This window comes from Anser brachyrhynchus (genome assembly GCF_964034855.1).
Source record: "Anser brachyrhynchus genome assembly, chromosome: Z".
NCBI classification, from domain to species: Eukaryota; Metazoa; Chordata; class Aves; order Anseriformes; family Anatidae; genus Anser; species Anser brachyrhynchus.
In genome coordinates this window covers 14,455,412-14,570,469 of record NC_137697.1, presented here as the reverse complement: position 1 = coordinate 14,570,469, position 115,058 = coordinate 14,455,412, and the positions used below count along the sequence as shown (strand labels likewise).

Here is a 115,058-nt window from a genome sequence, read left to right as displayed (position 1 = left end):
ACTGATGAACGCTCAGAGCAACACGCTTCATTCATTATTCAGGTCATCAGCACCATCAGGAACAGCTGAAGTTATGATCCCTTTTAAAGCTAGCGCATGTGTTCCAACTAATGACAGCCATCAGCAACAAAGAACAGAATAAAAGGAAGAAGTATCAGGAGGAATATTGCAATTAAGAGGGATACTGTGAAGTCAGCAAACAGAAATCCAAAGTCCCCAGCAATATGCCTCTTAAGCACCAACAAGACCTTTCTAAGCAGACAATCTCTGAGAACAGATAACGCACTTCAGTGTCTTAATACAGATATCATCCAGGTGTCTTGTCCCTGATCCAGCAAGAAATCCACACTGGTTCAGTGTGTTTATGCTACGCTATCATCACAGGGAAGAATAACCAACAACAAGCTGTAGTAAATGTGAAAAACCTCTGGTAAAACCAGTGAGATTAGAGCTGTCACCCCTAATCAATTATCTCACCACTCACTCAGGCCCATCACCTCTTCCACTGGGGAGATGGGTGCTGGTGGGGAAGGTCGTGCTGCCTCTCTGCTCCACAACTGCCCACTGTTACCAGCCAAGGTCCCCAGGCTCCTCCAGCGTGTCTCCATTGCATCTCTCCCACCTCCAGAATCTGTCTTCACTGACAGTGCTCACCTTCTTTGCATTCCTCAAGCTCTGTTTTTCCCAATCCAATCGCCTACATGCGTACGTGCAAAGTGTGAACAGCCTACTGATCGGCTCATACCTGTTTACTTACGGGAGGATTCAAGAAATGCCCTTTTTGTTTAGTTTGAGTGTTTCGAGAAGACACAACCAGCCCAAACAGCTGTCGTGACTAAGCAGCAGGCCCGTGCTCAAGAGTTCCAAAGAGCAGTTTCAGACATTTACCCTACACATGCACCCACAATTTGCTACCTGACCGCACTCACAATTTGAACTGCTTTCTGCCTACAACTACGCAATCCCACTGCTCCCTGCTGATCCTAGTTTGTAAATGAGCAGGCTGGCTGACAGACCAGAATGCCCCAAGCACAAACCCTACCCCTCAGGCCAAGCTGGCGCTGCGCTTGTACACTTTGCATTTGGAGCCATCAATTCAGACACCCGCTCATTGACTGGTTTCTCCTGCCTGTACTTGTCCAGCTCCTGCCTGCTTGCCTCTTTCCCACAGAGCAGCCCTTTACACCCACCACCTCAGCATCCACTCCAACTTTCAGAGCACTCTTGAGTCCTCATCTCTTTAGCTAACCCCCCTCCCTTCCCCAACTAATTCAGCCAGGTAGCCTGCTGATCCCCTTTTTATTTTTCAAACAATGTTGCAACCTCCCCATGATCTATGCTGTCAGTATAAGGCTGCATTGCACTGATGTTTCTCAATTCTCTCTGCTATTTAGAGGTATTACATTATGTTAGTATGTGTAGCAGTAGTTTGAAAACTTCCATTTATTATTAGATAATTTCCATTTATTTTATTATTAGACAACAAAAAACAGAAATGTGATTAAACAAACGGACCCAAACTGTAAACTAAGCCTTCCTTGATACACTAGACTTTCTTCTTAAACATTGAAGAAATGGTCAGGACTTTGTTGTTGTTGGCAGCTGTATCCTGGACTTGATCTATTGCTACGTGTAACAACAGATTAATACAGTACATTGTTTTAATAAACTTGATGAAAGATGTCTCAAACTTTCAAAGTGATGAAAACTATTTTTGTTAGGTCTGATATAACTTAAGCACTTGCTTAACTTTTTAAAATCTCGAGTCATCCCTCTAACTGCCTCAGGACTAGGTACAAGCTCTAATTAAAGCTCCCATAGTTGTAAATGCTTTGGTGGACTAGGCTTGTTGCACTTAAACCACTCCAGGATGCAGAGGACACTTAAGGAAAGCAGAAATAACTGTTCCACTTACCACCATCTGTAGTGATTAGTAGGAAAGGAAAAACCATCTTACAATAAATGGTTATGTGATTTACCAAAAATGATTTACCATACAAGACTGGAAACCCTTAGGGTGTAATAGAAATCATGCCAAAAATATGTCATCACATCCACACTTATGGGTGCTTATACCCACTTTGCACTAGAATGCTCTAAAAGGACAAAACTTGTACTTTGAGTGGCAAAGAGTGAAGCAGTTCTTGGAACTTCAGGGAAGAAAATACCCTCGAAAGGAAGACTCTTTTCATTGCCGTCTTCTGTACCTATGATCTTGTGGGTGGTGATTCATGGATGGCTGCCTAAGGGACCTGAACGATCTCACATGCTACTCCTTGAAGGAAGGAACTTGTGCTCTCCCTGCGGGTAGGATGAGGCAGGACACCGAAGAACTATTGCTAAAATCTGAGAAGATAATTCTTCTGAGAAGAATTTATCTTCTGTATTATCTATGACCACACGTTATAAAGTTACTAATCACTGCACAATTACAGTGAATCGGTATAAATTAACACTTTGGCAGGGAACAGAGAATTGTGTAATGAAGTGGAAAAACGAGATGCATTTTCACTGGTCAGTCTGTAATTTGACCTTGCAGAATTTAATTGTGCAGTCTTGATGAAAGCAGTTTTGATGAGAAACAGAACTTTGGCAAAGTTGTGTTGTTTTTTTTTTTTTTTTTAACTGTGAAATGGTTGAAGACTCGTTGATATCTTAAGAGAAGTGTGTGAGACAGGGTGACAACTGAAACATAACATTTTCTGAAAATAACCCAAATATACAGGAAACCCTCAAGCATTCAGAAGTCTAATTCTGAGAAGCACTCAACCTACCTCCCACCAAGTTGCATGCACACCTTTGTTTGATCCATCCAGTCGGGATGCAAAACTTGTAAAATCAAAGACACTTTAGTGCTGAGCTGCTTACGAAGAGAACCAAAACATTTCAAAATTTCAGAAAGAACTATATCAATGGGCAGAACAGATAGTAATGACCAGGAAAAGCAGAATGGCCATGGCCATGTTAGCTTCTTCACCAATATCCAGAGAAAAAGCCATTGCTCACTGCTGTTAGCAAGGGAAAAGTCAAAGTGCACATGGCAGCAAAATATTTTGAGAAGACAGCACTAAGTTGCTACTTTGCCTCACAAATCTCTAGCAAAAGCAATCCTAACTCTCCTCTTAACTCTGTCCTTTCCATATACTCCCACTCTGCCCAGTCCTTCCAGCAATACTTTCTTATACTGCTATGAAAGCATCCATAAAATCTAGATGAGCCATTCTCTTGAAAACCACATTTTCCCAACACTTGGGGCAAAGTGTGGGCTAATTCAAATACCAAAGCCATAACTTTATTTCCCTATGAAATTGTAATTATGTAATTATAATTTCATTGCAGAAGGATGCAGAAAAACACATCATCTTTGGTTAATAAAGCGATCTTTGTTTACATTAAGCCAACTTTAATTACAGCATGTTAATAAAACCCACTTAACCAAGACTTGAATTTGTTTTTATAGAAGTAATGCCACATTCTTTGTGGACAGGTTTTGTAGCTGGAAAAAAAAATGAATAAACATAAAAGCAGTCTAACTTTGTATTTTACTGTTTTATTTATTTACTACAGAAGCACAGCTCTTAAGTGCTACCTATCTCATGTTTCTAACTACTGGAAGGACAGCAGTGCACTTATTTGAAAAAAGGCTTTCACAGCAGCAAATAGAATTAATAGCTTGTACTGACACTGAGAAATTCTATCTGCTTTGGAATCTAGAGCTTCATTGTACAGTAATGTTACAATGAATATAATTTCAGATATAGCAGATTAATGTAATAGGAGTCAGGTAGCATGGTTTTAAAGTTACAGTAAAGACTGAGCCACATTTTGAGTACTGGCAAAAAGTGAAGTCAGGACCCTGAACTTCCAAAGAGTGACTCTGAGCTATTAGAAGACCCAGGGGATGAGATCCCCTGGAGCACTGTCCTTAGGGACAAAGGAGCTGGACAGAGCTGACATCTCTTTAAGGACACTTTCCTTAGAGCACAAGAACTCTCCATCCCCCTGGGTAAGAAAGCGGGCAAGGAGGGCAGAAAACCAGGGTGGCTGAGCAAGGACCTGCTGGTCAGACAGAGGCACGAGAAGGAAATGCACAGGCAGTGGAAGCAGGGACACATGGCCTGGGGAGAGCACAGGTATGCTGTCCGGGTGTGCAGGGATGGGACCAGAGAAGTTGAGGCACAGATGGAAATGGGCTTGGCAAGGGATGCAAAGAGCAACAAGAAGGGGTTCTGTGGGTGCATCAGCCAGAAAAGAAAGGCCAAGGAAAGTGTGTTCCCTCTGATAAATGGGAAGGGAGGACAGGTAACAACAGACATGGAGAAGGCTGGGGTACTCAGCAACTTCTTTGCCTCAGCCTTCACTGCCAGTCAGGCTTCCCACATCTCTCGAGTCCCTGAACCTCTGGGCAGGGGCTGGGGGAGCAAAGTGCCTCCCACTGTAAGCAAAGAGCAGGTTTGGGACCACCTGGTGAAACTGAACAGGTACAAGTCTGTGGGGCCGATGCCATGCATCCCAGGGTCCTGAGGGAACTGGCTGATGTAGCTGCCAAGCCTCTCTCCATCATATTTGAAAAAGTCTTGGCAGTCAGGTGAAGTCCCTGGTGACTGGAAAAAGGAAACACCACTCCCTTTTTAAAACAGTAGAAAGGAGGACCTGGGGAACTACAGACCAGTGAGCCCCACCTCTGTGCCTGGAAAGGTCATGGAAAAGATCCTCCTGGAAGCAATGTCAAGGCACATGCAAGACAAGGAGGAGATCTGAGACAGCCATCAATGCTACACCAAGGGCAAATTGAGCCTGACCAATCTGGTGGCCTTCTGTGATGGAGTGACTGCATCAGTTGACAAGGGAAGACCGACAAACATCACATACCTGGATTTCTGCAAGGCCTTTGACATGGTCCCACACAGCATCCTAGTCTCCAAATTGGAATAAGACGAATTTGAAGGGTGGACGATTCAGTGGATAAGGAATTGGCTTGAAGGCCACACTTTGTGGCCTTTAAGTGGTGGTCAATGACTTTATGTCCAGGTAGAGACCAGTGACAAGCGGTGTCCCTCAGCGGCCTGTCCTGGGACTGCTACATTCAGTATCTTCATCAATGATGCAGGCAGTGGGATCAAGTGCACCCTCAGCAAGTTTGCACAGGAAACCAAGCTGAGTGCTGCAGTCAATACAACAGAAGGGAGGGATGCCATCCAGAGGAACCCAGACAAGATGGAGAAGTGGGCCCATGTAAAACTAGTGAAGTTCAACAAGTCCAAGTGCAAGGTGCTGCACGTGGGCTGAGGTAATCCCAGACGTGAGCACAGACTGGGAGAACTCACTGAGAGCAGCCCTGCAGAGAAGGACCTGGGGGTTCTGGTGGACAAAAAGCTCGACACGAGCCAGCAGTGTGTGCCTGCAGCCCAGAAGGCCAACTGCGTCCTGGGCTGCACCAACAGAGGGGTGGGCAGCAGGTGGAGGGAGGGGATGGTGCCCCTCTGCTCTGCCCTTGTGAGGCCCCACCTGCAGTGCTGCGTCCTGGTCTGGGGCCCCCAGCACAAGAAGGATGTGGGGCTGTTAGAGCAGGTCCAGAGGAGGGCCACAGAGATGATCAGAGGGCTGGAGCACCTCTCCTGTGAAGAAAGGCTGAGAGAGCTGGGGATGTTCAGCCTGGAAAAGAGAAGGCTCCGGGGAGACCTTACCACAACTTCTCAGTACTTAAAGAGGGCTTATAAAAAAGATGGAGAGCAACTTTTTTTTCTCATGCAGACAATGACAGGACAAGGGGGAATGGCTTTAAACTAAAAGAGGGGAGATTTAGATTAGAGGTTAGGAGGAAATTCTTCCCTCAGAGGGTGGTGAGGCCCTGGCACAGGCTGCCCAGAGAAGCTGTGGATGCCCCATCCCTGGAGGTGCTCAAGGCCAGGCTGGATGGGGCTTTGGGCAACCTGGTCTGGTGGGAGGTGTCCCTGCCCATGGCAGGGGGGTGGAACTGGGTGGTCTTTAAGGTCCCTTCCAACCCAAACCATTCTGTGATTCTGTGATACTTTACAATGAGATCACCAAATACACATAGATGCATGGCTATATTGTATGATTGAAAGGATCATTTTAAGACTTGTATTCCTGCCAGTAGGAGGATAAAACTTTCTGCTGCATAAAAAGATGTATTACTATTATTTTATAAAAGCTTATACAGCTTATACTATCATTTTATAAAAGCTTATCCACCTCCACAGCAGTGCAAGCCCACAGAAGATGGCACTGTCCCAGTTCCTTCTCTGCCTCACCGACATTCCTGACTTGCCTTTGATGTCAGTACTAGCTCCCGTACAAGCCAACTCTCTCCTAAATGGCGCGTTAGGGCGATTTTTTTCCTTGGCTGATGCCTCATTCCCCTAAATGTAAAGAGGAAGGGTTGGGTACTGACTTTCATTGTTTTACTTGTGTGTGGTTCTGCAGTGGCATAAAAACCATGAATGCCCGTCTATTCCCTGCTGATTTAACTTGTGTGGAGGATGAAAACTCACTGAAAATAGACAGATTTGGTGTATTTAAGTTCATTACAAACTGTTTTTCAGTAAATATTTAATTTGTCATCAGAAATCTACTGTCATCACACAGTACGGATGACAGTTGATTTCTGATGTAAGGCTACATTTAATGAGTGAAAAGTTACCTATGTCCTTCCTGGATTTCATTTTGATTAAGCAACAGTAATGCATACCTGTAACATTTTTATTTGATTTACATTTAGCAGGAGATATATAAGCTGTCCAAACTTAATAGGATGGATGCGAAATGATAATTGCTATGACAGCTATCAACTGCCCATGTTGAACTCATGCTGAAAGACTTTAAAATTCTAGATGAATTTAATTGTTTGCAAATGTTCTTAATCTCTGTTCTAGAGAAGATTCATTCCTCAAGAAAAGAATCAGGTGTTTCCCTAAGAAGGCCACAAAGCCGTTATCCATTTCAGAATAAGGAACTTTGCAATACTTCCTTCCCGTCACATCTTCCTTTACAGTATTGCAACACCATAACATCAGCTGTAATTGCATTCTGTTAAAATGCTGGCAAAGAAGGGACATTTTATTTCCAGAGTCCTGCCTTTGGAGGCTTACTACAGAAATGTTTTAAATGTTTTCATCCTACAGTAATTCAGGTTTCCCAAACCTTTTACTACAAAGGCAGAGAAATATAATTATACCCATTTGTACAAGCAGACTAAGGGAATTACTGAGAATCTCATGGGACTTTAATGGCAGGATTACAAGACTCCATTTCCTCTGATTTTCCCCTAGCGAGACCACAACAAGCACAGATTCCTGAGGACCACAATGAAGAAAAATTACTCCCAAGTAACAGCCACCAGCATTAAAAGCAAGTTTCTCAAAAACACACATTTCAAAGGCCAAAAAATGAAAAAGGTTCATAGCCAAGAACAGCTTGTTATGCAGATATTCCTCTTTCTGCACACCATGCTTGGCTTCAGAAAAGATCTGTATGTTATTTCCAGAGCTAGCATCTTTCAAAGGTGATATGAACTATTGCACTTCACTTTTCCAGATTAAATGGTAGAAAGCACAGTATCACACAGACAAGACAGAAACAATTTCCGAGTGCCAAAATAGATTCTTAAAAGGCAAATTCTGATACTTATCAGATTTCCAAACTCTTGAATCTCTGTGAAGCAAAGCTCTTTGCTCAGCTGGCTCTAAAAGACAGCAGTTTTCTTCCCCTAAAATTATGTGACTCCTGGTTTCACTGTATTCTATTTCAGGCCAGGATGTATTCTGCAACACCAAGATTTTGGTAGTGGGGGGCTGCACGGGCGAGATGACATTAGGGGCACACCACAGGACACAGCTGAGCCCATCAGCCAACCCAGCGGTGGCACCTCTGGGTAAGCAGTTAAGAAAGGACAAAAACATCAGGCAGGCAGGCAGAAGAGGGAACAAAAAGAGTGAGAAGCAGCATAAGAAACATCAGGGCCCAAAGGAGGAACTCCTCTGTGGCAGAGATTTTCCCAGCAGCCCACTGAGAACCCGTACAAGAGCAGGTCTCTACAGCCTGTGGGCAACCTGTGCTGGAGCAGAGGAAAAGTGGGAGACGGAAGGAGTAGGGAAGAGAAAATCCTTTGCTCTGACCTTCGCTGCTGTACGCTGGCACTGTTCCAAAGCGCTTTGTGAAACTCTTCAGAGTGGAAAACATTAAGAAGTAAAGACACTTAAATAATCAATCTCTGATCCTGCAAGTCTGGGGTACATCCTGGTGACCAATGAACAGGAAATGGAAGTACAACTGGTCTTCATAAAAATAAACATCCCTAGCTTAGAGGTGGAATTACAGAAACAAGTATGACCAACCTAAATTGTCTGAGACTGTACAGGCACTCTCTAACATCACATTTCTGGAACAGTCCAGTTTCAGAAGTGTCTGATACAAATGACCTATTTTTATATGTCTGTAGTTCTCGAAGGATTCTTGGAAAAACCTGAGCTCACATCTCCCTGTATGAATACTGATATTCAGAGTCAGGACAAAATCTTTCTGGTGAGACCAGACATTTTTGTTGCCATTCTTCCTCATGGTGGTCTTCATGGTCTGTCAGAGCAGCATTTTAATGAGTTGCAACAAGCTCCTCAAAACCAGCAAGCTCCGTAAAATTATGGTACCATACAGTATCCCTAGTATTATGCAAACCAGTTATTCAGTTTAATGTTATTCCTGTTGAGATGACAGGTAAGACTGTAGCAAATAGGTCTCTCAGATGCTATCCTTACATCTAAAAGAGCAGCAGCAGAAGCATACCTGCAGGTGCAGGAGCACTGGGTACTCTCAGGAAGATGAGCAATTACATGCAGCCTTATCAGTACCAGAACAGGGACTAAATAAAAACCTACCAAAAATACCCAAAATTGTCTCAAATGTTTCATGCTGTGGCTACCTAGCACATCTGTAAGGCTCAGCCTGGATGGGTAATTGTCCAGACTGCAGACAGCTTTCTTTTTGTTTTCTTTCAGAGCTATAATATAGCCCACCTGAAAGGACAGCACCGAACCGTTAAGCGCTGCAGAGAATCTTCACCTTAAGCTTTCAAAAACAAGTACTTGTATCTGCTTGTATACTGCTTTTTGCACTAGATCACACTGATGCTTATTTTGGGTTTTGCTGTCTGCTTTAGCTAACTTTAGGCAGCACTTGTATTCAGAAGCGTTTAATTCTCAGCCTGGAGTTGAACTGATGCACAGCTTACTATTACTGAGAAATCTGTTGTTAAATGCATGTGAAAGTCACGCAAGATAAGGAAGTTTGAAGGAGACTGGAATGCAGTTGCTGAGAAAGCAGTACTTAGTAGCTCAAGGATTACTGACAGAGAATATCATCAGGACAAAAACCTATGAAATGCTAAGAAATGAGAATCAGCAGGAGGTAATTCAGCAAAACAGAACAGCCTGTTCCTAGGAGCAAAGAGACTTCTTCACCTACTCAACAACTGCCTAATTAGCACAGACTGATGTCTCACTAGGGGCATACCAACATTTAGCATTGACTAACATGCTACTTGTTATCTACTGCACACACTTTCCAATAAACGTTTCACGTTCTTAAGTTGTATATATTGTACTTGCAGTCTTTGTATACAGGAAAAATTCCCAAAGAAAAGTGGTTCTGCTAGGATCTATTACATATTCATCAGCCTAGATGACAGTACACGTGAATAAAAAGTATATTTCAGTTCTAGAAGTGATCTCTGAACAGACTATTAAACCAACCACTACAGAAAAAGCTTATAGTACAAGCTCAGAAAACTCCAGTGAAAAGATAACTTAGAACAACTTAGACCTTTTCATGGTCAATGGGACCTTGAAAGGCAAAATTCCTTAAATTAAAACTGTGTCCTTCCTTTAGCATAATTCAGCTTATTATATGACAGGCAGGTTTAGACTGAGAAGCCAAGGAACAGAGCTGCAAGGATAGTATCTGCCTCTATACAGTTTTAGCTTGTATATGGCAACAGCCTTAAGGGACAAAAAATATCATTTTGAACTGGAGGGGACAGCTGTTTGTTTCTGATACTTCTTGTTGCTGAGTTTAAGATTTATCTAGACAAAGAACTATTTGGTAAACCACCTCCCCACCAGCTAGTGGTAAATGAGAACCAAATCGAGGCCAAAATCAAGTTAACTTTTTTAGTTCAAACCTCATTCCTCTTTCCAGAAAAAAAAAAAAAAAAAAAAAACAGTTTAAGTAATCATTCCATCTTCTGTAAATATGTCCATACTTCACTTAGAAGAGTAGAGGAAGATGACAAGCTAGTACTCAAATTGTTTAACTACAGTAGCTGTCTGTTGTTTTGTTAAACATCAGCAGGCAACTGGTCCATTTAGAGCCAAGTTCCAAAGAAACACGAATCTTCATTTTACGTATGGAAATCAAGCTCTGACAGATGATTCAGATTTCTAAAACTACTCAGCTTAAGAGGAAGACAGACATTTTAATTGGTGTCTGGCTCCTAAATGACTTGTCCAGTCAACTGTCTAAACAGAGAACTGAATCCCTTGAAAACAAAGTATTTCCTGTAAATACTACTTCCTCATCGTAACATTTTCACTTCTGCTTAATGAAAAGCCAAACTCACTACATTCAGAGGTGCTAAAGGCTATAGGGTTACTTTGAAGATAAACTGCATAAAAATGGAAAACAATATTTTTATTTCAAGTACTACTGAACTTGCAGTTCCAAAAAGTTAGGGGAGGTTTAGGTTGGAAATAAGGAGAAACTTCTTCTCAGGAAGAGTGATTAGGCATTGGAACCGGTTGCCCAGAGAGGTGGTGGAGTCCTTGTCCCTGGGGGTGTTCAAGGAGAGGCCAGACCTGGTGCTTAGGGACATGGTTTAGTGGGTGATACTGGTCAGATGGTAAGGGGACAGTTGGACCAGATGATCTTGGAGGTCTTTTCCAACCTTGTCGTGAAGACGTCTGTCCTCCTGAACAACTGCCGCATGTACTGAGGCCCTGCTTCCCAAGACATGGCAAAACATCACTCATTGATGGGAGGTAGACAATAATTGTTTTCCCTTTGTTTTTTCACGGTCTAGGTTTTTTACTTTTTCCTTTATTTAAGCTGACCTTATCTCAACTTGTGAGCCCTTTTTTTTCCCACCCCCACTTTATTTTCTCCCCATCCCTTTGAGAAGGGGGAATGAGAGCAGTGTGGTGCAGTTCAGCTGCCCATCAGCACCACACAACTGTTCTCTCTCCATGTGGGACAGGGGAGAACACTGATAATAACAAAGTACAAAAACTTGTGGATTGAGATAAAGACAGTTTAATAAGGAAAAAAAACAAGTCATGCACAATGCAATTGCTCACCAACCACTGTCCAACGCCCAGCAGGTCTCTGCACATCTGCCCCTGGCCAGCTCTCGCTCATATTGCTGATCACAGCACCACACGGTGTGGGACACCCCTCTGGCCATCCTGCAGCAGCTGTCCTGGCTGTGTCCCCTCCCAGCTCCTGGGGCACCCCCAGCCTCCTCGCTGGCAGGGCAGCACGAGGAGATGAAACATCCTGGGCTCTGTAAGGATTTGTAGAGGTTGGTAAGATTCCTTCTTCTCCACGCTAAACAGGCCCAGCTCAGTCTTTCCACGTTAACACAGATACTCCTATCCCTTGATCATCTCCATGGCTCTGTGCTGAACCTCTCTTGAAGTTCTACGCCCCTGTTGTACTGGGGGGCAGTTCTACATCCCTCTTGACAGACTGGAGAGGTGGGCAACCACCAACCACATGAAATTTAGCAAAAGCAAGTGCCGGATTCTGCACCTGGGGATTTTTTCTGAGGGATTTAATCAACAGCAAACTGAACGTAAGCCAGCAGTGTGCCTTGGTGGCCAGGAGGGCCAACTGAGCCCTGGGGTGCATCAGGCTTGGCATGGCTAGCTGGTTGAGGGAAGGGATTGTCTTGCTCTGCACTGGTGCGGCCTCACCTCTAGTACTGTGCACAGTTTTGGGTGCCACAGTAGAAGACAAAGCTGTTGGAGTGTCCAAAGGAGGGCTACAAAGATGGTGAAGGGTCTGGAGAGCAAGATGTCTGAACAGCTACTGAGGTCCCTTGGTTTGCTCAGCCCAGAGCAGAGCAGGCTGAGGGGAGGCCTCATGGCGGCCTGCAGCTCCCTCACGAGGGGAGCGGAGGGGCAGGCGCTGAGCTCTGCTCTCTGGGGACAGCAACAGGACCCGAGGGAACGGCGTGGAGCTGGGACAGGCGAGGGTCAGGCTGGGTGTTAGGGAAAGGTTCTGCACCCAGAGGGTGCTCGGGCACTGGGAGAGGCTCACTAACAGGCATGCTCAGGTTCCTCAGAGGCCTGCTAGACATTCCCCAGAGCTCCTGGACCCCAACCCCAGAAGGTTCTGAAGTGTCCTGACGTTTCCCAACCAGCAGAGCCAAAGGTTGCTGTGCAAAATGCTCCATCTGGGGGCTACAACTTTCAGAGATGGACAGGATGGAGGTCCTGCATGGAAAATCCAGAGTGGGGCTGAACAGGAACATAGTCCAAGCAGGCAGAAGACAGGTTATTAACCTCTGTAGATTCAGAGGCAATGTTCCTCTCATTTTCTTTGCCAAGTTTATTTAGGCTATAGAGCAGGAAAATGTGTTATCTGGGGTCCTCCTCTCTCCATTTATGTTGTAAAGCATGTCAGGACATCCCAGTTCAATGTCTTGCTCAAAGCCATAAGTGCAGAGAGGACCATGTGGCTCAGGGCTCTATCCTGCCTGGTCTCAAAAGCTTCCAAGGATTGTGCTGTACACCAGAAGCTAGTCTGTTACAATCCCAGTAAGAAAGGTGCTCAAACTCTAAGCTAACGTTGGAAACACTGTTTTATTGCAGCTCTGCATTTGGTGAAGCCAAACTGGACAAGTCCCCTTCCTCTAGCCTGCCCAAATCCCCCTGGATAGCAGCCTTGCTCTGGAGTGCATCTGCTGGTCCCCCCCAGGTTGGTGTCACCTACTGATCTGAGGAGCAAGTACTCCCCCACCTCCTCCCGGTCCTGCTGCAACATGGGATACTTCTTTCCTTGCTGCTTAAAATCAGCAGTTGGCAGTCATCCTGTGATCAGCCAGAATTCCCACCACATTCTTTTTTGTTTGGTCGCTTGTTTTCAATCACTGTAAGCCTGAAACTTATGAAAGTGTTTTTCACCTCCCTTGCATTTTTAATCATGAAGAGATCTTTATGCAATTCACTCCTTTGTGTGATTGATTAGCCTTCATCTGTGGTATTCTACCAGTAACTCGTATTCATAAGGACTTCACTGCCTCATAGTATTTTGAGTCATGATGATTAATTCCAAAAACACTGTGCCTGCTACTTTTAAGATACCATTCCTTACCTTAGTTTGTAAATCTGCACCCTGATTACAGAGAACTGGGGTGATGTAGTTTAGTTACAGGGTACTGACAGAACACTCCTAACATGTGGATGGTACTGACTGCAACCACAGCTGTACACCAAATATGTACAGAGGTTCATATTCCAGTGTTTTATCACAGTACAGTCCACATTGTCTCTGAAAAGCAAGACTTTTTATCAGTACAGCACTCAGGCATGTCTAGGGTGGAAGTCCAAGAGATGAACCCCAAAAACATATTTTATCATTGAATGCAGGACTCCTCACCTGTTCCTACTGCAAAGCAGCAGAATGCAGAAGCATGACTATGCTGTGCATGGTCATCTGTTTTGTACTTCTCTTTTTTTTAACCATATCAAATACAGTTGTAAGAATCATTCCAGGCATCCCAGAAAGCAAAAAAAAAAAAAAAAAAAAGCAGGAGCTTGATTAACTGGGTTGTGTTTGGAAAGTCACTTAATGACACCGATCATCAGAGACTGACCAGAAACAAAGAATATCCATACATCATAACCCTTTCTACATTTAAAAGATCAGAGCACACATCTGTGTCCCACCACACTGTCTTCCTATGAGTTCACAGACTGCTTCACAGGATATCCAAGGTCCCCACCCATAGCTGTCTAATAACAGCTAAACAGAAAATGTCTACAGGGACTGTTATATGGAACCAGTACTTGTTCCAGAAAAGGTAAAAAGTGAGTCCTGTTGATCACAGCTAGCACTTGTGCAAAGTTTTCTCTACTGATGCTTCTATTTCATTTTGCAGCTATACAAAGAAACTCTGCCTGTTGATTCCCACTCCTAGAACTGCTGTTCTGACCAGGATCCACAGTCAAAACACATTTCTCACAAGTCACCTCTACAGCCTTTTCTTCATATTCACCCTCATGACTGCAGTCCTCTCTGACTCCAAGAAACTCATCTCACAGAGAAAAAAGTTCAGGCACCGCATTAATAAAGGACGATGTGGTAGAATTAAGAATAAGCAGTATTCAAAATACTGTTGACGAGAAGGTTTGATGGCCCTTTTCAACACTGTCAAAACCCTCCAGCTTAATCTTGAACTACTCTCCAATGCAAGGAGCATTTTTTAATGCAAGTATGGAGCTAATGACAGGGAAAAACCATACAAAGATCTGGGGTTACGGTATCATTGCCAAGAGCAGATGCAACTAAAAGGAATTGCAACTATGTTGTTCTCAGGTTTCAATCAGTTCAGTGAAATATTTAAAGAGCACTCATCCTGACTGCCACCTGGAGGACAACTGGACTCTCCCCTACAAACAAAAGCTTTGACAACTCATGATACATATGCCACTTGCTCTTCCTGCAGGAGCAAAATGATGGAAGAGATAGCTTGTTTGAGAAATAGTAACTTGCAGCTAAGGGGCTGAAAAAACTTGTCTCTTCAAGGTTTGGCATAAGCCAGCCTTCCCCAAATTCTCTATACAGAAGTACATTAAGTCTTTGAAGGCTTACCTATCTTTTCTGAGCTCCTCATAGCAAGCACTCACCCCCCAAAATACCACTTCTCATACAAGAGAAGCAATGTGATCCTTTCATGTAACCCAAGCAGCAGCAAGATCAGTAAACAGGAGTCATGCCTTCAACTTCAGAACCACATAGAATAAACTGACCCTAGATGACAAACACTGTATCAACAATGAACCAAAAAAACTGAACAGAACAATTTTCACATGATGTGGCTGGAAAAAAACACTTTGCAAAACAAAGCATTGTCTTGTGGCAACTTCTGCCACCTTCAAAAAATACTTAAATGAAAGAAACAGCCTTAGAAGAAACATTTCCTTACAAAACAGGCAGTTCTGAACATGCAGAGATTCAAGTTGCAGAAAGTACAGCTAAGAAAAACCGTTTCACAAATAAGAATATGCAAAAAAGTCTGCCTTGCCCACAGTGAGATGGTCTGTGCTGAAGAACAGTATTTAAGCTTATTTACATAGTTATAAAAGTGCATTCTAAACATCTACATGTTTGCAAAAAATTATGTCTTCAAGTGTTCCCAAGAGACTTTACAACTGACTCTTAAATTTATGCACACAGTATTTAATAAACTACGAATTGTTACCGTGGTAGAGTTAGCTCGTTAGTACTTTTTTGCCTTAAATAAATTATTTTGGTTAATATTTTAGATACCCTAAGGCACATCTACATCAAGCAGAAGAAAACGGAATCTTGTAGTTCAATGTATAAACTTTCAAAAACAAAGACACACTACTTCAGGACTGCATGCCAGCAAGTTCAAGCAGTTGTTCTGTGCAACCTTTTTTTTAAACCAGAAACACAAGGAAATTAACCAAGGAAGCTACTGCATGAAAGGACAAGATGCAAAATTATCTACAAAAGGACAGAACTGACACAGTAGATTGTCAAACATTTACATTGCCTTGTAAAGGTAGTGAAAGTGTGCACACATCCTCGTTTTTCAGTTTTTTAACTACATAAAGGTTTATTCAAAAAAAAGACTGATTTTCAATTCCCTCCCGCTCTTTCCACCCATGCTAAATTAAAAAAAAAGGATGAATATTCTTTCTTTAAAAAACTTAAGGAAAGCTCATGAGTTCCAACTGCATACGCTGCATACACCTATTTCTTGTAGGAGTAATTTGAGATGCTGTATTTGATGAATTGTAACGTACTAAAAGCTGTTCTAATAATTACTTCACAAGCTACAAATAAAACGCAAGCCTGAAAAACAGGTCTAGAACTAAGATAAAGTTAGTTCCCTTCATAGGTTTGCTCTAAGATAAATGTGACCCACGACTGTAGTTACTTTGTTTGCTTTTCAGAGAAGTAGAAGACAACTGTACAGTTTCCTCCAGAAATTACTGTTCATATGCATTTCCTACCAACAAATCAAAAGCACCCCCTGATTTCTTACCTGAAATTCAGAATGGATACACAGATCCTCAAGAAGAGTTGTCAGAAAAAGGAGTCGTGCCACCCAGGACATTTTACTCAAGACTTCAAGTTAACGTATACCCACTGCTTATAGTAAGTTAAGTGATGGTGTACCTACAATTAAGACTTACATGTCTGTACAATATGTAGCAGTAAAACCACAGCGCACAAAAAGTATTTTGTAAACAGGTATTTAAGTATTTTTCGAAGAAATACAGAAAGAACAGCAGCATGCTCAACCACAATAACAAATTGCATAGTACTGTCCAAGTCAGTTCCAATACTCACACATTAAACCTTCAGTCCAGTAAGCACAGATTAGAAGTATTATTTCCCTATACTAAGAGGGAAGACCCTACAACAAATAGCACTCGGCATTGTGTGCTGAATACCTGCAAACATGACAAGCTTGTAAGCTTGTTCAGCTGTTCAAGACATTACAAATTACTATTTACCATTTTCCTCTGGGGGCAGTGACATGCATCCTTGTAGCATACTTTGCTGGTAAATAAAAAAAATTCAAAGAAAAAGCAACTTTATGAAAATCTCTTTGTAAAACTCTTTATGTCTGCCTACAGACACTACATAGCTTCTACAACTCTGGGAAACTCTTACAGACAAGCCACCAAGCTTGCTCTAAAGAAAACTTTTCCACAAGAGGTAGCAGAAGAGTACACGTCTGTCAAAGGCAAAAACATACTACACACAACACTGGGCTCCATCCTTCTCAAAAGACTGCTTGGTATTAAAGTGTATTTCAAATAAGTTGTGGATGTAGCCGTTTATCTTTAGTTCCACACTGAGACCACACATTTCATGCACGTTGAAAAATCACCAGCTCACGAAGCTGCAGTTATACATGTTGGTTTTTTGTTTGTGTGTATCATACAAAGACTCCTCAAATTTTTATTAAGTAATTGTTTACAAGGTGTTTAACAGCTCCTTAAGATTGTCACCTCATCATTTGGCACAGATTTCAAAACTAACCTGTTAAAAATGAAGGGACATTAAGTTTTGATGCACCCTTTCATAAAGCTCTCTCCCAAAACAGGTCTTCAGAGAACTATATATTCCCAGGCAAAATTTCAGTAACAAAGAAGTAAGTTCAAGGGATCTCCTAAATTCCACTTGCAAACAAAACAGGAATCACATCCCACCTATTATAGCAACATGCTAGCTACAAAACATCAAACACCTACTGAACCATTTAACACTTAAGAAATACCTTAATTTTTTTTTTCCTGTATGTAGGAAGGCAAGAGCCATTTTAAATTATAATCAGCCCTGGGTTCATCATAACTGATTATGTATGCATTGTTGAAAGCATCGGTGTAAGATACAAGCTAGCTTGTAAACATCAGATGTTCCATAAAGCTTAACAGTAACGAGCATTAAGTAAAATAGCTCACTTAAAACACAACAGAATAAAAACAGTTTGGTACTAAATTGGCTTTAATCCCATGCCTCAAACGAACTTGCGGAACTTGACATCCTCTCTCTTTCTGGGTTCATGCTGCTGCCGCCTTCATAACTCTAGGAAACAGAAGAGGTACTAGTTTAGAATCATTTGCAGATGTTTTAGCACTTCGCATTCATGACTCTCAATGTCATCTGAACATTTTTCTCTACGTTAACGCAGAAGTTTTATCATTAACCTTCCATATGTGTTTTTCTTAGACCCCAGTCTGAAATTAATGCACTTTTATCAACCTCAGTTTAAATCAGGTGTGGGAATAATCTTTCCCCAAGTTTAAATTCCAACTTCTTCCCTTATCTAATACAAATCAATTAACAGAACTTTGGGGAAAAACTTCCTTCTCTTTCTTAAGGCTGACTGCCTCCATCACTTCCCCAGTAAAATCCTTTTCCTTTGGGAAGCTGATTAAGCCTGTCACCTAAAAGATAGTTCCGAAATAGTCAGATAAAAGCCTCCAACAGATTCTAGTTTCAAATTCATCATTTCATCATCAAATGGAATGCATGAAAGGGTAATTTGAAAGAGACAGTGAATACTGCACACAAATTAAGACTGAATCTTCCTTCCCCAGGAGAGAGGTCATCAGCATCCTTATTATGCCCACATTACAGCAGAAGCCTACTGCAGGTGATAGATTTATTAGCACCACTACAGAACATCAGATACAGGTCTCTCATTAATAATAGAGCAGTAGGAAAAAACAGCATTACTAGTTTATTTCAATGAAAAAGAGCTGATTAGGTGTTGTGGTTTTGGCTGGGATAGAGTTAATTTTCTTCCTAGAGGCTCATATAAGGCTGTGTTTCGTATTTTTGATGGAAACTGGTGATAACACACCAATGTTTTATTTGCAAAGCAGTGCATCGGAGATCCAAGGACTTTTCTGCTTATACCACCCTGTCAGTGAGGAGGCTGAGAGCGCACAAGCTGGTAGTAAAGCTGGTCCAGACATACCACAGGGATCAACCTCTACAAATACCTGAGGGGACAATGTAAAGAGGATGGGGCCAAACTCTTCTCAGTGTTGGCCAGTGATAGGACAAGGGGCTACGTGTATAAACTGAATCACAGGAGGTTTCATCACCGCATGAGGAAGAACTTCTTTATGGTTTGGGTGACAGAGTACTGGAACAGGCTGCCCAGAGAGCTTGTGGAGTCTCCTTCTTTGGAGATAACTCAAAATCAGCCTGGATGCTAGATTGTGTAACGAGCACTAGGTGACACTGCTTGAGCAGGGGCATAGGACCAGATGATCTCTGAAGGCCCCTTCCAACCTCAAACATTCTGTGATTCCGTATCATCTGACATCATGTTCAGCAATAAAAGCTGGGGTAAAGAAGGAAGAAAGAGGGAACATTCAGAGTGATGGTGTTTGTCTTCCCAAGAAACCATTACACGTGATGAGCCCTGCTTTCCTAGAAGTGGCTCAACACCTGCCTGCCAATGGGAAGGAGCAAATGAATTCCTTGTTTTGCTTTGCTTGGGCACAGCTTTTGCTTTACCTGGTCAACTGTCTTTATCTCAAGCCATGAGTTCTCATACTTCCACCCTTGTCTTCCCATTCCACCTGAGCAGAGTGAACAAGCAGCTGTGTAGTGATGAGCTGCCTGATGGGCAGAACCAGAACACTAGGAATGTGCAGTCTTCTGGAATCACTGTTTTCAGAAAGACTTGTAAAGAAGGCATTAGAATTTGATGATCTCCAACTCCACAGCTCATGCACTGAGTAAGTATGATTAAGAGGGCAGCATTCCCAAGGCTTAACAAACAGCAATCAGATTTCCTCTGAAACTCATGTGTGTGTGGAACAAAAGTCAGTGTCAGATTTTGTAATTAAAAGGTCACAAAGGACATGAAAGACTGACTCAGTTCTGTAAGTGAAAGATTTCATAGAATCATGAAGTTTGGAAAACACCTCCAAGATCATCTGGTCCAACCCTCCCCCTACCACCAGTATTACCCACTAAGTACCACCAGTATGTCCCTAAGCACCACGTTCAAACTTTTTTTAAACACCCCCAGTGACAGTGACTCCAACTCTCTGGCCAACCCATTCCAATGCTGAATCACTCTTCCTGATAAGCAATTTCTCCTAATTTCCAACTTGAGCCTCCCCTAACTTTCTGGAAGCAAACTAGATTAAAAGACTGATGAGATATGCCTTTGAAAGTGATCTAAACAAATAAAATGTCCTTGAACACAAACTCAGAAGAAAGGTCCATTGAGGCTGCAAGCATGAGAAAGAATCAAAAGTTTAAGTGTGTAACTGAGGTCTCGATGAAGACCCAAAGTAGGAAAAAAAACCAGATCTGACTAGGGAGCTGGACTGGAAGGTAGATACAGGTAAAACCCTTTACTTTCACTAGTTATAGGACACAAAAAGATCACACAAAAGGCAGATCTAAACTTGAATAACTCCTGTTTCATATATTGTGTGAACATAGACTGAGTAATTATTTCTGAGGTCAGACAATATGTCAACAATATTGACATTTGGAATGCAACTGAGATGCAATGCAGTTCTTATGTAAGCAAGAGATCAAGGAAAGGCTTTTGTTGAAGGCATCAAAATTCAAGTACATAATAGCAAGAAATATTAAACACCAATTGAAAAAAACATTCCAAGCAGGAACATGCATAGAACTAAAAAGGGATTTGGGAGCTATGCCACCCAGACTGACTCATTTACTCAAGCTGTATTTTAACACCTGGTAACATCAACCCTAAGAAACCAGAAGATTCTTTATCACAGACATTATGAACAATTATAACACGGATCAGATTAGGACATTTATCTAGCTGTAACTGCTTTAAAGTTTTCAGTCAAATGAGTTACTCGGCTGAGTGATTCGCAATAAGCAGTTACTGTGGAACTAGCAACTCTTTGTTCCAACATACACAGTAGGTAAGTTTTTGAAACTACAGCCTTTGTGCATGTCTGCACAAACCTTTTCTTCTAGAGTCACTTGACAAGGCAGATCAAGACTAATGCAGCTAGCAAGGCTACAGTCTAAACAGTCTCTAAAGTCTAACTCTAAAAAGTTAAACAAGTTATCCAACACGGATTTCAGAAGTACTGAGTATTTTGAAGATGCACAACTAAGATAAGGGACACAATTACAGCCCAAAGTTTCAGCAATATATACTTGGTATATATATATTGCTAACCACACTTTTATATTTACTCAGAATTCCAAAAGCCAAGGCTCCCACTTCACTTTCAGACTTACCTTTTGGGTATTAACAGATGCATTGAGATTTGTTCCTTGAACACTAAAAGCAATTTCTTCCAACCAAACAGGAACTTCCTGCTGAGCCTACATAATTAGAAAAGTGAATTTAGAGACTTCCACTGCTTTGCCAATTCATATTAAGAGTTTTATGATCATAAGCAAAGAAATAATACTTGCTTAGTATGTTAAAATGAGATCTGAAACAAAAAGAAAAGTTGAGCACTAAGATTTGAAACTTACATCTGAAAGCACTTTAACTAGCGACTGTGCAAGATGGCCATCTGAACCATTATCAAAAAATGAAATTGCTTTGCCGGTATTTCCGCAACGACCAGTTCGTCCAATTCGGTGTACATACACTTCAATAGTCGAAGGAAGATCAAAATTAATAACATGCTGAACATTTTCAATATCCAGGCCTCTTGCTGCCACTGAAGTTGCCACCAGAACTGGACATTTGCCAGAGCGAAAATCCTGAAGAGCTACCTCTCTCTCTCTCTGTTCCCTATCTCTGCCAAAAAGAAAAATTGTTAGAATGGGCGCCTCTAAAATCTGCAGTACTATTTAAGATACAAGTTAAAAGGCCATGACTCAAAGACAGAAGTAGTTCTTGAAAAAACAACCCCCATATGCTACCAGTTTAAGATTTCACAGCAGTAAGACACAGCAAATTTATGCCTCCAGAGAAATTACATTTTTTGAGAGTAACATATATTAGAACCATTTCATCAGTGCATCTACAGTCCACTTAAGAGGTAAACAAAATACTCTCAAAGTTGAACATACAAAGTAGAAAAGAAGAGTGTTATGGCAACCTAAATGTTGAAAGAAGGGGAGAAGACAGAAGAACTTCATTCTCAAGCATGCAAGTTAGTCAAGCGTTTTAAGCCACAAGTTCAGAATTCATCTCTACAGAACACTCTGTCACAGAGATGGGCATTTTAATTAGTTATTAGTAATTCATGCAATTACAAAAGAATCATAAATCAAACTCATTGTCTCCCTTAAGATCCACTTGTTCAACTGACTATTTCTTCATGCCGTAGCTAGAAGTGCTTTTCCCACTACTTTGCATTAAGCCAGATTATTAAAGATGGATTCCATGTAGCTTCTTGCACAGGAGCCAGCCAACAGGATAGGCCTTTTTTTTTTTTATCACCAGAAGAAAATTAGATTTGCTCTGGGTTTTGCATTTTGAAAGACTGTTTATAGGTTATCTATAATACCGTAAATCTGAGTTTAACTCATGTCCTTTGTTGTCTAACTGAAAGAACAAATTAGAAAGCTAAAAACCAGTGCTCTGTAGTGTGTGCCATTTCATTAAGCTTGGTAGGACACTATCCCAGAGAAGAGCAACTATCCCAGGGAACAGCAACTATCGTAACACACTTCAACTCAAAGAACTCAAGTGGCTCTGAAGTCAGTAACATTCCTGACAAGTCCGTAGATTCCATGAAACCAGATATTCTATTTGTAAATCTTTAATAAAAAGAAAAAATTCGTATTCTGTAATAAAAAAATTTTTAATTCACTGCACAATAATTCTACAGAAATGCATTAAGAGACTCCTACCACACAAGACAGGTTGCACAAACACAGTTCAGGCCAGCCAAACACAGAAGGCCTGATCTTCTCAAAAAGATCTTTCATGTTTGTGAAAATGACAGTACACAGGATACAGACAAATATTTTTTATCAACTCTATGAAGGTTATTTTAACCTATCTATGGCCTTGGTATTCTGATGTTTGTCAAAACATCATCCAAAACAGAAGATATCCAAGACCCTTCGTCTAAATTACAAAATGAAAAATATCACAATTACTTTGACATTTTGCAGCTCACCATGAATCTTAAGATTCAGTTAGCTAGCCTAGATTTTGACATAAAAATACTGTTTCAGCTCATTATGTGAAAGACGGATTGCCTTAGACCTCAAATTAGTGAGCATCCTACCTTGTTTCTCAGCATTTGTTCAGAAACACAACACTAATGATTAGAATGCAAATACAAGTTAGAAGAATCTTCTCTTTACAACAAACTCTATACAAACAGTGTTACAAGTCCATGAACACATCAAGAAGAAAAACAATAGCATCAGAAGCCTGTATGGGATATGACTGGACTTTAGGAAACCTTTAAGACAGACTGGGAAGATCCACAACTGCCACTTCAGTTCATGAACATCATCTTGCCACTAACATCAAAAGATCTTTTTTGGTCACGCAAATTATGATGGAATCTACATACAAACAACTTTTGATTCTACCCGATTTATTATATCCCAGTTTTATTGTTTAGCGGCAGGTATCAGATTCTTCAGCTCTTATAGAGCACTTGAAGCATGCTCAACCACGAAGATTGATCCCGCACCTACAACATTAGACAGTGATAAGTATTACAGAGCAGCACTGTCAAGTTTTCTTTGCAAAAGTGCTATCAACTACTACAACATTAGGATTTGCATACCTATAAATGCCCACAGTGTGAAGAAGAATGATAATGTAAATGGTATGAGCATTTATTATATTTCCAGCTCTTATAGAGCATTTGAAGTGTGGTAAACCATGAAGATGTATACTCTGCATATGCAGTGAGAACTGGCCTTCAGAAACACTACATTTTCAACAGGGTACAGGTGCTGAGGATTACAAGGCAATCTGAACCAATAAAAGCTAAGTCACAACCATGAAAGTTCAACAAAAACTAAGATCGAGTACTACCAGCTTTCACTGAAAAAATACTTAACCAACTTTCACTTAATACTTACCCATGGATGCTAGTGGCTGGTATGTTTTCTTGACAAAGAAAGGCTGCAATGTAGTCTGCTTTTTTCTTTGTCTCCACAAACACCATGGTTCGTTCACGACCTACGTTGAACAAGAGTTCAGATCTATTGCAGTTCGAAACCTGATGCAGTTTCACTATTCACAGCTACAGTTACTTCTAACAACTGATGTCAGAAATGGCTTTGAATAAAGTCTTTAGCTAATAACTATAATTTCTTGACTGTGTTGAACTAATTCAATCCATCAATTTCCCGATCAACACAAACTCAGATGAAGACTAGTGCATTATGTTTCTCCTAAGTAGAGAGATGAAATACAAATTTTGCTCTGTGGTAAGTCTCAGTGTGAAGTCTCTTTCTATACCATGTAAATTGACACAGCACACAATTCCGAATACTGAACAACACTAAGGTACACCGAAGGGAGCACAAAACTCCCTTCCAGTTTTGATCATTAAAATGTATGATACATTCAGATCATCACTGTAAACATCCCAGCCATTGACAAAGAACAGGCCCAGAGGTTCCCTTTCATTTAGTATGCCCACACTCTGGAGGTAATACCATCAGGTGCTAAAGTAGTTACTAAACGTCCGTGCAAAGAAACTAACCATCTGGGAAGCTTCTCTGCCACTACTCAGAGGTGACACTCTGACAAATACCAGTAACACTAACAAGTCTAAAACCTGTAACTCCCTGAGAAACGATTGAAAAAGCTTCAGTCAATAATCTTGTAAATTAAACCACAACCTGTTTAAAAGCAAAAGCACAAGTTTAGAAGTGACTGTATTCCCTGGAAGACAATTAGTAATAAGGAAAGCTACCTGTCGTATGTAGAATTTCTATCAGCTTTTCCCTCTTGAAATACTGGGGAACCAGAAGAATACTTTGCTGAACATCACTGCAGGCTCCACCCACATGTCCAACAACAACAAATAAATAGTCAGTTTTCAAAAATTCACCAGCCAGCCTTGAAAAGAAAGAAAATTGAGCAATTTGAAGTCTATTATGTAGCTTATTTTTGCCTTAAGATCAAGCGATTTCATGTGTTGTAAGCATCACAACTACTTACACCATTCCTCAGATGGCAGAGACTATAAAACCATATACGCATTTTTTGAAAAAGCTAAAGAAGTCTGTATTGTTTTCTAAACAGCTGTGCAAAAAAAAAAATTCCACATATATACTTGAAGTAAAATGGTTTATTGACACACATGCTCACAGAACCATTCCTGGGACACTATTTCATCACTGTCTGAAGTCCAGAATTTGAAACCAACCTTCGAGAGACAGCACCAACCTTAGTGACTGTTGAACAAAACTAGGAAAACCATGGCTCTCAACTCCTCTACCTAGAAAGAGTCTTAATGACCCGAGTTCAGGAATAAAACCAAAAGGTATGTTAAAACTAAATCTGACTACACTCACTAAAAAGACTGAATGAAAGTGCAGGAGAGTGTGAAATTAACAGGGCCAAAGAGAGCACCATGTCCTACCTACACTGTTCAAAGTTGTTTTGACAGTAGAATAAAGAAAAAAATAGGTTTCCTGACTCCAGAATCAGGAAGGCAGTAATCCATGGAAAAAAATCAATTCCAGAAAAGAAGGAGCTTTTCACTCTCTAAACTGACAAGATCACTTTTAGGCATTCCAATTTCAAAAGGTGAGAGGAATACTATCACATTTCCAAACTGTGATACAAGCACTCAAGTTTCTCAAGTCTTTTACCAGCATTTGCAAATCCCACAAGATTGATAGCAGCAACGTAGTGTTTTGTTTTGTTTTAAACAAGAAAAAGTCAGTGTATGTCTTGCACAGTTAAAGACTTTCTCTTTTCTGAGGTTGTTAATTGCAGTATTCTCAACTCATCCCTCATTATGCAGAAGAAACATGCAGCAAAACCATTAGCCAAAACAAACTTATAAAGATAACCTAGAGATCCAGACACCAAGGATTCCTCCCATGGTTTTCCAGGCTCAGCAACACCATTACCATCTGCTGAAATTTGCTCTCTGCCTGGGAAGTGGAACATTAAGGGTAGTGAATGATAGAGCACACATCTAAAACACATTAGTGAAGTTTCAGAATTACCAAAACCAAAGAGCACTCATGCATTTAAAGAATGGTACGTCAGAAAGGCTGGTGAGTTGAGCAATCATTGAGCTGTTTGTTTAAACTTCACCCTGACAGCAAAAATAGGAGTACCGGTGCTGCTTGTTGAACACAGCAGAATCACTTCTTTTGTGCTTGCACAAAAATATGGAGCAATAAGGGCAGGAAACAAACAGGGGCAGTATGAGGACTGCTGCAGAACCAGAATTCAAGAGCTTTCAGACAAAGTTCACAGCTTCCCTGAGAGTCCCCAGCTAAATCAAGCAATTCATCTATACAAATTAGGAGATCTGTTGTTTAGAAAAAAAGACAAGTCTTCAGCAAAGAATGTTAACAGTATAGCTTTTCAGTACACTTTAACAAGTTTCTAAGTTTTAAAAACAATTAATACACTTAACTCTTCAGACCTTCAGCTCTACAAAAGTACACCTTCAGCTCTATTTCCATTTTCATTTAGCTCACCTCTGAACTTCTTCAGGGAAAGTGGCACTAAACATCAGCGTTTGGCGTTTTTCTTTTGATGGCATGTCTGGGTAAGAAATCAGCTTCTTCATATCTAAGCCAAAACCCATATCAAGCATGCGGTCTGCTTCATCTAGCACCAAGTATTTCAATTCACACAAACCAATCTGTAAATATTTCAGTGAAAGAAAAATTGCATTGTTTCACTGACAGTGCACACTTAAAAGAATGTCTTAACTGCGAAAATACATCTTTTACTTTTTTCTTTCTAGTAGAATTTAATTATTGACAAACACAATCTATCCCTATCATGCGCTTTGTTTTATTTTTATCTCAAACTGAACTCCTAACTTGTTAATCTGCACTAGTTCTAGCCATATGCATACACCAAAATGTTTCAGAAGTTGGTTCAGCAATGTAAATCAAGATGGAGCCTAATGCAGATCAACTAATATTCAGCACATTTATTTTGAAACTGTGTTCAAGTCTTAGGTTCTCTCCCTCACGAACTCCTTGTTCTGTAAAGAGTAAACATCAGAAGACATGTAAACAACATTACAACTTCCCTTTGCTGATGAAGACTCATTGTGACTAAAAGCTTGGCAATCAGAGAAGGCCAATCTCTTTCTACTGTATTACTAAGTTTTTTTTTCCAAATTATTTGTCCAGTGCAACATCACTGAGATACCACTATAAAGCAATTTCAATTTGAATTTATAATGGCTTGAGGAATAAAAATTCAAATACTTTACACCTGAATTTATATTTTTGAACAAAACCAGTATGAGAAAGTTTGAAGAATTAACATTAGCACAGTTCTACCAGCAGATAAAAACTATTATATAGCAAAACAAGCAGGACATGAGAAGAAAATGTGCTACAGAATTTTCCATGAAAACTAAGTCAACACAGTCCATTTATTTTTCTATAAAATGTAGTTGAATACTGCAGCCAATCTGATCTAGACTGCTATTTACCAGCATGCCCTGCAAGAGAGTAAAGAGATCTGGGCTCACAGTACACTTTCAAAATCTTCATGGTATTCAGCTATTCCAAGAAAAGGTCACTTGGATTAAGTGCCTGTACAAAGACAGCATACTGTCTGGTGTTTGTGGCTCTATATTTGCTTCTAGCAAATTTGAATAACGAACACCAATATACACAAGACTAAGAATGCTTAAGGGAATTCAGGCTAAGTTTCACAATCTTACCTTTTCTTTTCCAATAATGTCTAGAAGCCTTCCTGGAGTGGCACATAATATATTACAGCCTTGCATTATCTGACGAATTGAATGGCCTGTTTGTGTGCCTCCATAGATCACAACAGGCCTTATACAAGTTCTATTGTACAGAAAAGAAGTGTGATTAATTTGCCATGTAGATAAATAGTGTTATTACAGAAAAATATATAAAGATAATCAGATTTACCACAAACCAACTTAACCTGACTTGTTTAATTCCTTCACCATACAGCACAGCCTACTACCAAAAGCAGGACCCAAGACCAAAAATTCACTCACTATACGCTCAAGGTTCCCGTTCATACTACCATTTCATAGGATGCACAGGTGGCTTTCTTGGAATGAACGCTACATCTCACCTGCATTCTTCCCTCATCCTTCAACTGAGATAGACCACTGCAGTAAGAACTGAAAAGTGTTAGACATTGTTCCCTTGCATGCTGAAGACTTTGCAGGAAAAGAAGAGGATCAAAAAATATGCCATTAGTGCTTCAGAAGCTTCCTACATCTTGAAAGAACAGTCCAGTACGTATACCAAGGTGTATCTTTGTAAAGCAGCTAGTCACACGGAGAAAGCAGCACAACACTCACGCACACGACTGCAAGCACCTTCCATCACTGGATCATTTAGTACTGTCTCCAGTAAGGTTTTTGGCTAGATCAACAAAGTAAAGCTGTATCAGATTTTCTTCTGTGGAAAGAACACCTCTATAACCACGAACTACCTTATTCAGCCACTTGCTAAGCTTCTACATTCATGCAGTGAGCATTTCCATATTCAAATTCCAGATGTCTGATCTTGAAGATACTATTCAGCTTCATACGTAACAAGGCTGAATCACAACTGGCAGGTTTCTACTATTTATCTGGAACTTTTCAGAAAACTTCGATCATAAATATAAGTAGGCTGGACTGGTAACATTTCAGCATTTATGTTACCAGTTGGTGATATTTTATATTCCTGTTTGTGAGCTAAAGGGAAGAGCTTAAGAAAACCACAAATCTGAACCGAGCAATACGCACACAGTACTGCAGAGGCAACAGGCTCACAACTTGGTATCGTTTAACTGGCTTACATTATATCTTGCTTTTACTGCCAGGCAGCTGCAGCAGCAGCTTTCTGAATTCATAAGGTACTTTACTGTGAAGTAATCTGTACGTAGTTTAAAAGAGCATTAATTAGTAGAACTAGGTACATGAGTAAACCAGTTTTAGGTATTAAGAAGCTACTCTTAGTACTATGCTGAGTGAATAGCTATGTAATACCTCCAAGAGCAAAAAACAGCCACCAAGCCTAAGTTTGCTTGAACAACCAAAGGCAAGTCCTCCAGACTTCGCACTGCAAGTGATGCTCTCCATTCCACCTTCTACGAATAACAAGTCATTAGAGATAATTGATTTATTTCCTCCATTCACTGGTGAACCTATCACTGAACAGCAGAAAGATCACTGGCAATCCAGTATAAACGTAATCTCATCTATCATGCAACATCCAAGGGCACAATGACAAGTTAAAACCTTTTGTTCTGAAGAAGCAGAACTGAAGAAAAGCTTCCCCGAATGGTGAAACACTTCTGTTCAAGATCAGAAACACTGGAAAGTATAGAGGTACTACAAACCATCACTGAAAGTTAACTAAAACCCCTAACATGTAACTCTGCTTGTCAAGATGAAAATAACAGCAAGTAACCAATAAAGCAAGCTAAAATTAAGCTCTTTAAGTAACTTCAATTATCACTAAAGATGATGTGAGTTTTATTACTCCTCTACAAGCTGAAGTAAGCCTCCCTACCGTTGCCAATGTGAAGATGAAAAGTTTAAATTTCTAACCATATGGTAATAAACCTGCTAACCACCTAAGTGCAAGTGTCTGTAATCATTCAATTTGATCGGCACAGAAAAAATTTTTGAAAGCTTGTGAAAGAACAAAGGCTTGCTGATTAAGTAACAAGCAATACTAGGCAGCAGTGCACAAGCTTACCCATAGACAAATTTCCTTGCTTCTAGGAAGATCTGATTTATCAGTTCTCTAGTTGGGGCAACAATAATACATTCTGGTTCTTGCTGCTTTTTAAAGCTACTGGCAGTTATGCCATCTCTCATCATCTGGGCCACAATTGGTAGAAGAAAAGCTGCCTAAAAAAAAAAACGCATTAATATATGTTTAGTCTTAAAGCATTAATCAGTTACACTAAATGCTGTGTATTAATCTTAAAAAGCTGGAGTGCTACAGCACACTATCAACTTCAAGCAAAACAGAATGCAAAAGAATAGACCTGAACACACCACAGAACATCAAAACTTACTTCTCCTCGTTTATGAAGTACAAAAGCTCCTCTGCACCTTCAGAGTCTAATAATGCAGGAACACCATCATGCACTCCCTTACTTCTGAGTTCTTCAGGCAGTTCTACACACCCTCTGATGCACACTGGTAATTGATTACCCTGGCATCAAATGCACTTCTAAAACATGCACTTAGAAGCTTTACATTATCATTAACGGATTTGTAAGGTAACAATGTATCACTAATCTCTAGACTATTACCATAGCACATCAGTTTGTGACATCTGCATCAGTGCTCTTAATTCCCAGTAAGACTAATTATCCCCCAAAACAGAACACTTAACAGTTGTCCCAACAGCATTCAGAGTATTTGTAGCATAAGACTTGGACACTATACCTTCTCCTTTCCATAAAGGGAAGAGGTTCTTCAAAACAGTAACTAATAAGCTACGTAACACAGCTGGAGTTCTACATTATACTGAACTTCAGAAAGCTATGCTTAATAGCCAAATATTCTCATATGGAGCTGTCAATGGTAAGATTTGAGTATATTAGAGTGTTTAAGAAGTTGAGACAACTATCACCTTCTTAACTCTAGTCACTGTTCCATTATTAATATCAAATCACCTAAAACTAAGCATGGTGCCGATCAGACTTGGTAAAACCAAAGACAACACAGCAGGACACACTATTACAATCTGGCATGAGCATAAAAAAAAAAACAAAAGCTTTCAACTACTGCGTTTTTTCTAATAAACATTTTCCATGATGGCCTATATGTCTAATTCTGTATCTGTAGACCTGGAGACTGGCCTGCCATACCTAGTAATTAGTTCACTGATGTATTTAAAAAGATAACAAGCCTGAGAATGTGAATATCCACCCATCCTTTGTGTCTGCAAAGAACAGTACACTTGCCATCTCTGTGCAAAGTAGATTGTTCAACATAAAAAAAATAGATGCTTTCCAAGAAAAGAATGGTTATTGAGAAGACAGGCATTTACCGAAGTCACATTTCCAGTATAAATGAATGTTATACCAAATGCTTACAGTTTTTCCCGATCCTGTTTGGGCACATGCCATTAAATCCCGCCCTGCCAGTATAATAGGAATGCTGTACTTCTGCACTGGTGTAAGTTTAGAATATCCAGCTTTAGCAATGTTCTTGTTTAAAGTCTGACAGAGGCTAGCTTCTTCAAAAGACTGTAGAAGAAAAAGGGGAAAAAAAAGCATTTTACATTATACAACTACGTAAGTTAGAGTTTAAAAGTGAGCTGTTTATAGGATACAGACATCCAAACACTAAAATGCATTAAATTATGAGGGAGGGGTTTCACCAGTCATCTAGATTGTCAAGATTCTCACAAGTGAAAGACACAAGGTTTTCTTCAACCCACTCATGCCCTTCAAAGTAGTGTTATTCGTATGTCAGTGAAGGATTTGGAGAACTGCCCAGAAGCTATATATTACATCTGGATGCAAACACATTTGCACCATGACACGCTGTGAAAATGAACTAGAACTCTGTTTCGTTACATGTAGTGGATATACTCAGTCTCTGTGCTAAAACTGCTAAGGGGAGTTGAATCAACATCACTATCCAGGAGCAAAAAGCATCATACATGGCAACACGATTTTAACTTCAGTGAGAGACCCTTTGTAGGAGTGGGAAGGGGATCAACTCCATATTACTACCATTCCTCCCTCTGCCCTTCTTCCTCATTCTTCTTCTTAAAAACGAGTCTGTCTTCCTTTGTCCTTTTTTTTTTTTCCAAAATAGCCAACTGGCCTTAAGTGGAAGCAACGTTACAGAGAGCTTTTAAAGAATAAACTGCAGATAAGAGAAAACAGGGCTACAAATGTTCAAAACCACCTTTGTCCAAATGAAAAGTATTCCAACAGGTGTTCATTCACAATCTTAAAGATTCCCCAGTAACCAACTTCAACAAGATGACTACCAGCTTTCCTAGAAATTGCTGCCCAAGACCTCTTTCAAGCTGTAAACTGGTGTTTTCTGTAACTTAAGGAATATACGTACTTCCTGTTCATCCAGCGTTACTTATTCTAAGCCATTTCTGTCATTTGTCAATCTCATTTTGAACTCAAATTCTTATCTTCCAGGAAGGTGGCATCACCTTCCACCATAGTATTGTTTCCAATATTCAAAATCTGTATTTTCATTAGGACTGAATACTACATTCAAGATGCGTCCTTGCAGAATCATGTAACACGATCCCCAAGACTAAAAGTTCACTAACCATTAATGGTGCTGGAGGGTCAAGTCCTGACACTTCGACAATGTTTTCATCATACTTGTCAAAATTAATTCCTGTTTGATAACGTGCAAAGATGGTTTGCTCATCATCAGGTGGAGGAGGGGGAATGTAAGTCACCTTTGGACCTTAAGAATACAAGAACAGAAGTTCATGAACAATAATACAAGGAAAATCTAAACTTACAGACTATTTTAAGTATGGAGCTACTGAAAGAAAGTTCAGTGGTACGTCATTTGCTCTTTCCTCCACTTTCTAGGTAAGAAAGAACTTTCATATGCTGATTCTATTAAAATTTACTTTTATACTACTAGACCTAAAACTTACTTGCATATAAAGTCAGACTTTTGTAAAGCATTTTTATAAAGCACTCATCTCATATTTGCTCAAGGATCTTACTTTAAAAGTGACTCACAGAAAATTAGGCTCTACAGTTCTACAACAAAAACTCATTACACTATAAATTGTCCCCAACTGATAACAGTACAATTGTTAATAAGCAAGGATATAATTCATTTGTCATGGCAGTACATTTACACTTCTGTATTCTGGAAGGTACTTCTCAAGCTAATAAACACAGATGTAAAAATGAATTATTTGATATTCACTAACGGTTACCAATACTTTCTTTGCAAAGGAACACTTTTCACAGGAAGCAGGGTCCCTCTAGTCTTGGTCATATTGTTCATTACTCACTTGTAAATACAAACCAGAAGCCCCTTTATTAAGCTCAGAATTAAGAAGAGCCCTTCTACTGTGGGGAACTGCCAACTGGAAACTGGAGCAGATATTCTCCTGAAAAATCTCCATTTATGATTGGTTTTCCTTGCAACTCCCACACCTATGCCTCTAGAGCTGAGGTGTATTTTCTATCCCATTTCCTCACGTCCTCTCCGTGGTCATGCAGGTAACACCACACACAGAGCGGCACGTGGTGAGCATACCCACTACATCCTCTCTCTTGAGCAGATGAATGCCTACTCCTAAGACCTGAGAGTGGTTCATACAAGTGGAGAGAAAGGAATTCCCTTAGGGTTGCTGCACCTACCGAGACAAAGGCCCACAGGGAGGAAGAGAGACTTTCTCCATGTTGCTGGAGTTGCCAGCCAACTCATCACGCATTTGTCCCTCTCTGTCTTTCCAGATCATTACTGTCAATGAGTTGGCATACAATAACGGTGCACTCTGTACAAACTTCTGCCACATGGGTGATGTGCACCTGGCTTTGTCTTGATCTTTGAGTAACTGGTATTTGTTCAGGTCACCATAAACCACCTCCAGCATTGCTAGTTCCCTCAGGTACTGGATAGCTCTCTCCCTGCTGGTCCACTTGCCTGGGTGACATACGACATACATCTTCCTTGAAGGCATATCCTTCCTTCACACCTGACAGGAGGCCCCTCCAGAGGCTGAGGGCTTGTGCCTGTATTGCAGTCACTTGTCAATGCCGCCTTCGTAAAGAAGGATCCCAGCTGCTTGGCTTCCCTGCCCTCTCATTCCATGCCACTGGCCCTGCATCAGAGCAGCCAGGTGACAATATCCTCACCTGGATGACAGCTGAGAACTTTTCACATATCTCACAGCTCACTCAGGTATAGGGATCAGGTGGCTGCTATCACATTTATAAGATCTACTTCTCCCTCCGTTTGTTCTCAGGATGGCTCAGTGCTGACCCCAGCAGGCAGCTCAGCACCACACAACTCCTCACTCTCCCCAGGTGGAATGGAGAGACTATCAGAGAAGTGCAAGAACTCTCATGGCTTGAGACAAAGACAGTCGACTAGGTAAAGGAAAATAAAAACAAGGAATGAAAAGAATTCATCTGCTACTTCCCATTGGCAGGCAGATGTTCAGCCACTTCCAGGGAAACAGGGCTCATCATGTGTAATGGTTTCTTGGGAAGACAAACATCACCATTCCAAATGCCTCCCTCCCTTTGCCCCCCTACCCCCTCTCCTTCTTTCCCCCATATTTTATTGGTGAGCACGATGCCATATGGTGTGGGATACCCCTTTAGTCAGTCTGGGTCAGATGTCCTGGCTCTGTTCCCTCCCAGCTTCTAGCACATCCCCATCCTCCTCACTGGCAAAGAAAAGCAGAAAAGTCTTTAACTCTGTGAAAGCACAATTATGTGACAATTAAAAATACTGCTGTGTTGTCACCACTATTTCCATCCAAATCCAAAACACAGAATCGTATGAGCCTCTAGGAAGAAAATCAACTCTATCCCTGCCAAAACCTTGATAGCCTGCTTTGGAGTCAGTCACCTGCCTTGCCCACTTCTTCCTCCCTCCCCTTCTTAGTAGAAGCTTCTTCCCTTACTCAACAAGCTTTCTCACCCATTGTTTCTTCTTGTATATAAGAGCAACTGATACCAGCACAGGTTGGCTCTGTGGTACAGCTGCAGGGCCTGTTGCAGGAGTTAGAGCAGCACTGAGTGTGGCTCAGTAGGCATAGGCCAGATCACTGCACGTTGCAGTGATCTGTGTCTGTTTGGAAGTGCCATGGTGATGGCATGCCTTTTTCAAACATTTTACCAGTTTTTCAGGATTCTGCGCTTGTTCGGGGATGAAGTTCCAAAATACTGGAGGTGCTCACTGTCCTAGGTGCCTGCCCATATCCTCCCATACTCCCTGCCACTCAACTATCCTGCCTCAGGGTGGACGTCTGGGTGGTGTTCTTAAAGGTTTAGCAACCTGAAACACATTCAGGAGACATGGCAATAGAAACGTGCTCATTTAAACATCCCACGGATATTGATTTCTCAAGAGCTATTGTAACTAGCCTGGAGAAAAACAGGAAAACGAAGGAGAAAGGAAAGGGGAAGAAGCAGGGGAAAATGTCTCCCCTGATTTCCCCCCCAGATTGGCTCGCAGAAGAGAAAAAGTACAGTGTGTAATTAATAGTTTCCAAGAGATGGTTCCCAAAGTACAGGAATGACAGCAATGGTGAGTACAAACACCAGACTAGTCTCACAACCACTAATTCTACCATATCATAAACCAGTGTTACATAGTACAGTGAACTACGATCCTAAGCCAGCTCCTAGAAGTGATAAACAGCACGACAGGGAGCCTACACAGCAAATAAGGTGTTAACATGAGAACTCTGGGAACAAACACAACAACTCGGAGCAAAATGATCAATGTGGTGACCAGCAACAATTAAACTACCAAAATCTTTTTAAAAAGTTTGTTGTAACATGCTTTGGTGTACTGGGTCTGGCTGGGATGGAGTTCCCTTTCCCCACAGCAGCCCATACAGTGCCGTGCTCTGCACCCGTAGCTAGAACAGCCCTGATGTCACACCGGTGCTGTGTTTGTTGCTGAGCCGTGCTGGTACAGTACCAAGACTGCCTCCAAACCCCCCAGCGCCTGCAGGCTGGGGGTGGGCAAGAGGTGGGGAGGGGACATCGCCAGGGCAGCTGACCTGAACTGACCAAGGGATATCCCATAGCGTGAGATGACACACTCAGCAATAAAAGCTGGGGAAGGGGGGGAGGGGGTTTGTCGTGAAGACTTCTGTCCTCCTGAACAACTGCCACGCATATTGAGGCCCTGCTTCCCAGGACATGGCCCAACATCGCTCATTAATGGGAAGGAGAGAATTTTTTTCTTCCCTCTGTGCTTCTGCATGGCCTTTGCGTGTTTTTTGCCCCCTTTCTTTTCCCTTTAATTAAATTACCTTATCTCAACCCGTGAGCCTTTCTTCCAGCACACTTTCTTCTCCCCACTCTCTTCTTCTGAGAAGGGGGAGTGAGAGAGCAGTTGTGGTGAACTGCAGCTGCCCAGAAAGACAAAACCACCACATCTGGTCAGATCTTTCATTACCTCAACGCATGAAGCCCCACCATTGATGCCAAAACGACTGTTGTGGTTTAACCCAGCAGGCAGCTCAGCACAACACAGCTGTTTGCTCACACCCCCTTATCCCAGAGCAATGACAAGAGAGAATTGGAAAAAACAGTGAAACTTGTAGGCTGATAAAGAGAGTTTAACAGGACAGAAAAGCAAAGTAATAATACCAATAAAAGAATATTCAAAACAAGTAATGCACAATGCAATTGCTCACTATCAGCTGACTGATGCCCAGCAGCATCTGAACTGCAGCAGCCTTACCCTGACAGTCAATTACCCCCACCCTATTTTATTGCTAAGCATGACACCGTAAGTTATTGGACACCCCTTTGGCCAGCCTGGGCCAGCTGTCCTGGCTGTGTCCCCTCCCAGCTCCTGGGGCATCCCCAGCCTCCTCACTGGCAGGGCAGCACGAGGAGCTGAAACGTCCTGGGCTCTGTGCAAGCACTGCTCTGCAACAACTAAAACACTGTTGTCCTATAAGCATGATTCTCATCCTAAATCCAAAGCACAGCACCACATCAGCTACTAGGAAGAAAATTAGCTCTAACCCAGCCAAAACGAGGACATTGCTTCAGATCAATCTTGAGCAAAAAAAAAATCTCTAGCAAGAAACTAATGTCAGTTTTTAAAATCTTGCATTGTTACCTCCAAAGCAAGCTTTTTTTTCCCCTAAAATTAAGTAAAGTATCGTGAGTAACAAGAAATTCACACACGCTTATGGTTACAGCACCTTCACTTTAAGAAACTCAACCCCTCCACAAAATCAGATGCATTTTGTGCTACACAGCCGGCTCCTCCACATACGAGAAGTCAAACTTCATGATCATCATGGTAATTTCTCAAGTGTTAAGAAATATTTAAACCAGAAAACACTATCCTGTTATTTCAATAGCCACACATTTTTAACATCCAGTCCATGAAGGTTCTGACCTTGGCATTCACTTATGGCATGCATGTTGTTTTCATGATCACCATCACCTGAAAAGCAAAGACATTTATTCTTAAGAGTGAAGAAATGCAGGTCTTAACAGACAAAAAAAAGTGTATTAATGTTGAGCTATTACAACAGCACACAGGATCCTTTTTCAGTCCTTAACCTTACTATTCACAAAATATAAAAAGCCTCAACCCTAAGTGGCAGCCTCCAGCTACTCTATGCAAGCAGTTGTATTGCTGATTTTAAAGAATGGTAAAAAACCTTTAATACAAGGCCCTTCAACAAAAAAAAAGAGGCTACAATTATAGGTAAGAGATGCATGACTGAGTGAAGAGTAAGGACAACAGCAGAAGGTGTTAATAAGTTCTCCACTCAAGTATTTTTCTCAAACCATTCATAAAAATATTTCAAGACTGAATTTTACAACTGGTACCAGAGAAGTATGGTGATGGTGCAATACCTCCTTTGACTTCATTTAAATTCTTCCTCCCTGCACCACCACAAGCACAGAAGAATAGGATCAGGCCATCTTATTAATCTGATCGCGCATTCTAAACAAGATTGAATTATCAACTCTGGACGTAAATACTAGCTCCAGAGAGGCAGAGAGGTCAGAATTGTTACTTGGACCAGGAATACTCTGTTCCACATCAGGACTTGAGCTATTTATTCTGTGAAATCACAGCTGCATGGAGGTGGTGACAGGGAAGACAAGCAAAGATGCAACATTCAATGCATGTAATCACTTTTTAATAGACTTATTTTTCCATCACAAGATCTTCTTTGCTTACACAGTATCTAATAACAAAATGCACAAAACTATTTAAGGAAAGCCAGCACAGCCCAATCTTCATTACCTCTACAACCTCTGTTATAATGGCCTTACCCCCATTCAGAGGGAGGAAGCACAGCAACCTAGTAGCACTCCCTTCTGCTGTCCAGCCACAGAACACAACTGTTAAAATAGCAAGCTCACCTAACATCAGCAAAGTTCTTTTCATTAGATACAGAAATGTTCCCTTACTATACAATGGACACTTTCCCATGCAACTACCAAACAAATCTTTCCACATGACAAGAAAAACTGCTACCTGCCAATTTCCTTAACAAACACTAAGTACTAACACTTCACACAATAATACTGAAAAAGGAACCAATTACTATCCTGAATTAAGGATGCAGTGCGTCCACCACAGAGACATGTTAATAACCAAACAGTTGAGTTTCTAAATATCATGAACTGAACTAAATTTAATCTGAACAAACCTAATTTGAATTAAGCCACAGAGGCAACTCAACTGCTTTCAGGATATTAACAAACACACCTGAAAACACATACTAATCACTGCATCTTTTCTATGGTGAAAAATTCTACTTTTGCCAGTATCACAGAAAATGTTCTTATATTCAGAGTATCCATCATCCACACTACCCATTACACTAGTTTAACAGTATTTATAGTTTGAATTACAAGACTTTTGTGAGTGATGGACTACTAGGTAGCAAAACACACAGGCTGCAACTGGCATCGGTGGCAAAAGACAGGACCATAAGGGAAAGTGCTTTTGTAGATGGAAAAAAAAAATAAAATAACGTCAGCAGGAAGATGTGGCCTCACAGAGCTACAGAGCTTACACATTCTCAGCCTGGACAAATATAAAACTTGCCCTTGGAGGTGAGAGGGGACAGAAATCTAGAGTGACAATAGCAAAGCTGAAGAAGTTCTTATAGGTTTGCTTTGAATTTTCTGTTTAGCATTTCTGCTTCTTTGTGCATTAACTTACACAGCAGTAAGAGGACCAAAAAAATACAGACAACAACAGCTTTGAAAATCTAATTGCTGAAATTTATCTAAGTTACAAACATGTCTAGATTGGGCATGCAAGCAGGCCATCTAGCATTACAATAGGTTCTTAATTCACACTGGGAGAAAAATTAAGCTAACAGCATTTAGCAAAGCTATGAAAGTACTGCATTGCTAGAAATCAGCAATGAAGAAATCCAAAATGTTCACCATGCTACTAAACAGTCTTTACCTGAATGACCTCCAAGTGCTCCTCTTCCTCTAGGACCAAGAAAACTGCCCTGCGGAGGTTTGTCTCTATGCTCATTTCTAATACCTGTAAGTAATATACAGTATAGTAGATATAGCATCCAACATTAAGTCTTATGAAGTACTATGCTTAAAGCTAGTATTATACAATCACAGAATATCCCAAGTTGGAAGGGACCCACAACGACCACTGAGCCCAAGTCCTGGTTGCACACAAGACCACCCAAAAATCAGACCACATGTCTGACAGCGTTGTCCAAACGCTTCTTAAACTCTCCTACAGGCTCAGTGCCGTGACCCCTGCCCTGGGGAGCCTGTCCCAGTGCCCGAGCACCCTCTGGGTGCAGAACCTTTCCCTAACCCCCAGCCTGACCCTCCCCTGTCCCAGCTCCATGCCGTTCCTTCAGGTCCTGTCACTGTCCCCAGAAAGCAGAGCTCAGCGCCTGCCCCTACGCTTCTGCTGTGAGGATAAACTTCCCAGTAATACTCCTGGATAAACCCTACAGTGTAACAGTTTCAAAAGGTTCTTTATAACTCCCACCTATGCTGTATTATTCCCAGCAACACCATCTTGCAAAGAAGGTATCTATATCCCATAACACAGTTGAGGAGAGGTATTTCACAATTTTCACTTTTATACTTGAGTTCTCAGAGAATCAGAAAGAATGACCAAAGGTACATTTCTACACAAATCAGTCAATATAAAACTTACTCTTGTCTTGCCCGAAGACACCAGGAACTCCTCTAAAACCTCCTTTTTGTGCACCAGGATCTTCTTCAATGTCCCTTTCTTGAAAATCTGCAGTACATCGTAGCACGCAACACTTTTTTTGTTTGTCCAATTTTGCATGTACAAATCAAGTGCCTTTTATTTATCTGTACAGTCTTTGTTTTATGAATTCCATTAAGTACAATAAAACTAAGCCATTTGCCTAAACATGAAAGATTTTTTTTTGCCAAAAAAACATGAAGAGAAGTCTACTGTCCCCCCTGCTTACTGCTAGAATAAAATCCAACATTAAATCTTGAAGTATATGATTTAACACACTTGCAAACTAGGTTTCTGCTAAGCATGTCTTTGGTTTTGATGCAGATCAGCTCACCCCTCTGGTTAAGCCACAGGAAAACTGATACCATTTCTGCATTCTCAGTTTTCATAACCAGTACCATAGTGAGGTAGTATTGTAGTTTCTGCCTACTATGGACTGAGAATTTGAAAACAACATTTGAAATACTTTACATAACTCTATTATATTTCTCACAATCTGTAAGCCTCACATTAACCCAGATATCCCTACTTTGTTGGCAGAATGTTTTTGACTTTTGCAAAGCCATAAGAAGAGAGAAAAACAACTTTACACAGTTCTTGGGAGTTACACAGGACTGTATCATAAAACTCAGTAGTACTGGTATAAGTCAGTAATAAATTTGAGAGACTTTCAAAAGGAAATATAGTAACTCAGTGCAAGTATTTAGATCTCTGGATTCCTTCAAGCATCCTCTGCCTTTCAGGATTGTCAACTTCTGTTTTATTATTACTCGAAATTGCTTATTCAGTTGCTTGGGCAGGCAGCGCCAACTATTTTATATTTTTTCATTTCTTACTCTTTCCTATTCACCCTCCTAATGCAGAAGGAGAGGAAGAAACAGCCACACACAATCAATCTATTTCTCATTTCAGCTGGAACAGTTGTAGGTGTTGCCTAAGTTCCAGGCAGGCTGCATGTACCGCTATTTACTTGTTAATCGCTATTATTCAACTGAAGATTTGTTCTATCTTGTAATAATGAAGACCATCTTCTGCTAGAAGTTCTCCTACCACGGCATCTGTAGCTCATTCACCCATGCTTGGTGCACATGTACATGTATAGCCCATCATTTGTGTTTTTCCAAATGCAAAAAAATTGCAACTTAAAGGCTTCCATGCAAGACACAGGCTAAGTATAAACATTCATGAGTATCACAGACCTTAAATATAGGTTGTGAATTATTCTGCAACAGCTGAAGAAACTACAGTAGAACCGCTAAGCATCATCCCACAACAGTGGCAAAGCGTTGCTTAGTCAAGTCTACCATTCCCCTACCACAACAGGCATCAATCCAACAGATGAATAAATCATGTAGAACTTTCTTAAGGAGTAGATATAACTCAAAGTGTCTGCACAGACTGAAGATGCTGTGCTGCACAGACTGAAGATGCTGTGCTGCACAACTGGTCTGCAGGTGAGCTTCCACCACCCAATGTGCTTCCGACCGTACCCAGTGGGAGCATATGGGGTAGTACTACAAACTGGCAATTACTAATCTCTTCAACGTGCATCACTTACGAGAGCAGCATTCACCATGTAAGCAAGAAGAGAATGGGGATTTAATACTACTTTATGGATACTAGAGAGAGATGACCTTCGGGTCTTGCACAGGAGAGCACTGGTATATTCCCTACACCTGGGGGTATATGTGAATACTAATATTCAGCTGTCTGTTGTACTACACCATGACCCAAAGCAATGATCAGAAAATAACCCCCTCCAGGGAGAACAGAATAACGCAGAGCTGAACAAAACACTTCCTTTAACACAAGGCCCTGCCTTCAGGCAAATACGGTGGGGGTATTTTGTTTTGTGCAGTCAAAGCTAGGGAGTGATGCTGCTGCCCACATCACACAGAAACAGGGGTCAGTATTAGCCTTCAAGACACAAGCACTCATTTTGCTCTGGCACAACAAAATGACAGATGAAGATCAAAAACAACGTATCAAACACAAATGGCCACTAGAATCAGGGACACTCCAGAAAGTTACCTCTGTTCCCAAAACTCCTTCCGCTACCAAATCTAGGCACCAGTTGATCTCTGTTCAGACGCTCACCAGTATCTACAATTAAGAAACAGAATCAACTTAAATTCATAGTTTTGAATGTTAAGGTAGTTCTCCTGTTCTGCACATCAGTGAAGAGCCTGGACGCATATTCCTGGTAATCTCATAGGGAGAGAAAAGCTGCTGCAAAGTCAACCTGAAGCCTTCCTTTCCCCAAGGGAGAGAACAAGAGAAAGTCCTTCAGCTTTGCGGGACAAATGCTCCTGCCCCCTACCCACTCTGCTGGCCCTCTGCTGAACCTGATCCAGGTTCAACATCTTTTTTTTTTAGCACATGATCCAACATCTTTTTTCTCTCTACTGTGTGCCCAAAACTGAACACAGCATTCTAGGCACGATCTGTCAAGTGTTGAGTAGATGTCAACAATCATTTCCCTTGATCAGCTGTACTCTTGTTAATAGATCCAGAATACTGGAAACATTTACTGCTGTACACTGCCCCCTCAACTCATCCCCACCCCAAGCCAGCCAAGCACAATTTACGGAAGTTAAATTCACTCCCAGTCACCTTCACTGTCATGTGCCTGCATTCGCAGACCAGTCTGTGAATTACCAGTAAACTACAGTAGTCTGCTTCACTGTTTAATGGCTACAGTAACGTTAATGGAAAAAAATGAACTAAATTTATTCCAAAGTTCAGATAAATTACAAAATTACTAAATTACACATTAGTATGCAGCTGACAGCCAGACCCAGGTCATCTTACTATATTGGCAAGTGAATACACCAAAATTATTTCAAAGGGAAAAAACAAAAATCCACCACATGATGCAGCAAGATGCCCGTTCATAAGACAAAGAAAAAACAGACAAAGCTTAGGGCACACGTAACTACTGTTTTCCATACAGAATAGCATCACTCAGCAACAGTACTGCTACTAACACAGACTTGAGTTTTTATAATCTACTTGGGTACCACAACAAGGTCCTCCATCTTAAATGTTTTGTCCAAAAGCAAAGTTTAATCATCCCCAAAACTACAAATTTTAACGATGCAATCCTACCTCTGCTCCTAAAATGTCCTCCAACATCATTCTGCATGTGCTGACTTCTGTTGGGTCTTTCACCAGCACCTGGAAAAGGACAGTAAGAAAATATGGCTTTTGACACTGCCTCCTGTAACATTCTCATATATAAAGCAATGAAATACAACCTATACAACTTAACAGTAAAATCATAGGACAGAATGCACACTCAGCAAGTTTACAGACACAAAACTTGGATATAACACAGGGCTGTGCTTCACTGAAGAGGGACCTCAAGCACATTGGAGATGGTGGGAGGCAGGAACCTCTATGTTCAACAAAGAGAAATGCAAAATCCTGCACCTGGGAAGGAATAACCCCAGGCAGCACTACATAATAGGACCGGCCAGCCAGCTGGAAAGCATCTCTGCAGAGAAAAGCCTGGGAAATGTGGTGGATAATAAGCTGAATATAAGCCAACAATGTGCCCTTGCAGTAAAGGAGGTCAACAGCCTTCCAGGCTGCATTAGGAAGAATGCTGCTAGGTAGCGGAGGGAGGTTGCCCTCTAATGAGACCACATCTACAATGCTGCGTGTGGTTCTATGCTACCATTACCAAAGAAACATCAACATACTAATGTCCAGCAAAGGACCACAAAGATGAGGGACTGGAATGTGTCATACAAGGAGACTGAGAGCTGCGACTGGTCTACCTGGAAGCAAAAGTCCCAGGGCCTCTTATGTCTTAACAAGGAGTGAAGACAACAGTGTCAGATTTTTTTCAGCGTTATACACCAAAAGGATAATGGGAAATGGACACAAATTGAAATATAAGAAACTCCATTTAAACATAAGAAAAAAAATGTTGTTCCCACAGTAGTTAAATACTGGGCAAGTCATCCAGACAGCCCGTATAAACTCCGTCCTCAGAGAATTTCAAAACTTCGTTGGACAACGTCCTGAACAGCTTGCTACAGTCTACCCTTCTCCATGCACACATTTGGACTGTCCCACCTTCAGAGGTGCCTTCCAACCCAAATGGTTCTGTAACAGCAAAGTTCCCTATTCCACAGTATCAAACTCAAGATCAGATTACACAGCAACCATTATAAAGATGACACCTGAAATCAAGACAATCAATCTGTAAGCTTTTAGACTAATCCGTGAGTATAATACATACTAAGGAAACACAAATACTCTTTTTCTTCCAAGTTAAGACAGTTTAACATAATCAAAGCTACCACTGAAAAACACTAAGCACTTGTGCTTTCCCCAATACAAACATATTAGTTAATGAAGAGGTCACCGGTATGCAAGAAGAGCTTGTCATAAAGGAAAAAAAGAACAAACACTACGCTTGGTACCTTACCAAGTTACTCTGTTAGGAGACTTCCCTTCTAAAATTCCAAAGTGTTAAACTGCTGCTTTTGTGGCCTGAAGAATGTTCAAAATGGACGTTCACTTGAAGATTTATGTGGGTAGTTCATAGCAATACCAGTATGAACATCAATGTAGCAAGAAACAAAATTCCTAGCCAATCATTAAATCTGTATTCTAGCATTTATCACATGATAAATTGCCTTCCCTTGACCAAGTCAATTTGCCTTGTAGAGATGTGAGGACTCTTCCCTAACTTTTGTTCCTAACCCTTTCTAATATCATCACTCCTCTTCCACTGAGATATCCACACCTTAAATACACACAGTTAATTCAAAATTTTGGAAAGCACATCATGTGCCCAGAGAGGTTGTGGAGTCTCCTTCTCTGGAGACATTCAAAACCCGCCTGGATGCTGTCCTGTGCAATGTGTGCTAGGTGACCCTGCTTGGCAGGGCAATTTGACCAGACGATCTCCAGAGGTCCCCTCCGGTACCAACCATTCTAATATAATATAATAATAAAATACTTAATCAGTAAAACATGTACTTTGTTTTGTACTTTTTGTTCATTCAGCCATTCTGTCCCCCAAAATTTCTGCCTCTTCTTAAGGAAGACGATAGACAAAAACACAGGTTTATACAGCTAAGAAGACAGAACTGATAATCAAGTAACTTGCTTTCATGATATGCTTAGCTCATTCACCAACAGAAGACCACGCTGCACCATTACCTTCCAACCAACCTATTGTGATTAGTTACAAGAAACTACAGCAAGATTTTATTTCTACAATTACCATTTGCCTACTACACTAACTACTGATGTGACTGGTCATATACAGAGTCTGGAAATATCAAAATTTAGTGATTAATTGATCACTATCACTTACCACTCTAAATTTACTAACTTGATTCAATTAATACTTGAAAGACTAAGAGAAAGAACACTGTGCAGTTTAAGTAAAAAAGTATGTAAGCTATATGAAACAGCGTAGAAAAAAGTTTCTTCAGAACTGAAAATTCAGAATAGCCAGCTTGTAAACAAAGGTATAGCTTCTTCATAAACGCAAGAACCAATTCAGTGATTTAAGTCAAAGCAGAACTTTATAAAAACTAAGTTGCAGTTGTGATACTTTTTAAGCTTACACTCATTACAAGAATTTACACAAGTACTACCCCTAGATACTGATTCAGAAAGTCAAAATGGAAGTTTAGCCTGCATATACTAGCTCTACTCGTGCCATTTCAAGTCAAACAAGTGAGCTATATTATTAACAATAATCTATATAAAGCCCAGAAGTGCACTGCAGACAATACAGCAGCCCATGAGCTTTATTTAAGAATCAGCTGGAAGCCTGGAAGAAAAAAAAGGACAGTTTCTTCCATAATGTTGTAGGGGAAGAATAATTAACACCAATGCACGCTTTTAAACAAGCTTGAGAATAGATGCATGATCTTATCAACTAAGTGTCTCACCTCCGGACTTCCTGAACGGTTTCAGTTCTTTAAAAGCGCTTATTCAAACAGCATATAAGGTTTGCTTGTATCTAGCGTAAGTAAGCAACCTCAGTAATATAACCTGTGTTCGAAAACATGGTTCGAGTTCCCTACCAACTAGAAATAGCCAGAAAGATTGAAATTACCTGTTTCAGCCTAACAGAAAGTGCTTACACTGATCCAAAATAACATGTGCCTAGCTCAGTGAAGGAATAATGGTTAATGATGATACTGGAAGCATCATCTTCAGCAAGAAAAGCCTTCCATGCCACAAGTTCAGTACAACAGACATAGATAATTTCTAGTTATTTTCGTTATATGCAATGGAAAAGTTAACAGGCAGAGTTCACAGTTAGTCAGAAGGAGTTACAGAACCCATGAAGCTACATTCACTTCCACCTAACATGCAGCACACAACCATTCTTCATGAACCCTGCCTTTCCTGTTTGTTCTTTATCAAACCATTACTGTAGTAACCTGAAGTTCTCACACAGCACTTCTTTGGTACTAGGATGAAAGCAACACCTATTCTCAATTCTTTACTTCCTGTAACTGCTCAAATTTGGTGTCCAAATAGCACCAGTAATAACTGGTTCCTGCCCTTCCTAATTTCCCAACATCCTGGGGACATGGAACTAGGTAAAGGTAAGTCTGCTTTTTCACTTACACAAAGAGGTAGGAGAATGATAAATCAACAATAAACATACTGCCCTGTTCTAAACACTCTTAAGCCATATTAACCTAATTTGTGCTAAATACAACTTGTTAAAACAAAAGTTTAGGTCGTGCTTCCACAGTTTTGTCAACTAACTATGAGCTATTTTTACCCCAGACGTTATTTGAGTAAGTTAAAATACCCCCAAGCAGTTTCAGCAAAGACCATTCCTAAGTATAGAAACTACATTGAGAATTCAGACTGCCCTATCCCACATTCTGTCTGTTCTAAGCAAAATTTGTTTCCTGATCTGGCTACTGTACAGGCACACTAAGTAAAGCCTGGGACAAACTACATCCAACAACAGCCTCAGCATGGCTTATTTAAACTAAAGCTTCTGTTCAAGTTTATAAAGGCATACTCTTCATTAAAGCAAGAGTGTTATATGAAAACTTGCCAAAACATCATTGTTTTGTCTTGTGTTCTTCTTTAAATGCAGATATAAGTTTCTGCTCAACAGCTTCATGGACCTTTTATTTTCAACATAACTGTCAGAATCCTGTCAAGACAGGACCGCTCAACATTGCATATAGTATCTATTCATTTTTAATACTGTTCATGTTTAGCATAGGCAGTTGTAAAAATGGTTATCCATCTGACAACTATTCACTCATTACAAGTCATACACTGTATTCAACACAACTGCAGTAAAAAAAAAAGGAGTGAGGGTCAAAAGGAAAGCCTGCTCATTATATTATCTGTACAATTTAATGCTGCTTACTGCATACGGATACATCAAGCTATCACAGTATGTTAGTATTACAGTTTTCTTTAGTTTCCTAAACTGTTCATGATAGCTCCCACAGGTATCAGTAAAATCTTAAGTGTCCTTAACATACCAAATGAGCTTCTGCTTTGACCAAATCCAGACGAGGGACTGTTTGATCTGACAGAGAAGCCAGATGGTGGGCCATTTGGTCTGCCAGAGCCAAACGGCGAGCCGTTTGGTCTGCCAAAGACAGGCGGTGGGCCATTTGGTCTGTCAAAGACAGGCGGTGGTCCATTTGGTCTGCCAAAGAAGCCAGACAGGGGGCCGTAGGGTCTGCCAGAGAAGCCAGCCTACAGATAGAAAAAAAGACAGCATGATGTTAACCTCACACCAAGCAAAAGTACACAGCTACAGATGCAGCTCTTTCCTATGTCTTGCATTTGAAAGAAATTGCTTTCTGCACTCACATGCAAGTCTTCTGGATATTTCTCTTAAAAGTTTCTTAAACTTCAGTATACAAAATGCATACTGTTCACACATCAATGTCACCAAAATCAAGTTGTACACAGCTGACATGGGGAGAAGTTTATCTTGCCTTGTCAGATTTATGGAGGCATTAACCATCACCTTGCTAACAAGCATATAATGCAAATACCAATAAAGAAACATTTATTGTCCAAAGCAATTCCATAACCTTTTAAAGTTTTTATTTTCACCTATTTAAGTTTAGGAAGGCTTCAGACTGTTAGCACCACGAATAAAATCCTGTTTTTATCAGCTTCACAACAGCTTTTCCAGGGTTTTTCTCAAGGATGCTTACAGAAGATCTTAACAGGAAGTATCTGAAAGATGCCCATCCCTCTTCAATTCTTCAAAGATTCACATACTCCATTTGAAACAGTTCAGAACAACACCAAACTCTCACATTGTACCATTAAGGTTAGTTTTATTTCCAGCAAAGGCCATGTTAAAATTTCTCCTGTTTAATAAAAGCTAGACATACAGTAGTAAGCCAAAACACCATCTGACTCAGGAACACCACAGAACTATAAAAGCTTTAACTTCAATATTATGCTTTTCTGATTTTACAAATAGCTTTCATAATTCTCTTTATGTGAACCATTACAGGAAACTAAATCCAAACAGTAAAATTATTATTCTGAAAGCGTATGTTACTATTCCTCTTTTAGCAACCTTACTTTTAGCCTCGCACATCTATTTGGATAGGCAATTCATCTCTCCTCACCCTCCCTACTCCTCAAGGCTCACCTGTAAGATCAGTAACACCAATGCCAACTATCATTATAGATCCTCCTCAAATTTACTGCAGTTTCTTCTGATACCACAAGTAGCACAACATTATTCTTTAGTTGTCCCATTACACTCCTAGATCTTATCCTTCATTTCACACCAGAGCATTTTGCTATGTAATAAAACAACAAGATTGAATAGGATAAATTTGTACACAAAATTTCACTCAGAACTACACCCTACAGCAGGTACCTAAGATCACCCTGCTAAGATAACTCCAGAACTGTATTTTAAGATTTCTTCTCACCAGCTCCCGAACTCTTGAGACCATTAAGCTGTACACAGTTAAACATACTACATGCAGACCTAACCGTAGCTTTTCTCCTTTCAGGAATCTAATTCAGATTAAACTCTATGAGCACCCTTCTCCAGTTTCAATCTACGTGAATCGTGTTTGCAAACTCTGGAATTGATAGTCCAGCTCACTTAGGGAAAAAAGCAGTAGGGACAATTCAAAGAAGCAACTTAAACAGAAGACTGAGAGGAAGCAAACGCTCCACCTATTTCTGGATATATGACAGATTCTCAAGAGCTTGGAAAGAAAGACTGGGAAATACATCTGGAAGGGTCTGGAAATACAGCTTCTACATAAGCCCAGACAGGGTGCACGTCTTTGCCCTTCTTCCCTGAAGAGCTGAGTATTAAGAAGAGTTCTAAAATACCAAAAGCATTGAACCCCTTCACAGAATAGAGACCATGCTAATTTATTTTAGAAGACAATGACCCTGGGACCCCTTACATATATGCAGCTACAAATACAATGAAAATTTGGTTTATATGTGTTTAAGGCTGCTTGAAAGCTCAGACTCCCGTCTTCTAACACTGTCCTTTTCCAAGCAAATGAGTCAACGTAACTCTCATACTGGTAGCATGAAGAAATAAGGTTCCACTGATTCCTTTACCAGCTTTGTTGGTAAAGTCCCTCTCAGCCATTTTCCCCTCAATAAACAGAGGGGTCTTCAGGTTAGAAAGTTAAAAGACCACAGAGAAGCACTGCACAAGCACTGGTATTTGGACAAGACAGCAGCAAGTGAACAGCTGGTGGGGAGGAAACCTCTCTTTGGCAATCAGCTTCTAAAGCAGCCCACCACATTTGCAAAAACATACTGTAAAGGTTATACCAAGTCCTACCTACAATCCCCATACAGGGGAACTCCTCATCTTTATTACTGCACCCATGCATTTAAGGTCATACAGTTTGGCAATAACATAAAATGTAGCATTAACAATGAAGATCAGCTGCAAGAGACTCACATTCCATTTGTTGCTGTGAATAAATTAGTGATTCGGTGACTATCAGTAGAAAGGGACAGCAAATACCAAAGGGCATCAACTGAGCTAAGAGAAATTAGAGTTCACATCTATGCACAGCTCAGAATAAGACATAATCCTGCTATTCCTGAGTAATACAGGTCCACCACCACTGCCCTTTCATTATTCAAGACAGTAATAAGGGCCATCAAACCGATCTGACTTGAGCAAAAAATATAACCTACCAACACCCAAAAAAACAGTGATCTTTTCTGTTTTATCTTACAACCTCAGATACTAGATCTGACATACAGAATAGAACATAAAGGCATTACAAGAGGAACAAGGGCAGGCAACAGAAAATTTCCCTTTCAAGAGATACAGAAATTAGTAGACTAAGACTTCTCACCACAACTAATTTGCAATTTCAAGCCTCTACTCAACTAAGTTTTTGCTATTTCCCTTCCAGGCTGTGCAGATCCATTAGCTTATACACACAGGTCCTCAATTCCTAACCCATTTATCAGAATTAGTGAGCTACTGAACAAGTACGTGTGTCACTCTTATGCCACACTTTTCCTTTTTTTTTTTTTTTTAAGAACAGGACCTAGCAGTAGTAGGCATCCTTTCACAACCCCATGTGAGGAAGCAACAGTAAGCACACAGAAGAGTTAACGCTTACTTCTGCACCAGACCCTGGAGCCTCCAGGGAGGCAAGGCACCTCTAACTTCTGAGAGACAGAAATTGCTGCTATTTCTTACAAAACCACAATCTTCTCAAAACATGATTTAAGGACAGCTACTCCCTGGTGCTTCAAGAATCACGGTAATGATCACAGCGTGGCAGCCACTTAGACTGCAGGTTGGACGAAACATGTAGCAGCCCGTCTAGAATTCAGAATAGTTCAGTTGGAAGTCAAAAATCATCTCATCCAACCACCTGTTCCACGGCTAACCAAAAGTTAAAGTCCAACTGCCTGACTGCTTCATGGTAACCAGAAATTAAAGTGTGTTACTATGGGCTTATTATCCAAATACTTCTTTAACACAGGCGTGGGGCATCAGCCACCTTGCTAGGAAGCCTGCTCCACTTTTGGCCACATTCACTGCAAGCAGGTCTTCCCTGGTGTCCAGTCTAAACCTCCCGTGGGGGCCCTTTGTGCCTTTTCCTTGTGTCCTGACATCAATTCCCAAGGAGCAGAGCCCAGCACATCCCTCCCTGCTTCCCTTCTTCAGGGAACTGCAATTAAGCCACCTCTGAGCCTCCTTTTCTCCAGATTGGACAACCCCAGCGCCCTCTGCCTGTCCTCAGGACGTGCCTTCCAGCCCCGAAACCAGACTGGCTGCCCTCCCCTAGGAGCTTTCAAATATTTTTATCATTTTTAACATCGCTCCCTGCCCCGTACCGTCTCCTCTGAGGGCGGGACGAAGGGCGCTGCCTCCTCCACGATATCCGTATCCCAATCCTCCTGGTCCATGGTGTATGCTGCCAAGCCTGCCTGCAGGAGAACAACCATGTTAGTGGATACTATGGGCCCCCCTCACACACCCACGGGCCCCCCCACACACACCCACGCCCCCACTCCCACGGGACCCCCCACACGCACCCACGGGCCCTTGCCCACGCACCCACGGGACCCCCCACGCTCCCACGGGACCCCCAACACACACCCACGGGACCCCCAACACACACACCCACAGGCCCAACACACACCCACGGGACCCCCCACGCCCCCACGGGACCCCCCACGCCCCCACGGGACCCCTAACACACACCCACGGGACCCCCCACGCTCCCACGGGACCCCACACACACCCACGGCCCCCTCCCCCCCCCCCGACTCGTCCCTCGGGCGCCGCGCAGCCCCCACCCACCCTCACCCACTCCCAGTCCGCGCCTAAAAAAAATGGCGTCCCCTCCCGACACCCCTGATAACGCCTCTGCCACGTGCTGGCGCGTCACGTGCCTCTCCCGCTGGCCAATAGGGGAGCCGGTCGCCAGCGCCACGCATGCGCGCTCGCCCTCCGGCGAAGAGGGCTGGGGTATGTCAGCCGTTAGGGCCGTTAGGGGCGGCCATTAGCTGGGGTCGTTAGGTCACTGTGATGTCTGCGTGGGGGGGAGGGGAGGGTTAAGGCTGCCCCCGAGCCTCGCAAGAGAGCAGTTGGAGTTTGGGGGATGGGTTGTGCCCTGGTACCTGGGGGTTGGTTTTTTGAAACAACAGCTAATAGGCAGCATGCCCCTTTGCTAGAACGAAATACTTAATTACCTAATTTAAGCTAAAGTTAGGTTAGACAGGCTGTACGTTTTCAAAATAAAGCATGAAGAAGACTCCATTCCCAAAGTTTTGTCCTTACACCAGACTTGTAGAGGCCAGAAGGGCTGAAATCCTGGCTCTGGAGCTGTTTGTCTGTTGAAGTACTGAAGAGCACAGATAGAGTTTGTATCAGTACACTGCACCTTTTAAAAACCTTGGCAAGTACTCCAATATTCCTGCTCGTGTTTCTTAGCTGCTGATGCACTACGCATCTCTGTAACTTCTTCACAGTTGAACAGTATAGCTGTGGAATAATACAGCAGGACTTATCCTGAAAGGCTTAAAACCATTCCATGAATGTGATATATCCTTATTAACCTATTATACCACTTTCAATTTATTTTCCTCAAGTCTGAAAAGCTATTTGAAAAACCATATGCCTGTTTGAGAACTTTCATGTCTTCTGTTGTAGAGAAGCTATACTGTCTCTGTAATTCTCTGCATGGGAGGTTTGGATACACTCTTCTCATGACACCTGGAAAAGGGTTAGGTAGAAAGTAAGTGTGTGCATAACAATTTCCTTCTTTCTTTCTGTGTAAAAAATACTAATAATGGCTAATAATGATCAGGTTCTTAAGATTTAAATTATACCAACATTAAATTATTGGTTTTACTTATATATAAGGCATGCTTTCTCTTTACCCATTAAAAAAAAAAAAAAAGTTAACATTTAAAAGAGTTTATGGTGTTCAATATAGATATCCTGATATGCTATCACTTTTTTTTTCTAGAAAGACATCTGGAGAAATATAAATATCAAGTTAAAAAACAAAAAAACACTAACACCAACAAAAAAGCAGTAATTTTATTAGCCAGATGACAACTATGGCTGCAATGATGGAAAAAAAATCTTTATTCATGTACTGTAAAGTTCTGTAATGCCTCAATTTATGAATTTGTGCATATTACTATTACCTTACAACTACAGCTGCAGAGCAAAGTATGCCTTAAAGATAAATCAATAGGTGATTCAACATAGTGCTTCACAGAACTCTTTTTAATAGCTATATTTAATATTCTCTTTGTCTTACAGATGTATCAAGAGGTACTAAATTAATTTAAGTTCCCATTTTCCTAGACACTACCCAGACATGAAGCAAAAGACATGCTTTGCCCAGAAGGTTATGTGTCACCAGAACAGATAGCCCTAACACAAATACTGCAAGGCAGTTATGGAATGCACTTCTGTAAAGTCAGCTGTTGGCAGCATTTTTTATGAGGGGGCAGGGGAGTCACTACACTTCTCTTAGGCTTGCTTGCTGGCAAATCAATTGTTGCAATAAAACATTTTTCCTAGCATAACTCAATGACTAATTAATGACCAAGAATGCAACCATGTATCTTCTATGGTTATAACTATCTAAGTCTTTCATAGCACAGGACATAGTAGGCAGCCTTGCAAGAGTAAGACTAGCTTCTCGCATGCTGGAAAAGTTACATCTCTGCTTCTGTGTGTTTTAGTTTTATTCACTTCATAGTGCCAGCATGCGGTGTTCGCATTGCATTTCAGACTCAAGTGCATCAGGAGCCTGGACTTCCTGACTCCCTGACCAAAATCTTCAAATATCCAGAAAGTGCATTCTAAGGGTGGCTCAGGTGCAAAAGATGACAGTGAGTTTTCTGCATTACACACAGTAGAAGTTTTGGTCTGACTCAGCTTGCATGCATGCAGCCGAATTTCAGGGCGATGATGGGTGGTGGTAGTCTCTGCTGCCTCATTTCCTCCTGCAGTCTGAAATTCAGATTATGCAGCAGTTTTCTCACAGGAATAGTCCTGCTGCTTAGCCATGCAATCTGTCTTGGGCTGTGCTTGAGGAAGGAGTACAGGCTGGGACTGGTGTCTAGCTTGTTTTGAAATATCTTTCTCACGTGGGGAAGCTATCTCTGCTGTCTTCCTTACATGCAATGCAATTCAGCAGTTTCCCTTACCGTGAGCTATAAAAATCCCTACAGTTTTACTTTAACCAGTGTCTGAACTATGAAAAGGACATATTCCCAACTTGATTTAACTAGGAGCAACAACAACAAAGGGATTTTAAAACAATGATAGCCTCACGTAGGTGTGTTTGATTGCCAAGCATAAAAGGCTCTGGTAAATCCAGGCACAAGGCGTCTCTCCTGCAAGACACTTTGATTCCATTTTCCAGAAACCATTGTGTGATTTGCCAGTGTAGTTCAGACCTGCCCTATTACGGATCTGCTGTACCACAGTAAATCCCTCATAGTGCAAAATGGTGTTTTGTAGTGGAGAAGCAGCAGAATTATTTCTGTTCCCTGCTCTGGAGGAAAACTGAAGCTCCTGACTCTTTACCCCTTTGCAGCTGGGACAGTTATTTTCTTCCCTTCAGAACAGTGAATTTCTATGAGCACTAGTGCTATATTATATATAACCATTGTGTTTTGAATCAGTATTAAATGTACCTGTCTCTCTGTTTCCTTATTTTCCAACTGATTTAGTGGAGGACTTGTTAGTGTTAGGTCAGAGGCTGGACTTGGTGATCTTGGAGGTCTCTTCCAACCTAGACGATTCGATGGTTCTGTGAACTAAAAGACTACACAAGCTACCAGCCTCCCTATTTTCTTCAAGGTTTCCTCGTTTTTCTCCCAGCTTTGGGACTACCCTAGCAATGGACACCTGACCAATTGTCACTAACAAGTCCAATTCTTTTTTTCAGGGCTGTTTGGTACCTGCACGTGCATCCATACCTCGCTTACCCGAGAAGGCAGCCAGGCGCAGGACACGTTTAGTTACACACAGCACGTGTCCCCAACGGCAGCGGCAGGCCTGCTGCGGGCAGAGGGCTCGGGTAGCAGCCACGCCGCTGCCTTTGCCCAGGAGGGGCAGCCACGGGGCCGCCACCCCGCAGGGCGCTCGCAGCCGGACCCGGCGCGCTGCTGCCGCTCCCCGGCCGGCACCGCCGCCAGCCGGCGGGGATCTGCCAGCGCCGCCCCGCTGCCGGCACCGCCCCGCTCCCTCCTCCCGGCCGCGCTCGGGCGGCTCCGCCGCGGGCCCGCCTGCGGAACTGCGCGGCCCGGCACGCCGGGAGGCTCAGCCCGCCTCCGGCCCGGCCCGGCCCGCTGCCCGCCGCCCGCTGCCCGCCGCGGAGCGCCGCCGCCGCAGGTAGGGGAGCGGCGCCGAGCCGGGGCCGTTGGGAGAGCGGGAGCGGCGGGTGCCGGCCGGCCGAGAGCCGCGGCCCGGCGTGCCCGGTGTGCCGGGAGGAGGGCGGGCGGCGTGGGGGTCGCGGGGGAGCCGCCCGGCCGCGGCCCGGCTCCAGCGCGAAGCCCGCGGAGGAGAAACGTAACCGAGCAGCGGGCGTTGTGTTGGGCATGGAGGCCTCTCGGGGGATTCGTAAATCCTGGAAAAGCTTAAATCAGCCCTAACGAGCCCGTGGGCCCCCGTCCCTTTTAAAGGGTGGTGGGAAAAACGTAGATCAAGGACGAAGGCGCTAACGTTGTTTGCATTCCTATACCTATGTCTTTAGAATTCACGCAAACACCTATATGCAAGTAACAAAGGCTTTAATTGTTGAAGACAAGTTATCGTTCCATTTCTTTTTAATTTTACGTAGGTATCATCTGTCAGTGGTTCTGCCCAAGGTACGCAGGAGGTCAACAACAGTGCAGTTTGTATCGACAAGAGTGCTTTTTACCAAAGCAGTTATTAATTTACACTTGTTATGCATTTTAATCATCTTCAACCAATACAGATCTAGGAGAGTATGGACAAGCTAACTTGTGGCAAGCTGTGCCAGTTTTAAGGGGCTCTGAGTGTATGCTAATAGTCTTAGAAGCAGTATAGCATTCTTCAGTCCCTTTCAAGCTAGGGCCTATTGCCCCAAAAAAGGAACCAAGAAACTCTTCTGTATAACTTTGAAGTTCCTGTTTTTCGCTGTACAACGTGCTTATTTCTCACAGTTTCTATGTGCATAGCCTGCAGTTTACTTTAGATTTGTGCCATGACCTTTATTCATCCATTCATCAGTTCAGAATTTAAGAGAAGACCATGTAACGCCAAGTAGAACTTTTAAAAGTCATTTTCCTTATTTGAAGTAAATACTTGTATTAGTGGATTGTAGTATTTAAATCATGATTGTGAGGTGGGGTTATAAGAGTAATGGCTTTAAATAAGAATGAAACAGGTTAACTTGTCACAGTTTGATTTGTGAAATCTAGTTGTCAGGGAGCTATACTTAAAGGAACCACTAGATACCTCAAAGCAAAGGAAACTACTGCTGTGCATAACCATAAGAACAGTTTTTGGTGGCAAAATTGCTTCTGTAAGGCTTTAGTTGTAATTAAGCAAGTTAAAAAATAACAAGTTAAAGTTGATTTAAGTCTCTGATAATTTAAGATGCATGACTTCCAAATTAAGAATTAAGGCTTTGTTTGTGATGGCTTGTCCATTGGGTCTCCTTTCTACACAAAGAAACTGTTGCAGAACCAGTGCTAGCATCTGTGTAGCAACTTCACCTTTATTGACATGGAGCTGTTGGATAAATAGCCCTCAGAGCTGCAGATGCTGTTTTGCCAGTATTTCCAGCTGCGCTGGCACCCCTGATGGCACCCTGGAGGCTGTGATAGTAGTTCCCCTCTCTGCCTTCTTCCACCTGACCTCCATGAAGAGTTCTTTGGTGAACAGCAGTCCTACAAACCAGCAAAGCACAGTCTGTGCTTGTGGGATGACTAGGATAACTGACTAACAACACAGTTTTGTGACGGCTGTGGTGTAAACCTGTTTGGTAACCTTCTGTAGCCTGGGCTGTCGGTCTGTACTAACCTGTTCAGGTGGGTTCTCACCTTAAAACATTGATACACATGCCTGTAGACAAACCAGATAGAAGCTTAGGTTCGCAGTACAAGCAAACTGTAACGTGGTTTTGTCTTCCAGTGCAAAGAAGACCAAGTCACAGCACAGCTACCAGGCTAGATTGAAGGTTATGAGTCTGCTGGGTCCTTGTCTTCACTCCCTGAAACTTTATGGTCTTTCTCTTACCTCTTCCAGTGTGATAACAAATGAGTCAGGTGTCCTCAAAGCTATTGTCTCCGTTTCCAAGCAGCTATACATTAATTCCCAGAGGTCCATTATAATTCTCAGAATGCAGCAGTGGCCACATGAAAACTGTGACCACAGTGTACCATAAGATACACAAACAGGATGAAGTTTGTCACGCAGCTTTGATTTTTGGCAATAATTCTTTATGCTTTATTTCCCAGTCTTCCTTATAGGATTTGAAGACTGTGTACAGAACCTGTCATATAACAGGTTTTTAAAAGATAAGCCTCCAGAACTAGTTGAGCAGAGATCAAATATCTAGTATAAAAAGCTTTAGATAGATAACTAGGACACTAGCTAAGTAAGCAGGTGAGAAGTGGTTATTGTAATGGAAAGTGTCAAGCAATAAGTCCAGATAGCATAACTGGCTCTATCCTGTGTATTAAAAATATTTATTGAGAATACAATCCAGTCAAAAGGAGATACTGGTTAAAAATTAGATAATTAGTTAAAAAGAAGGTTAATCAGGTTCATTTTTCTGCATTTTACTCTTCTGCCTGCAATTTTCTTTAAAGCTACATTGGTTCCAGCGACAGTCCTCACATAAGGTATCTATTTGTGAAGTAATTAATTTGCTAGTCATAAGCTTCACCTATCTGTTCTGAACAATAAGCACTTTTAAACCCTTTTCATCAATCCAGCTTTTAAGTAGGCCCTTAAGAGACAAATAAGAAACAATGCTTTAACCCAAAATCATGCTTTCAGGCCTAACTTATTGCATGCTGTGTCTTAAAAGGACTATTTTTCTTTATGGAATATTATAAAATGTTCTGGGTTCTTTATAGCCATAGTGCAGAGGAAGTCAGACTGCTGATCAGTGTTTTCTGCATTTGTCAGATTGAATTGCAAAGCACAAAGACACTGTTTAAGGGACGTTTTAAGGAAGCCGTATCTTAATTCAAAGCTGTTTCTTATATTAGCCTTTAATGTCTTCTTAATCCACACCATAAACTGGGCCCTGGGGAAAGAAGGGATCTCAGTAACGCAGTCTTCTGGAAAGTTCTAGCTAAAAACATTAATGAGAATTTGAGATTTGAGTTTATTTCCAGTTTCAGTCCAGCCACTAGGGACTTAAATTTTCATCTGCGTTTTTATAGCTAAATCCAGAGTGTGATTTAAACTCAGACAAAGAGGCTGCAGAATGCAGGAGTGAGGGATCTCAGCTTCTGAGAGAAGGGGGTGTGTGCCTGTGTGCCTCTTCATGAAAAGCATGCAGAATGTTGAGCTGGAAAAGACAATAGAATGGAATAAAAGAACTGTACCAGATTATCCATCTTCCACCTGATGCTTACTATCTTACACAGTAAGAAAGAAGCTGTAAACTCTAGAAATGACCAATAAAAACAAAAAAATAAAGCCATAAAAACTGTTGTCTTGAGGTGCAGTCAGGATACGGAAGGGCTTGGGAATGGCAGAGGAACAGGTGGATAGTTGTAGCAGTGGATGAAATCTCTGGGGCCCACGGTTTTCTTTCAGAAATAGTTAGATGCTGGAGGAAGTAGATGTGCACTGAGATGAATTAAACTGTGGGAGTGTGCAAAGCATAAAAGGTAATCAGCAGGGAGGAAGGAGGTGACTAAAAGCTATAGAAAAATATGGGAAACCAATAGGAAATAAATAAACGAGGGAAGCTGTAAATGGGGTTTGGAAAGGAACAGTATGTCGCATGAAAGGAAATTAGAATATTGCTGTCATTTAAGAAATCTCTTTGAAAACACTGGTTGGTAAAGACAGGTTTGGAAAGCAATTTTGACAGCGTAGAGGAGGCAGAAAATAGAGAAGAAATGAGCAGGAATGTGAAAGCTGAGGGTCACCAGAAGAGTTTAGAAGAAAAAGAGAATGTAAGACATTCAAACTAAAGCCGAAGAACTAACAACAATGCTGTAGAAGGAAAGGACTTCAGCTTAAACTAGAGAGCGACAAAAATGGAAAAAGGTGATGCTACCAGGGACTGCAAAGAAGGCTTGCACAATTGTCTTATTATCACTGATCACTCCTTACGACCTCTTACAGAGCTAAAATGAACAAGCCAAAATAATGCATTTAAACTAAACTTCATTCAAGTCTCTCGTATCTTGGGCTGTAGTGTCATGTATGCTGAAGGCATGAGGGAAGTGTCAGCCGTTCCGGGTGAAATGGCATCAGCCCCGTACTTTGTACAAGCATGTACGTGTGTGCAGCTGGACAACAAGCCCCAGGCTTAAAACTGGTCTAAATTTAAAACACAGGAAAGCATGGTTAATTTTCTTTTGGATCAGTCTTCCCAGTCCAGTTAAACATGGGGATCACACAAATGCCCTTGTGCTGTCAAGGGCAGGACTGGTGTTTTCAGCAGCACTTCTGTGAAACTGGAGCCTCCAGTAGTTACCTCCAGTTGACAATAGAGATCTATCACCCGTGCTCAGCGCACAACAGAAGCCTGTTCTCTAAAATGTGCTTCCACGGCAGCTTGAACCAACGTTCGTGCTTTTGCATCCCCCCAACATCCCATGTGCTTCTTCACCATCTTTGCACGCCTCCCTTAGCAATGGCAGCTATTCGGCAGCCGGGAGTCAACTCAGTTGAAAATTGCTAACTCTCCTTTGTTTTTCATCCTCTCCTTCAGATGTAGAAGGATGATATCTTCATTGAATTGAAGATATTGATGAATATCCTCATTCTGTCTTACCATCCTGTGCCATCCTTCCTTCTGCCAGCTCTAGTTCCCATCCATCTTTCCATCAGCCTGTCTAACATACTAAAGCATCAGGAAACAGTCCCCCTAAAAAAGCAGATACCTCTACCATTTTTCTTCATATGTGAGGAATTCTTCAGGCAGTAGCAGGGATGAGAGCTGTTAAAGCCATTATATTTGTTCAGCTGAACATGAGACCACCGCAAGTCCCTTGTGAGGTCTGCAATTCAGTTTAAGCAAATAGAATTCCATTTGCTTAAAAGCAGTCTGCTTTTTAGGACTGCTCTTAATGCATACAACACCTAGTTATTAATGCATTATTAAACCACTCACTGCCTTCAAATTCAAAGAGCCTGAACATGATAGACTGCTATAATCTGATCTTTATTATTGTTATGGGAAGTACACCAGAAAACTGCATATGTATTTGCTGTAAAGTCTGAAGTAAATTATTGAAACAATAGCTCTAATAACTGTGATAAATTTTTCTCAGCTGTTCTGTTACAAATTGGAAATACAACTCTTTTAAAAATCACGGTGGTCTTAAAGTGGGGCAGTAAGGACTGGGAAGGAGTCTCACGAAAATCATAGAATAAGACCTACATATAAATATACTTAACATTACTTTCCACATGGTGGGCTTGATTCTTAGCTATGGTAGCTCAAAAGAAATTCAGATTCTGAGCGTTGCTTTTTACAAACTTGTTTCAGTCCCAACATAAAGACAGTATCCATCCTAATGCTTTAGTTTATATTGCCTGTTGTGGTAGTAACAGAAATTCAGAGCACAGTGGTATATTGACCACTTAAATGGGTAGTATGTTATAAAAATATTGTGACTGCTGTACTTAACCTGGGATGTTTGCATTATGAAATGAGAATTCTTAAGCAACAAATTAAATGGACTTTCTGTTTGTTTTCGCCTCAGGATCTCCTGAAGCTTCTGTGTGACTCTGCCATTGTTAAATTCATAACAGCTACACAGTTTTACTTAACTGCGTTTTTCTGTTTTCCTTTCTTTAGATTAGAATAACTGTCAAAATCTAGAAAAAATAGGTGAATCCATCAAATATGGAAGAGGACACCAAACCTCTCTTGATTCCTGTTGGAGGCGATGAAAGCAATTATGGAATCATGAATATACAGTTTAATCCAGAAGATTTTAAATGCAAAAGGTATGACAAATACTGAGCATACAGAATGATTATGTAGTAAAGAGTTGTTTAATCTTTGCTTCTAGCAACAGAATCCTATGAAGACAGAAAACTAACATTTGGAATCCAGTGTCTGAATACAAACAGTTCCTGTTTTGTCTCTATATGACGTTACCTCCAAGCACTGGATGAAGAGATGTGCTTATTGTTTTGTTAATAAGACTTTTCAGTTGATGTTACTTCAAGGAGGGTGCTTCAATTAGAATTTTGCATGTGGTTTATAAAATGCTTTTCAATAACTGAATGAATACAGCGTGTGTATACTGACGTGTGATGGTTTTTATTTAGCACAACAAAGTGTAATGTTGAGACTACACAAGAAAGCTTGCCAGATGCTGTAGATAAATAGCTGTTGGTATGTGTAAATGGCTCTGTGTGCATTCCACAGGTAATACTAGAGGAATACATTATTTGCTTGTATTGAGGAAATAGTGATGGCTATTGTTTTTAGGAAAGCTATAGAATTTCTTGAGGTTGAGTAAATATGAAAAATACAGCAGCCCATCCTTTTTGGCATGCCTGCAAAAAATAGTATTTATTTAGCTAAGCAGTGATTTTGCATGTTTTTATAGAATTGAACAGCTCTATTCCCCAAAGGAGCTCAGGGTGGGAGACTTCCACTGCTGTTGCGGTTAAGAGTTCTGTGAGTTGTTGCTGGTCCTGGAACTAAAACTGAAATCAGAGTGGGAACTGCCTTTCATAAGTTTGCTGGACACACCAGCTCCACATTTTTACATAACGGAATAGCCCCATGCTACCTTTTGGACCCTGTTTGTTCTCTTCTGCCTCTTTTATTTTCTATTTGCCTCCAGTGTCATATTTCAGTAGTGCAGTCTTCCTGAAGAAGCTGAAGATGGCACTGTTGCATACAAAATCCTTTTACTGGTGGCCACTTCAGCAAGAGTTCTTGAGGGTAGTGATTTCCTGCTGTCTCAGCCTGGGTGGGTAGCTTTAGTATGCTGTAAGAGCCCATATGTGTGTTAGCCAGGGGCGAAACAATCTCTTGTTTCTCTGAGAGCAAAGGAAGGAGGAGAGGGGGAGGACAAGGGTATGAGTTAGCACAGAAGAAGAGTGAAATACAGGTGTGTGCAAGTACAGAATAGTATATGTAAAGATGAGAAAATAGTAAGGTACTTTCAAGATGGAAAAGGAATTGTGCAAATGAATTCTTGGTTTATCTTCTTCCTGTGCAGTCTGAGCCCCCCATGGCCCACCCAGCATAGGAAGATTGCCAATTTATGTGTATTTTGGGAGCTCCTCATGTTAAAGCAGGCATTTGTTGTGTTGGAGGAGCAAAGGGTTTCAGGTGGTGTAGTGATGTTGGTGTAAAGGGAAAAGTTTGCACCTTTGCTATATATCGAAATGCCAAGATCACTTTTCAAAAGTGAGGTTTGGTGTTGATTCCTTGTTGTATGTTTTACTTTCCTTGTGATTTCTTAAGTTTGGAGACTCAACTTCATAAAAGGTTGTAGCACATGGCATTTAGTTTCCTCCCCAAAAGCAGTAAAGTATTCTTGGATTACTTTCCCACCTCTACAACCTCCAGCTTTGCAGATCCATCCTCTTTGTCCTTTTTGTGCCTCTGGAAAGTCCTTTCTCCTCTTTAGTACAGCCTGATCCTTTGTCTTCCAAGCATGCAGAGGCACAAAAAATGACGGGCACGAGACCTGGGATATCAGAAGGGCCTGGAAATCATTGTGGTGCCAAACAGGGCTGAACTTCATTTCTGCATATTAGAAGAGGTGGCACAATCTTTTGAGAAAGGAATGGGGAAGAATAGGCCATCACGGTGTGCCTTGGGCACAATCAGAGCAGTGATCAGGGCTTTGTAGTCTTGGGAGTGTGACTGGAAGGGCTTGCTCATTAGAGCTTCAAGGAATCACAGCTCGAGGGAGAGAGGTTTATCATCCATAAAAGCATCAAACAGTGCAAATGCAATAGTAGTACATGATGTTCTCTGCTTAGTTTGCTTCTTTTTTAAATTTGCTGTTCAGAAACTGTGATCAGACATAGTTGTGTGATCCCCTACCACCAATTTTCAGGGTCCTTATTTTTGCTTTGATTGAGGTTGCTGTTGAAGTGTTTTGTGTGATTTGCTTATAATCACTGTTTGCCTTTCTTGATGCTATTCTCTTCGTTTGCTTGGGCTGTTTTAGGTTTGACTGCATTTACATAGTTTGGTTTTCTTAACAGCTTGGAGGATGTTGGATTTTTGAAAGACATGCTTTTCAGTGTTTACATAAGAACAATAAACTAATTGTTTATTAGAGTTGTAAATTATTTTGTATAGTATTCTTCTAGTATTTTGATGAAAATACAAAGCTACATTTAATCCTCTTAAAGAGGGTGTTACTGTTCTTCACAATGACCTGAATTACTCACATCCTATTAGGTGTGTTTGGCCATTTTGTAGGGCCTTTTAAAAGGCTGAATTTCATTGCAATGGCTTATTGATGCTTATTGTATTCAAGGGACAGGAGTTTCTTTTCTCTTCTTACTGCTTTTCAAACCTACTTATTGTCAATCTGTTGTTTTGCATATGAAAAAACTTATTTTGCATATGAAGAAAGTAACAATGCCCCCTGATAAGAGAAGATCAAGACTTCTTCCCTGTTGTTTTATTTTTCAATCCTTTTTGAAGTCCCATAATGTTTTCCCACAATGTAGGAGAGATCAGTAGGTGAAATTAAATTGTTAAATTAAACAGTGTCTGTAGGTGGCAGTCAGAGAAGCTTTTTTCGTACAAAAGTGTTTCCTTTTCATCTTCAAATTTCTCTTAACTTACAAAAAGGTATACAGTGTTAGGGACTAACCTCTACAAAGCTACAGTTTCTGCATTCATACGTTTACTTCTCCAAACCCATGTGATCTTTTTATTCCATTGCTTGCTTTTCACTTTTCTCTATTGCTAACGTTTTTACTAATTCCTAATTTTACTACTTTCCAACAAGGCCTCATTATGAAACTTCTTACTTATTGTAAGAGTAGTGTAGAATAGCTTTACATTTGACAGAGATGACATAATAGTGCTTGCAATTTGATATGGAAAAGCTTGTGATTCCTTATTTGTTAAACTAGAATGTATATCCTCTGAGCAAGAGAGATGACTTAGTATTGAGTTCTGAAGGGTTATTTTGGTTCTGCTGCCATCAAATACTTTCGGATAGTTGTATGGTCATGTGCTGATCATAATAACGACAATGGTATTAAGAACCTGGAAAAAGTTGAGTTTTTCCAAGAGAGTAAAGACCTTATAGAATATACCACGAGCATACGGTTTACAAATCAGACAGCTTAGAATGGCAGAAATCAAGTCAATGGTGTTCGTTTAATTGGTTTCCTCAAGGTAAATGCACTAACATCTGTAGTGTTCTTACACAGGTAGGAGATGGTTCCTGATTAAGGAAGAAATAGCAATCTATGAATATAGATTCATTACATTTGCTTCTTACTTTTATTTCCACGATGGTGAACCAGTTTTATTCATTAGTTTCTTCTGTGCCATATATAAAGTTCCTATAATAATTTGGTGACTAAGTAAAACAACAGACAGAGGAATTTGCCGGCTTTATCTCAGTACAATAATCCTTTCAAATCCGTGAAAAGTAACTGGTAGATTTTTGATACTGTGTAGTCAAAGAAATCAGTGTAATAAGCTATAGTAGATTCTTTTGGTCTTTTTGGAGGAGTGGATAGAAGTTGCATCCTCTCATGCGTTTTCCGTTTGCTTGTTTTTTTCCTATTTATTCAGGTATGAAAAGTTTGCCTAGTTTAAAGGTATTAGTATCATCATGTAGAGCTAAAAAACACAATGACATAAAAAAAATATAAGGGCTTAATACTCAGAAAACTGCTTTTGATCAGATGCCCAGAAACAGTTGTTTGATGTTTAAAAATATTTCAGCGACAGGGTAAGGTAGGTATTTGCTCTACTCCTTCTTTGCTCTGCAAACTACAGTACATTTCTGAAAATGTCTAGAAATGAGATGTAGCACCTTTAGACATGCTAGCAGTTGCAAGATTGTATGTGGCTTGCCAAAAAAATTTTCCTATTGTGTTCTTTCCCACCTTTCAAAATCCAACACTGAAAGTTTACACAGCACAGTATTTGGAAACAGTCTTAATTATGAGCGCTTTTTTTCATTATATTTGCTAGCAGGAATTGCTACCAAAGATCGTGTTGTGAGGAAGTTTGGACAAGTGCCCTCTTCTCTCTTTCATAGACCAGCATTAGATTCTCATTAACTGTGTTGCTTTGTGTTAGCAGATGAGTGTAGTTGCAGGTTTGCTGGGAATGGTTTCTGAAGTACATGTGCAGGGGCTAATGTCTGGGAGGTGTGGACCTCCTGTATGGGATCCTGCTTCTTGTCTGTACTCATTCTGTTGTGGAAAACAGCTGTGTTTTACTGATGTGTTTGTCCTGCTAAAAAGAGCATTGTTTTTTAGGCTAGCTATTGAAATGTAAGTTGTTATTGTGTTTGTTGGTGTGGATGTAATAAATTCATTGGATACTGTAGTCTATCTCAGTGCATTGTAATTGTCTGCACTGTTCTGCATTAATCGTCACAGCCTCCAGTCATGTAACCTCTTCTCTTCCCCCAGATCACATTGGCCCTCATCCTTTTCATATTCATGTTGCCACATGCGTGATATAATGTGATTGCATGTATAAATCAGAAAGTTTTCTAGGAATCTGTTGCAGCTGCTGAAGCCTGCATGTACAGACCGCTTGAGTGCTAGACTTAAGGTCCCTAGAAAGAGTTTGCCAAAATATAGCCCAGATTGTATCCTACCTACCTGGGGCTTCGAAAATCTCAGGGTAATCTCTGAGAGCTTCCCAGACACGTCTGAGTTTGTAGTACAGCCAGTCTTTGATCTGGGGATAACTGGGGCTGGGAAGTGGCCTTGATCCTAGAGAGAGCACTACCTGCTCCTAGTGGAGGTCAGAGAGGAAGATTGCATCCCAAATTGCTTGTTTAATCCAGACTATGCTCACAATACAGAAGAAAATGAAATCTCTTTCTCTAAAGAATTTCATACTGACAGATAACATCTTTGCTACGTCTTTTTTTTTTTCTTGATATTTGGTTATTAACAAACAGTAGTGCTTTCACCATAAAATAGAATGTCATATTCATGTTTTATGTTGTTTCACCTTCAAAATTTTCTGTGGCTTTAACTTGCTTTAGAAAATAATCACTGTCTTCCAGTCTGGAAGAATTTTCTTTGATGGCCATGTCAACAGCTGTTGATCACCATGCTGAAAGAAATCTTTGCCAGAGGTTTGCCTGCTTTGAAACAAAATGTAGACTTTGTCTCAGTGTAGCTTTTTCACTCTAGCAAGGGAAGATTTAGGGAATGTACTACTACTATTAACTTGAGGTGGGAAAGAGGTAGTCATCATGAAGCTCTTTATACTATACTATGCAGCTGCTGTATAATTAGCAAAATATACTTTCCATGCCATAATATATGTCAGTGAAAACAACAGAGGACTCATTTGGGGAGGCATTCAAACATATTACATTTCCTGTTTTCATAACTACAATCTTTATTTTAGCTCTTATAATGAAATATTTTTCAGCAGTGTCCAACGATTGGATCAGCCCAATAAATTTTGAACTAAAGCAAGTTAAGTCCTTCAGAGCTGACAGTCCATGAGCATTTCTGTGTGTTACATACCTATGGAATTACCTATGTGTGCCTCAGGCTTGAACACTAAAACTATTGCTTAAAATTTATTCCTGTTTAGTTGTGGTGTGTCTCTTAACTGGTTATAGAAACACCCTAGAAGTCCACACACAAAATCATCATTCTCCCCTTCATTTTGTGAACATTAAAAAAAAAATTTAAAAAGTCAGTTGGGAACGTTTTAAAAATTGAAAGTCTGTTCACTTTCATTTCAGTATATCGGAAATGATTTAGCAAGTCTAAGCAATTTTTTCCATGATGAAGGAAGATGTAAGAATTAGTGATGTCTAAGCTAAAGGAAATAATTATTTACTATAATTTGTAGAGAATAAATTTATTTTTCTTTGTTTTCTGCTTCTGTTAGTTTGCATTTTTCCCATTATTCATACTGGCGATACCTATTAAGCATACAGGAATAAAGTCATGCTAAAAGTTGAGGACCTACCATCAATTCTTTCAGAGATACCACAACTGATTTCAGAGCTGTATTCCTTTTCTTCTTCCCATCTAGAAGATAGTGTGATGGTGCAAATGCTTAATGATTCACAGGAAAGGAGAATGGGATCTTTTGTCACTTTACTGAGAACTGTGGCAGGAGGGGCTGACAAAGTTCTTTTGTAGTCTGAGCCAGAAATGCATACTTCAATTCAAATAGGTGGTGGTATTACAGGTAAAATGGCTGGATTTATTGCTGACTTGATTTTTGCCATTAGTAGCGTGAAACATGTTGAGATATCTACTTTTGTGGGTTCTGGTTTGGTTTTTTGTTTGTTTATTTCTAAGTCATTTAACCATCTGCCTGGAGGAAGATCAGGATGATGTTGGTATCCCTTTAGGAATGAAAAGGTGAAAGGAAAAACAAAACCCAAAAAATCTGCAGCAAGGCTTACAGGTCACCAGTATCCCCTGCAATCTTTGCAGTATTTTGATTAGGTTCTATCCTAATAGAACCTATCCTATCCTTAGGTTCTATTCTGTGTTGTAACTTCGGGAGCAGTGCAGGAGGAACTGCAGCTTTCATTCTGCTTGCTCCATATGTATGTGTATGCAAAGAAAAAATTGGGGCGTGTGGCTGCATTCTTCTTCAGGGGCTAGGATCATTCCTGTAGTCTAACATGTAAGTAGAGAAGAGGGCAGGGAGACCACCTGCATGCTGCACATCTCCATGAGAGTGTATCTCTGAACTGTAGGACTTCTCTTGCTGAGTGAAAATCCTGTTCTCTGTAATTAATCTAATTAAATTTAAAAGGAAATCCTGAGGTGATTCAGAGCTGAAAATGGACATCTGCTGTTCAGTGTCTCTGACAAATTCCATTCCTGGTTGCTTTGGTTTAAAAATAATTATGATTGTATTGGCTGATTTGGGCTTGGTTCCTTCCCCATTAAACACAATTTTATACAGTGTTTTTTGGCTAGGTTATTACTTCCAGCCTTTTTTTAGTTGGTCCTCGTTACCACTGCTCATTCCTCTTTTTCTCTGTCTTCTTTCTATTTCTGCATTCTCACGCCTTCTGTTTCTAGCTCTATTTCTCATCACTAGTTCTGGCAACACAAGCTATAAACCCTAATAAGCTTGGCCAAGCTTATTAACATGTAGTTCTACTGTGACTCATTGTTGAAAACTAATGGACTGGATATTAGGTCTGAATTTGGATGTTAGTTTGCCATGTAGAACCTGTGCAAGACGCCATTTTAATATGGATAATATAAAGGCATGGTTCTTTCATGTATCGCAGTTTCTCTCATGGCAGTGATGGATTCGCATGTGCTTTGTTTCAGTGAGTGACAGATCCAACCAGAGTGATTCTAAGCTGCGCTCTGAATTATATGTTACCTCTCATATTACAAGGTTGTTAAGGGTTTTCATCTCCTTTCTGTTTTGTTTTTTTCCCTCCTTTAGACCATTTCATGTGGAGCCTACAAACATAGTCAGCGTGAACGACGACATGCAGCGAGTCACTGACGAAGCTTCAGCAATGAATAAGCGGATTCATTATTATAGCAGGCTCACATCTCCTACAGACAGGGCATTGGTAAGGCAAACACAGGGTCACATTAACCGAGTGGTCTCCAGCATGTTGGTTCTTCCACAACCTAGTTGTATAAAAGAAGCACAAATAAATGTAGAGGGAGAATCACGCTGTAGCTTGCTTTGAAGTAAATACCTAGTAGCTGAGTGCCTTAACAAGGTCTTGTGTTATCACAAGTCGTGATCAACTTGTTGTGCGATGTCTTTACCATCCAAGAAAAGATACAAACAGTATGAATTTTGGAAGAGAGGTCCAGGCTGCCCAGACATGTACTCGTTTATGAGGGGATTTAAGGAGTGGACTACTGCAGTGATTAAACTCTCTGTATGTTATGGATGTTTTGCAGAAGAAAAGCTATTTTTCTGTTGCATAGTTAGATTCCAAGGATCTGTATTTAGTGGGCTGAAAAAAATAATGTGGTCCACCTTTTTTTTTCTGTAAAAATGCGCTTTAATGGAAATATTTTGTTCTGCAATGGTTGACTTGCTGTATTTGAGTTAATAGTTATTTTGGTGCTACTAATAATTCTTATTTTTCATTCATTTGTTAGATTGCTCCTGATCATGTACTTCCAGCTCCAGATGAAATCTACATCTACAGTCCATTAGGAACTGCTTTTAGAGTTGACAGTTGCACAGATGGCTATGGTAAAAACTCCAGTATAGTGACAATGTATGTTAAGCACCTTCCCATACAGTAGCCAGAAAATGCATTTTTGTAAATGTTTTTTATAGTATGCGTAACAATTTTATCTAAGAGGATAGTATGGAATAAGAGTTCTTTTTAAATCATTCACTGTTTTTTTTCTTTTCTTCTTAGATTTGTGATATGGAATACAATGATGGGTACATCTATATTAAGTATTCCATGGGGGATAAAACAGGTAAAGCTATGAAAAACGTATGCTTATGAAAATGCTTTTGGCAACATTGCTTGCTCTTCATTTTTATATAGTGTTACTGATACATAGTAAACTATTTTTCCCTCTTAACAGGCAGGATTTACTTCTGGAATCATTCTCATCTTACTGATGGGCCTTTTGACACTTTATTGCTGTTACAGGGTAGTGAAGTCACGGAAAATGATACGTAAGAAATGCCAAGTTTCATAATGCAAATATTTCCATGAAGTGTGAAATAAACAGATCTAATAGATTTTTAGGTTTTCTGTATCACTGCTATTCATTAGATCTGACCAGCAAATAAAAGCTATTCCTTTGAATGTCCCTCCTTTTGGAATCTGAATCTAAGCTCTGTAAACTATTTTTTTTCTTTACTAGAATTTTCTTCAGTTCCTTGGGACTTAAGTTTTATAACCAAACCCAAACTCTTAGCAAGCAAAATTTCAGATGCTTATTTATTGTTTAGGGACTTGTGGAACTAGAGGGTCCCCTACTTCTCCATAAACTCTGTCCAGTTCTCTGCTTGTATTTCTGATTGTTTTCTACACTGGAACAACATGGGCTGTAGCTGCATATACTTGTCTTGTATGTCTGTACTACCCTAATGTTTGTACATAAAAAAATAACTTTCCAAGTCTGTTTCTGCTTAGAATGGAATGAGGTCCATATCATCATTTAGCCATCTGAAAGCTGCAATACTGCTGTCTCTAAAATGTGCACAACTGACTGCATGTGTACTCTGCATTCTGTGTTGGTTGCAATTCATGTATGATTGCCTCATTGACAGCAGTTCTACTTTGAGTGTGCTTTTATTGTTCAAAGATCATCTAGCAGCTCTTGTAGTTGGTGCTTTTTTGCATAAACTACCACCTTATTTGCTCGAATAATGGCAGTTAAGATCATCTACTCCAGCTTGTGACAGATCATTTTAGGATATTGTTCAGGACCACTTCATGGTCTGGCCAGCTCTGCTGTAACTCCTCCAAAAGGCTTTAGCTGCAAATGCATGCATACATTTTGCATCTTATTCCAGTCTTTCTGAAAGTACTCAGAATAGTTGTATGGCAGCTTTGTGTAGAACAAGAAATATTAATGCAGTAGCCTGTTTGAAGCAGAACAGTATTTCCTAATGAGTGTTATACTTTCAATTTAATAGCACTCTTCTTAGCCCATAGAAGCACTGTGAATTTGTCAGATTATTCTGAAAAAGTTACATCTTTTTATGAATAGTTCCAGTGACCCTAATATAACATTTTATTTAATTTGTATCTTCTTTTAATCTTCCTCAGCTTTAATAGATACCTCAAACTGGGAATTCCCAGATGTTTGCAAGTATTATTTTGGATCTTTTGGTCAATGGACAAGCCTCTTATTTTCTATGGTATCACTTGTTGGAGCCATGGTTGTTTATTGGGTGCTTATGTCCAACTTTCTATTCAACACAGGAAAGTTTATATACAGTAAGTATTAATGTGTGGTTAATGTTTACAGCTGTCTCATTTAAAGATCAAGACCTTGCTTTATTCTGAGAAAGGATTGTCCAGTTTACTTAATCTTGATTTTGTTACTTTTTGTGAAAAGTCAAGTGAAAATAAGTAACTGTGTGTGGAGTTCTGGGCATAAGCATGTATGGTTTCAAAGCCAGTTTCTCAATCTCTCTTGAAGTGTGCTTCTAATTAAAGACAAAGTACCAGTTATCTGGCATTCAAGTGAATAATCAGGCTTTCTGATACAGTTTCTATAATGTGTTTTCTTTGGTGGGCTTAAAATTAAGCATTTCAAACTCAAATTGGCTTGCATGTTTCCACTCTGTATTTTTACCCCCTCCTTGTTTGCACTGGTGTAACTATTTGAACAGCGATATGACGGATGAGCCATATGATGACATGTTGAAATGATCCGGGTTAATGAAAAAGATCTCCACCTAAGAAAATCTAGTTTCATTCTAGATTTCAGCAAATGCAGTTACAGTGCTACCATATAGACCATTTCTGCTAGCATCCCTGAAGGGATGATGATCTGTAAGACAGTGAAAGAAAACTTTTAGTCTGGCATTGCTACAGAAGAAAACATTGGTTAGTTACACCCTTGTACGTGCACAGACACACAAGCTTTTGTGGATACAATCAATTAGGTATGTAGAGTTGTGGGAATAAAATGATGGAATTGAGAGCTTTGAAAATCTGACTCATGATGTTGAATAGCACAACTAAGATTTAAGAGTTTCTGTTTTGAAGGTAATTAACAAATCTCTTTTGAGGCAAATAACTGCACAGATACTTATTCCCCCTAAGCAGAGTTTAATTAGAGTTCCCGCCATCCCTGAAGGACACACATTACTTCATTGGTTAAAAACTGGTTTATATTACTGCTGACCTAATTCATACATTCTTAAAGCCATTCCATTGTAGAGTTTGGTTTTCTTTAACAAGGTTAACATTTTAATCCAAAATTATTCTAAACTAAAAAAATATAAAAAAATAATAAAAAAATCTTCTATTCCGTGAGTCTGGCATGTTGTTTTATCGCTTAGATATCTTTTGTAGTGTTTTTACTCAAGTTGTTCGCTCTGTGACAACCTTAATCATTGGATTTTTGTCTTAACTTTCATTGTGGCTATTCAGTTACAAAGCTGTAAAATGGGTAATAGGATGGAGGTTTGATCCAATGGCATCTTCCAGCCATGTGTTTCTAAGCTGTCCTAAGCAGGATACTGTATTTGGTTCTAGTACATTCAGATGACTTTTTTCAAAAATTTACATGCACAATTTATGTGGGAACAAACGGATATCATGAGGGAGGATGGGCTAGAAATTGGTAGTGTATACAGAATGCAAGGACAGTAAGCCTAATGATATGCTTTTTTTTTTTGCCTTTTTACAGCGGTGACCCATTTTTCTGTTCTGTTTTTGTTCTATGAAATAGAAATAAAACCACAAATGCAATTGTTAGTTCTAAAACACTTCTATGTACAGAGGAAACATAATTTATCTATCTATAACTAATTTTAAAGTGCTCTAATTCTGTAAGAATTGTCCTTTCTTTTGATGGCTTCACAGTAGTTACTTTCTTTAAGTAGCAATACAAAACAGTGGTGAAGTGATGAGGTGATGAGTGTTTTTAATTACATCTTCTCTTTGTTTTGTACACTGAACTGATATCAATAAGTATGAGACTCAGTAGTGATTCAGGGCATCGTAAATCAAAATGAAGATACATAAAATTATTTTCTTCCCACAAGGCTTTTTGCTTTCGTTATGAGAAACAATCTGCTCTTAATTGCGTTAACAATTTGAGGCCAACTTCCCCAAGTGATTTTCTGTGTACACAATACACCCACATGCAGCAGAAGCAAATTTTAACCAGAGAGGCACTAATTAAATTTCCAGGCTGATGGGCATTTTCTGTGTGCATGTGTGTATATATGTAAATAAAAGAAAACTGCTGTCCAACACTCTCATACTAGTCAAGTTGCAGAAACTTGAAAGTATCTGATGTGGCAGAGCGGTATGGTAGCACAGGAGTATGCTTGAAACAAAATACTATGAGAAGTGTGACTGTAGACAGTGAGACTTAAAACGTTTTCCAGAGAAGCCCTTACATAAAATACAATATGAAAAAAACATCCTTCAGAGCCTCTTCTGAAAAAAAGATTAGAAAAAAATGATTAGGGGAAGTTTTTTCCATACAGTAGTGTATGGAAACTAAGGTCATGAAGGGTATGTTGTATGAATCTTTTTTTTTTTTTTTTCTGTTCTGAAGGAAACTGATTGCAAGTTGCATCTTCTCACTAACTTACTGTGCAAGAGCTGGGACATGTAAAGGTGTGTTGGAGGAACAGGAGTTAGCAGCTGAGAGGCAATGCAAGGGTACTTCGTAGATGGACAGGGCTGCCAAGGAAGAAGTAGTGCAGTGAGGGGCTACTTCAAAACACTTTTAAAAGAAAGTTTTAAAATATCCACCTGAGTTTGGTAGGGAGTACTAATTGTTGTATTGCATCTCTACGTCATTTTCAAAAATGTCTCCTTAACAAATGTTTTTTTAAGACAACAGCTAAGAGCCTGATAGCAGGACTGAGACATTGATAATACAATTTTCCTTTTCTTTTTCTTTTTAGACTACGTTCATGATATTAATGTAACAGATATTGTTCCTGGCACAAATGGAAGTAACAAAGGTAGGAAGAATTTATTAGTATTGTGCTTCCTGGTTCGGGGAGGAGGGAGTTTAAAGGCTAATCAGCTCATTTTCATGTGTAGATTTTAACCATGTTCCAGTTATAAAGTGTATAGCATAAGTTATAGCTTTGTTTTTAAAAACTAGTATTTTCCATCTGGGGTTTTTACTTCTACAAATAACCACACAGGTAGAAAGCTTAATAATTTAAAACAAAACAAAACAGCAGGGGAGGAGGGAGGCAAGACAAAATTACAAGTTTGTGTATACCCAGGTAGGTACTCCTAAAAACCATGAATGTTAGACTTCTTAGCTGTTGCACAATGAGGAATTGCCTTAAGGAATTTTAACTTTTGCACCCTGAAACTGGGGCACAGCAGATCTGTATCCTGTAGAAAATTCTTGGCTGGGGTGTCTTTGCTCTTCAGTAGCTCTGCAAGAACATTTTTATTTTAAAAAAGCTGTAAGCATTTTTTTTTTAACTGCTGAACACAGAAAGAAACAACTGTCCAACTACGCGAGTGGCCATTTGTTTTTTGTGGAAAGTCTGACATGCACAATTAGGGCAAGAAACTGCAGTCACGTTTGAAGAAAGCTGTTGAGAGTTCTCAAGTAGGCAGAAAATAATGCACAGTGAAGGCAGGAGCTTGTACATTGTCAGTATCTGATCTTTTTGCCTTTCTGTAGAAACTGGATGTGTAGTTCTTTGTTATGAAGCAGAAAATTTTCTTTATCCTAGGCAGTTGTGAGAATAGGGAAACGTTTCACAACCAGCCATACAGCTGTGCATCACACTAGCTGTAGCAGTGTTTCTGGAGAGCAGCTGTTTGGAGTCAGACAAAACCAGTTGATTTGCATTTGAGCTAAAGTTGAATCCTGTTTCTCCTGCAGTCCCTACCAGCAAGGCACCGGTAGCTGCTGCTGTGTTCTTTCTCTTGTGCTCTCTCCTGCTTCAGCTGTTTTGTCCCATTCTTAGGCAGCAGGGGTGTAAGTTAGAGACAAAGTAGGTAACCGTATTCCACAGCATCCTCCAGTGACTGGAAGATTTAATGCAGCTGCTGCACAAAATAAAGGGCTGCTGGATGCTGAAATTACTCATGGCAGGGCATCTGGGGATACCAAGGAAATGACAAAGAACAAAGCATTTTGCAAGGTCTGTGAAACAATCCCCTTACAAGCAAAGGAGAGAAGGCAAATTAGAAAACTGGAAATCATGTAATGGTCTCAATAAGCTTGATAGAACGCTTAATACACCTTTGCCTTTGCAATGGAACAGGCATGAAGCCAGTGTGGGAGGGAGGCTTTAAAGTTTTGTGGAATGCCAAGATTTGAAGGAAGAAACTAAGAGCATAAGACAGGTTCATATTTCACCACATAACTCTGTAGGCATGTGTTAGAAAGAATTGCTGATTTTAACAAAAAGCAAATAAGTACATTTTCATCAGGGGATGTTTTGGCTGGTTGGTTTTGTTCCAGTCACTTGTCCAAGTGCTGCCATTGATCAGCCACTATGTAACAAGTGTGACATTCCCTTTTGGCAGCATTGTGGGTGTACATCTTAAGTTGCTTCTGCTGTATTTTCCTGCTGTGACTTACTTGCACCTGCCATGGCACCAAGATGATGGGGTGTTTTGCTTTGGTAAATGAGTTTTAGACCCGCCATTGGTAGTTGTAGATTTCTTGTCATCCTGTTCATGTGTTCCCAGGGCACAATGCATTCATGTAGGCTCTTCTGTAGACAGATGCTCTTGCATTGGTTCATATAATCTTAACTTCAGTGTGCAAGGACAGATCACAATGCTAAGTATATAGCCAAATGAGGAGATGCGCTGCTATGACTCAATTTGTGCAGGTGCCTGTAGGCATTGGACACAGGTGAGGAGGATATGCGACCCTGAAGGATTACCCTATTCTACAATTCAGGCTACAAACAAATGTATGTCTCTGTTGTGCTTGGCTGAAAAAACAGTGGCATTTGTCAGCCTAAAGTACAAAGTGACTAGCAGTGAAATCTTAGCACTGAACCCCTCATAAGGAAACAACTAGAAGTTAGGAACTGCGTTGTTGAACATTGCTTTTGAGTGATCCTATTCCCAGGGGTAAAACACACTCCAGAAATTATGGGATCTTAGCTGTGAAAATTCTGTGCATGTAAAATCCTTTTAATCTGGGGATATTTTTCTTTTCCTTTCCAGTCATTTGCCCAAGCGCTGCTGGTGATCACACACCACAGAACGGGAGTATGGTGTTTTCTTCTGGCAACAGTACAGGCTTTGAGCTCTTTGAGGAGTGGTGGAACAAATCACAAACAGTACCATTTTACCTGATTGCCGTTCTTCTGCCCCTGCTAAATCTGAAGTCTCCATCCTTCTTTGCAAAGTTTAACGTCCTGGGTAGGTAACAAATACTAATAAAGCACTGGTTCATTGTGGCTAAAATATATAGAAAACAGTGGAAGTTACTCCTCTAATATATATATATATATATATATATATATATATATTTTATATATATATAAAATATATAGAAAACAGTGGAAGCCTATGCTGAAGAGAAAGGGGGAAAAAGATGTGGAGCACATAACAGTTTGAAAAAGATGGACTCGTATTGTGAAGGAGGCAATGGACCTCCATTACAGGTAATTACATGTAATTGAGGGCCTTATTTGTCCTCTGTTCCAGTGTGACTCTTAATTAGAGCTTGGATCTGAAAACACAACACAGAACTTTGAGTAAGTGGTAGTGCTTCTGTATAGAAAGTAAGGCTTTTACATAGACTGTCAATCTGTGATATAACATTAGGGGTAAGAAAATATTTTATCAAGTAAGACCTAGCTGTAATTGTGTCTGCTTTTAAAATAAGCACCATGTCATGGGCAGCTGTTTTTTATTTGAGAACTAACGTGAGGATTAAAGCATAAATTTTCTCATAACTTCAGTAGGTTATTATCTAATGCAGAAGGTGTTGGTTTTCTTTAGTTTTTGTAAACTTTAATTTTTATAGGACAAGAATTGGAAAGCTATTTTTGAGGTACTGAAATTAATCTCAATAGAAAACTCTTACTTATCTTCACACTTACAGAAACCTAAGTCTTGAAACTATGGAATATTTTAGCTGTTAAGCAGATCCTCAAGTACAGAACCTTTTCTCTACTTAATTCCTTGACTATGCTCTGTGTAATCAAATGATGATTTCCTTGGATATGTTTTGCAGCCTTGGAGATAATGCAGTATTATTAGCCTGGAGGTTGCATCACAGTAGTCTTAATTGCTGGTGCATGGTTTCCTTCAGTTTTTTCCTTCAGAGTAGTTATTCTGACATTCTTCTGCCCCTCTCTTTCAAATGCATCGTATGTTCTCCATCCCACATGCAGACACAGCAAGACATTTATACCCATGTGTGATCTTGTCTGGAGTCTGTAGCTTTCAGAGTATTGCTGGAAGACTCTGAACCAAAAAGATGGAATTCAAATCCTGCATTATGATCAAGGTTCTCCAAGTTTATGATCATGACAAGGTTTAAATCAGTAGTTACGAAATGTTGTTATCAAGCTTTGAGATCCCTGGGTAAAGTTGACAACTGCAGTAAGCATTAATTATCTCTCACTGGTCTATTTGGTTTAAACAGTTGAGTACTGAATGGACATTGTAATAGCTGTGCTTCTGTGGCCAGCTGTGTCCCATGTCAGATTAAAATCCTGCCAGATGAAACTGGAATCCATCTGTTACTGTCTAGAGATCTCCCTACCTATGCAGCACCAGTGATTGCTGGATACTTCTTCGTCTATGACTAGTGCAGTATCTGGAAAACATATAACATACTGAAAACCTGCATTGGGTGCAAGCGCATTGCTCTCTTTCTTTTACAGGTCAGAGGGAAAGAAAAAGAAAGTTTAGAACCATATTGTGTTTTTAAGAATGAATAGCAACTGTAAGAGTTTAGGCTACTGGTAACTAGTTGGATGGAGCAAGAATAAATACAGCAAAAATACTTTCTATTGTCTCATGATGTTCGTTTGGTCTTGTCTTTTCTAGGTACGGTTTCAGTTGTCTACTTAATTCTTTTGGTTACTGTAAAGGCTGCTCACCTAGGAATCCACTTAGAATACAACTGGTTTACAGAGAATGATTTTTTTGTACCAGGTAAGATGGATAAAATACATTAATGAAGTGGATTTCTGCATTTTTAGTTTCCCAGTCACAATAAACTCTGTACTAACAGTTTTATACATGAGATACAAACTTTTGTTAGAACCAAGAATGTAGGATTGCAGAAGCTAACAAGGATAATTTGAAACATTAGAATGAGTTTTGAATTACTGGAGCAACATGGGGATCAAAAAAGAAACTCCAGAGTTGTTCCACATTTCTAGTAGATCTGACCTAATCTTTGAAATTATGGTAATGCACTGTGGCAACATGAGTAACAACTCAGTGGGTAAAATACAGATCGTAATTAACTGAGTAAAATTCCTAATATAAAAATCAACTGGTTTAAGTGTGTTCACATGATAGTTGAAGTAATCTTTCAGCTACTTATTCTTGTTCTTCTCCTACCATTCCCTTGGGGTCAATTCAGCTCTGTAGTTGAACTGAAATTGATCTGGCACAATAATGAGCAGAATAAACAGCTTAGCTAGTGCATTCCATGTATTTTCGGCCAAGATATCTTCTTAAAACCCAGTACTCCCCTTCCCTGTCCCCCCAGTCCCTGACTATCATCAGATCTGTTTGTTCATTTTTCCATAACGGCCGAGTATCATTCCTTCCTCATCTGAGCCAGGCATTTAGAAACATATTTAAAGATCTGAATGCCAAGAAACAGGTGAAAGTCTGTGTTGAACAGTTTCTTCAACTTTGTCTTCTCACTAAGAGGAGAAAGGATCATCCTTTCTGGCTGAGTCTTCAAAACCGGGCAATTTTTGCCGAGTATGCCTGTGTGCAAGGCCAGAGCAGATGCTTTGAGGATGAATTATTAATCTCCCTAATTCCCTAAGAATCCTTCTGACTACTGCAGCATAAATAAGAATTTTCATAGGTATGAACAGATGTAGGTACTTCTGAAACAGTGCTGTGTGTACTATCTCTTTTCCTCCATCACTGCATTTACTTTCCAGTCAGTGTTTTGTGGACTAAGAAACTACTTTTGTCTGTAATGTAACAATTTGGGTTTTAAAGCACTGGGTGATTAGCATCTACATTAATGACCCGATTTATTTTGTATGACATTCTATTTACAGGTAGCATTAAGAATAAATAATACTCTAATATACACTGCTCAAAGTCCGTAGAAAGACAAAAATGTTTGATCTTGCTCCAATCTGAGATTTATTTAGACAAGGAGAACTGCAGTGAATAATTTCAGGGGTCAATATGTATATAACAGGTAGGTTACACTGCCAACACACTTCTCTGAGCAACCCAATATGAGCATTCCCTGAAAACAGAATTTTAACCTGAGCTGCCACAACAGACAGTCCTTGAATACTTGCAATGGACTTATATTTACAAACTCTTTATTATGCTGGAGAAAATTCAACCAAACTATGGTTCATTAACCCATGTAAGCCAGAAACCAGCCTAAGTCTAAAAAAGCAGGTTTTAAGCATCTTGAAGTTCAGGTCCAAAGATCTATTCATCAGTCCTAGTATAAAATGAATTACAGTATCATATGTGTGCTGATGGTCACTAAGAAATGGAGCACCCAGTAGTGTGATTATTTTGGCAATGTGGCTAGTACGGCTGGGAGATAGTCAAAGTATGTAGCTAAATACATACAAGTCCAGCTAACACTGGTTGTTGTAGTAATGGGGAAAACACAGCACTAAGAGAAATTCTGAATCCATCAGTCTGATTTTTATTATTGAAGTTAAAATAGTGCTTGGAAAACACGCCCCAAACTTGCTTGCACTCTGAATTCTGTTGGTAACACATCATGCTAGGTAGGTATTGAAGAGACAGTGAATCCAGCCCTAGGGAAGGCATATTCTGGCAACCTGGATGAGTCCTTTGTTAATTGCCTGGGGTGTGTTTACCTGGCTGACTTCAAAGCAATTTAGAGAAATCTGGCTTAGAAGTGTTTGCATGGAGCTCTGTGTGATTTGATCTATAAGGGTTAGTGAGCCTCTGATGAGTGTTTTGCTATATTATTGGTGTTTTCCAAAAGCTTAGCTAGCTCAGGGATCTCCATTTGTTGTAATACTCTAAAATGTACATATATCCTTGTATAATATCAACAAAAATGGTGCTTTAATAATGTTATGGCATTGGTAAATTCTTAGACCAGTTGCAGCACTTCCAGAAAAAACTCTAGAGAATGTTAACATTCAAGTATGGAAAGAAGCAGAACAATGCTCCAGGGAGACGAAAAAGAGAAAAAAATAGGCACCATAGCTGCTGTAAAAGGGTATGGTAAGACAAGAAGTCACTCTACCTTTCTTTGTGCCATCTTTTGGAAGAAGCAAAGAAGCACATCCTAAACATCTGCAGATGTCAGTTTTCCTCTGATAGCATAACTGATTTGCTGTTCATGGCCATTCTAAAAACAGAGGATGCTCACAGAACATATGATTGCTTCCTATCTCCCTTTTCGGGGACCAATATATATACAGCTTCAGTTAAACCAATTCCCGCCTCAGAAATGCTTTGGAGTTACACTGTTGAGAAGAAAAAAGCTTATGTGTGTAAGTCCTAGATTACCTGATGAACTTTGATGGTTGAGAAACTTTTTGATATGTGAGAAACGTTCCTGGAGAGTATGTTATATAGTAGCCACTGTCTTCATGCGTTTTGTAATAATTAAATATTGTGTTGCCTATGTTCAAAGACAGATTTTCCCATTTCAACTTGACTGTTCATGTTTTTGCCAGTAGACTCCACAGCATTAGATGTCCTCTGAATTTTGGCATTGTTTGTTTCACGGAAGCAAGTTATTAACACTTTTTTCTCCTCCCCTTTAGAGTTTAGAATTCTCTTCCCCCAGCTTACAGGAGTTCTGACACTTGCCTTCTTCATCCACAATTGTGTCATCACTCTTCTTCAAAACAACAAGAATCAAGAAAACAATGTAAGTAATTTCACAAGACTTTGCTGATTTGTATATAGGTTGCCAGGTGACACTAATTTTTTCCTGTCTGCTTCTCTTGAAATTGATTCAGGGACTGTAATAGTTTCAGAAAATGTAAATCATTCTTCTGATCTGATAAGAAACCAGCTATACACACGTTTCACTGGCTACTAATGAGTTACACATGCATTATGAATGTATTCAAATTAAAGCCATAAGGAGAATCCCAGGTTTATTTGTGGTCATTTTGGCATTAAATGGACAAATTACACATAAGAGGCAGAAAGACTGACAAAGTTGCTGTAGGAAAAGTGATCGATTTTAAAACAAAAAATAGAGGAGAATCTTGAGCACAGAACTGATTCTGGTGGAATACTGAAAAATAATGTTGAGTTCTAGGTAACATCTTTTCTGAGAGCTGCTGTAGTAGGTTTGTGTAAAAACTCAAGGTTTGTAGAGAAACTTGAACTTATTTAGGTAATCCCCAAAGTTGGAAACCTGGGTTGGGAACTTCTGCAAATACCTAGTCTTTGCACTGATCCTTCACCCCTTTAAAATGTTACGTACTGCTCATCCAGGTGAAACTGCATTCTTAGTATCTTCCCATCTTAAAAATACAAAACGGAGTAAGCATGATACAGTTTGAGTACCTCTCTGCTGTAATTGCTTTGATTTTTTTTCCTCCAGTACTTTCCAGGATTCTTGTCCAGCTTCATTAAAATCTTAGTTGGAAAGGTAACTACAATAACATAAAAAGATTTTTAAGTGTTAGCTGGGCCAAAGACTGGTTCATCTGTTTTGATTACTCAGAGGCAAAGTTCAGATTATGTGCCAATGCAGTGAGGTGACTGTCCCTGTGAAACAAGGTCAGCTGATGGTGATGCCCCTCCAAAAAGGACTAAGGAATTCTCCTCTAGGAAGGCTTCTTGTGTTTTGCACACAATTCTGAAAGTAGTTTAACAACTAAAGAGTGGGTTAGCAGTACTCCGGAGAAAGAAAACTAAGCAAATTCTTCTCGGTGAGTTTTCCTGATAAAATATTACAATATGGAAGAAGGAAATATGTTTTTTCTTAGCTGTGGTTTTCACATTTTAAAGGCACTGTCACTTCTGCAGTTAGTTTTTTATGCAGAGCAGGACTACTGCGTCTGTGCCACTTTCAAGACTTTTTCTTGTGGCCCTACCCCCTCCATTTATATTGAAGGAAGCAATAAGAGCTGCAGAGAGTAGTATCTGCAATCTCCTCCGGTTTGTGCTTCCTGTGTTAAGGAAGAAACGCTGCCTGCATTTGAATCAGCTTTTCTAAACGCCCTCCCTGGGGTTTAAGTTGGATTTCGAGGTCAGCCCTAGCATGGATTCCCAGCCCTCAACAAGACTGTTGCACTGCAAAAGAGCGTTCAAATTGCACAGAAGGAACACCCTTTAGTATAGCAGGAAAGCTTTGCAATGAGAGCTAAATCTGTACACAGATTTTCTGGGAGTTTTATTTGGCTAGAGATGTCTTGGCATGTTTCTTGCTGTTTGTAGTTGTACAGGAGCTTTTCACCTATGCAAAGTGCTTTGCAAATGTTAATGAATCACTGATGTTCCTGAAGAGCTGTTTTGTGATTATTTCACTGATCTGCTGGACTAAGTGGGAAGTTTACATATGTATTTGGCTCTCAGCCTCTGTGATTGGTCACAGATAGAGGGTACTTCTTCCAACGCATTTACATCAACAAGATGTTTTCTTACATCAGTGTCTCATGGAGATCGGATGGAGACTCTGCTGCTTAATGGATCAACACGCTAACATGTCACTTCCACCAGAGTTCTGTGAGAAGGCACAGAACTTGACAATCTGGGAAAGTACAACTTGCTGAAACCAGTGGTCATAAGAACCACTCTTTGGTGAGGTGGAAAAAAAAAAAGTAAGAAACACAATAACATTCCTTTTATGTCGTCAGAAATCCAAAACAATTGCAGCTTCCATTCTGGTAAGAGGTATGCATAACTGCCCAAAGTTTAAAACACACATGGGGGAGGATTCCTCTGGCTGCTATTCCCATACAGTGGTGGGTGTGAGAGGAGCAGTGCACTGGAGTAAACCAAATGTCAGCAGCAGGGCCTGGAGAAGCCCTTTGAGCACGGTTTTTCATCTGCAGCTCAGTGTCGAGCTGTCCTGCTGGCCACGTAATGTTCTCCCTGCTCCTGTCTCCCACTCTTTCCCCCTTGTATCTATCAGCATGTTTATGCAACTGCACAGAGAGCTGGTTTGAAAACTTCCGTCTGATTCACTTCTGTGATCTGGTTTCCTGAGCATCTGTACAAGCCCTGTGCAGGAGCTACAGGGGAGCATGCTCTGTGTGCTAGTGCTGTCTCCTACCCATTGTTTGTGGACCTACCAGGGCGAAAGGCTGGAAACAGGAGGGTGGTTTTTGTTCACACAGCAACTGCAGAAGGCATGGAGCTGTAGGTTCTGCTTATTTTCTGCAATATTAGAACATTGCATATTACCCATGAACAGAGTGAGCTTCCATTGATGCTGCTCTGCCATCAGATTCTCTTTCCAGCCAAGGTTGTACACAGCATTACAGATCTTGGTGAAGTACTTTTGTCATCCTGTTATATGTTATCGCTTGCCCTTGGCACTTGAACAGGTCATATCTGTTTTTATGATACTGATCAGAGTCTAGGTGAGGTATTGCAGAGGCAGCATCTGCCTTTTGGGAGGTTACCAATCTGAAATGAATTGATTCCAATATGGGCTTCCCTATGCAAAAGCTGAATATATGAACTTGCATTCGCTGTGGTACTGAAGAAAAAATGAGCTGTTTTCCCATGGCATGGAACAGGGAAAACAAAGACTGAAAGTTGTCTGCTCTTTTCAGCATTTCAGAGGAAGGGCCAGTGGAGCCACAGAGCCTTTGCTGTGCTGCATCCAGCCCTGTGCCACAGGTCCAGCCTGTGCCTGGGTACTCATCTGTGGCTTGTAATATAACATCTTGTACTTTCAGAGCTCTTTTAAAGTTAGCTTCACCTGATTTATCACTCATCCTTTTTTTAGAAGGCCAATTTCTGCCTCTGTTCTGCAGCTGTTACCAGCCCCAGTCACCCAATTTTGTGTTCCTCCAGAGACGCTTTTAATGCTTCATCCCATGCATCTGACCAGAAAAGCTCCTGGTCGGCAGTAACTGTAGCTAAAGCATTGTCCAGTTTCCATCTCAAAAGCTGCTTGTTATTTCAGGTGTATTGAGAAGGGCTTGGCAGGTGGCAAGCTGTCAGTCTTTATGGACTGTGACCCGCATGTTGTTTGCGATACTTCCCTTCCACCCTGATCCCCCATATACTTCCTTCTTTCAACCATCTGTTCTACATTTGATTTTTAGATTATAAAATCTAGGTGCAAGGGCTGCTGTATTCTTTATGCTTAGGCAGCTTCCACCAGAGCGGAAGAAAAACAACTATAAAAGTCTAAATATTAAATTTAAAATGGACAAATGCGATTATTGCTCTGTTATTTAAAAATAATCCTTTTACCTCTCCCCATGTGTCCTTTAGTTTTATCTGTAATTATGCTGTCTAAAGAGTATTTGTAGTCAAGGTCCTTAGGGAGTGAACCCAGGTCTCCTGAACATTAATCAAAAGGTGTTCCAGTTACATGCAAACATGTACGTCTATGAAAATAACCCTCTTAGTGGCTTTTTCTTACTCAGAAACAGATATTTGCAGTGCAGCTGACGTGTGAGAAGAAATAAATACTGTTTTTTGAGTTTTCACTATTTTTTTTTGTTGCTTATGGAAATCAAAATCTGGGTATTTTGTATGTTGTGACAGCACCTGAGTCAAGGCTACATTGTGTCATGTGATATAAAAGTACATTATCAAAATCATGTCAGCATTTAGTTTTAGTACAGATTAAAGCAGACACTCTTGAGAAACTGTAGGAACACAGACTGGCTAGTATAACCACAAGTAATAGTGGTAACAGCACACCAACTAGCAACCCTTAATCAAGTGCAGTCCAAAAGAAGTAGCATAAATTTCTTTTGAGATTTCTTGACCTCACAACTGCAAGTATTTGTCATAGCAATGTGGAGAAATTCTGGGAATAATTTAAAGAAAATTTTATTGCGCAACCTCTGATGAAGCTTGTAGTCCTTACTCAGTGACCAGTGCAAGGAGAGTGGACTAGAGAAGCGTGTTCCAGCTGTATATAACTGATCAGCAACAGGAAGAGGTTGCAGCTGGAAATGTGTAGCTGTCGGGGCGTACAAGGGCCACCCTGGGGTTATGCATTAGCAGTGCCTTGATGTCTGATCAGAAAGATCGTTGGTCTCTTGTGGACTGATAGGGAAAAAGGCATTGATCTTCTTTGCACTGGCAAAGTGAGCAGGAGATTCCAGTTTTCAGTTCAGAACTTTTCTTGAAACTTGTAACCTACCATGTGCGTATTTTCATCAGGGACAGCCTGCCTTCAGAAGATCCCAGAAAGGTGTGAAATATGCTTCTTTTCTCAAGGAGATAGTGTGAATGAACACTTTAGGGAAACATTTCCATGCAGAGAAGTGAGCAAGCCCATGCTCTGTGAGCTGGCTGGATGCCATAAAATCCCGGTCTGGAAGACATATATACCTAAGAAAGTTGGTGCTGTGCCTGTGCTAATAAGATTTGCTTCTTAGTCATAGGAAAATAGGGTCATATTTTGAAGCATTAGTAGTAATCCTTTAAGAAGCCCAATTGTTAGCAGCCTCTGAACAAATGGTTTGCTACAAGGTAATGAGTGTCTTGTAGCATAGCATAAACTTATATAGAATATAGTTTCTGACTATAAAAAGGGCCTGCCTTTATTTATTGCTAAAAAAATAAATTGATGTAGAAAGGTAACACTATAAGCACACTGCTATTAGGTTAGGTAAATGTGTATGTGAATCCTGCAACTTTATAAAATACTTGAGAAGATTTGCTACTTAAATTCTAATACTAAACGTTGCTAACAAACTTCCGATAAATTTTGTCTAGTTCAATAGTTTTTACATACTAGATACATTATAAATATTGTCAGAGTTTTCAGAAGTGAACATATGTAACACATTTAAAAATGGGTTTATCAGCCTAGCTTCATCACTGTCTCCTAAAAATCTTTGACTATTACTTAGTTTACTTATCTGGAGCATTTATAGACATTTAGTAACAAAGCAGATAGGCAAATTTTATATAACGCCCAGAGGCATTATGTAATACAATAATAAGCTAAAGGACATATATACCTCTCTGCATACAAATGCCTTAGTTTTATTTGGGTTATATTTGTAATTTTTATGTAATGATATATCAGCTGTGTCTTCCGTTATCACAGCATTCGTGCAGATGCTTGATGTATTAATTTCTATTTTGGAGTCTGCACATCATCCTCTGTTATATACGCAGCTGGGTATGCCAATGTCTTTAATCATAAAATTTTAGTCTGGACAAAAGACTTATTATACGTCATTGGTGGGCTTTAACAACTGTCACTGTGTCCCGTGGTTCTTAGTAGTAATAGCTGAGAACAAGAAAGGAGGGGAGCTTTTTGTTTTAATAATATGTACGTTTAAATTATATGTGTATGTTTGTACATCTGGTAATAACATGCTACATCTATTGGAATATCTTTTTCTTGTATCCTTTCCATATCTAGATAGGTGTGTAAGATTTACCTAGTTTAAATTCAAGTTATCTTGCAGTTTCCTGGTCTGATCCAGGACCAGATTTGAAATCCCCATTCAAGAAATAAAAAGTAAAAGTAAAAATGTAAAAGTAATTAATAATTACAAACACAAAATATAAAAGTATCTAGCAAATGCAATAGAAATATTTTAGTGATTTTTTTTTGTTACCTGTTTCGGTGTGTCAATGCTGGCCAAAATAATATTTTATTTTTCCTCAGGTGAGAGACCTCTCCATTGCTTACTTACTGGTGGGATTAACATATCTATATGTCGGAGTGATAATTTTTGCATCTTTTCCTTCTCCACCACTATCCAAAGAATGTATTGAACAGGTGAGATGTTTTACTGTACTATATATTGACCCTTGACTTTTAAATGAATATGTTTAAAAAAAACTCCTACTACTCCTTGCCTCATGATTCACCCCAGCAGACACATCTGTTCTTCACTCTGGTCAGTTGGCTAATGCTTCAGGGGCACTACCACAAGCAGATGAGTAATGCTTATGCTATCTCATTAGCATTCATGTCTGGTTGCCAGCAGTTCTCTAAAAACAAACATTAAATAAATGCTCTGTGAAAGTGATGAAGAAAAGACCAAAATGAATAGTACAGGCTTCAATTTCCTTAGATTCTTCAATCCTGAAAAGTATTATATTCAATTGTGTGTGCAGTGGCAGATCCCACTCGTTGGGGCTAGTTTCAGGTACTAGCTCCACCCCGCCCCTCCAAAAATAAAAAATAATAAACATAAAAGGGAATGAAAGTGTATTCATATAGGAGTCCTTTCTATTGATAGGTTTGGAGTCTAACACTGTGGTGGGCCTTGCCAACAAAGTTCTTCAGATAACAGCACCACATGTAATTATTGCTGTGAAGGCTATTTAACTCTTCTCTGCCTATAGGCAAGGCTGATTCCCTTACCCTCAACTACTTCAAAGATAAGAGTTGTCAACTGGTGATCCATTTTATGCAAGGTGTTCCACGTCTCCTGCGTAGTATTTACCAATAAAGGGGCTGTGAAAGGCTTCCTGAGATTGTATGTTAATTAGAACTGGTACTGCTGTTTAACCAAGCATTATTTTTTTTGAACCATCTGAAGTAACTTCATGGAGTAAAGTCTACAGTTAAATAATAAATGACAAGTGTTTTGTTCATTTCTTTTTTTAAGTTTATTTTCTGTAGTTATCCTAAATGTTATGAAGCCACTTATATATTTCCATGATATCTAAGTCTTATACTACTCTGTTTTTCAGGTGTTTACACTTAGAGTATACGATCCTTTTCTTATTTGTTTGTGATCTAATTTTACATATTCAATACCTATTTTTAGTGTCTAGATATGATATGACAGGTAAAAGGAGCATCTGAATTCATTTACATAACAATTCAGGTAGCTGTTTCATGCCTTGATTGTTTTAAGATGCTCCGAAGACTAGAAAATATACAGTTAATAAGAAAGCTGGCATCAGTCCTTTAATATTAAAATATTAGGTGGTGTTTGGTGGTGTAACAATTGTAAAAGGGAGAAAGAGTACTCTGTGCTAGGGAGTTGTTTTTACAATTATAGTGGCTTTTACCCATTCATTGGCTTTTACCCATTTCTTTCTTGCACACAGGTATTAAAAATCAAGACATAAAGGTAATCAAGCCACCACTGATAAATGTAACATTATTCCTTTTTTTAGAATTTTCTAGATAACTTTCCCAGCAACGACGTCATGTCATTTATTGCAAGAATATTCCTGCTGTTCCAGATGATGACTGTATATCCACTGTTGGGCTATCTGGCACGGGTCCAGCTATTAAGACAGGTTTTTGGAAGTGCTTACCCAAGGTAAGAAGACTACCCTTTGACGAGACCGTGGCACATTTTACTTAACTAGCCTTTTGTGTTCGTTGTCAGAAAGTTGGCTGAGCTTTTGGGAGTTTCCTTTGGTGCATTAGGTACATTTCAAAAGCTAATTTCACAATGTTTGTTGAGGCAAAGTTTGAATAGGCATGCAAAGTAAACTCTTGCCTGCTACAGCTATAGACTGCTACAGCTTGGCAGAGTGGAAGGAGGAGGGGGGAGGGATGTTTTGTTTTAGCTCTTCAATTTGTCAATAAACAGAGGAATTTTGTCAACACAGTTCCTTTGTCATGCATTTTTTTACAGGAAAAAAAAATCTTTTTTTCAGTTCAGAAACATATCAAGCAGTCTTTACATTCTGAAGGACATGTGTTCTGCATATTAACCTTTCAGGGCACAGCATGAGTTTTGATTGTTCATAGGTAGTAATCATCTGGCTGTTTTTAAACAGCTAATAGCTAAGTGAGTTGTTAGTCCTGGTATCTAGACTGCTGCTGTGCTTATAAAAATAACTTTTCACATGCTAATTTCAGAGATGAGCCACACCCTTACATTTGTACACTGCCTAAACTCCAGGGAAGAGCTCATCCAGATTTCAATTTTAGTGTTTTTGTTTTTGTTTTTTTTAAATAAAACCTAGAACGTTTATATTTGGGGTGTTGTCTGAATTTGTCACAGCTGAGAAGTTGGTATTTATCTCAGAGTTTCTTATTTTATATTGTGAATTACTGTTGATGGAGGGAAGGAAAAAAATACCCCAGGAAGCAATGTGCATTTCCTCTGTGGCATAAGCAGTAGCATATAGGTCTGGGAAGACATTGTTAAAAGTTTCGGGTTTCTTCTGGGTCCTAAAATAGATATGAAAAGGTCTAGAAATTGGATGCCTAAAATTAGGTAGTGAAATAAGTGCCTGCTTTTTTTGATGCTAAATTTTACTCAATTCAAAGTTAAAGAGACGTTTAGGAACTGCTGCAAGCTACTACTATTGGAAACAACTGATTTAAGTGCTAAACATGGATTTCACAGCCATTGGGAAATAGCCATGTCCTTTATGTTATGTAGATGTGCCTCTTCCCATCTCCTCCCCCCAGTTACTCCCTGACCAGAATAGTTGTTTCCCTCCTGCCCTCTCCAAAAATCTACACCTTTATACCAGTCTCTGCTTGGGTTAGCTCAAGCTTGCTGTTTTAAGCCTTTGTGGTATGACGAATGTCATGATGCAAATACATTGTTCTCGTCTCCAGGATGTCCTGTGGGTAGCTTCACTCTTTTCCTTTCTTTCTTTTTTTCTCTCTTTTTTAAAGACTCTTTAGAAGGAGGTATTTTAAATTTGTGAGATGTCAGAAATGGTTTCTTTGAAGCTACTTATATAGCTAGTTCACTAATGGAGATGAAGTAGTACATTTTGTCTGTATGCGTCTCTCTTTAGTATCCCAGCTATCTCAAACATAGCACAAATGTCACTTAAATGATATCCAGGTGCCAGCTTCTGTATATTTATAGCCAACAAGGTCAACCCTTGTTTTTTCTGTGCAATGGGGACTGGCTGAAGACTGGTAACAAGCACAGGACCTGTCTCTAGGAGGATGGTAAAGACCTATGACCAGCTTGTGAAATACCTTTTGATGACTGGTTCTCACCAGCAGCCAAAGCTGATGATCCTTCTTCAGTAGCACCATTTCCATATCACTTTTCCAAGAAGAATTTCAGTATTCTGGGTTTTGCTACCACCAGCTACTCTGGAAAAACAGAACCATGGTCCCAGTGTAGTGAAAGCCTGTGTATGAACATGCAGTGCTCAACACATCATCATATGTCACCACGGAAAACCTACTGTGCCCGTTCCACAGCTTTGGTGGGCCTTGTGACAGAGTCCCATGTCATTTCTTCCAGAAGGACTTGGTACATGCTTTTATATTTCTGCGATCACTCTGCTGTTCTGTCATGCTTATAAACAGATCTGTAGTTAAACTAAGAGCAATGGGAGAGCTGGTCTGGGGGGACATATTTTGGAAATATGAAGAAGTAGCTCTTATTGATGTAGACTGATGTTTCTCTGTGAAGTTTTTAGATCCACCCTGAAGAACTTAGCTAGAGATATTAAATTGAATGGCTGTTGTATAGGAAAACAATCACTCCAGTAATTGTTGTATATACTTGGCTTGCATCAAAATCTTCAGCCTTAAAGGCTAACGGTTCTCAGGCAATAAGGAGGCTGATCTGCAAAGATTAAAGCTTCATCTCTTATACGTATACATAAGGTATATATATGGAGAGAAATATTTCCAGTCACTTGACTGGTAAAAATTTGTAAATAAGGAAGCAAAAGGATGAAGCAGGAGAAAAAGAGGAGAGGAGAAGGCAAGGTTTTGTGCCATTCTTCTAGAAAGATTAAAAAAAAAAAATACAGCTTAAAAACTTGTCTTTTTATGACTGATTCTGCAGGAAGAAGGGTTGTGGAAACAGGGTTCAGGAGCGTTCACTGATGGTATATCCATATGTCTGTATATACAGTACATTTGTCAGTGTGCTGAATCTTACTGTTTGTGCATTTGAGGATCTGTGTTGGCCACCTAGCCTTGGTTAACCCCACTGTGATTCAGTACACTGAATCACATGTATTTCCATTGTTACATCCTTTCTATATTAAATTACGTACTTTCTGTATTTGCAGCTGAGGGAGTTGTATATAAATCTGCCTTCTGTCTGCAATTGTCCAATTTTTCGCAAAAAAAAAAAAAAAAAAGCCCCTTCCTTGGTCCCAGTCCCCACTGTAAATTTCCCTGTCTTCGTTTTTAAGATCTGGGTTGCTTATGGAAATGCTGCATGTTTCACATGAACTCCCTGATCTTAAAAGCCAAACTTCCTCATAGGAACAGTTGTTTGCAGGTGTGGATACCTGATGCATTTGAACTCTGGATGGATGCTTCTTAAACCTGTCTGTTGACTGAATACACACATGTGAACAAAGGTGCTACGGGGCTAACAGATCATTTTTATTTGCTAGCAGTGACTTTATTGCCCAGATCAATTTGATTGTTTGCTATAATTCCTTTTTTCTTTACTGTTTGTCTTTCAGTGGATATGATGAAGCAGCAAGGTATTAGTTTTCTGCTTTGTAGTTTTTAGCCTTGACGATTGGTTATCATCCAATTTCCACCAAAAGCATCTTTTTCATATCCTGTCTTTTGCTGGTGGGCTGTGGATTATGACTGAATCATAATGAGGAACCATTTATTCAACTTTAGAGGAGTTTTTTGTCCGAAGACCAACCCCCATGTCTTCCCTTCCATGCTTTTTAGATATCTTGCAGTGCTACTTTTTTTCTGCTAACAGTGCTTTATTGTGCTTAGCCATGGTGTAGCCTACTTATCTGTGGTCTTGCATGACAAACAAGCTCATCCTCTCCAAACTTCAAAGGTTAGGCGTATGGCAGGTACCTTTTTCTACTGCCAGGTTTCACACGGATCAACTGAACAGTGACAGCTTGCTTGTCTGAAGCATAAAGGGGAAGTAATTAGCATCATATATCCTCTGACACTAAGCCTGTGATGCTGTTTTCTGAGAGCCCAACTGGTCTAAATTCTACCTCCTGACAAAGAATCAACTTTCTCTTATGAGAGCTAAAGCCCCCTTGCTTCTAAGATGGAGAATTCTCCTTCCTCTTCTGTACCAGCCTCAGACACCTGTGCCTCTGCCTGTCTTAAATACATATGTAGATGTGCTGGATACAGTGGTCTTCTGACAGGCATCATCACAAAATCTTGAGCCTTTTTGTGCCTCCTATGAAAGATTTAGAGACGAGAGAATGCTTCCTGATTTCTTCTTTCATTAAGGAAAATGTATGCTAGTGTACAGACTACATCATAGAAAGGGACATACTGGAACAAAATCGAAGGAACTGTTTATTCTCTTCTCTCCCTGGTGGTGTAAAACGAGGCCAAAATGCCATGGGTTGGGAAATTACTTTCTTTCCTAAAGTGAGATATGTTTGCAATGGCATAGTTTAATGGGTGACTTAGAGCCAGAGGCATGTGGTTTATCTGCTGTCTCATGAGATTCTGGATCTTCTCAGATGTATAGAGAGCTAATTTTTATTAGTGTTGTTATTGGCTCTTGGCTACAGTAGTAGTTGTGACAGAATTCCCTTGATTAATTATATGTTGTGCATAAAATACTTTGTACATCTAATCATTTTTTAGAGCTTTTAAAAACATCTTTCTTGTTCTGAGAGGTTAAATAAACTGATGGACAGAAATCACTTGGCTTTCCTAAATGATTGTCCTCCCTTTACTCCATGGTAGCCCAGCAGACCTGCCAGTTCTCCCACAGATGTGTGTCTTCTGATGCAATGAAACACATTTCTGCTGTTTGCATGCATGCTTAGTTATCTGCTCTTCACCTAGCTTCTGCCTGGCGTCTAAACTTCTGTAATTCAGTCTTTTGACTGATGTCACTTGAGTGAGATTTCCAGGAAGAAATGCATTTTCAGATTCAGTAACCTTTCAAAAATCCTTACTTAAATTATCTTTTTTTTTTTTCTTTGCCTTCTTGTTTCCCCTATTGTTTAGAAGTGGGTGTTCACCCTTTGACTACGCACTTACTGCAGCACTTTTAATTTCCTTGCTTCTGACCTGACAGGGTTTTTAATCAGTTTCTTCTTTAATTTCTTAAATATCCCCCGCACTAGGTTTTGATTTCACACTTTTTGGTGTGATTCTTACTTTCCAGATGGTGAAGTTAATGAACTATATATAGTTACCATAATTCAGTGGCTTAACTGTAGCTACTGCTTCCTCAAGAGAGGAGTTGATTGCATCTTCTGCATACTTGTCTCCCTATAGTTCTAATATACAGAGGTGGTACAGTTATGTCACCAAAAATACTGCTTTTCTGACTGCCTTTTGCAATGTGTGATGACCATTAAATGTACCGTAAGCTAGTGACAGGCTAAAACTGAGCAACTTAGAACCTGTTAAAATGTAACTGGCTGTAGGAAATGCTTGTCCTTTCAGGAGCACACCTGCCTAAAACTTAGAATCTTATGAAAAATATGTACAGTCTCAAATAATACAGCTACTAGTATCCCTAGACATGAGATTCTTACTTATTCAGCAGGATAGGTGGTTTTTGTTTGCTTGTTTTCTAAATGCCAATGTCTTTTTGTTTACGAATGTGACTTTCCTATCTCGGAGGTGAGATAAACTATGAATATCTGTACAGGTTTAAAAAAAGATGGTGGGGGGGTTTACAGGTTAAATACATAGGCATCCCTTTGTAACAAAGTTATTGGACAACAGGAAATATGGTCTAATCTGGGCTGCTAAAATGTAGAAAAAGGTGCAAAGATGTTACAAGGAGAAATACAGTGCAACCTTTAGCCCTGAAACAAATGGATTTAAATCCTTTTCAGGCTTTTTGATTTTGTTATTATTCTTGAGGGTGCTGCAAGGCAGTGAAAAAAAAAAAAAAAGTAAAGCTGCTAAGCAGTTCTGCGCAAGCACTGCATTGTTTTGGAGGCTCCGGCATTTTGAGACAATTGTTTTCAATTGAGCTAAAACACATCACTGCTCCATCCCCCTCGCCCTGCCCTGATTTTTTTCCCGGATGAAGAGCTTGAAAAACACTTTTTCACAACACACACACACTTCTGAAGTTATAAGAAATGTGAATTAATTTTTCGAAAAGCAACAACTTTGAACTACAAAATCACTTCTGTTTTAAAGCATGTCAGAGTGACATATTTCTGACTCCTTTTTTTTTTAGTTTTTCTGCTAAAATTTTCTGAACTGACCCAAATTTGAAAAACATTTCTGAATTGTGAAGGCTGCACTCCTTTTAATCTTGCTTGCTGAAAATTAATCTCAGAAAAAAAAAAGAAAAAAAAAAAAGGAATTGCCATCATTTTCTGTGCTCGTAAACTTTTGGCTTCATTTATGTTATCTGACAGTAAGATTTGTAATCTGTCATATGTATGGGGTGAGAGGAAGTAAATTTTAATGACAAACGCTTTTGTGAACAGTTTAGTTAATTAGATATCTTTAGCAATATTAGAGAAGCAGTGAATGTTTGGTCCATCTTTCCCTAATAGTCTGACTCTAGAGGTTTAATTTGATCCTTGGAGTTTTACCAGTTTCATATCAGATGATATTTTTGTTATAATTTCAGCTGCTGTATTCCCACTACTGTCTTCAGTCTCTGAAGTGTACCTGTTCTTGTAGCACAGTTAAAATGCCATGCACAAAATTAAGGATGTTATTTCTGCCTTTCTGATTTAAAAATATATTTATATATTATATAAATATATATATATATATATTTAAAGGCAAATGTTAGAAATAGTCTGTATCTTCAATTATTTGTTTGCATATAAATTACTACCATTCCCCTAAACTTTAATGAGGCTTCTCTACAGCTCTAATCTTTCTTCCTAACCTGAAAACTAGCAGCCACGACCTTTCAGCCATGAAAGTGGTGACTACTACCATTTCAGGTGTAACCTGCTTGAAAAGATTGTTAGTGACATCCTACATAACACAGATACTTTCTACAGTTAAAAAAAAATAAAAGGGGGAAAATTAGCATCTGTTTACGGTTTAAGACATCAAGTCGTCCTGAATAATAAACAAAAACTGTTAAGTGTATGTATGTTTTCTGTGCAGTTTCTTCTTTTCCTTCATAGAAACAGCTGTGTGGCCAAAATATCCTAGTGTTTTTTCTTATATTTCCTGACTTTACTTTATATTGAAATATGGCAACGTTTTATATTCTCTATAGAAAAGTGATACTCTCCTGAGTCTGAGCTGTGTTCATAATGCCTGTGCTGCATTAGTCTCATGCATTAAAAGCTGCATTTGTAGAACAGAAAAACTTCATTTTTTTTATCCTTAATGCAAAAAGGAAAGTAACAGGAAATTATTTGTAAAAACACAATCAATTAAAATCTAGTGTAAGCAGTACAGAGGTTTCGTATTAAATTAGGTCCAACATCTTAAACATTTGTTCTCTGTCAAAATACACTAGAGGTCAAGTATTAAGGTGGCGTTTTTTTGGTGATGCTGGTGGTAATAGTTTTTCCCTAGTATTCTGTCTAATGTGTTCCATTCAATGATATATCTTTTTTTTTCTTTTGGTTTCCATTAGTTCATTTTGAGCAATTCAGATCTCTTTCTGAACAAGCTAATTCTTACTTGTGGGAATTAAGTTATATAGTATTGTTTCTTTGGTATTTGAATATCCATTTGAAATACTTGAGTGCTGAGTACTACATATGGTGTTTTCAGAAGAATTGCCAAATTACACATACTTACTCATTAAGAATATTTTGAGTCAAAACACTAGATATTTAGAGTTTGGCACTCAGAATATTCAGTAGATGGTATGTTTACTGTGAAATCAATTAGCTTTAATAGAATGAGTCATGCAAATTGAAACACCGTCCATATACCAGTTAAATGTTAGTATAAATGAAAGACGATGATATTTCGTAACAAATACATCATAGATTATAGTATTCTTTCTTCACTTCCCTGTAGTGTTTTCCATGTGCTCATCCTGAACATAGCGATTGTTGGAGCTGGAGTAGTAATGGCAAGATTTTATCCAAATATAGGAGGTATCATAAGGTAAGTGCTGCTCTGCACACTGAGCTTGCCTGTGGTGTTACTACATGTTTACCTCTTGATTTTGAAAAGGAACTGTAAGAGCGTATGCTTTTATAAATTGTAAATAACAATTTAAAAGTGTAAACATTCTGGTATTTTAAAGTTCTGACAAGCAAGCATCCACAATTGTGCCTTTGTATCTGAGGATGATTCCCCAAGTTTCAGAGGAGCCATATCTGAAGACTTTGTAAACATCCACATCAAAGAATGTTATGTCAGTATAAAAGTTACTTAGCTATTGTGCAGTTTATCTGTTTATGTCTTGTGTTAAGACCATTTAAAGCTGTTTTGAAAATCCGTGATAAAAATCCAAGAAAGCAAATAACTTCAAAGGCAAAACTGACATAAAAATTGTACTTCTGTATTACGTTTTAAATTTACCATGTTAATAAACACCTAGGATTTTTGTAATTGAGAAAGATTAGAGGAAATTATATAACCACTTTTGTTTTCTACATATGACACCGACATATATGTAATTATTGTCATTCATTCCTAGTTTTCATTTTTCCTACAGCAACCAGGAGAGGGAGGTGTTTAAAATATATAGGAATCAGCAATTAGAAAACCAGAATGACAAGCTTGGGTCTGACCAGTGCAGCAAAATAACTTATTTTTGCTCAGTAGCTAATCTTTGGGGTGTAGGGTTTTTGTTGTTTTTTCCGTGTACTTTTTTTTATAATTATCATTTTAGTGAAAATTTTCTTATTCCAGTAAGAGAGATGGTTTAGTTATGAACTGAAAATAAATATCATGCAATACATTTCTCTGTTTGCAAACTGATCCTGACTTCCGCTAATGTGCTTGCTCATTGTGCATTGCAATCAAGCATTTGGAGCAGAGAATTTCCATCTGACAAACTGTCTGTATACAATCTAACTTACATATTTTGTGTGTGTGTAGTTTGTGCAAGTGTATTCTACACAGTGGTGTTTCCACTGTATAAAGAGAATATTCAAATACATGAAATAAAATATGTTTTTAGTTAATAATTCATATTTGGCTACAGTATAGCTTAGTAGGTGGAAACTCACAGTATGAGAAAATAACGAGAAAGGTTTTGGTAAGCAAGGGAGTGGTTAGAAAAAGAAGTTAAATGTTTCAGTTGCTGTGGTTGATCGTGTTTCCAGGAGGGCATGTTGATCTTTTTGGGGTCTGGACAATGGTTTGTTAGAATCTCATTAAGTAATCTAAAATAAAAGGTGCAGATTCAATAGCATTTCCATGTTTATATGCTTTAGCATGAAACTCAGATGGCTGGGATCCAATGAGATGGCAGTTCTGACAGTAAATGATGCCTAACGAATGATGCATTGTCCAGTCTTTCTATGCTGAATGTTAACAACTTTCCCCAAAGAAAGTCAAAACACCAAGTCAGAAACAGGGAGCCAGTCCCCAGAAGCATCTGGGAACGTGACTGGAACACCAGAGGCATGTCAGAGTGCAGGTATGCAGAGTCAGAGCGCTGAGAGAAACAGAGGGAGGCAATCACATGCCAGTGAAGGACAGCAAGAAACAGAAATCAATGGTTAGTGACTGCAAATAACCATTGTTCAGTTAGACTGTTCACTGGTTTGAGTGGAAAAAATGACAGCAAGAAGTAAGAGTTAACACAAAGCATTCTGTTTTCCTTTTTATTTTCTTCTCTTCTCTCCCCTCTTTCCTCAGATACTCTGGAGCAACGTGTGGTCTGGCCTTTGTATTTGTGTATCCATCCCTCATCTATGTGATCTCCTTGCATCGTGCTGGGCAGCTGACGTGGCCAGCATTGATCATTCACATCTTTATAATCGTCCTTGGACTGGCTAATCTGATTGCACAATTCCTATTGTGAAAACTCCCCCTTCTCCCTGTGGCTGTCACAAGTGGTACTGCGACATTTGGCAACAGGCTTGAGCAACACAGTCACACATGAGATCCGAACAGTCCTCAATACGATCTTCTTGAGAAAAGCTGCACCTTTGGAACAAATTCAAAGCACATCTGCCAGGCACTTGAAAGGAAACCTACTATGCTTCTCTAAAAACACAATTTTGAGAATAAGTGAAATAGTTCAAATACGGGCAGGGTAGTTTTACTCTTTTTGTTGAATGTACATCAAGGTTTAATGAAGCTCAAAAATATTAAATTTTTACAGTTCGCTTCTCAAAACACTCAGCTTTCAGCCATGGACTGTAGAACTCCTCTTTCCTCTAAAACAACTGTCCCTACCTTTAATCCAAACATGCTTTTACTGTATTGTTCGGTGGCTGTTTGAAATGCTCTTTTATTGGAATTGTTCTACTGTTCTGTTGGAAAAATGAAGAAATTATTGTCTTCCCTTCTTTTTTTTTTAAGGTTAATTTATAGTCATTTGGGTCAAAATGCACTCTTAATTTTAAATATGGTATTAAATTGTTTTGGCAACATTTTTCCTCTAAAGAATTCCAACTAAGAGAGACAATAAACTCATGTCTCAGTGTTTTAATTCAGAATGAATATGTATACAAGTTGTTGGTGATCTTAAAATGAAAAACATGAGGAGGATTAAAAAAAAAATAGAACAAGACTCAATTAAAATTAGAATTCCAGGCTTGACCTCGCTTCAACTCTGTTAACTGAGCTGTTTATGTGCTGTGAGGTTGTCATGTCAGGAGTTATTATGTGCTCTTATGGATGCAGTGTGCATTGCAGGCTTGGTTCTTTACTCCCTTGTAGGGTCTTAATCTGGTGATCCCTCACTGTGCTCTTCAACTACATTACTGCAGACCAGAGAGACAATACATGCAAAGCTAGCCACTTCAAAGATGTGCACTAAATGAAATAATTTAAGTTATAGATGGTTCTTAAAAGAAGCTGTAATAACCTGGAAAATCTGGGAATTTTTTTGCTGTTTTTTGTTTAACTTGTTGTTTACTAAGAGGGTGTGCATGTGTATGCATACAGACACCTTCCTTCACCTGCGAGTCTGAGTCTTAATCTAAATCATACATTAATGCTGGACCTGTTGGACGCTAGTGGAATGTCATCTTTTGAGATAGGAGAGAGTGAAAAAACCTTCTTTGTACAGAATTTCAGTGTACTAAAGTAATCAGCAAATGCAGAATAATTAAAAGAGATGTCTCGGCAATGCTGTAGCATTTACTGAAGAAAGTAAAAGAAAAAAAAAGTTGAAAAGTGATGCAACATTTGTGAAGTAGGAGTTGAGTTGGGGAAGAGAATTACATTGCAGGTTAAGAGTTCCTGTCTTTGTCAGAAAGACAATGAAAAGCATAACCTAGATAATCTACCATGCTTCTCTGGGAAATAATGTGAACTTTTAGAGTAATAATGCAGATCCATTTGTTTAACTTAAACTTTTTTGACTTTTCAAAGTCACTGGCTTGCATAAGTGTCTTTCGTTTTGTGTGAAATATAATTATTTCAGATTCTCTTCCTTTTGTGCTGTGGAGCTTCTCATGCCTTTGTTGTGGCTTAGCCCCAGCAGGCAGCTCAGCACCACAGAGCCACTCACTCTTCACAGGTGGGATGGATGGAGGGGAGAATCGGAAAGGTAAAAGTGCAAGAACTCGTGGCCTGAGATAAAGACAGTTTACTAGGTAAAGAGAAAGCTGCACGTGCAAGCAAAACAAAACAAAGGATCCATTTACAACTTCCCATTGTCAGGGGGTGTTCAGCCACTCCCAGGAAAGCAGGACTCATCATGTGGAACGGTTTCTTGGGAAGACAAACACCATCACTCCAAATGGCTGCTCTCCTCCTCCTTTACTCCAGCTTTTATTGTTCAGCAGGACACCACACGGTGTGGGACACCCCTTTGGCCAGCCTGGGCCAGCTGTCCTGGCTGTGTCCTTCCCAACTTCTTGTGCACCCACAGCCTCCTCCCTGGCAGGGCCACACAAGAAGTAGAAAAGTCCTGGTCTCTGTGCAAGCACTGCTCTGCAACAATTAAAAACATTTTTTTGTTATCTCCACTATTTCCATCAAAAATCAAAACACAGCAGCGTACAAGACTCTAGGAAAAAAGTTAACTCTATACCAGCCAAAACCATGACCATACCTACTCCTCATTCCATACCACTTACATCATCCTAAGTCCCACCTTTCCAATACATCCTCATTAATCACCAGCCTTCAATTAATACACAGATATCATTTGTTTAGTTTGTGGACTCCCCCTGTGAGGTGTCCATGAAATGTCCACTGAGTTCTTTTAGTCCGTGACTTAGATCTGTTACGGCAGTTGCTCAGGACAGGACAAGCAGTATGTTGCATGGACTTTCTGGACACCAAAGCCAGCTCAGGTTGTGTCACTGCTGTACATGCACTGCTTCTTTTGAGGCTCGTCCTCTGATGGCTCAGGAGGTTCCTGCTGTAGGACTTCCTATAACATGCGACTCGGATCGTGCCTTACAACAGTTTAAAGGCATATCCATCACAATCTCCACTCCTGGTCCTTTCAGACCAGGCCATAGTGTTAAATGTTGCGATGAACTTATCCACGAGCCACAGTCCCTTCAGAGCTCTGCCTACTGTGTCATGGATTTATCTACAGCCACAGATGCTTCAAGGTCTATCCGTTCTGGTGTGGGCTTACCAACAGGCCACAGCTTCTTCAGATGTGTACCTGCTGCAGCGTGGACTTATCCACAGCCACAGTTGCTTCAGGGTGCGCCTGGTCTGCTGCGGCCTTTTCCACTGGCCACAATCCCTTCAGAGATCCCTTCGGACACCTGCCGTGTTGTGGTGTTATCCACAGACAGATGCTTCGAGGTGTTCTGGCATGGCCTTACCCACAGACACGGGCACTGCAAGGTGTTCCTGCTGCAGCAGGGACTTCTCCATGGCCACAGATGCTTCAAGCGCCTATGTTCTCCCACGTGGACTCACTCCCAGGTTGCAGTCCCTCCGACTTGAGTTCAGTCTGGAGTCCCAGCCTGTCCAGTGCAGCAGCACAGGGAAAGCAGCCATGCCCCGGCCCGCTGCCAGCCCAGGCTCATGGCCATAGCTGTTATCAAAACGTTCCCAGGCACAGCTAAGCAAGGCGATAAGGAGCAGAGCAAAGGGCAAAAGCAAAAGCAGCCCCTAACAAGCACTGGACTCAGTAAGGCACAGTAATGTACAGTACTCAGTACTCAGCATGTACTCAGTAATGTACAGTAAGGCAAGAAAGCCCCATGGCAAGAACAGGAGCCTGCCAAATAGCAGTTAAACGTCTGTAACAGCCACAAATTTGGACTAATGTGCTCCGTGGTCCAATCATATCTGAACTCTTCGGTCCCCACGTTGGGCACCAAAAAGGACCGTGGTTTAGCCCCAGCAGGCAGCTCAGCACCACGCAGCCACTCACTCAGTCTTCACAGGTGGGATGGATGGGAGAGAGAATCAGAAAAGTAAATGTGTGAGAACTTGTGGCCTGAGATAAGGTCAGTTTACCAGGTAAAGCAAAAGCCGTGCATGCAAGCAAAGCAAAACAAGGAATCCATTCACTGCTCCCCACCGGCAGGCCACTTCAGCCACTCCCAGGAAAGCAGGGCCCATCACGCTTAACGGCTTATTGGGAAGACAAACACCATCACCCCAAATGTCCCCCCCTTCCTCCTTCTTACTGCAGCTGTTACTGCTGATCACAGCACCACACAGTGTGGGACACCCCTCTGGCCAGCCCGGGCCAGCTGTCCTGGCTGTGTCCCCTCCCAGCTCCTGGGGCACCCCCAGCCTCCTCGCTGGCAGGGCAGCACGAGGAGATGAAACGTCCTGGGCTCTGTGCAAGCACTGCTCTGCAACAGCTAACACATCGGTGTGTTATCAGCACTATTTCCATCATAAGTCCAAAGCACAACATCATGCAAGGAAGAATTTTTCTTCTCTAGGAAGAAAATGATCTCAATCAAAACCATGACTCAGCCTTTAAATCAGAATTAGAGAATACACCCACCATGTGTTATGTATTAGAGAGAATTATCTGCACCATCCTGGTCATCTTCCCTGTATATTCTTATGTTCCACTGCTGGGTTTCCCTATTCTGTAGGGCATATCTGTCCACACTTTTCAATGCCTCATTGCCTCATACCTGGCAGTGCTGACACCATTAGCACTGGCCTACTCATCTGCTGTGCAAGGACTGGGTCTGACCTCTTCCATAAAATTTGAGTTAAGCTTTTCACTTGAATGTCTAGGCAGTCAGCACCATATGTAACTTGATGGCTGCGTTCCCTTGGTGTTCTCACTAGTGTATATCACAAATTAAACCCTCTTTTTCCTTCCCAACAAACCTCTCCTTCCTTCTGACAAATTTTACAAATTTACAGTTCCACAACTTTAATGTTGCTACACCTCCACAGTTATTTGGTATAGAAGAGCACTCAAACATCACAATGAGAGTAAAAAAAACGCAGGATTTCAAGAATCATTGGCCTGATTTGCATGAAACTCGTGCTTATTTATTATCAATTCAGTGCTTAATCTAGGTACAATCTGTAATTAATGCAGGTACTTCAATTTTATTATATTTTCCATGTTCCATCTTAATTTCATCCCAAGGGTTAAATCCTTGCTATTGAAGCTGATAGTTAATGTCCATTGATTTCAGCAGAGTTGATTTCTTTTAGTATCTGGTAGTTTAACAGAAATTCCCAGGTAAGACAGAGTTCATGGTGATGTATCTTAATTTCATCTTCTCTTTGTCTCCTTCCCAGTTTCACAATGTACAGGAATCCAGTTAATATTTAGAATGAAACTTCTCTTTATCTTTCTAAAAGCCCGTTTTAACTCTGGGTCACAGAGGGAGGTTCTTGCTTCACTGCTTGCCTATACAGGCCTTTAACACCTAAGATTTGAATTGATAAATATTAAAGTGATAGGAAATATTTCATTATACTGTCATCATCTGAAGCACACTTTATTGTAAGAAAGTATATATTTTTTCATTTTACCACATGCGGTTGGGTTATTCACATGTGCCAGAATCAATTTGGGCATAAGAATGAAGGGTTTTTTGTTTGTTTGTTTGTTTGTTTTTGCTTTGACTATAGTCAACAACCTAAATTAAAAGATAATATTCTAAAATTTAATGGTGAGTTAAATGGCCCCCAAAAACAGTAGATTGTTTTGTCTCTTTTCATACAAGCACAAAATGTAGTTCTTCACACACACACACTTCATCCTGCTTGCTCATGTGACCTGCAGAGATGGCCAGATAATTCCAATTCCTTACATGTTCCGTTCCAGCAAATCATAATGTGATTTAATGGAGCAGGAAAAAAATAATGTATTGACCCAAAGGTGCATTGTGAAATGACATTTATTACCTTATCATAGAAGAAAAATAAATTGTGCTGGAAATATTGAATTCTGTCTTTACATTTGCGCTTCATTAGGGTAAGCTGAGAGGTGAAAGACTGTCAGCTCTGGCAAGAGCCATGCATGAAGAGTCAAAGGTTTTCTTCATAACACTACTGGCTCTTTGTCTGGCATCACCTCTACCTCATTGCACTCTGAAAATCCAGCCTTCCGTATTATGTGGTAACTCTGTGGTGCAAACTGAAGTTTTCATTGCATGAGGCTCGAGCAGCTGCAACCGTCTGGCTGATATCATCAAGCTCAAATCCAGATCTCAAGCAATATAAGAAATTAACCCAGTGTGACCTTTAGGCATTGCCAAAACACAAGCAATCAGGAAAATTCCCAGGAAGCTCCAAGTGGACATATCTGCCTGGTGAAGTCTGGGTGATTACGCATGGTCTGAGCACCTAGACCAGGCGATTAGTTTTTCAGTGGAAGACGTGTTTTGAACAGAAATGGACTTACTTTCTAAGGAGAAGGACAGATGATGGGGCTTCTGCCATGATGAGATAGAAAATTACTCTCCATATCCAAGCTTGTTCTAACTTCATTGCTTTCTCTGTGGCCTAGCATTGTCTGTTCCACTTGCTTGGTGTTGTCATGGTCCAGAGTCTTCCTTTGAGTTTGTAGCAGTCTTCAAAAATCTCTCCTACAGGATTAGCTCTCAGTTTTCTCTTGCTCTTTCCAGTCACACACAGCTGCATCTGCTTCTACAAATCAGTTTTTCTTATTCTGTCTGGCTTAATATATGCCTGGATGCCAGTTAATATATTAAATCCTGTAGCTCAAATGATCTGTGCAGCAAAAATGATCATTCAGTATTCAAATGTTTCATCAATAGACAGAGGATTTTAGGAAAGGCATTTTAGGTAACATTTTTTTTTTTCTTTAAAAGTTCAAACTTTCAGGCTCCACATACAAAAAATATACAACGATAAAGTCATTTGGTCGCAATGCAAAAGGCTTTGTCAGCTTGACAGTTTGCTCACCCAACCTGCAGATTGCTCCCTTCTCCACCAGGCTTCTGCACAAAGGTTGGCTTTTGATTACATGATCACGTCACTTTTTCCATAAGGTATCAGCTCGAGAATGCGAAGGTTGCAGTGATCAGTTTTCTATCATTACTCAGACTTGGCATCTCCTAGCTTTGGCTGCTGGACTTCGGGCAATTGTTAATTAACATGCAAGAACGTGCAGTCATCCCTCAGGTTGTTTGAAACTCCTTTGTGGCCTTCATTTTCGACTGCCACTCCAACCTGGCACAGCAGAGAAATGCTGAGAGGCAGTGAGAGTGTAAGTGAACACTGGAGCTGCTACAGGTGGGAGAGGCATCCCAGAGGATTTATGACACCCTGGTCCTTGAGATACAGTCTGCATTCGGGGAACTCCCAGCGCCTCCCGTGTACAGCCAGACTACAGCTGCAGTTGCCATGTGCTGCAGTGACACGGGGAGGTGGGTAACCTCTGGAAAGCCTATTTTTGCCTCTCAGGATGTTTTACTTCCTCATAGGAAGTAAAATGTGAACTATTTGCAAAGCATCGACCTGTTTGTTTTAGCTCCTCGTACTGTGCTTGGTGGGGGGGTACGGTGAAAGCTTTTCCCTTTGAGCTGGTATTCAGTGAGGACGGAGCCACAATCACTGTATTTAATTTCTTCTGCAGTTGGGAATGCCATTAAGCTTTCCTTGGAAAGGAACGGGACTCAGTTTGCCAGATCCTCACTACCTCTCACTCCTGTAATTTCAGATGCTGGAACCAGGGCTACGTAACTGTTGCTCTGCAGTATGTATTTCCAAACACCAACTGATCTGAGGGGGGCAGGGGGGGTCTTTTTCTGTTTCTGAACTTACCTAATTGTGGCTTTTCCCATATACCTCATTTTTGTAATCCTGAAGTGGATTAAACAGTCCAGATGAAAAATGCAGCTTTATATAAAACATTTTTTGGTCCCTTCTTAGTATGTTTATATTGCAGCTTGGCTAAAGCTCATTGAATTATTTCCAATAACCCAAAGACTGTTTAAAAACTGCTGTCCATGTGTTTCTTTTCATCATTGTTTGAATGGTCTTTTTTCAATTCCACAGACCTTGTTCACTTCTGACATTTCATTAAACTGTTAGAGGAAGTTGAGATTAGTCAGGTCATTTCAAATCAACACAACAGAGTCATTCAGCTGCAATATGAGGGGAGAAGAAATGCCTACACATTTGAGTTCCAGGCTGGATACTAAATGCCACACAAAACAGAGACATTGTCCCTGCTTCCCAGCAAGCTCCATCTCTTAGAGCAAAATGAGACTGTATTACAAAATTACCACAGGGGGTTCAAATTACAGGACAGTTACAGGAGCAGAGAGGAAGCTGTTTTGCACTGAGACTTGTTTTTTTGATTTCTTCAGCGAATATCTGGTTGTCTGCATACAGATGTGCAATAAGAGCCTAGATGCACATTGTCAGGTTGACATAAGCAACCTCAGGGAGGTCCCTCCACCTTCCAGTGTAAGAGTTCAAGCATTCAGGGCTGGTACAGGGTGGCTGAGGCTTTGAAGATGATTCCTGCTACTTTGTGCTGGCACTGTGCATCTGGGATTTGGCAGAGGTGTTCACGGGGCACCTCCTCGTCCTGGAGTGCAACACTCTTTACCAGCTGAATGCCGAATCTCGCTGTCATTTAATTGGAGAGGCAGAAGTTGCATCACTAATTTCCTCCTCTGCTATGGAAATATGGCTGCTATTTATGGGTGCAGCCCAATTAACAACAGTGGGCAAAAGATCAGATCCTGCCCCTCTGAAAGTTCCTGTCAGCCATTTACTCTTGCTCAGGAAACTACTGTCTTCTTCCTGAAACTGGTTTTACTGAGCCCTTGAAATCACATCTTTATGGTTCCAGCAAATTCCTAACTAGTTTTTCAGTGGCGTTTCAAGTTCAAGCATTATCTTTTCTCCTCTTGATAAGTGAGGAGAGTGAGAAGTTGAAGGGTAAGCTCTGTTAGCCAAACTCCATCTAGTTGTGATTTCTTCTCTGAAATATTATCTAGGATATTGAAGATGTAAAAAAAAAAAATTAAAAAAGCTATTCTTAATACTGGGGGAGGGTATTTTTTTATTCTGTTTTATTATTTTTATTTCTATTTTTTAAATTTATTGAATTAATTGAATTGAACTAATTGTTCAGTTATCAGTTGAACTAGTTGAAGTCTGGCCTGAAACAATATTCATCTATGAAAAGCGAGTTGCAACTGTGTGTACTGTTCCTGCTCCAACAGAAGAAAGCAAGTTTAGTTAAAGACGGGAGAAGGCAGTCTTTGCACTTCGAGTGCACTTGTTTATACCACAGACAGGCTCTTCCTTTCTGCAGGTAGGCAGCTACCTCATCATAGCAATTGCAATAAATGATGGGCCAGGTCTCCGGAAATAAACTCTTACCTACAAGGTGCACAGTTTTTCATGCCCTTCCTGTACATTTTCGTAGATAACTCAGGTGCCCCAATGAGCCCCTTTCAGTCAGGTTTGTTCACCTGATTTGCACCTTGGCGATAAATTGTCATTTAGTGGCATCAAAGGAGTATGTGTGTGACCACAGGCTCCCACGCCTTCCCTGGGAGTTTATGAGACTATCCCAGTTCTTTCCACAGTGAAATCTGCCCTCAATCCCCATCCGCACTGGAATGTCTATACTTACCTCCTAAGCCAAAATGCAAGAAAAATTCAGCAGTTGAGTAAACTTGTTAAAAACCTGGCTTCTATGGTTTTATTGTGAAGGCAGTCTACCGTTTTCTTTAGCACATGACTGAGTCTTTTACCTTCATCCCATGTGTTTATACAGAGAAAATCAGGCCATTGGACAGCAGAATGCTTTAATATTGCATGTACTTCGCAGTGCACCCTGACTAAAGCAGGTCTCTAAAAAATTAATCTGATAAAATGATCTTCTGTGCTGAATCAGGAACAGAAACATGTCAACCCCACTTTATACAGTATGTGAAATGTCTGGAAAAAATTCACTGAAAAGTAAGCTCCATAAGAAAGTCAACTACAAAAGAGAAGCTTTAGAAGTCATCAAAATGCACATAAACAAAATTTTCTGGCAAAGACAGCCTAGACCTCTGGCTTATTTGGGCCTGCTGCCATCAATAGGAATCTTTCCCTTTGCTTTCAATGGGCACGGATTCAGGCCTTGGAGAAATTGCTCTTGAAAAGATTCTGGCAGTGACAGGAAGATTCCATCAGGAACAGCAGGACTCGGCTTTCCGTGCAAGGAGCTGGGTGTACTTCAGCAGCTTTTATTCAGGTGCAGTCAGACCTGCAGCACAGTTTACATGCTATATTGCAGAATGTAATATAACAGGATTACCTATAATAAAACACTGGAAAGGTGAATACCAGACTGAAACACAGAATAAGCGGGAAGCACAATCTGACATACTCTGTTTTTTTTTATGCTTTTTTTAAATTTTTCTTTCTTTTTTTCTGTGCAATGATAACCCATACATGAAGAACCATAATACCTTTAACATACCCTCCACTGGCTATTTAATCCCAGGATATATCTTGCATTTCTCTGAATGTTTGTGCAAAAATACATAAGGGCTCTGTGATTTGTGTATAGTTGCATTGTTGCTCCCCTCTGTGCTTGTTCAGTGTTAGTTATTTGTCAGCAGCATTTCTCCGTGGAGTATTTTATAGCACTTGAACCACACGGAAAGTATGCACCAAGCTGAACCCTCTAAATTTGGTGAATAATCCGTTGTGTGTACATGTTGTCTTGTATTTCTGGGGACGAAAAAAACACTAAGGGTGCTCTGTCCTCTTCAACAACACTTGTAAGGAATGGTCTGAGACCTGCAAAAGATCCTCCCTTTTCAAAGTGTTGTGTGAATTTCCATGCAGTTCACTACCTTCATTACTGACTAGAGCCACAAACCTCAACCTAGCAGACAGCTGGAGAGGAGACTGTGAACTTTTCTTACCACATTTATTTTAAAATGTTAAGCCGAAGTATATATAAAGTCAGAGAAGACCCAGAACCGAGTTTTCTGGCTTGTATTTCTCTGTTGGCATCAGCACTTACCCATTGTATCATACTGCTTTTTAGAGCAACTAATCCAGTTTTGCTTAACCTAACTACAAACAGGTCCTGATGAGGGTTTGTCTATCGCTGACGAATAGGTGTGTAGTCCAGCAGGTGCCAATGCCTCCACCGATGACTGGGCTACAAAGGAACCACTGAGTGTGCAACTTGAGTAGAAAAAAGCTCTTTGGGGGATCTAGAGGCCTAAGCACCCCCAACCTGGTATTGACCTACTGAGAGAGGGCACAGCTGGGTAGGCCCCACACGAACAGCAGGTATCTGTATGCTGCTTCTTGAACTCCCGAAGTACACATAGCCCCCTTTTGTCATGAAGTCTGGCCGTGCAGGGCTGTGATCAGCAGCCTCGCCGTGCCTGCACCTCGATACCCAGCCTGCCGAGAGGACGAGCGTATGGCAGCGGCCCACCTGACAGCCTGGCGCACTGCAACATAAAAGGTCACGTTTCTAGCTCTAAGGATTTTGATTTTATGTCATACACCAGCTATGATGACGTGAGCGAGCCCAAGAGGCACGTTTCCCTGTACTGGCAGTAAAAGGGGAGGGAGCAGTCGTGGAGCTGCGGGTGTAACACAGGTACGCACAGCTGCAGCTGCCCCGGGCTATATCCAGGGCCCGGCCATTCGCGGCCCAGGGAGGTGCCCTGCGACTGGCACTGCTCGTCGCTGCTGAGCCTGGTGTAACCGTGGGTTGCTGTGCTGTTCCTCAGGAACTTCCAAAGGAGGTAAGATGTGTTGTGGTGTCTTTCTGTAGCACTCCAAGGCTGTAGAAGAGGTAATAGGAAATGGATGTAAAAATGGCATGGAGTGGCAAAGGCTTCTTCAGGATGTGTGGAGTTCCACCCCCAAAAAACTTTAGAGGTAGACAGAGGAAAGCATTGTGTGGTTGCTTCCATCTTCTTACCATTCACAGGAGTGTTAGTAAGATAATTCTGAGCTCCACCAAGCTCTCCCTTCAGCCAGACACTCAAAAGCAATCAGCCAGATATCCCAAAGAAAGCCTACTCCATTGAGCCAGATTAGCACTATAAAGCTGTAAGCGAATGATCTCAGCCCAGGAGAGCTGAATGTCTTCAAATAACTGCGCAAGTGAGGCAGTCAAACATGCGAATCCACCAGTGTGCTCCTGCAGCTGATGCAAGAGCCTAAGTGGTCTAAATGTCACATCTTCAAATGCAAACCTTGTGAAACAAACGGAGTACGTTATTTAAAAAGCTGTAGGCAATATGGTGTGGAAAGTCGTTCTTAACGTCTTCTTTCTATGCTTTTAAATGTTTGCATCCTCAACCATATATATTTTTGTTTGCTAATATTAAATGAATCTCTCCTGGAGGAGAAAGATTCTGTGGTCAGGCCTTCCCCACAGCTCTAAGGTCAGCACAGTATTAAATGAACTGAAACAGTTTGAACTTCATGGACTTTTTTCTGCTGCAAGACAACTATTACAGAAATGGCATTTAAGAGTGTTCCTTTTTTGACTTTAAGAGTTTTGGAGTAGGCCTCCTTTTTCAGTTTCAAGATGACCAAATAGTTCCAGTAATTCCTGATCTCCCTGCCAGTTTATTATTAGTGCAATTGGCTACAAACCAGCTGACTGATGTCAGTCTCATAATAAAGAATGACAAAGCTAGACAAGGGTCTCATGAGAAATTGGAGGAGGAGGATCAAACACAATTGTAAATCCATGTAAAAGACTACAAGGTCTCTGGCAAACGTTTTACGGCTTTTTATAGCGATACTTATTCAACAGGTTTTCTTTCTTTCCCTTTCTTGGGTGTGTGCATGTTGCATTGTTCTCTGGTGTTTTTTTTCTTTTTTTCTTTTTTTTTTTTTTTCGTCATATAATGGAGTACATGAATATTCTCAATTAATGTGAGTACACAACACTTTATTTAATATGACTCATTAATATATTCCACAAGGTAAAGCATCCCTAATTATTTGCTATGCTGCCAACCACAGTCTTAGGTTTGCATCTTGCTGTTACATAAATGAATCGTAATTGTGAAGAAAAAAACATGTTTTCCAAAGCTGCAGCAGCATTTTTTCCAGCTATTGTATGCACTGGAATCTGTCTGCACACACCCAGAGATCTCCAGACATCACGAAGGCTTATGGATCCTGTCAGCTGCAGAACCAGAAACTAACTGGTAGCATGAGAGCCATCCGTGTGCTTCCTTCATCTTTCAGTAGCCCTGCTCTTGACTTATTTTTACAACTAAATGTTTCTAAGAGTGGTGTCATAAAATGGACATTAAAAAAAAAAAAAAGGAAAATTGCGAGATGTCTATCTGGATTATTTCAGAGAGCACTGGAACAGATAATAAACTTCTTAGCTCTTGGTTAAAAAAGATACCAGATTCAGGTTGCCGTTCACTACAATGTCTAATTTTTACTGCCCTGCCATTCAGGAGAGGTTCTTGGAAGGAGAGTTATATCCCCAAGAGCAAGATTTGTGGAAACCATCATTGCTGAAAAATGAATTGTGACCTAGCCAGCAAGACTGCTGTAGGGAAGGAAATGCTGTAGGAAAGGAGTTATTCACCTTACTCCGAGCTGCAGGGACATGGCGTGTCATTCTTATTACAGCCAAGAAAAGCTGTTGTGTTTGCCATATTTACTTCTAGAGTCCATCTGAGGATCAAGCTGTACTTATCTGAGCTGTCTCTGGGATCCAGTAGAGCATAATTGCAAATCAGTACATCTCTACAAAAGACATCTGGACTTCTGCATTCAAAAAAGTGTTTTGACGAAAACTTGAGTCTCAACAATTGTTTTCATCTCATTTTCCACTGCCTGAACTGTATCTTTATTGTCATCTGTGCTACTCTGCTGGTGATAAAAAGTTTCCAGCCCTCAGGCCATACGAATATGCAAAGCATTCCAGCAAATTCGAATACCAACTTGCCTCAGTGCAAATCTACAAAGGTGGTTTTCCAGCACACATTAGGCAATACCTAACTGTGAAAAATTCACTCTATTTCAGCAGACAAGTAACATGCTCTGGGAAAAATTCAAACGTGACTCCTTAAGACCAGACTATCAATTCAATTAAATTGCCTTTAGGATATAATTTCTTATTTCCAGATTTCCACGTGGTATAAAGCAGACAGATTTACAGAGGGCAGAAGTTTTGGTAGGAAGGCACACAGAGCCTCAGGATCTCTTTCATTCAAGGAAACTACCAGTACATTAACAGGAAAGAAAAAAAAGGAAAGAGGAAAGAGGAAAGAGGAAAGGGGAAAGGGGAAAGGGGAAAGGGGAAAGGGGAAAGGGGAAAGGGGAAAGGGGAAAGGGGAAAGGGGAAAGGGGAGAGGGGTGAGGGGAGAGGGGAGAGGGGAGAGGGGAGAGGAGAGGGGAGGGGAGGGGAGGGGAGGGGAGGGGAGGGGAGGGGAGGGGAGGGGAGGGGAGGGGAGGGGAGGGGAGGGGAGGGGAGGGGAGGGGAGGGGAGGGGAGGGGAGGGGAGGGGAGGGGAGGGGAGGGGGGGAGGGAGGGAAGGGAAGGGAAGGGAAGGGAAGGGAAGGGAAGGGAAGGGAAGGGAAGGGAAGGGAAGGGAAGGGAAGGGAAGGGAAGGGAAGGGAAGGGAAGGGAAGGGAAGGGAAGGGAAGGGAAGGGAAGGGAAGGGAAGGGAAGGGAAGGGAAGGGAAGGGAAGGGAAGGGAAGGGAAGGGAAGGGAAGGGAAGGGAAGGGAAGGGAAGGGAAGGGAAGGGAAGGGAAGGGAAGGGAAGGGAAGGGAAGGGAAGGGAAGGGAAGGGAAGGGAAGGGAAGGGAAGGGAAGGGAAGGGAAGGGAAGGGAAGGGAAGGGAAGGGAAGGGAAGGGAAGGGAAGGGAAGGGAAGGGAAGGGAAGGGAAGGGAAGGGAAGGGAAGCTATTCTTTCCTCATATCTGTGACAGCATCTAATACACAGAGAAAGGCTCATATTTTGGATTGTTGTCTGATGTCTTTGTGCACTTTCAACAGATTTGGATATGATTGTTTCAGTTCAAGCTCAATGCTGCTAATACTTTATTAGTGACCCATCCTCTACTTCATTTTCAAGCTGTACTGAACTTTTCACAGACAGGTCAATAATTCCCAGAGGCTGAAATGCTGCTCTCTTATTAGCAGTAAAACTCAGTGTAGAAAGAAGAGGGAAACAGAGAAATTCCCATGGAAGACTATTCCAGGGTTTGTGGAGTAAGCAAGTTACCTTGCTCCTGGCATCTCAGAATCCCTTTGTGTCTCTATGGGTAAGGCCAGTACCAATACTTTTAATTTTCTCTAGTTTACCACCCTCCCACCACTCCCCATGGTTCCCTGTGCCTCCAAGGTCCAGTCAAACTGTGCAAGGAGGATCTGATCCATGGGAAAGATCATGTAGCATTAGGACGTAATACCTTTGCATCGGGTACTTAAAAAAAGGAGAGAACATCCATAGAATAATTCCCCCTCCCAGCTTCCTGTTCTCTTTACATAACTGAAGAGTCCAGCTCCCCAGAACAATGCTAAATGTTAACGCAAGTGAAAATTATCATAACCAACTGGACGGGCACAGCGATGCTGAAGGTAGCTACCCGTCTCCATATGTGGTCATCGGGTTAGAGATGAATTAGACTCCACTGTCTGCAAGTCGATGCTAATGACTAACAAGGAATTAGGACATTTGTTTTACATCTGTTCGTACCAACAGAAGCTCCAGCAGCACAGTGGTCGCCTAACTGAACTGGGGCATTGGTTCAATACTGACTCAGAGGGAAGCATGCCAGCAGCACCACTGGATGTGCATTACATATAATATAGTAGGAAATTTGGACAGCAACTCGTTTTAAGACTGTTTTGGAAATGCATGAGTCACCGTGTTTCTGGAATCCAAACCTTTCTCAGCATGTTTTTGTTCTAGATACTCTCTCATGCCTTTAGAGAAAGCCTGAAGGACCGATGCTGAGTTAGTTTACCCAGGATCTACATATAGGAATATTGTAATCTGTCTGTGTCATCTTTCTTCCTGTTTCCATAAAAACAGAACGCAATCCGCAGTTTTCTTCCACTGTGACATATTATTCAGAATGCTTTTGTAATTGACACTAATCTCCTTCTTCAGAGTAATCCACTGAGCCTTTCACCTCGGCTCTTGTCTTCCCTGATTGTTTTCAGATGAGGCTCCTCCACTTCTTCTGACTACCATGCATACAGCATTCCCTCACCCTCTTATTTCTAAACGTTTCTTACCAGACCAAACACTAACAACACCGATAAAATCACATACATGCTCTTCATTAACTAAACATGCCAGGGGATGCCTCTGCCTTTCCTTTGCTTACTTTCTCCTCCTGCTGACAGCTTTGTTATGGTCTCCAGAGCTGCACCCCCAACTCCACAGGCTTAGGATCTATGTAGTTTTGAGCTGCACTGATGGCAGAAGGTCCCTCCAACATGATAATTTCTCTACAGCACCCTGGCTTTTTTTTCTACCTCTCACCCTAAAATCTAGCTCTGAACTGAATCACAATTAAAATACTTTTATTTAATCTGATAAATACAGGTATGTGTGCACACTTGTTTTATGAGATTCAAATACAGATGTGTTCCAAATGTTCAAGCTACAAGAAAAGTCAACAACGTGTTTCGGCTAGAAGCAGGCTACAGAGGAAGGTGAGGCTTCCCAAATCGCGAGGAATTGCATGTGTCGGTTTCAGCATTTCAGCAAACAAGTCTCAGCAATGAGTAAAATTAAAGAAATGAATTGAGGAAAGGTCAGGACTGAAGACTTAGAACTCTCTCAGGTATCCGTCGTGATTCATGTTCTTGAAGTCTTAGATTCCTATCAGACTTTTTGGGTGCTGGCATGTGGGCGCATTGGTAATGTCTGTGTGACCCGTTGTGACCTGGCCCTGCAGGCAGCTGGAGTCACCCCTGGAGTCAGAGAGTGCTCAGCACCTACCTCAAATATCAGGACCATGCAAAAAGTAGGAGTTCTCCAGCCCCGGTCGGCTGTTGATCCTTGTCTAGCAGGGATAGGCAGAGCAGGCAAACCTCTCCCTTAGAAGAGAACCAGGAACCAGATGGATTATGCACTGCCCACCTCTGGCAGCAAAAGCACTCAGCTGGGAGGTGGGAAACAGGGGAAGCTGAATTCCCCCTTCTTTTCCACAACAACCGGAGGAGCAGACTTTTAGCAAAAGCTACAATCTCTCAGAGATTTTCTTACTCAGCAGCCTTGCAGAACCACTTCTTTCAGTTATCGTAAAATGTGATTAAGCCAAGCAGATTCTTCACCACATCGAGCTGATCTCTCATTTATAAACAGGTCTTTATTTATTTTACTTTTCAATTTTATAAATCTAGTTAATCTTTTAAAGCAAGGATAGCACAAGATGCTCGACAGAAAACAAGCCGTACTATGGGCATACTCAGCAGACGTAATCCTACAACTGCATTGCATCACACACACACCACTTCAGCAGAGTCTAACATGCTCTGTAGGTGTGCGTTTATCTGGCCATACCGTGTCCCCTCCCACTTTCACGTATAGCTTTCCTTTTAGCTTTTATTCCAGAAGCAGAATAACACAGTGGTGAAATGCCACTGCATTGATCTG

The 115,058-nt window shown here is 40.5% G+C and overlaps 2 protein-coding genes across 2 annotated transcripts; one reads left to right on the top strand and one right to left on the bottom strand.

Annotated features, from left to right (window-relative positions):
• Positions 1 to 16,504: 16,504 nt before the first annotated feature.
• On the bottom strand, positions 16,505 to 51,669 carry DDX4 (DEAD-box helicase 4). Its single transcript, XM_080574616.1, has 18 exons — positions 51,628 to 51,669; positions 51,153 to 51,245; positions 47,315 to 47,534; positions 42,927 to 42,995; positions 41,850 to 41,921; positions 39,762 to 39,848; positions 39,033 to 39,116; positions 36,990 to 37,037; positions 32,185 to 32,327; positions 30,977 to 31,129; positions 29,623 to 29,777; positions 27,612 to 27,741; positions 26,401 to 26,567; positions 24,651 to 24,796; positions 23,809 to 23,908; positions 21,280 to 21,550; positions 21,037 to 21,123; positions 16,505 to 17,862 (listed from the first exon to the last, which is right to left on the bottom strand). Exons 2-18 carry the CDS (start codon positions 51,222 to 51,224, stop codon positions 17,782 to 17,784), a joined length of 2,085 nt encoding a protein of 694 aa, XP_080430742.1. The 5' UTR covers positions 51,225 to 51,245; positions 51,628 to 51,669; the 3' UTR covers positions 16,505 to 17,781.
• Positions 51,670 to 55,018: 3,349 nt separating this feature from the next.
• SLC38A9 (solute carrier family 38 member 9) lies at positions 55,019 to 99,176 on the top strand. The gene is made up of 15 exons (XM_080574617.1): positions 55,019 to 55,182; positions 60,812 to 60,963; positions 68,594 to 68,726; positions 69,274 to 69,395; positions 69,543 to 69,606; positions 69,718 to 69,811; positions 70,914 to 71,084; positions 73,742 to 73,801; positions 75,996 to 76,193; positions 77,835 to 77,942; positions 80,759 to 80,865; positions 86,773 to 86,886; positions 88,242 to 88,390; positions 95,941 to 96,030; positions 97,738 to 99,176. Exons 2-15 carry the CDS (start codon positions 60,860 to 60,862, stop codon positions 97,901 to 97,903), a joined length of 1,680 nt encoding a protein of 559 aa, XP_080430743.1. The 5' UTR covers positions 55,019 to 55,182; positions 60,812 to 60,859; the 3' UTR covers positions 97,904 to 99,176.
• The last annotated feature ends 15,882 nt before the right edge of the window (positions 99,177 to 115,058 follow it).

Coding starts and splice junctions, on each gene's coding strand:
- DDX4 (XM_080574616.1), bottom strand. CDS start 51,224: ATGGACCAGGAGGATTGGGATACGGATATCGTGGAGGAGGCAGCGCCC. Junction 39,849..41,849: donor AAGGAGTTTTGGGAACAGAG/GTAACTTTCTGG, acceptor GATGTACTGCAG/ATTTTCAAGAAAGGGACATT. Junction 24,797..26,400: donor TTCCCTGAAGAAGTTCAGAG/GTGAGCTAAATG, acceptor TTTCTTTTCAAG/GCTGGCTGGTGAATTTTTGA.
- SLC38A9 (XM_080574617.1), top strand. CDS start 60,860: ATGGAAGAGGACACCAAACCTCTCTTGATTCCTGTTGGAGGCGATGAA. Junction 69,607..69,717: donor TTCCATGGGGGATAAAACAG/GTAAAGCTATGA, acceptor CCCTCTTAACAG/GCAGGATTTACTTCTGGAAT. Junction 69,812..70,913: donor GAAGTCACGGAAAATGATAC/GTAAGAAATGCC, acceptor AATCTTCCTCAG/CTTTAATAGATACCTCAAAC.